This window comes from Chelonia mydas, chromosome 2, assembly GCF_015237465.2.
Source record: "Chelonia mydas isolate rCheMyd1 chromosome 2, rCheMyd1.pri.v2, whole genome shotgun sequence".
NCBI classification, from domain to species: Eukaryota; Metazoa; Chordata; order Testudines; family Cheloniidae; genus Chelonia; species Chelonia mydas.
The window spans coordinates 211181963-211326141 of record NC_057850.1 but is presented as its reverse complement, the minus strand read 5'-3'; the positions used below and the strand labels follow the sequence as shown (position 1 = coordinate 211326141).

The window sequence follows — 144179 nt, the reverse complement described above, 5'->3', positions numbered from 1 at the left end:
TGGAATGTTTTTCACAGACCTGAAGAGTTTGTTTTTTTTTTTAGCTAAGAGCAACTAAAGGGTTTTCTGTCTATTTGCCTGGAGACAAAGGATTTTTCTGTAGGCTGAGAATAGCTATCAGAGAACATAGGTATCACATTACAGCCAAAAATTTTACAAGCCAGTTTGTTTTTATTTAACTCTCAGGTCTAAAGTTAGTTAAAAACAGAGAGGCTAAGATGACAGAACCCAAGGCAGAAAAATCCAAAGAGGCTGCCCACAGGAGAGAAATGGAGGTAAAGGAAAAAGAGTGGAAGCATGCACTGGAGATGGAGAAGGCAAAGGCTCAGCAGAATAGCAATCCTTCTCCAGGTACCGCTTCACATCCCAGGAAGTTCCTCACCTACAAGACAGGTGATGATACAGAGGCCTTCTTAGAAAACTTTGAAAGGGCCTGCCTTGGATACAGCATCTCTACAGCCCAATACATGGTAGAGCTGAGGCCACAGCTCAGTGGACCCTTAGCAGAGGTGGCAGCTGAAATGCTTAAGGAACACATGAACAAGTATGAATTGTTTAAACCCAATGTGAGTCAGAATGGGGCTAACACCTGAGCATTCCCATCGGCGGTTCAGAGCCCTAAGGTGGAAACCAGACGTGTCATTTACCCGACATGCCTACCACATTGTGACACATTGGGATGCCTGGATATCAGGAGCAAGTGTTAAATCTCCAGAAGAGTTGCCCTTCGTAATGCAAATGGAGCAGTTCTGAGAGGGTGTTCCTGAGGAAATAGAAAGATACATCCTAGATGGGAAGCCCACAACTGTAATCAAGGCGGGGGAGATTGGAGCCAAATGGGTGGAGGTGGCAGAAAAAAAAAAAAAAAAAAACTAGTAGCAGTTGGGGCAAATATCAGAAGGGGCAAACCGGAACAAAACGGGTGGAGAGAGGAATAATCCTGGTTGCAGTTGGAGCGGAGACCAGAAGGGACAACCTCCAACCTCACTCTACTCCTGGGGGCAGCCCAAGGCCCCAACTACCCCCCAAGGAACTCTCCAGACACCTTATCGTCCCACCACACCGTTCTCCAGCAACCCACCTCGCCCCAGTGACCCGTCAGCTGGATGATGTTTTAAATGTAACGAGCCAGGGCATGTAAAAGCCAACTGCACCAAGAACCCCAAGAGATTACAGTTCATTGCACCGGAATCACACCAGAGGTCCTCAGGACCAGATACCTCCCAGATACCCTCGGAGGGGAGGGAAACTGCAAGCGTGGGTGGGAAGAAGTGTGGAGGGACCGTGTGGAGGGACACCAGAGCACAGGTGTCTGCTATCCATGCTTCCTTAGTGGACCCCATCTTAACCAACCCAGAGGCCCAAGTGACGATTCAACCCTTCAAGTCAAACTCTTTCAATTTGCCTACAACCAAGTTGCCTGTCCAGTAGAAGGGCTGGTCAGGAACGTGGACTTTTGCAGTCTATGATGATTATCCCATCCCCATGCTGTTGGGGGAAGACTTGGCCAAACATGTGAAGCTAGCCAAGAGGGTGGGAATGGTCACCCGCAGCCAGGCTAAGCAAGCTGTCATGCCTAGCTCTGTTCCGGAAACTTCTACCAGGACCCAGTCAGAGGTAATGGAACCGGACCCCATGCCAACGTCTGCAACAGCAATAGTGGATCCAGTCACAGAGACCCAGACAGAGCCAGTCTCAGAATCGGAACCGGCTGAACAACCAGCACCAGAACCATTGCCAGCATTGAATCCAGAACTTGCAACCCCAACACCAGCGGGCCCCACTGAACCTGCACTGGCAGCAGCAGATAACCCTACACAAGAGGCTCAGCCGGTGCCTGAACCCCAACGTAGTGCACCAGCCGAAAGCAGTTCACAGTCAGTCAACGGAAACAGCCCCATCCCCTACATCGCTTCCAGAGGGACCAAGCCCAGATCCACAATCCAATGAGGAACTGATGTCTCTAGCATCAAGGGAACAGTTCCAGACTGAATAGGAAGCAGATGAAAGCCTCCAAAGAGCTTGGATGGCAGCACGGAACAACCCACTGCCTCTCAGCTCTTCTAATCAATCCAGGTTTGTTGTAGAAAGAGGACTTGTATACAAGGAAACTCTTTCTGGTGGACACCAGGAAGACTGGCATCCTCAGAGACAGTTGGTAGTTCCAACTAAGTACCGGGTCAAGCTCTTGAGCTTTGCCACTAGGATGATCATGGGCTATGCTGGGGTGAACAGGACCAAAGACCCTTTGGGAAAGTCGTTCCACTGGGAGGGAATGGGCAAGGATGTTTCTACCTGTGTCTGGTCTTGTGACGTATGCCAAAGAGTGGGAAAACCTGAAGACCAGGTCAAAGCCCCTCTCCAGCCACTCCGCATCATTGCGGTTCCATTTCAGCGAGTAGCTGTGGATATTCTGGGTCCTGTTCTGAAAAAGACACCCAGAGGAAAGCAGTACATACTGACTTTCATGGATTTTGCCACCTGATAGCCAGAAAAGTAGCTCAGGCACTAACAGACATTTTTGCCAGGGTAGGTTGGCCCTCTGACATCCTCACAGATGCAGGAACTAATTTCCTGGCAGGAACTATGGAAAGCCTTTGGGAAGCTCATGGGGTGAATCACTTGGTTGCTACTCCTTACCACCATCAAACAAATGGCATGGTGGAGAAGTTTAAAGAAACTTTGGGGGCCATGATACAAAAATTTGTAAATGAACACTCCAATGATTGGGACCTAATGTCGCAGCAGTTGCTCTTTGCCTACAGAGCTATACCACATCCCAGTTTAGGGTTTTCACCATTTGAACTTGTATGTGGCCGCGAGGTTAAGGGGCCATTACAGTTGGTGAAGCAGCAATGGGAGGGGTTTACACCTTCTCCAGGGACTAACATTCTGGACTTTGTAACCAACCTACAAAACACCCTCTGAACCTCTTTAGCCCTTGCTAAAGAAAACCTACAGGATGCTCAAAAAGAGCAAAAAGCCTGGTATGATAAACATGCCAGAGCGCGTTCCTTCAAAGTAGGGGACCAGGTCATGGTCTTAAAGGTGCTCCAGGACCATAAAATGGAAGCATCGTGGGAAGGGCCATTCATGGTCCAAGAACGCCTGGGAGCTGTTAATTATCTCATAGCATTCCCCACCTCCAACCAAAAGCCTAAGGTGTACCACATTAATTCTCTAAAGCCCTCTTATTCCAGAGAATTAAAGGTGTGTCAGTTTACAGCCCAGGGAGGAGATGACGCTGAGTGGCCTGAAGGTGTCTACTATGAAGGGAAAAGTGATGGTGGCGTGGAAGAGGTGAACCTCTCCATGACCCTTGGGCATATGCAGCGACAGCAGATCAAGGAGCCGTACACTAGCTACGCGCCGACGTTTTCAGCCACCCTAGGACAGACTGAATGGGCATACCACTCCATTGACAAAGGTAATGTTCACCCAATTAAAGTCCAACCTTACCGGGTGTCTCCTCAAGCTAAAACTGCTATAGAACGGGAGATCCAGGATATGCTACAGATGGGTGTAATCCGCCCCTCTGGCAGTGCATGGGCATCTCCACTGGTTCTAGTTCCCAAACCAGAAGGGGAGATATGTTTTTGCATAGACTACTGTAAGCTAAATGCTGTAAGTAGCCCGGACAACTATCCAATGCCAAGCACAGATGAACTATTGGAGAAACTGGGACGGGCGCAGTTCATCTCTACCTTGGTCTTAACCTGGCAGGTACTGCTAGATGAATCCACCAAGGAAAGGTCAGCCTTCACCACACATAAAATCTCTCCTGGCCAGAGGAAAAACCCTTTCACCTGTAAAGGGTTAAGAAGCTAAGATAACCTCGCTGGCACCTGACCAAAATGACCAATGAGGAGACAAGATACTTTCAAAGCTGGAGGGGTGGGGAACAAGGCGTCTGTCTGTGTGATGCTTTTGCCAGGACCAGGTCAGGAATGCTCTTTAGAACTTGTTAAATTAGTGACAGAGGATGTGGAAAAAGCTAATGTACTCAATGCTTTTTTTGCCTCTGTCTTCACGAACAAGGTCAGCTCCCAGACTACTGCACTGGGCAGCACAGCATGGGGAGTAGGTGGCCAGCCCTCTGTGAAGGAAGAAGTGGTTCAGGACTATTTAGAAAAACTGGATGTGCACAAGTCCATGGGGCCGGATGCGTTGCATCTGAGAGTGCTAACGGAATTGGAGGATGTGATTGCAGAGCCATTGGCCATTATCTCTGAAAACTCATGGCGATCGGGGGAAGTTCCAGAAGACTGGAAAAAGGCTAATGTAGTGCCCATCTTTAAAAAAGGGAAGGAGGAGGATCCTGGGAACTACAGGCTGGTCAGCCTCACCTCAGTCCCCGGAAAAATCATGGAGCATGTCCTCAAGGAATCAATTCTGAAGCACTTAGATGAGAGGAAAGTGATCAGGAACAGTCAGCATGGATTCACCAAGGGAAAGTCATGCCTGACTAATCTAATTGCCTTCTATGATGAGATAACTGGTTCTGTGGATGAAAGGAAAGCAGTGGACGTGTTATTCCTCGACTTTAGCAAAGCTTTTGACACGGTCTCCCACAGTATTCTTGTCAGCAAGTTAAAGAAGTATGGGCTGGATGGATGCACTACAAGGTGGGCAGAAAGTTGGCTAGATTGTCGGGCTCAACGGGTAGTGATCAATGGCTCCATGTCTAGTTGGCAGCCGGTATCTAGCGGAGTGCCCCAAGGGTCGGTCCTGGGGCCGGTTTTGTTCAATATCTTCATTAACGATCTGGAGGATGGTATGGATTGCACCCTGGAGGATGGTGTGGATTGCGGATGACACTAAACTGGAAGGAGTGGTAGATACGCTGGACGGTAGGGATAGGTTACAGAGGAACCTAGACAAATTGGAGGATTGGGCCAAAAGAAATCTGATGAGGTTCAACAAGGACAAGTTCAGAGTCCTGCACTTAGGACGGAAGAATCCAATGCACTGCTACAGACCAGGGACCGAATGGCTAGGCAGCAGTTCTGCAGAGAAGGACCTAGGGGTGACAGTGGATGAGAAGCTGGATATGAGTCAGTGTGCCCTTGTTGCCAAGAAGGCCAATGGCATTTTGGGGTGTATAACTAGGGGCATTGCCAGCAGATTGAGGGACGTGATCGTTCCCCTCTATTCAACACTGGTGAGGCCTCATCTGGAGTACTGTGTCCAGTTTGGGGCCCCACACTACAAGAAGAATGTGGAGAAATTGGAGAGAGTCCAGCGAAGGGCAACAAAAATGATTAGGGGTCTGGAACACATGACTTATGAGGAGAGGCTGAGGGAACTGGGGATGTTTAGTCTACGGAAGAGAAGAATGAGGGGGGGATTTGGTAGCTGCTTTTAACTACCTGAAAGATGGATCCAAAGAGGATGGATCTAGACTATTCTCAGTGATAGCAGATGACAGGACAAGGAGTAATGGTCTCCAGTTGCAGTGGGGGAGATTTAGGTTGGATATTAGGAAAAACTTTTTCACTAGGAGGGTGATGAAACACTGGAATGTGTTACCTAGGGAGGTGGTGGAATCTCCTTCCTTGGAAGTTTTTAAGGTCGGGCTTGACAAAGCCCTGGCTGGGATGATTTAGTTGGGATTGGTCCTGCTCTGGGCAGGGGGTTGGACTAGATGGCCTCCAGAGGTCCCTTCCAACTCTGATTCTAAGTAATCTAGCTAGAAATGCATTAGATTTCCTTTTGTTAAATGGCTGGTAAAATAGGTTGTGCTGAATGGAATGTATATTCCTGTTTGTGTCTTTTTGTAACTTAAGGTTTTGCTTAGAGGGATTCTCTATGTTTTGAATCTGATTACCCTGTAAGGTATTTACTATCCTGATTTTACAGAGGTCATTCTTTTACTTTTTCTTTAATTAAAATTCTTTTAAGAACAGGTTTCAGAGTAACAGCCGTGTTAGTCTGTATTCGCAAAAAGAAGAGGAGTACCTGTGGCACCTTAGAGACTAACCAATTTATTTGAGCATAAGCTTTCGTGAGCTACAGCTCACTTCATCGGATGCATACTGTGGAAAGTATAGAAGATCTTTTTATATCCACACAAAGCATGAAAACATACCTCCTCCCACCCCACTCTATTTTTTCATGCTTTGTGTGGATATAAAAAGATCTTCTACACTTTCCACAGTATGCATCCGATGAAGTGAGCTGTAGCTCACGAAAGCTTATGCTCAAATAAATTGGTTAGTCTCTAAGGTGCCACAAGTACTCCTTTTCTTCTTTTAAGAACCTGATTGCTTTTTCATTGTTCTTAAGATCCAAGGGTTTGGGTCTGTGTTCACCTATGCAAATTGGTGAGGATTTTTATCAAGCCTTTCCCAGGAAAAGGGGTGTAGGGCTTGGGGGGATATTTTGGGGGGGAAGAAGTCTCCAAATGGGCTCTTTCCCTATTCTTTGTTTAACATGCTTGGTGGTGCAGCACAGGGTTCAAGGACAAGGCAAAGTTTGTACCTTGAAGAAGTTTGTAACCTAAACTGGTAAGAATAAGCTTGGGGGGGTCTTTCATGAAGGTCCCCACATCTGTACCCTAGAGTTCAGAGTGAGAAGGAATCTTGACAAGAGCCATATGCTGATTTTGGATGAAACTAGAGTATGACCCATACTCTTTAAATCAGAAAACAATCATAGAACTGTATTTGCCATTTACCACTAACTAAATAATCCTGGAATTTGGGTGGTCACATCTGCCTTGCCCTTGATATTCCCCTTTATGGAAATTCAAACAGTCAGCCCCTCAGTGGTCTTTTTGACCTGCATGTCATGGAGTTGGAGTTCTATCTTGTCCATTTTGGGCAGGGGAGGGGAATAGGGGATGGCAGCATTATATGAGTTTGGCAGTGGAGATCGCAGGGTAAAATATGAGTTCATCTGTATAATCCTTCAGTTCATTCAAATACTCTTTTTTATAATTACTGGCACTGCCTTAGGGTTGTGAGAGTGTCATGGTACATTTCCCACAGCTGGTGAAAAACCCAGACACTCACCAAAGAGAGAAACTGATTTGAAAAATAGAACTATAGAAGTTTTTTTTTCCCTTGAGTGTTTCAATGAGCATTCTGTAAACATTATCTCCAATCTGAGAGTACACAATGCAGCCGCATTTTAGTGCCTGTATTTAAATTTACTAGAGCAGAGTTTTATAATTATTCTGCACTGGGACTGGGGAATAACTATAGTGCCATTTGGTGAGATGACATCACCTTGAGGATACAAGCCTCAAGGGTATTTTCCTACAAAGGTTGTAGTTTCAAGTTGCTATGACAGCTATTCTTAGAATTTTTACTAACCCTGACTAGATTTAGATATAAACTTTAGAATATCAGAGAGCTCTAGAAATGACTTGCCCCTTGCTAGAAGCAGCATTTTAGATAATAATGAAAATAGTTTCACCAAAGACTCCAGTGCAAGGCGAAGAGATGACTTTATTATAGCAGCTCCATTACCAATATTAAAGGTAAACAGTGTCTTTATGAAATTTTGGGGAGCAGAGGAAGTGTCTGGATGCAGAAGGTGCACACACACCAAAAGTACAAGAGCCAGTTCTCCCTGTTGGGGAGCCATAACAGGCAGAAATAATCAGGTGGTCCATAGAAAAAGGGGAAGCACCCGTTCTATAGCACGCATAGCTGCAATAATAAATGCTGATGGAGGAAAGAAAAAGCCCTTCAAGGAAAAAGCTTCTGGATACTTTGCTGATGGGTGCATTAGACATGCCAAACCTAAATGAGGTAGGGAGGGGAATGGGTAGATGCTGTCCTCATCCCTCAGAGTTTGTGAAAGCCACTCTGCTAAAGCTCCATCAGGTCAGTCCTGCTGTCAGGGTCTGTTAACATTTGTTGATAGAATAAGTTGGCCCAGAGAGACATTAACACCATACTCCTCTGTGAAAACTGGGAACTTTAGGTTAGGTGCTGGTATGAAGCTAGAGATCATCTGTCCACAACAGGATCATCTGTCAAGACCATGGGTTCCCAGCCAGAAAGCTGCATAGGAGTTAATGCTAACTCCTCCATGGCTGCTATTGTGGCAGTATGGCTCCTGCCTGAGGTAGGCATGGCCCAGCTCTTTGACGGGCATCCCAGCAGTTGTTTGGAACTCAGGACAGCTGCTGATTTAGGAACTGAATCTCTTGTGCATTCCATAGTGAGGCAGTGCTTAATTTGTCATGAAAGAGGTGCCAGGACTCAAGTATTTTTTTTTATACAAACAACTGCTGCAGCGAGCCTAGAGGTGCCGGGGCTATGAACTGCCAAGCCTAGATGTTCTGAGGCTCAGCCCTGGCACAAATTAAACAGTGTAGTGAAGGAAGGGAGGAACAATGCCCCTGCTACCAACAGAATGATGGTGAAGAAAATTTAGGAGCTGAAACTCATGGAGTTTTCTTCCCCTCCTCTCAAAATGGGTGCATATATTCTCCCCTAGGGGGAATATGATTCCAAGTCTGGGCGCTAACTCACTTGCAATGTATTGCATATAACAATAAATGGAGCTAGTAAAAAAATCAAAATTTTGTGGTTTGGATTGGGGCTAGGATGAATTGTTCATAATTTCTGTGAAATTCGTCCTGATCTATGGCCATCTCTATAGAGATCTAAAGTCACCAAGTTTGTGTGACTTGTTTAAAATGTTCCCATTTTCATCCAGCTCTAACGAATTTATCCCATGATCTTTCATGGATGTAAACCTCATCCATCCTTCCCCTTTCCCCTCCTTTTATTGTAATCCCTTGTGGTTTTATGCCTTATTCAAACTGCATGATCCTTGGACAGAGAACTGTCTTTTGAATGTCTATAAAAGACCTATTTTCCAATGATGCATGTTGATAGTAAATAACAATTTCTGAAGCTATTTAAGAAGTCTTGACATCAGGACAATAAAAAGAAAAGGAAAGAGAATAACTTGATTCTTTAAACCCAATTAGGCCTTTTCTTATCAAAAGCATGTTCTCTGTTTTACTGCCAGAATGCTTAAAGAGTATTTGAGAAAGCACTCCTTGGCAAAGTGCTGATACTTAAAATGTAGTTCCTGGGTGTACCACCTAAGCTGACACTAAGCCTTATAAACACCCTGCAGAGCACAACTAGGCTAGTGAGCACATTTTATCCCTTTAAAAAAAAGAGTCTAAAAGTAGAATAGAAGAGTTACATTTAAATGTCAGAAGTACAAAAATAAACTAGTAATAAAGACTCTCCAAATCTTTTACTTCCTTTCATGGAGAAAAATGTTTAAAATATGCATTATATTAATAGTATAAACAGTCTTCAAATACATATGTATCCAATCTATGTATAGCTACAAAGAATGTTTAGTTAGCATGAAAATTTCTACCCAGAATTCCTCCAATGACACTGTGGAATCACCATACCTGCATACAAACTCAGAATTGGTTGGGTAGCAGAACTCCACTAACAGAAGAGAGGTTCCTGCTTTGTGGCCAGGACTCTGCTCAGGGGTCTGGTATGCTATTGTTTCCTCCAAATAGGATCCTGTACTGTTGAGGGGACTCTGATGGGAAATAATAGACAGGACAGGGTACAGGCACTTCAAGGGACTGAGACAAGCATACCTGAGTGCACTTTAATACTTGGACTGTGGTACCCACTGGCACCAAATGGTGAGTGGGTTATGGTAGATGAGGAAGGGGTATTATACCTATTGGCTATTCATAGGAAGAGGTGGGGAATCAAATTAATGGACTACCAAAGTTACCATGCAGTATGTTTCTCTTATCATTTGTGTACAGAGACTTTTGCTGTTTTATCCAAAGTTGATGCTGTTTTCCCTTCCTCTCCCCCCGTAATGAAGTTTCCTTGGTTTCATTCACAAACTCAGTGCTTGTGAGTGGAGAAGGGCACCAGGGAAAGAATTTCTGGGATCACTAAATACTAGAAGACGACTTGAGCTAGTTTAGTTATTTGTCAAGATAGAACCGAGATAGTTGGAATCCAGGCCTTATTGCTGACGACAACACCTGCCAGCAGGGTTACACCTTAAGTGTTTCATCACACTTTGTATTAATAAAAAAAGAAAGCAACCTTTTAGTATTCACAGTTAATGAATACTAACGACAGAGCTACTTTAACACTCTTGGTTATAATGATGTGTTTTCAAATGCACAGAGATTTCTTATAAATTCTCCTTTTCAACTGAAATCTTCCATGCTGGGTCTTGGACCAAAGGTGACGTAAAATTTATTTTCTTTTGGGTAAATGCAAGGATAAAAATGGTAAACAAAGACACTAAGACTTCTTATGCATGCAAAAAGCCACTAACTTTAAAAACCAAAACTTACCAGGTGGACAGTGATGATTAATCTCCAGGCTAACTTGCAAAAATGGAATACCTACAAAATGAGTGTGAAAAGCCACTAAAAGATTGTTTCTCAAGTGTTATATAGCCAACAATTTTTGCAGGAAATGGTTAATTCATTCTTGAATTTGCCAATTAGCTTCATCACTGATACTTATCCATACATATATAAATGCATGTGAATACATAACACTGGTCTGATTTAGTTATGTGGGGGTGGTTTAATACCTACATTTCATCAAGGGGTGTTGTAGTTTTATATGCTTACTGCTATGCCTTTTCAAAAGCACGCCATGACTTCAGTAGAAGTTTGCATTTTGATCTCCTCCTTCCTCTTTTCTGAAAAAGAAAATCGAGGTTGCCAGAGAATTGCACACTTTGGAGTTTTGTGGACAACTACTTATGGGAGCCATTGTGGCTCCCAAGGACAGGGCTGCCCAGGAGCAGTGTAGGGCTACCTCTCCCAGCAGGAGCAGAAGGAGGCACTTTTCATCAGGAAAGCACAATGCTCCATCTATTTATCTTAGATACTTATAAGCAGGCTTTAGGATCAGAGAAAGTACCCGAGAAGATCAAATGCACTTGAATCAATAGCATACAAGTTTTAAATCCTGAAAAATTACTTGGCCATTTTCTCCAAAATTGTCCTGCCTTATCTGTTAATTCATTCTTGAATGCCTTCATTTCATTTACAGAACACATGCCTTGTCACAGTATGACGTTACCTAAAATAGTTATTATGTCTTTGGGCGAAAAACAGGCAGAAAGCAGCAGAAAGGAAAAGCTTGTGAATACTTAGATCCCCTACAGAGACAGATTACAGGTCTGATTTTCTAAATACCAAAAGTGAGACTGGATTAACTCAGTATTGTTGTGAGACCTCCCAAATTCTCCTTGGTACTTTCCAAGTTTGAGTATCTATACTGAATTTCCCTCTAAATGGGCTAAATTACACTACTGCTATTGTTGGGGGGCGGGGGGGGGGAGTGTGGTTTAGATGGTAAAGCAGCAGTTGGCAGTCAGAACTCTTGAGTTCTGTTCCTGGCTGTGTGCGACTGTGGTAGGTCTGGGCACCGCCCCGCTCCTTTTTGTGGCAGGGGTAAGATGGAGTGTCAGAACCTCACCACTCCCAAGTTCCCATGCCCATCTCTCTGTGGGCAGCCGGTTGCGGCCTAATGGCCTCCTTCCACACAATCACCCCAGCCAGCAAGGTAGTGTGGCCTATTGGCCAGAATCCATGTAATTTGCCCCAAGTATCTGGGCCCAATGACTAGGGTCCATATAAATCGTTCCCCACATTGAAGCAGTGCAGCCTAATGGGCAGAGTCTATACAATCCCCCTTGCAAGCAGGGTAGTGCCACCTAACGGCCAGAGTCCATAGGATTTCCACAGTGTCAGGGGTTGGTAGGTGGACCCAGGCCCACCCTCTCTATCAAGTCCCAACCAAGGGCCCTGGTACTGGCAAGCTACCCTCACCACCAGTTCAGCAGGGATCCTCCCACAACACACCAAGTGTCCATGTGGCTCTAACACAGTTTGCCTCTAAAGTTTCCCTGGGTCACTTCCTACCATAAACACCAGGTTCTCCACTTCAGGGGCTCCTCCAGTCTGTTCCCCTCCTGTGACATACTCCATCTGGGTATCAGGGTGCATCCCAGCTTGGCTGGCTCCAGATCCTGGTGTGCAGTCTGTCCCTCCTCAGGAGCTGGTAGTATGCCTCCTTCCCCTCCAGCAGTCAGCCCAGCCTGAGCAGCTCTGCAGGCTTTTATACCTGTTCTCCAGTTGGAGCATGCCCAGCAGAGCTTCCAGGGCGGGGCTTCCTCTGCTAGGAAGGCAGTGTTAACCCCTGCGGTGTTAACCTCTGCCCCGTCACAGTGACCTTGGAATGTCACTTAGGAATTTTCGAAAGTGATTTTTGATTTGGATGTCTCAGTTTTGGGGTGCCCAGCTACACATCAGAGGTGAGTACCCAAAAACGGAGGCATCTAGAATTAGTAATGATTTTGGGGAATGTTGACCTTACGCACTCTGATCCCAGTTTTAAATGTGTATAGTAATTCTCGCCTTCCTCACAAAGGTGTTGAGAGAATTAATTAATGTTTGTAAAGCACTTTGAGATCCTTGTATTATTAAATGCACTGTTAGTCCACTTCCCCCAGTGATTCAACATTGCCAGAAGCACTATCTCCTGTGAATTATCAAAAGGCAGGCAGCCAACAGACTAATGGCAGAAGTGGAGTCTGCACTAGAGGAACTGCAAAATGAAAACTCTTACAAGTAAATAGTATGGAGAAAGGGAAAGAAAGCGAGGAGCAAACAGAAGAAAGGGAGGAGCTGACCTGTTCTCTCCTCTTGCCCAGCCACACACAAATGGCAAGATCACATCCCAAATCTCATTTTAGTATTTTAAACTCCTTGACCCAGATGGGCCTTGATAAGGTCAATCTAGCTCCTGAAGACTCAAAAGCCCTGCTGAAATGTTATGTTCTTGCTGCTCCTGCTGTGCCCCATTCCATATGTATGAATACAAAACAGTATTTGGCAAACCCTTCGTCATTCAGCATTACCAAAAAGAGGTTCTGCAGTCACTCAGAATGGAAACTCTTTGGGGCAGGGACCATGTTTTCCTGATCAAACACAAATAGCACCCAGCACAGCATAGCTGTAGGTCTTATGTGGGACCCAATTGCAATAGAAATAGTTTTCAGAGTAGCAGCCGTGTTAGTCTGTATCCGCAAAAAGAAAAGGAGGACTTGTGGCACCTTAGAGACTAACCAATTTATTTGAGCATCAGCTTTCGTGAGCTACAGCTCACTTCATCGGATGCATGCAGTAGCTGTAGCTCGCGAAAGCTTATGCTCAAATAAATCTGTTAGTCTCTAAGGTGCCACAAGTCCTCCTTTTCTTTTTTAATAGAAATAGTGTCATCCCACCCCCCCCACCCCCCAGGCACACACACACAAGTACAAACCACAGCATTGCCTTTTACAGGCAACACTTTCTAGGATTTACCAAATGCTGAAAGCCTGGGCTGACTGGAAGCAGACTGGAAAGGACACTGGCACACTCACTGCAGGAGACAAGCAGCCATGCCTATGCTGGCTGCCCTGCTGGTTTAGAGCTGCACAGAGACGGAAAAGCAGAGAAGGTGGTCATGGCGTCTTTTTTTTTTCTTTGGTTTTTTTTGGGGGGTGGGGGGTAAATGCTTTAAACACTACAGTGAGGATTATGCTGTCTCTACAGACTTCAAAAAGCAGAGTATGGTCCTTCAGAAGCAGCTTCCTCCTGCCCCGGTGCCAAGCCGCACTGCTGTTCTGTAATGATCTGCTTCCATCAGAGAGCACAATTTCTCATTCTGCCTGACTCTACTGATCATTCTTGTAATTAAGTCTCTTTTGATTCTCTTTGGCAGAGGACCATCTGCACAAGAAGGCACACCTGGAAACTGGCTTTCCCTCGGTTTTGCTGTCCTTGATTAAACACTGTTTAAATCTGAGAACCTTAATCAAAAGAATTGCCTGGCTGCAGGGATCTGTATCTGCCACACTTTCTCAGAAATTCCCTCCAAAATGCTGCAGGATTTGGATTACAATTTCCAAAAAGGCCCACTGCAGAGGGGTAATATTTTTATAGGATTTCACCCCAAAAGAAAAATCTGATACAGTGAAATAAGGATTAAAATAGGATTTTAGAGTAATTACTAGAGAACCCTATTGAATTTATTAGAGAATGATTTGTCTTCTGTAGGGTTTTGTTTTGTTTTTTTAACCATTGTGCAAAATTTTACAGCAGAGATCTTGTTCTCTAATAAATTCAATAAGATGGGTAAAAAAAAATCTGTAGAAAGATTAATTTTCTGTTAAATTCTAGAGGACTTTTATCTAAGGGCAAGATTAAAGTGATAGTCCCCAAGTGCATTGAGAAACAGGGGTAGGTTCTGTGCTGCACCTCCAGAGAGCACAGAAGCTGCAGCTGAGGGAAGAAGAGAGATGTTATTTTGTGCCATCTGCATTCTGGGCTGCTCTAGGGGCTGATATAATCCTCTGGGCATAAATCACACCACCATGGTAAGATAAGGGCCGCATGGTGCTGCTGCACTGGGAGAATATCCCCCCAGCCATGTGCAGCTCCTTTGGTGACACTTGTGCCACCACAACAGCATAGAGGGGCTAGGATGGGCCACATTTTACAAAAATAAAAACTGAAAAGCAAAAGTGCACAATTTTTGAAGTGATCTGACATGGACAAAGAGCTTTCTCCAAACTGGAAAGCGTCAGTGCCAGTCACTTGTGAGCCGACTGTATCAGTGCTATCAGTTAAAAAAAAACAAACAAAAAAAAAACCAAGCACTTGGTTTACAGAGTGATGCCTTTTTATCCTTCAGGAAAGGTTTCTTTCAATTAACTAGATATCAAGGCGAGCGACCTAATAATGTGAACTTCACATCCTGTTGCTGTAATGCATGGTTCATGGGACACAAATTACAGCGATTTCTGATACATTAAAGAGGAGTATTGAAAATGCCAACTTGAACTTCTGAAGTGTGAGAATGTTCATTAAAAACATACTAAAAATGCCTGGAATCACTACTGTTGATGGCTTGGACTTGGTAGGAATAGGGAAGGATGCAGCTACTAACGTGGTACATGAAAAGCCTCCAGCATCCTCAGACTGAGTGATATTATCACCTGTTTGTGGTTTAAATTTGTATCAGTGACTGTCATGTGGTTCTTTCCTTCTGTTTCCACACTCTGCTACCTCTCTGTTCCTTCAGCGTACACCTTGCAAGTAAAGCTTCCTGGGACAGTTTGAGATTTTCTAAGACATGAAGAGCAGTTTAAGTGCCCACTTCCCATCTGTAGTTTTGAAAGTCATCTTCTCCCCCCACCGCCGCCCCACAAAAAAAAGTCTTCCTTGGTATAGTCTGTCATTTTCTATTCCCTGTTATACACAAAAATCACCTGTTCAGTAATAACTGTTCTCAGACTTCTTCTACAGAAGAAAGAAAGTATAGACCCATTGCATCAGTAGTACTGATGCCTTAGGCTATCTTGTTCTGTAAGACTGGTCCACATTAGACTTTATTGGAGAAACTCTCACTGTTTCATTCCCACCAGTGCAGCTCCCCTGACTGCTTATACTGGGCACCAGCATTCAAACCACCGTATCATCTAGATCTGCTCTGAAGCAGACGCATGTACCCTGTCCACATTAGCTCTGCTGTACCAGTGATACATCTCTCACTGGCAAGTGGGAATGTTCTGTAATATTTTGTATGACTGTGTGCCTCAGTTTCCCCTACATGCTGCATTGTTAACTAGACGATGGGAAAGGGCTGTTTACTCTTGGGCAGGCTACCGCACAGGTGTGACTGACTGGCCTGGCCCCCGTCACTGGGGAGTCCATGAAGAAAATGGTAAATCTGACCACAGGGACATTTGGTGCCTAGCAACTAACTACCCTGGAGGGCCCATCCTTCCTGGAAGCCAGCCTTGTTTGATCAACTGGAAAACAAAGGACTGAGGAGGAGCCAGGTGGGACTGGCCTGGAAACTTGAACAGAAAGGGATAGAGAGGGAGCCAAGAGTGGACACCGCTTGGCTGGGGCACTGGGTAACCAGAATGGATCGTGCTGTAACTTCATTTTCCCTGTACTAGTCAAGGACTTTCTATGCTGTGTTCCAGACATCTGATAAACCTTACTGCTTTTACAATGCTGGCTGTGGATCTGTGACACCATGGATGCACTCTTTCTGGCTCCAATTATTAGTCACAAAGAAGGGAAAGTACTTTATGTGCATGTGGCTGCTACAAGATGTTCAGAGTGATTATTTAAACACCCCAACTGAGCTTTTATAAAGGACTCTTTATTTAGCTTTTTCGGTTCTCACTAATGCCCATGGCTGGCTGCAGGGATGTTCTTGTTTTAGGTATCTAGATAGCTTACTAGCCACAAAAAAAATCTCCTGCTCTCTTCAGCCTTTAAATAGTCTATTTTACTGCACCACCAAACCTGCCACTGCTACAACCCTCAGTTTCTGCAAATGCTTGTAAAACAAAAGTAGCTGTTTAAACTGTTACCTTCCATGAGTTCCTATAATTTCTCTGAAGGGATCAATCACTAGATACTCCACTCAGTGGTCAAACAGGGTGTGGCAGGTCCTTTTCTTTCCTGGCAGCCATCTTGACAGCCACTGTGGTCCAGTTGTGGTGTATCCCTTCCATGACTCAACCCTCCAGCCAAGTCATGTGTTGTATGACTGCCCTTCTTGGGTTATATAAAGAAAATCCAGCAATAGGGTTAGCCCTCTGAATCCCCCTGGACTGAAGTCTTGACTCCTCAATCCTCAGAGGCTTTTCTCCCCTAGACTCCCCAAATCATAGATCAGCTTCTCCCCTTGGCACCCCCTTTGGGTGTACAAGTCTCCCTTTGGGTGAACCCAGGCCCACCATCTCCATCAGGATCGAATCCGGGGCCCAGTGTAAGCAACTAAATCCTGTACGACCTAAGTGCTATACTGTTGCCTCCCTGGATCACTTCCTACCAGTCATATCTTTTCCAACAGGTAAAGTAAAGACATTAAATAACTGGAAATCAAAGATAAAGTCTCCCCCTTCTGAGAATCCAAGTCTCTTCCCTTTGGGTTGGCCAAATCTTTACGGTGAGGCCTCAGGAGCTCCTAAAGCTGTCAGAAACCAAATCCTGGAGGTCAAGCCTGGTGATTAAAGCAGTGGCAGCCAGGATAGGAACAGGAACCAAAAGGTCAGAGCCAGAATAAGGACACAAGAGTCAAGATCGGTTGGGAATAAAGCAAGAGTGGGGCTGAGAGCTAGGGCTGGAGTTGGTCTGGGAACAAGACTAGAGTCAGAGCAGGGCTGGAGCAGGCTTAAGTCTGTGGAGTCTGTCACCACTATCAGGCTGGGAAGAGTTCCAACCATTAAGTGATGCTGGGCAGACTGAGATGCTGTTTCTTGTATGAGGTTTACATCTTTGCCCTGTGAGTCATCAGACCCACTCTAGGCTTGTGGATTGGCTGGAACCTAGCAAAAGGAATGATTCATCAGTGCATGTGACTTAATTGGGATGTACTTCAGGGATGACTCATCATCTCACAAGAGCTTCTTCAGGAGCTGAGAAGGTAAGTCACTTCACCTCCACTATCTGCTGCCCTACTGAGCTAGCCTGCTCTCCTTTTGAGTTCCTCCTCTAAGCAATGCGTGCTTTGCAGGAGTGGTGGGGTAGGGCTTCCTGAGGCCAGACCAGCTGCTTAATCCCTTCCTCGCTGGTGCAGGGTTTATATATCCTGACACAGCTTCCCTCATTATGCCCCTAAAGTCTTGATTCTGCATCGCTGAAATCAATGGGAAATTTGCCATTCACTTCAGTGGCTGCAGGATTGGGCACTCAATCACTATCCCTGCACTTGAAACTTATTTTGATATCACCCGCCTCTGAAGAGATGAGAAAGGAAGTGTTTCTTTAGCTGATAAGGAATGACGTTTCTAATGTGTCCAGTCATCGGTGACACATTGAAAATGTAACTGCAGTTCCTCCCAGCATGGAAGCATATTAGACTAGATGCTAGTGGATTAGATTGTTAACTCTTAATGCTGATGTTTGGCTTAGTCAGAATCCCTCAGACATTCTACACACATGGGATTGAGAAAGCACGGTTCTGTTCTGGAGATGGGGTGTGCAGGGAGGTAGTCTTGCAATCTAGCTGCTGTAGGGGAATCTAAGTTCGGATCCATCATGCAGTCTTTCATTTCCAGGCTGTCAAGGCCTGGGGACACTGCACAAATTTTGCTCTCACTTGCACTGATGTACTTGCAGAGTAACTATTTTGATTCAAATTTAGTTATTTCAGATTTACAACAGGGTAAACTGAGAACAACATTTGGCTGTATGTGCCTGGTGGGAGCAGCATCTCATGTCACTCTTGTCAATCAAAGCAACAGTGAAAAGAATCCAGAGGAAAAGTCAGCTATTTGAGGCCCCAGGAATAAAAGCAAAAGACCTGTAAAGGGTTCCCCTCAAAATATGAGTGATAAGAAACCAGTACCAGACTAAGTAGTTTATTGCTAAAGTTTTGCCTGCAATTTTCATTGGACATCACTTCTCTATTTCACTGCTTCTCATTTCATAACATATTAATTTTCAGTTTGACATTTGCTTTGTGAACATTTGATTCTCAGAGTTAAGAGAGCAGCTTAACTAGGAGAACAGATATGCAAAATTAAAGGTTATTTATATAATCACTAGCAAAGCACCTGGGATGCTTAAGACTGTTGAAACTGTTTTGAACCTTACAACTTTTTATGTAATATTGAAAAGTAATTTGTGAATTGTGGGATGCATGTATCTATAAGGGATTTGTGTTGGGATCTTGCTCCATTTTACTCAAATTTGTGGCTGACTACAATTTTTATTTTTTATTAGCTTACAAATTTGGCTGATAAAAGTAACAGTTTTGATGTAATATACGTAGACTTTTGTAAGACTTTTGAGTTGATACCACACAACATGTTGATTAAAATCTAGACTTATACAATTAACCTGTCATATATTAAACAGATTAAAAGGTGGCTAACTGATAGGTCTCAAAACGTAATTATAAATGGGGAATCATCATTGAAGAGATGTATTTTTAGTGGTGTCCTGCAAGAATCTGGTTTTGACCCTACGCTACTTAACATTTGTTTTCAATGACCTGGAACAAAATATAAAATTATCCCTGATACAGTTGACAGATAAGACACAAATTGAGGGAGTGGTAAATAATGAAGAGGCTAGGGCACTTTTTATTTGGCATTGGTCCAACCACTGCTGGAATATTGTGTTGAATTCTGATGTCCACAACTCAAGAAGGATGTTGATAAACTGGAGAGGGTTTAGAGAAGAGCCACAAGAATGATTAGAGGATTAGAAAACATGCCATACAGTGATAGACTCAAAGAGCTCAATCTATTTAGTTTAACAAAGAGAAAGGTTAAGCAGTGACTTGATCACACTCTCTAAGTATGTACATGGGGAACAAATATTTGATAATAGGCTTATCAATCTAGAGAGAAAGGTATAACATAATCCAATGGGTAGAAACTAAAGCTAGAAAAATTCAGATTGGAAATTTGGTGTAAATTTTTAACAGATGCGGTAATTAACCATTGGAGCAATTTCCAAGGGTCATGGTGGATTTTCCATTGCTATCCATTTTTAAATCAAGATTTATGTTTTTCTAAAAGATCTGCTCTACAAATTATTTTGGGGAAGTTCTAAGGCCTGTGTTATACAGGCAGTCAGACTAGATGATCACAATGGTTCCTTCTGGCCTTGGAATCTATGAATCTATGATAGACCATGTACGGGCTGAAAATGCTCACTTAACCCTCCAGAAGCAACTCATCTTGACCAGGGCAGCAAGAAGTCCACAATTTTCCTTCCTCTACTTCATTTTCTCTTTTCTCCAGGGATTTGATCCTCAACCGCTTGAAGTCAATGGTGAAGATCCCAACAGGGCAGGATCAGGCACCAGTTGAGGTCTGTGAGATTAATGCTTTTGACATTGAGAAATTGAGATAAGTGCTTTTGAAATACAACACAGATAGACTAGACTAAGCAAATGAGAACTAGAGCAGTGATGTATTTGGTGTTTGGTTTTTTTAACCCTGTGAAAAATTTCAGGGAAAACAAACCAAGAAAAACCCAACCCACCATTTTTTTCCTTCAGTTGTTTGGGGGAGGGGAGTTGATGAAAAATCCCAAACCAGATTTTTTTCATCAACCAAAAACTGATAAGTTTTGGTTACCAATTAAAAAAACCACACACACACACACAAACAAAAAAATGAGATTTGGTTTTTCAACACAAACTCAACATTTTTCAATAAACTCATTTGTTTTATTTTGTTTCTTTATTTATATATTTTGGTTAAAAAAAAAATTCTGGTTTGTCAAAAAACCATTTGTCATTTGAAGAAGGCTTTGATTACAAAATGTTCAACCAGCTCAAATTAGAACCAACCTATGTTGTCAGGTATACCCAGAGTGGGATGTCTTTCAGTCCAGCCCAGAGTATCTCATCTTCAATGGAAAAACAGCTGGCATGTTTTCCCACTCCTGTGTTATGGACATCCCTCCATCAGTTCCTGCTGATCTTGTTGCTTTTACAATTAGAAAAACCATGAGTGTAGTTCTAATCATAGTGCTTCATGGTATTATGAAACATGAGAGTGCACAAATTTCCTTCCTTCCTCCATGCCCAAGAAAACTGCTAATCTACTAAGAATGGAGAGAGGGATCTCATGTGTTCAAGGATTTCACACTACTGAGGAACACTCCCAGGCATAGATCCAGGAGGAAATCAATAGGACCTAATGGAGGGGCTACTGCGTTGTGCTACATCAGATCAGTTCACCTGGTGAGAGCACAAACCTACACTGGAATGGGATGCAGCAAGCCACTCTCTGAAGAAGAACTGTGTGGAGATGGATATTAAGCTGTCATGCTTTCTCCCCACAGGAGACAGCAGATGCAGGAGGAGAAGAGGTGCACTGGGGAAAGAGATTGGTTGTATCGTGAGGAAAGGTCCTGAGGCTTGGTTTGGGGAACCTAAAGTTCGGGAAAGTATTTACAATTCTGGATACTTATCCAGACCACTGAACCTTTCGAAGTTTAGCCACCACTGATGCTAATATAATAAAAACAACAGGTACTTGGCTGAAAACCATGTCCAAAAGGCATAATAGTCCCATTTGAGATTTACAGGAGGGGCAAAGTGATAGCTAATAAAGTGTGGTCTATTGGCAGTCAAGTCAAGAACTTTCTTAACCTGCCACTGCACATGAAATAAAGGGGTAAATTATCCACACGCTGAAAATGGATATGCCTATCAACAAGGGACTCTGGCAATGCGCCTTCACCAATACAAGAGATTGAGTGAAGAATTAGTGTCAGTAAGCAAAAATAGTACTTTTCTAGCTGTGAGAAACTGATTGAGTACTGAATCTTTTCTAGACACCATGCTCACACTTTCTAAAAAGGTTAATGCTAATGCAGTAGCCACTTAATTGGCCTACTTGCCTTTTCTGCGCACTGCCCCTATAAAAGAAGACACATTAAGTAACTGTTTCCTGCAGTCAATGGCCAGGGAAGGAATAAAACAATTTCAAGCAAATTGCCAGTTACAATGGAGAGAGAGAGAGGCTAGGGAGACAGACTGACAGCTCAAAGGCTCGTCAGAGAATGAATTTTAGCAGAAGGCAGGAAGCTGAAAAGAGCTGCAAGGTAAGATTGAAAAGAAGGTGAAGCCTTAGCAAAGTTTAGGACCACTTTAGTATCTTTTTTAAAATTTCTACAGTAAATAGAGGTGGTTGGTTTTTCACGGTGACTTAAGGCAAAGAAGGAGATTCCACTTTAATGCAATTTAAGTTGCATTATAAAGCTGTGATATGAAACAAAGCCAAGATGCACTAATAGTTTAAACTTTAAAAAGATCATTAATATCTTAAGTAATCCTTGAATTAATGAGACAAAATGTGCACACAGTTTTGTTATTGCTTATTCTGCTCTTTGATGAGGAATTGTTGGACAAGGAAGATGCATTTCCCAAGTGCAAATCATACAGAATAACTTGGTGGGTTAAATTTATCATGCTGTTTTTTCCACAGTACACTTTTCAGATGGGTGCCTTTGCACATTTTGCTTATACCCAACAGATACACACCTAGACAAATAGCTGGAAAGACAACGTGGATACACGTGACAATACAGAGCTATTGATTACAATGTAGTTATATAGATCGGTAGGTTAGGAAATACACAGGGAAAAGGGTTCACTTTAAACTAAGGTAATTCAGATGTGTTGTTAAACCACTGATTGTAGTATATTTCATTAAATACACATATGAAATAATATAACTTCAGATTAATTAGAGCATAACTACCATGTAGTTAATTCACCAGAAGTCTAAAAAAAAGGTATTGAGTTTGAGACTAAAAGAATAATTGGAAGTAATTCAGACATGAAGTTAAGCTTCAAGTTATATGAATTAATTATGATTACAGGTATCAAAAATTAAAATATTGTAATTACAGTGTAACTGCATCTTAATTAATGTATCTCTGTTGTTAAGTGTATCATTAGTGGTATCACCAAATTGTTTGGGTTTCAAGTCTAGATTTTGGTTGTTTGGTTTCCAGATACAATGCATTTCTTTCCAGTTTTACACGTAATATGAGAGAAGGAAGGGCCAATTATAATTTTTTGTTGTTTTTAACTTTTTGGTATGAGCAAGAAAGCAAGACAGACAGCAGGCAAGAAAAAAAGAAAGAAATACAAACGAGTGAATAGAGATGCATTTGTGCAATTCTGATGTATGAGTACAGTATTTTTCTCTTGTTTTGGAGAAATTCAAAAAGTAGCCCAACTGGTCAGGCAGTTAAAGCATCAAGGTTTCCTGCTTTCCTGCTGTACTGATATTTGGTCAAGCCTCAGAGCTTCCAGCTTTTCATCCCAATACTAAAATCAGCATTGTAGCAGCAGGTTTGATATCTGGGACTACTGAATGGACAGGGTAAATTGGCTTGATATGGTTTATTAGCAGTACTGAAGCAGCACAGTAAGTGTTCGCTATATTCAACACAATAATAAGCCTTTTACATTTACGTAGTGGGGGCGGTATTATTTAAATCTCTCACTTATAGTGGCTGTTCCACAGTAACTATGAATGCTTTTCTGAGAAATTCTCTTTAACAGGCATGGAAGAGTGGTGGAAGTGAACAAAAGAAATAAACATCAAGTAAGGGGAGAGAGAGCACTTCTCATTCAGTTTGGATTCACAGTTTGTATTGTGGTTTTCCTTTCATGTGTAACAAAGCAACCTGCAAAAGACCATGTGGGATATTGGCAATGTCTGTTATAGTATTTAATAGAAGGGGCATGTATAAACTAGAGTTTGTTGGGAAAATACTTTCTCCTGACCCCACCCCACCCCCGGCCAAAAAAAATAATAGATTAAAACAATTAGGGTTCAAAAAAGAACTAGATAAGTTCATGGAGGACGGTCCATCAATGGCTATTAGCCAGGATGGGTAGGGATGGTGTGCCTAGCCCAAGGGTGTGCAAACTTTTTGGCCCGAGGGCCACATCTGGGTGGGAAAATTGCATGCAGGGCCATGACTGTGGGGCTGGGGCAGGGGCTTGGGGTGCGGGAGGGAGTGCAGGGCGTGGGAGGGGTGTGGGGTATAGGAGGGGGCTCAGGGCAGGGGGTTGGGGTGCAGGAGGGGTGCGGCAGGAGGCTCAGGTGCAGGAGGGGTGTGGTATGTGGCAGGGGGCTCAGGGCAGGGAGTTGGGGTGCGGGGTGCAGGAGGGGTGCGGGCTCCGGGCTCCAGCCCGGCGCTGCTTACCTTGAGCAGCACCAGGGTGGCAGCAGCGCACAGCGAAGCCAGGGCAGGCTCCCTGCCTGCCCTAGTCCCACACTGCTCCTGGAAGCAGCTGGCACCACGTCCCTGTGGCCCCTAGGAGAGGGGAGGGCAGAGGGCCTGGAAATTGTAACAAAGTCTAAAGGAGTTTGGTGCCCAAAACACATTGAATTTCAATGGGTGTCAGGTGCCTAGCTCCTTTAGGCTGCTTTGAAAATCCCAGCCTTAGATATTAAAATAGCTGTGACTGTAAAAGTTAGCTTCAGAAATCCAATCACCTTCCTGTGTTTATCATTTCCATGTAATAATTGATTATATTGCTAAGGCCCTTTAGTCTGTGAGGTCATGAATATTTCTTGTGTGAATCAAAATGTAAAATGCATCTGAGCTAACAGTTGGGCCCTGACCATCACTTGCACGAGAGCTCTACTTAGAGCTTCTGAAGCAGAGGAGGAAGGAGCAAAGAGGACTTCAAGCCTCCCTTTTCCCAAGATAACTGGAAACCAGTGCAGCCTGCAATCTAATTTAAAGTTGCCTCAGCAAATCTCCAGCTGGCTGTTGGAGGCTGCTGGCAAAAAAGAGGGGCAGAAGCAGAGACCATGCCCCAAATCTCTAGATCCTTTTTTATCACAGGGCCAATACACAGCAGTGGGGGCGCGTACAATGGCTTACATTATTCACACAGTCACCAATCTTACTGCGCCACCCAGAGGCTTCAGTGAGTTGGCAATGGGAGGAGCAGCACACTCTGTTGGGCTGGAAATGGAAATGTATTTTATTAATATTTATTAAGTGGGATGATGCGTTTGTACAAGACAGAAAATGAGATCATCCCTGCCCTGAAGAACTTTCAATGACAGACACAAAGGACACCCACACAAAAGGGAAACTTGCTTTTTAGAGACAGAACAGGACTAAAGTAATTTTTAAAAAGAGAAACTTATAGGGGAAAACAACAGAGAAGAAGGGGAAAGAACACAAAGGATGCCAAGGGGGAAGATGATGGTTACTGCATAGAACCTACATAAAAACATCATGGATCAAATTTTCAAAAATGCCCATTTAAATAGTAAGCATGCCGAACCCACACTTGTACCAGGTAACTGCACATCCTAATCTGGTCCTATATTAGTGTATCTGCAGTTACCCAATTTGTATATATACAGATACCTCTGGTTCATGCAGCTCTAGGTGTGCATGTGTATATATACTTTGCCAGTACAATTTCTAGTGTTAAAACTTTGGCTTTAAAAGGCCATTCTCCAGTAGATGGGGCTGAACTTTCATCACAAAGCATTTTCGGAGGCTTTCCTTAAGATTAGAATCACCTTACAATTGCATGATGTTGGAACTTTCTGTTGTTATGCCCCTTGATTCTGGAAGTCATTTCTCATTACAAGTTTAGGAATATACTTGCTGCTGCTTGTGACTGGTCTGAATTACTGAAAAGACTGAGCCAAGCAATCCTTAGCTAGTGTAAATTGGTACAGCTCTGTTTCCTTCAGTGGAGCTACACTGATTCAGACCGAGTCAGTATTTAATTGCATGATGCCCATGACTCCTTGTGAAGTATATTGACATGCTGGGTAAAGAACACAAAATGTATTTTGTTTGTTATTGATGGGGCCCTTTCCCATGGTTCCTCTTGTATGGATCACTGCTTTTCCTTACCTTAAATGTTATGTAAATATGATGTCTGGAATTTTTAAACCATTGGCCACACACAGCTCAAGTAAAAAGACAGATGTGTGGCTTGCTCCATCTCATTGCAAAGTAGATTTGCGCTCTCTCCAGGTGGTCTGACTTCAGTGAAACTCGGTGAAAATTAGTCATAACCCCAGTAAAGTCAATGGATGTGCTACACTGTTTTTAAAATTTGTAAATAGGAGGAGAACCAGGCCCCAAGTATTTATGTAAAATAAAGCGTCCAGATGGATTCTCTGCATAACTACCTTTTCTGTGTAAAATTTCAGAAGAACTAGTTTAAGAGCAGATAACATTACCTTAAGTATGCAGAATATCTTAAATTACCCTACAGAAACTATTTAACTCATGACACTACTTAAGGGGTAAATGCTTACATCTGAATAAATGGGCTCTGCACAGGAAATTTCAGAATTACGGGAGAGGTTATCCTCCCCCTGCGAACCATGTGCCTTGATGTAGCATTCCTCTGCCATTACTACGATCCATGGGGCAATGAGGAAACCTACACTAATGGTTGCCCCCATGGCCACTCCCTCACACCTTCTGATCCATTCCCACAAACCATTTCACTACCCAACTGCTGCAGAGAAAGCCACTGCCGGGGGGGGGGGGGGGGGGGGGGGGGGGCAGAGCCACCCTTCTCACCCTTTTCCTGTCATAAAGTAGACTTACGGCAGTTATGCTGCACTGAGGGCTTTCCACACCCTCGTTGATGTGTTAGCAGAGCAGTACCTGGCCCTAAGGAAGGATGCAGTATGAATACCGCAATCAATCTAAAGGAGCCAAACCTCACTGAAAAATTAGTTTATATTCCACAGCATTTGTAGAATATGAGCAATCAAACTTGTCACTTTTCTACACTGGAACATGGTAAGGGTTAAACAGTAAGGTATATTCTTCTCTCATTTTGTGCATAAATCACTGCACTTCAAGGTGAAAAATCGTGTGCCCCACACAAGCTTGATCTTCTGTGAACTAACCTAGAAGGGCATCATTCCCTCCCCACTGCCTTCCAACCCCAAAAGAAGACCTGAGTCTGTTATTTCCCTTGGGTTTCACATACAGAATATCAATGAGCTGTAGCCTGCAGCTGCACCACTGTCTGAGCCTGAGACATATAGACATACACAATGTGCAGAAATCCTCAAGTCAGCTTCCCACTACTGATTAATTATAGTCTCCTTTCTTTAATCTTAGTATCTTCTCAATGGTTTCAAGCTCCTTGGATTTGATTTTTAAAAGTCGTATTTATTCCAGACCTTTTTCAGTGTGTTCAGCTCAGCATCATTTCTCCAGCCCACTGAAGCTTTGTGCTGTGCTGTTACTCCCTCACCTGCTTTTTCAGTTCATTGCAGGTTCCTCATTTCTGCTGTCCCCTCGCTAAATCAGGATCTAACAGTGACAAGGCTAGTGACTTTCCTTTGCTACTTCCACGAGTTGCAAACAAAACCATGCACAAATCCCACATACCCATTTTATTCTGGGCTTTGGCAAGAGGAAACATTCATAAGTAGAGCTGGCTGAAAATTTTCCATCAAAGCATTGTTTTCCCCTGTGGAAAACAGCTTTTCAACAAAATGAAAATTTTCACAAAAAAAGTCTGCTTTAATTGAAAGTTTTCAGGTTTTTTGTCAATATATATATATATATATATATATATATATATATATATACACACATACACATATACACACACCAAATATATGTCACAAAAAAATTCAGGCAATGAATTTTGGTTTTAATTTTTTCAAAAGTTTTCCACAGAAACTAAAATCTTTTGCCAATGAGCTCCACTCAGAAATAATCAGATGACCTAGAGAAACATTTTTTTCCACAAGCTATTATTATATGTTATTTATTAGTAGAAGCTCTATATGATGGCAAATAAAAACTACCTTTTTCTTCCTTTGGAAAGTTTCAAAAGACAAGGAATGAAAAGAAAAAGCAGTTTAACAGTAATAACTTTTGGATTAGAGACACACTAGAACGTTAAGGCATTCATTTGCCAATTATATTTAACACACATTTAGTCAGGTCACATTTATTTAGAAAATAATAGACTGAAAACAAGCAATACATGAAAAATCGCAAAGTACTTATCCATCAACAACATGTTAGTTCTCACGACTGAAACATAGCTGGGAGTTGGTACAGCTTGCATTCTCGGAGTAAAATCAATAGTTTTGCTCCTAATACAGTATTCAAGGAGGACCACAAGATTACAGTCCTAACATTTAGCTTGCTGCAGAAGTCTATTTCATTCAGCCTATGTTGTTATAAATGTATTTGCTTTAAAAAGAAGTTCTATATTTGCAATTAATCTAGTGAGTTGTCTCTTTAAGATAGTAGCCTAGCAACTTCACAGAGGCAAGGGGAAGTCCCTGGTGATGCTACAAACTGATTTGATTGTTATTACATCACCTGATCTAACTTCTGCAAGAGTTTCAAAGTGTCCTTCTGAGTAACAGAAAAAAGTGTGATGACAGTTTAAAAAAATTACTAGATTAGGCATAATTTTACTTAAGGCCAGAACTTCAAAGGTATTTAAATTATGTCTACACTGCAACTGGGAGGTGTGGTTTCCAGCACAGACAGACAGACTTGTACTAGCTCATCTTGAGCTAGTGCACTAAAAATAGCAGTGTGGTAGCGAGCCACCCCAGTCCAAACAAAAGAGGCTAGCCCGAGCCACTGCCTGTACTACAATGTCCACACTTCTGTTTGAGTGTGCTAGCTCGAGCTGAGCTTAAGTCTGTCTACCCACACTGGGAGTCACAGCGCCCAGCTGCTGCGTAGACATACCCTTATGGAACTGGAGTCCCACTTGCTGCTAGTGCGCCTCCTCATGTCTAATCTGGAAAAGTAGCTCCCGCTGCATTGGGTGCCCCACTCTGCTCTGTGTTTGCTGTTAAAGTTCTTCTGGTATCTTGACTCTCCAGCCGTATCACCATTTAGTCCACACCTTCTGGGGTTACAAAGTCCAACAGGACCACTGTCAAAATGCTGTCTCCATAAAGTGTTCAGCTCAGGCTCTGCCACTATAGAAATGAGTGTAGAGGAACCCAGGCCCACCTGCTACACAAGGCTCTATCCATGAATGATTTGCCCCATCCTAGCCTCTTGCCAGACTCCAGGGCAGAGTCCCAGGAGTCCCAGGCTTACTCTCCCCTTGGATTTCCTCCTTGTCCCTGACAATCTCCCTCCTCCCTGGAAGTGACTGCAGGTTCCTTCCCCTGCAACTCCCTCCTGCTCTCAGTTTCCTGGTTTTATAGTGCTATCCCAGCTGGGCTTCACTCTCAATTAACTCTGGTCCTCTTTCAGGTGACGCCAGGTAACCTAACTGGCATCTCAGGCCCTCATTAACTCTGTCAGGGCTGGTGAGGAGTGCACACCCCATCACATCGTAGCTGCCTAGAGATGCAGATAGGTGCCTACTGGGATTTTCAAAAGTGCCTTAGATACCATGGAAAATCCCAATAGGTGACTCTCTGCATCCTTTGGTGCCTAAATACTTTTTAAAATCTCACCATTAGTGTATTATTTTAGAGGTGCTAGCAAAGGTGATCTGGTGATGAGGTAACAAGAAATTAAGAGGATGAAGTACATTTTGCTGAAGCTGTTTTTCTTTTATTCTAATGTTACCAAGCCATTTGGTAGTGATCATAACTTTTCCTAGGACTTGACAAAATTGTATTCACATTAGCCTTGGCTATCCAACTAGCTACCAACCAGTCTCTTCAATAATCTTGACCCCAAGCTTCTCTACCATCATGAGGTGGCTCCCAAGTTAGAAACTGCAACTCTGCTGCAGAAATGTCATGTCAGTGCTTAATAGAACTGGTTGGCAATTTTTTAGCAAACAAAACTTTTTTTGTGAAAAAAATGCCATTTGTTGGTAATTCAGGGTTAGTTTTGATGAATCTCCTGACCCCCCCCCCCCCCCCAAAAAAAACCATTCAAAACAAGCTGTGAATTAATATTTTTTAAATGAAAGATTCAAGTTTTCTAATTTGAAATTACTTTTCATTTTAAGAGTTAAACTCATTAGATTTTTTTTAAAGGTTAAATAAAGAAGAAAAAAGGTCAAAACTGAAACAAAACCTTTCCACGTTTTTTTAAATTAAACATTTATCAGAACCTAAAAAAAATTCAATTTGCCAGTTTGCAACAATTTTTGAGATTTTGACTTTTCATCCCAAATCAAGGTGGGAGAAAAAATGTCAAACTCTTGAAAATATTCAAGGGACAGATAAAATGCTTTAGTGCTCACCAGCAGGTTACAGCAGTTCAAAGTAGGACTGGAATTAAGAGTGGGAACTGGTTCGATTATCAGACACTGGAAAACTACGACCCAAAGTTAAAAGAATATTGACAAATATTCGGTTTCAGAGTAGCAGCCATGTTAGTCTGTATCTGTAAAAAGAAAAGGAGTACTTGTGGCACCTTAGAGACTAACAAATTTATTACAGCATAAGCTTTTGTGAGCTACAGCTCACTTCATTGGATGCATACAGTGGAAAATATAGTGGGGAGATTTTATATACACAGAGAACATGAAACAATGGGTGTTACCATACACACTGTAACAAGAGTGATCAAGAAAGGTGAGCTATTACCAGCAGGAGAGCGGGGAGGGAGGGGTGGAGGGGGGAACCTTTGGTTTATGGCACATAGTGTGTTCTTCATTGTTTGTAATATTTTCTTTTAAGTTTAAAAATGATTTCTCTGGGTGCTCTCTTTTTCCTCTCCAACAAAAGTTTTAAAAGAAACAATTTACCAAGAGCAGTTTAACCACATACTGAACAACAATGTGTATGTTCCTTATCTCCTTGAGCAGCATCAGCCATGGCTGATAATGCTCAATAACATACTGGCCAGCCTCCAGAAGAGGAGTTGATCAGGCAGGGACAGTTCACCAGCCGTGTGAAGAGTAGTGTTGCAGAATGGATGAATGGATCACTAATCTGGACATAACCTATAGCTGGTACAGACCATAAAAGGGACACCATCAAATCAGATTTCTCTCTGAAAATGTTGTACCTTTTATAGTTACAAGAAGCAGAAGGGAAAAAAGCGTTCTCTTTCTATATGTTTTCTCTATGTATTTGACAGAAATTTAAGTAAAATTCTACTCTGTGTTATACTGGTGTAAATCTGAAGTAATTTAGGATTTACACCAATTTACAATTAATTTTCTTTGCATTTACATTAGCCTGATGTAAGACTGAGTACAGCTTTTTGTGTATATTCATTTTCACTTTTCACCTGGATAGTCACCGAAGGTGGGGGTCACAAAGGTATTTAAGTGCCTAACTCCCATTGATCTCAAAGGGAGTTAGGCACTTACATCCCTTGGCAAGTCCCACCTCTATATTGTCAGTTTTTCCTTTGCCAAAAATCTCTTTCTAAACATTAACAAGGGAGCACAAAAATTCTGATGAAGTTTGTTTTGATGGCTTGTTTTAAATCAGTACATTCTGCTTCAAGGGTTCTTTCAGAAACTGGACTTTAAAAAAATAGCCAGTTTTCTCAAATGTGAGTTGCCAGTTCCCCTCTAGCACTCACAGGACCCCAAAATTTCAAAAGATCTCCTTTTCAATCCTCACCAAAAAAAAAAACACATTTAGAAAGCTTTAATATTTTGGGGAAAGATCATTGTTATTTTTCAGCCAGCCCTAAACACAAAATCCCTCACCTATTAATTGAATCATCAGGGACAACAGATAGCAACCCTCACTGTAACTGGAAAGGTGCCTGTGTGAAAAGTATTCCCAGTGCAAGGACAACTTGACTGCATGGTGTTGCAACCTTGAGCCCTGCTGTTCTGTTAGTTTAATGGTTTCTCCCTTGTGTGTGACTCAGGCTATAGATGCAGTAGGTTGTTTTGGGACTAGCTTCCTAGCACAGTAATTTCTTTCCTATACTATCTATGACAGAAGGACTGTGATCCCATTTGAAGACATATGGGAGATCACCTAACCCAGCATTTCTCAAACGTGGCCACCATGGCCGCATGCGGCCACCCGGGAACTTTTCTGCAGCCACAGCAGCCTCCTGGGCAGAGACGAAGGTGGGAGGCCCCATGTACTGCACTGCCTCCAGGGGGCTCCAGGGAGCGCATCTGCAGACATGTGGAGCTGAGGATGTGCTTGGCGGAGGAGGAACCTTCAACTCTGCAGGCAGCCGGTGAATTCCCAACTCACCTTCCTGGGCGCTGAGAGGCTCTGGGGGCAGGCTTTGGGCTTCAGGCTTCAGCGCCCCTCCCTCCCCAGCTTCAGCCCTGGGGCTCTGGGCTTCAGCATCCCTACCCCAACCCCACCCTGGGCTCAAGCAATAGGGCTCCAGTGGTGGGCTCTGGGCTTCAGTCCAGGGTGGCGGCGCTCCGGCTTGGAAAAATTATCAGAGCAGCCACAAGCAGGCCACACTCTGAGGCCACCAAAATATTTGTTATGAGAACCCCTCTAACCAGTACCTTCATTGGAAGAGGAGGGAGCTGTCCCTTGCAGTGCAGTATGCAACACTTTGGAGCCTAATTCTAATGGCAAATTGGGACTGAAGAATATTCTGGGAGTAGTGCAAAATCTTAGGGCCTCAGTCACTACTAGGTTAATCTGGCTGTTAGCACTAGCACAACTTGTATTCTTTGTTTGCAAGCTCAGCAGAGAGACCCAGGTTTGAAAGAGCACAAAAACAAACTTCTCCCTCACCTTAGAAGTGTTCTTTCCAAGACACACTGGAGGGGCAAAGTGATGAAACACTCCTTTCCTTGTTCTGCAGATAATTAGAAGACTTTCATCTCTAGAGCTGTCATTTCAGCACTTTTTAGGAGCTCTACATTCCCCAGGCGTACTTTTTAAAAGGTGAGTTTACATGCCGAGTACCATGTATGATTGCAGAACAATTCCCTTAAAGTTTTCAGGGTTGCAAAAGTTCTCCCCTAAGGCATAGTTGACTAATCGATAAGTTTTAGACACCGTAGAATCATTTTTATTTTTATTTTTTGGTGGGGAAGGAGGGTTAGACTACTGTTGGAGCATTATATTAAAAATAATCATAGCTCTCTGCTTGCACATACACAGAATCGAGAAGTGATAAGGATTGTTTAATGGAGTTGGTAATGGTATTGATCTCTCATTGCTTAAAATGGAACGTATAGCTTAATCAGATCTGAGGGTGTCTTTCTCATTATTTACATTGCCAAAGAGGATTAAATATTAGGGGGAAAGTATCAGGGGTTGCTTTGCCAGATAAGTAAAAATCAATTTGTTTTTGTTAGTAAATGCGTTAAATGTAGCAAGGCAACAAATCCTGCAAACCTCTGGAGGATGCCTTTTACAAGACAGAGTAGCCTCCGAAAGGCAGTAAAAGCATTGCTGTGAACAAGGAACTATGTAGGAGGCATGCAAAATGTATGATATTAATCTCTATGGGGGCTGGACAATTATACACAGTTGTTTTTTTCTTTAAATCTTGTTTCCTGTTTATGGCTTGGGCATTTCTTATGCAAAGTGTTTGTGTTTATGACCACATTCTAGTCTCCTCCTTGTACACATCTGGGGGCCAGTCAATGAGACTATTCACATAAGTAAGAATTTGGACCTTACTATGTTTCTGTGATGCTGACAACCTTCACTAATATCTTGTCTTATGCCCATAAGAGCAAATCCTGCCTCTTCTCTCTCACACACATCTCTGTTTACTTCCTCTGCAAGGGCTGCTGTATCCCTACCTGCCAGCAAGCAGCTCTGCTGCCACTCTATAGTTTGAGGATATACCCTCCATTCTCCCTACCCCCACACAGGCTACGCTCCCCAGTGGCACATCCCAGTTATTTGAGCTTTATACTCAAGGCAGGGTTTTCCCCCAAATGATGGGGTCTAGTTCCCCATTGATGCACACATAGGATCCCCGTGCCTGAATCAATAAGAGAGCAGATCCTCATGTCATTTGATTTTCTGTCATACCTGCTTTGTGTGCTGTGCCAAGTGCTATGTATGTTTACCTCTGTACATCCCTGTATTGCTTTAAAAATTGAGTCCATTTGGCTCAGATTAGAATGGAAGCAATCGACAAAATGACATGGGTGACATATAGTTTACACTTTGATAGTGTATGTTTGACTCTATGAATCCCTCAGTGTCAACTGGCAAAGGCCTCACTGATACGTAACACCAACTCCTCTCAGGCCTGACAAACGACTACGCCTAATACATTGCAGTCATGGTACTGATCTATATAAAATGTCATGTAAGGTATCAAATGAGAGCTTATATCTTCCTGGTCATCATAAGCACTGTGAGCTGTAGGTATGGATGTTAGTCAAGAAGTTGTATTATGTGCTAAAAATTTGTTTAAACTAGGTAAACAAGGTAGATAAACAAGTTTTTCCCAGATAAAAGAATGTTTATTTACCTGGGTCTCTGAGGTAAATCAAGCATTGTGTAAGTCAACACAAAGCAAACTTAATTTGCATATTAAGTCAACAGGAAAAGCAAGTTAATGGGAGGATGAGAAAGACAATATGGCATCTGCATACCAAAGAACGGACAGAGGAGGAGAAAAAATCTGTATTGGGGTACACTTCTAAGGGATACATTTTCAAAGGTTTCAGGTCTGTAAGAAGGAAGAAAGGGAACCCGTTGGTTATCTATCACTGAGGAAGCAAAAAGGACAGCGCTTTTTGTGTCCATGAAAGCTGGGTCCTATTCCAGGGGTCTAGTGATACTGAGAGGGTGCTTTAGGTGAGAAACTTAGCTTAGACAAAGATTTTAGCCTGCTAAAGTTATGTTTAGTCTTCAAGAATAATGTTATACTTTTGTTTTATTTGTAACCATATCTGTGTCCACTATCCTTACTCAGTATCACTTGAGTGTATCTTTGTTAACAAACCTCTCTTTGTTTTATCAGAAATGTGAATTCGTAGTTGAATCAAATAAGCTGTCTCTTCGGAGGCAGCAGTTTTGGTAATTACTGAGTGTCCAGTGACAGGGGCTAGATACCACAGGGGAATGCTCTTCAAGGGGATTTGGGGACTGGGGTGCACCAAGTGTTATCTGCAAGGCAAAGTAAAGGCTGGCAGAGTCCTGAGAAGTTTATCTGGGGTGGCTAATGGACAGCGGTGACAGGGAGCTGTCACCCAGATTAGCACCAGCAAATCTCTCTTTTGCTAAGGCATAGTGGTAACACAGTCACTCATAGTTCTTGTCACCCCAAGAAAGTGTCACACCATGGAAGAAGTTTTTCATTTTTTACCATCTGAACAAACCTGTCTACAAGGAGAAAACAAGGTGCTTGTTCTGCACTTGAAGAGTTCAATTTATTTCTGAACTGGAAACAGGAGAAGTCACCTTTATCGATGATGAAAAGCCAACACCAGATGTTGCCCTTCTAGGACATGATCCCAGAAGGTATTGAACACTTCTGTGAGGTACTGAACAATCTCAGCTCAGCTAATGTGGAAAATGAGACCACTTAGCACGTGACAGGTCTGAGACCTTAAATGGCATATATAGGCTTCACAGAAATAGAATGGCAGCTAACATGTTGCAAGAATAACTTCTTAAATCTAAATTACTTTTAAAAAATCCCATCTCTCCTCTGGATCATACATGTGGGCAGCACTTATTCTGAGAGCACAAACAGATTAGTTGTCACGAGCTGCTATGATTTATGGGAAATCTCCCACCCTCCCACCACAACTCCCTGCCACTGAAATAGAGTTATTTGCTCATTTTGTCCTGCCACAGTAAGCTAACTTTCTCCTGGAGTTCAGTTTGCCACAGAAATCTACACACTTGTAGAGACTTCTAAAGCTTGTGCAGCTGCAGACCTTTTCCTACAGGATTACATGCTTGGTTCTAACTAGAGATGGGTTGGAGCCATCAAATTTGGATCCTGTTTTTAGACACCCTAAAGCTCAGAGATGTGTGGACACAGGGAGCTTGATTCAGTTCATGTTACATTTTAAATCTATTCACCTACAGTTGTCAGTACTATTCTTTATTATTAAAGATGGCAATTTATTGATGATTAAATTATCAGTGGTGAAGTTAGTGGTTATTCACTGTATCAAGAGGCCAGTGTGTGACCTGCTGAGACTTTAATATTCTAAAGGTCTCACTGGCAGCTGTTCTTAACACACTAGAGGAGTGATTAACCAACTTCTTAAACAGTCTGTTAAAACACAAGTGAACAAAAACGTTCATCGATTGCAGAATGTTTTTGCTGGTTTTCTGTGTTTTCCAGAAATATATTGCACTTGTCCAGAAGAAATTAAAATAGATTGAATTTAATTCAAGTGAATTCATGGTGTACCATTGTTTTACACTGTAATCTTTATTATGAGAATGGAATGTCAGAATTGCAGTACCGCCTGGATGTTTCCTCCAATGCCTCCCTTTTATTCTGTGTAAGACATAGAACCGTATGATGTGTTCAAGTAGTAGAGTGTACTGCTTCAGCCTTTTAAATATTCTCTTATTGAAACGACTCACACTTTTTCTTCCCTGAGCCTAGTACTGCAATTTTGCCTGGTTCTTACATAGGTCATGCAAGGAAATGAGGTCTTTTACTGCTACTGGGAACATTTGAAAGAGCTAGCCTTGAATCTAGCTCTTTATTATGAGGGATGAAAGCCTCATCCCTGCTCCGTCCCCTTTACATGTAAAAGAGCCACAAAAGTGTAAAAGGACTCTAAAATGGTCCCATTCCAGTTGGTGGAGGATTCCCTTAGGATAGGCACTGCAATAGACAGCTGTATGTTTGCCTTCCATGGACACCTTACAAATCCCAGCATAGGGGATGTGCCAGGGGTGGAGCTGGGGGCATAGCAGGGACTGGGGCACAGCCCACAGCACTGAAGCCAACAGAGCAGCCTGTGGTGGTCCCCAAAACTAAGTTACACTGGGAGCCTCTCGATCTCCCTCAGATAGTCAAGGATCAGGAGTAGTGGTGGGCAACCTGCTGCGCGTGTGTCAGAGTACTCCGCTGGTGGGCCACAAAACAGTGTTTACATTGACCATCCGGAGGCACAGCCGCCTGCAGCTCCCAGTGGCTGCGGTTCGCTGTTCCGGCCAATGGGAGCTGCGGGAAGCAGTGCGGGTGATATGTTATGTCACCTTGTAGGATATATATTAACATAGCGGTGTAAAGCCCTTTTTATTCATTGTGGTGGCTTCTCCTGGCCACCTGGGAGTTAAGCACTGATCCTTGATTCATGGGGCATGAAAACTATTCATCAACACACATTCTCTCCATGTATATTTATATAGGTGTGCTTGACAGGACCCATCCACCAGCACACTTCATCCTAAGACCATGTGTCTCAGTGGAAACTACTATAACCAGTTAGTATAAAAGGCTGAGATCTGTTCTAGACTGAAAAAAAAGACTTTTATTCAGTCAGTTTGGATACCTCATTACATAAAATTGAACAAATTCTCTCACACTGGTGTAAATCTAGAGTAAATCAGCTGAAATCACTATTTTTAATTTACATCAGCAGAGCTGATAGAAGAATTTGGCTCCTCATTATTGGGTAAAATCCTGGCCCTATTTAAGTCAATGGTGCCAGAATTTCATCCCTTTATGAATAATGGCTGCATCAGTTTAGGCATATTTTGTGCAAAATGTTAATGATTTTCTAATTCCCTGTAATCATTTATCCCTTGTGAGTAAGTTCTGTTACCACACTGCAACCTAAATTCCTGCCAAGCCTTCTCCCCAGACTTGGCAGTCTGAAGGGTTTCTCCTGAAGGACTTTCCATAGAACCCTATCTCCACCCCAGCTTCTTTATACACAGGACTGAATTAGTGACCCACACCTGCAACAATGAATGAATGAGTTTGCATCCTCCCGGCATGCTCCAATGCTTGCTAGCAGAGCAAATCAAGAGAAGTGCCTTGCCATTGTGTTAGACACCTCAAAATAATCTTTCCTGGAAATAAGTCAAAAATGAATCCCTCATCCTATAGCTTCATTTTGAAAGAGAAGAGATGAAAATGTGAACTGAACAACACTATAGTTTGCAAGTTTTGTAGAATTTTCTTTTTAAATTTCAATTAAGATTATTCAACTTGAGGTATTTTTTTCTATCCTGTTCTATGGCCAATAATTTAAGGCTTGCTATAAACAGTAATCCTTGCTACAACCCTGGATAACTTCAGATGCTTCTGTGTAGGGCTCCTTTTATTTATTTATTTTAGTTTTAATTCACAGCACATTTTCTGTTCTGCCTCTGGTTCAAGGATATGATCAGTGCAGGTATACAGTGGCACTCTAACTGTCCTTTAGCCAGGCTGATTTATGGAGCAGCTTTCCCCTTTCTTTTCCACTGCCTGTAATGTAATACAAAAAGGAAATATAAAATGGAGCTGTAAAATAATTGATTCACTGGTGTGTACTATCAAATGAACTCACAGTTCAAAAAGGCAGAGGAGCAAAACAGTTGATTGTCACTTCTAACAGTGACAAATGCATTTCAGTGTTATGGAATGAAGCTTATTCTAAACTTGCACAGCAGCTGAGACATATGACAATGACAATGTGTTGTCTCCTTCTGAATTTGTTAATCTATTTTGTGCCTTTCGTCTTTCACTTTGCTTTGTGGTCATAGATGAGAGTGGATTTTAAAAGTTCTCATTTTGTAGGGGGTTTCTTTCAAAAATTAATGCTCCTCTTTCTTCAGGAGAATTTGACATTCCAGATGGCTCTGTCATAAATTTTTGTGCTAGAATCCTTGGAATTAAGTGGCTGTAGAGTTTGTGTACCACTGAGGGCAGTAGGCATCTTTCAGATGCTGCCCTAAGGATTATTTATTTTTTATATGACACAGTCTAACATTACTCCTGAAAGTCACCAAGAATGAGATTTAGACTGTGTAGTGAATAACCAATTAATTCATGGCAAATCCACCTGTGCAATCCTATCAGGTAGGATCATCAACAAGCTCTGCCAAGCCTCTCATCATTTGAGCTAAATCCTTGTCCAAATGCCAAGCCTCAGTTTGTTTCATCAGTCAAGTGATATCCTGCATCTCCTACATCATCCTCCACCTTGCAAAACTCTCCACTGTTGCTGTGCTGTAATGAGTGAGGCTAGGGGTAGGCTGATGGATCAACACACTCATGGATCCTCTGCCCATAATCTTGATCCTTCTCTAGCTTGTCCTCTAAATAACCTTAATGGTAGTGTGGGTGAAGCATCCATGGAGCATAGTACCACATTACAGAGGGGATGTGGACTCCTCATCCCTATAGGCTCCTAACATCCTGACCCCAATAGCATCCAGCCAAACCACACCATTGTGTTCAAAGCTGCCCACACCAGGAGGTGCAAGACCAGAAAATTAGTTTTCCCCATTTGCAGGGAAATGTGGCAGCTGCCATCTTAACTGATACACCAGGAACTGAATTGGAGATTTCCAGAGCTGACCAAGTTCTAATCATCAACTGCAGAGCCGGAATCTATAGCTGGGGACTGTAACTGTGGTAAAGTGATCATCAAGGGGTTAGCTGGGTTACTCAGAGTATTATGCTTACGGTATAAGACACCAGTCCTACATTTTGCTAGGCATAGGCACGCAGTTGGGACCATGTAGAGCCCCATTGAATTTTGTAGTGGCCTGTGCAAGTGCACACATACAGGTGGACACACATACTGTACACACAGGGAAATTCAGAATTGGGACTTAATTTAAGATAAGATACAACAAATTAGTGTAACAGACAGTCATAGGGAAGAGGAGGAGGAAGGATCTGGGTGAAAGCAATACTGTAATACAGCTACATAAGCTTACAATATGCTCAACTTGAATCATTCTGAACCATATACACGTGTTTATTTGTATATTCATATTTAAAATTTTCCATCAAACTACCACAATGTGCAGTCCCTTAATAATTGCCAGCCTGGAAAAAAGTGACCTTGGCTCACTGTGCATTCTGACTTATACCCTCATTGGAACCCCTTGTTCAATCTACTGGCTACCAGTGTAGACCCTTATCCTGCAAGCTGTGGTATGGGAGCACGGGGGTTTGTCTGTGCTGAACAGACTAGAGGATCAAGACTTTAGTCTCTTCCTTAGTGAGCAAGAGATGCAAACTGATCCTGCAAACTGATCCTGATCTTTTTCCAGTGTATTCATCATTCATATTCACCAGATAAAGTAGTTTCAGTCAATAACTTTTGGCCAATGGCTGTTCCGTGAACTCTGCTTTGATTAGTTACTAATTGCGCTGTGTGATTGATCAACTGCTACATGTGACTTTTCCTGCTCTCTGACAGGAAAACGGAAACGTTTTAAACTGGAAGATAATGAATCATGAATAATGCACTTCTGGTATGAACTTTAGGATGAATAATCACTCATGCTAAAATTTGTGAAATTTTCAAGATTCACAACATGTTGGGGATTCACAAATATTTTATGAGGCTGTCCACACACTTATGAAGAACAACTACGATCACCCTGTGAATCATAGTGAACCAAAATCTGTGATTTATTCACCACTTGGGGATTTTTCTTTTGGTGTTTGACCAGTTCTAATTGTAAATAATGTGATGGTTTGTTTCTCTTTAAGAGTGTGGTGTGTATTCTGCTTTCATAGCTCTATAACCTTCATTACCAGTGCACAGTGCACTGAGATTTTTGGCACATACAAAGGTTTTTATGTCTCAGAAATTAAAATCTTTGAACTAATAAAAGGTATCTAGAAAATTTAAACACTCTTAGAGAATTACTACAGAACTCTCTATTAAACCACAATGGAATTGGAATTACATTTTATTTCTTATGAACTCGTCCTCTGGTAAAACTCCACTTCTGAAATGTTGCCCTTGAACATATCTCTTAGTATCTCTGAATTCTAATCTAGTCACATTTTTAAAAAATCTCATTCTGGATTTCCATTAAAAACTAGACTGAGAAAAGGTGAATGTTGGGGTTTATTCTGCTACTCTTTTAAGGGGGAAACAGGGGTAGAAGGTATTTGTATGTACAACTCCCAGCCAGGGTCTGATCCAATTACCACTGAAATCAATGGAAGTGCTTCCATTGATTTCAGTGGATGTCAGATTGGGCTTTAAATGTTCTGATATCATATTTTCTCCCCATCCCACATAATATTTCATCCTGCTCCCAAATTTCTGACCCCTTTGGAAAATATTCTCAACATATGACTTCCGCTTTCAGTATTAAACTATTTTAGGCTAGTTTAAAACTTTGTTTGGTCCTTAGGATATAACACATCAATAGTCGGAGATAAGAACTGGCATCTAGCCAGCATGCACCACAGACAGCACAGATTAGATGCAGATCAATCTGCAAGAAATGTCTCCTTGTCCTAATATGTAGTCAGTGCCCTCCCCGTTCAGAAAAAACAAAAGCCTATATCAACACCCAGACCCACATGTTTCACTTTGGGCTTAGCAAGAGAGTGATGCTTCTAACAGACTATTTTAATTCCTGTATCCCTCCATTCTTTTCTCCTTTATGGTGTGTCTGGTCTAAGAATAAGACATGAACTTGTGAAGCAACATTGCAAGCTTTCTTAAAACAGTATCCTTCAAATGTTGGCCATCAGTTAGTATGTGGCAGTTCAATCAATAGGAGATTGCATCAAAAAACTATTCCTGCCTCCTGCGGGAGCAGGAGGTCAGTGGGACTGTCTGCTCTGAATGGCTAACTAAAAACTCCCTATTTATCTCATTATGTGCAGCAACATGGTAAGTATGATTTTATATCTTGACCCGACTGTTGGAGCGATGATCAGAGTTTACAACCTCTAATTGCACAGATTCAATAGAAACCCCCTCCCTTTGCGTTTTCTTTTGTGTTTCTTTTTATCAAAAATAAGGCAACACAGTATTTTTTAAAACTAGTTTTCCATCTCCAGGTGATCACTCTTAGCTTGTACCCATATTGGTCCAGTTAGGATTTAGCTAATGTAAGAAGGACCTGATCCAGTTCCCACCATAATCAAAAAAAGAACTCCATTGATTTCAGTGGGAGTTGGAACAAGCCCCAGATACACTAGGGAAGAGATTTTCAAAGGGTAGTTGGCATCCAGATGATAACTCCCTTTTGTTCCTTTGAAAATCTCGCCCTAAACTATCTTTCCCATGGGGGCTAAAAATGCGGAGCTGGGAAATGTAGAAGAGCTGCTACATCCCTAGACACATGGACCAATGCTGTTTTTCCTGTCTCCCCATCCTGAACTGACGTTGTTCTGAAAGCAGTCAGGGAATTCTCACTGCCCCATTTAAACTAATTGGAGCCAAAACTCCTGTCATATGGATTCTACTGAAAAGAAGGGCCAGAGATAAAGGGAAAAGAATATTCAAGAGAGAGATTTTAAAAGCAAATCAAAACAAACATAAAAACAAACATAAAAACCGTCAGTTCTGAAAAAATAGGGGCCGATTTGCATGCCACCTTTCCAGAATAGGCCCTATTCAAGTAGACAGCACACTCCCCTCCATGGAAAATGACACGCCTTTTTAAATACAGGAGCTGAGCTACGGCAGCTGCTTTTTTGCCCGCTAGTTAGAGACCTGAGGAATGGAAGGTCACATAAAATCCTGTACTGGATAAGACGACATTATGATGATAGTGTCTGTAATTATGTAGACTCTTTTGCCCTGCCTCCAGCCAGATTTTGGTTATATGGGAAAATATGACATCAAGGATCTCAGATGTGAACAACAACAATAACTGTTTGAAGAAAATGAGCTGCCATGGCCTTTTTCTCTAAGCACGCTATGAAACCATGATTAGAGATGTAACCTTTCTCCCTGGTGGAGTCGGCAGCAACAAGGGCCAGGTTCAATATCGAGGGGTTCCTCTTAACTATGCAAAACAGAATCGGCTCAAGTAATCTGGGGAAATTTAACACCACCTCTGGGCCCCTCTAAGAAGCAATACTTCCCCACTCGCAAGCACTCAGTCTGTAGAAAAATTTGTAATAAAAAGGGAAAAAGAACCTGGCATTAATTTGGGAAAACACCACAACCACAATTCAAAAGCATGTGACCATGAGCAAATACCCACCTTGCGATGTGAAAATCCAACAAATGTTCCCTTAGCCTGCCATTGCCCTCTCTCTCCACTGCACCCAACTCACAGTTGCAGTCCTTGGTCAGCAAAGGCCCAGAGATCACAGGAGTTCACCTGCCACTGGGGGACGGAGAGGAAGACATTGAGTGCTCCTGCTGCCTCTGCAACTGACTCACAGTTGCCATCCTATACTCTGGCACCACTGGCCACTGCCATTCGCTCTGCTGCTGTCGTTCATTCTAGGGCTGCTGCTTCCGCCATTCGCTGTGCTGTCATACTCTGAGGTTCCAGCACTTAACCCAGCTTTTAGTGATTGCAGCAGGCAGTGGGGAACCTCACTGCAGGCTGGGCAGTCTCTTTCACTAGGACCCAGTCCCACACCAGGTCTAACACTCAGCAGCTAACCCTGTTTATCAGTGATTTCAGGTTTAATGATCACTTAACAAAACAAAGACTCTCAATTGAGTCTAATCAGCTCTGTCTTTAAACTTAATCTAGCAAGTTACAGTTTTGTTCAACAGGGCTTCCCTCATCCAGGGTCTCCTTTCCAGCTTTTTACTGGCCAGCCTGGTCAGGACCCATCACAGAGATCAAATCACTTGGTTTTTTGATCTCCTAAGGTGAAGGATAAAGATGGAGTCTCTCTCTGGTCCTTGTGTTCCTAAAAGGGATGTCTTCATCTTACAAGTCAGGAAGGCATCCTGAGGATTCAGTCTCCTGTGTCTCTCTTGGGTACAGGAGCCATGTTAATTCTCTGTCTCTCAAGTTGAGGATCATGATAACCTCTGCCAGTTTAGCTCGATGGCTTTGTTTACTGATAATATATAAATTGAGGTAAATCCACATTCCTTTGTAAAGAGCAGATCTGTTTATCACCTTTACATAGTCTAGGCTGTCTTATCTTAAACATGTTTTAGTAACATCCTACAGAGGGAATTCATGACTACACATATAACATTAACACATGCATTTTATAATGGTATTAATAACCAATGTGTTATTGGTTCTCATATGATATCCCACAAGGCGTATTTTGTAAAAATAACATTGTAGAAATGTATACGGTGTGACTAAAGGGGGGGCCTAGGGTCACAGGGACAATGTGGTAAAACAGGTAGAATTGATCAAATAGATTTTCTTCTGCAGCTTTCACCTGATATATTGATTTGTGCTATTAGTATACGTATGCATTTACTGTGGCCACGTGGGATATAGTGAAGCGATACGTTTTTTCATTTTTGACAAACATGTTGCTGGCCATTCTTGAAACCAGCATAACCAAGCCTACCTTTTAGCATCATTGGCTCAGGCTTTTTATCACACTCCACAGAACAGGGCCAGATTCTTATTTTACTTTCAATAATGTAACTATAGAGTAATTCCATTGAAAGTTGGCCATACCTCTCAGTGTTCATAATATAATTTCTGTACACGGGTCTTTTTGTTCAGTGTTTGTACAGCACCTAGCACAATGGGGTACTGGTTTAGACTAGGGCTCCTGGGTGTTACTGCAATAAAATACATTATTATTAATAATAATAAATAATAATAAATGGATCATATTCTGGCCTCACTGAAATCAATGAGAGTTTTGCCATTGACTTCAGTAGACCCAGGATTTCACCCAATATATTTTAATCAGTTTTGATAGCATAGTGAACTTGTTTTTTATTTCCTCTGCTGATGTGACGAAAAACCCCAAGTGACATAATAATCACTGTATTTGTCCTGGGTACACCAGTAACAAGTCTCTCTCATGCCCTTTGGAATGAGTCATCTTCGGCTGGGAGTTCCATTTGCTTCCACTTTTTATCTATGATATTCTTTGCTACCAAAAATGAGATGCCAACACATGTCCAGATGCTGGCCTGTTAGAAGCATTTTAGAGAAGAATTCCAAAAGATAACATTTTGCAGGTGGGAGAGTTTTAGCGGAAGATCCGCTTTTGGTTTTTATTTATTTATAACTCCAAGATGGCCAATGTTTCTTGTTTCAAATCTAAGTCAGAGACTCCTCTCTTTGCACATTAAGTTGGTTTATTATTATCTATTATTAATTATTATTATTATTATTACAGTAATGCTGTGGGGCCATAGGGGCCCAAAGAACTGCACATACGTAGTGAGTAGCAGTCCCTGAATCCCAGTGCAGTGTTTTAATCATGAGACCCTACTTCTTCCTGATAAAAATGTTTTCAGGATACTTGTTGATCTTCTAATACACAGAATACATTAATAAATAATATTTACTATAATTTGGCAATTATTCCTCTTCCGCAGTGAAAGCCAATCTTTGCTCAAGCTATAGCGCCTGAATAAATTCACAACAGTGTGGTTGAAGCCCTTAGAAAATAACTTAGGGTACATCTCTATGCTGTGATGAAACACTTGCAGCCCTGCCACAGCTGGCCTGGAACAGCTGACTCAGCTCAGGTTTTGGGGACTTGGGCTGTGAGGCTATAAAATTTCAGTGTGAACATTTGGTCTCGGACTGGAGCCTAGGCTCTAAGACCCTACAATGGGGTTTGGTCTCAGAGCCCAGGCTCCAGCCAAAGTCCAAATGTCTACACAGTAATTTTGTAGCCCTGCAGCCCGACTCCCATGAGCCCGAGTCAGCTGACCGGGCTCTGAGACTCAGTGCCTCAGGTTTACTATTGCAGCATAGACATACCCTTAGGGGCTAGATGGTTCCTTTAGGCACAGCCCTGAGCAGGGGGTGGTGTGTAATTTGTTCTATCCCAGGAATGGTCCTGGAAAGACTGAACTACAGAAACATCCCTCTGAGTCACAATTCCCTCTTCACTTTCCACTTGCTCTGGGGTGGGAGGGGGCAGGAGGGATGTAATTTGCTGCTAGCCTATGCTAGTAACAAATTATAACACACTCTGCTTCAGCTCAGCTGTGCTAGCTGGTGCACTGGAGAGTAGAGGTTCCATTCATTCCCCCTTTCTCCTTCTCCCCCTTACTTTAATTCTTGGGAAAGCACAACTCCCACTTCTCTGTTAAAAAACAACTCCCTCTCCTGTTTGCCTGGTGTGCTGTCAGCTCCCTTTCCTGTTTCAGTCCTACTACAGCTACTGCCTGTCCAATTACTGGGGAGAGGATTAAGTGGGTGTGCAGTGCTTGCATACTCCTGCACAGTTGGGCCCAAGGTCTGGGTAGCCTGCATGGGGGGGGGGGGGGGGGGTGGATGGAAAGGGAGTTCTACAATAACGTGCTATCCTGCATAAATGTATAGTCCAAGTCACAGCTTAGTCAATAAAAAGTGAGAATCTCAAAGGCAAAAAGAGCTAGTGACAGTAATTAGGATGATGTCCCATTTTCATGAACCCAAGTATTTTTTACCTGTGTAAAATATATGTTTCAATAAAACATCATTTCACATCACAAATAAAGCCATGGCTGTGAGAGCTCTGCCAGGGAGTAGAAGCACTGACCATGGAAAATAGTTTACAAACGTAGATTTCATACCCAATTTGAATTAAAAGGAAAGCACTGTATCTGGAGCGCGAATGCAACAAAATATATTAAATTATAACCTCAATTATCTGTAAATCAGGAGGAAGTTATTTACTAGTTTGTTTCTGGGGATTTTTTGTTCTGCCGCTGTAATATTTCCACCAACTGGTATTGAATGTTAAAGCACTTAGCATTATAGAGAAAGTCAAGCATGGTGCCTATTTTATTGGTGAATAAATGATAGTTGATGCGATGGAGCAGTGGCATCATGACCTGTTGTCAGGGTTCCTTCCCCACTCCGAACTCTGGGGTACTGATGTGGAGACCCACATGAAAGACCCCCTAAGATTATTTCTACCAGCTTAGGTTAAATCTTCCCCAAGACACAAAATTTCTCGTATCTGGGATTCAGTATGCTGCTACCACCAAGTGATTTAACAAAGAATCAGGGAAGAGACCACCTGGAGATGTCTTCCCCCAAAATATCCCCCCAAGTCTTACACCCCCTTTCCTGGGGAGGCTTGAAAATAAACAAGATGAGCACAGACCAGCCTTGGGTTTTTAGGACACTGAAAACCCAATCAGATTCTTAAAAAACAGAACTTTATTAGAAGAATACAAAAAGATAAAAGAAACACTCTGTAAGATTAGAATGGAAGATAATCTCACAGGCAGTCAGATTCAAAACATACAGAATCCCTCTAGGGATTACAAAAAGACACAAAAACAGGAATACACATTCCCTCCAGCACAGCGAATTTCACAAGCCAAAAACAAAAGAAAATCGAACGCATTTTCTAGCTAGGTTACTTACTAACTCTATAGGAGTTGGATTGCTTGCTTTCTTGATCTGTCCCCTGCAGAGGCATCACACAGACAGACGGACAAAGCCTTTCCCCACCCCCACCCCCACCCCCAGATTTGAAAGTATCTTGTCCCCTTATTGGTCATTTTGGTCAGGTGCCAGCCAGGTTACTTGAGCTTCTTAACCCTTTACAGGTAAGAGGATTTTATAGTACTGTATCAGAGCTTCTTAACCCCTTCCCTTTATATTTATGACACCTGTCTTTGTGAGTTAACTTTTACAACAGTTTTCAAAACCAGCCCAGAAATCAGTGATTTACAATAATTATACTCCAGCACGCACAAAGGGTCACTGCATCTGCACCTCCACTACATCAATTATAACTTTTGGTTCACCAAAAGTCAGACTAATATTTGCCTAAATCCAATGCCTAATGAAAAAACAAAACAAGAACTCCTTTGGCAAAAACAGGGGGTCTGGGGTGGAGAAAGGGTCAAAGAACAATCAAGGGTATGTAGATACATATAGATAATGGTTTCTTTCTACCTTCAAATTATTCAACCTATAGATGCCAAGTACTGTAGATGCTGACTAACTAACATGGAATTTTAATTTCTGGAAATACCACATTCTCCATCCGAAGGACTTTTACTCCTTCAAGGGATGAGCCTGTGTGGAAAGCTGCATGCCAATTGTCCCTTCAGCTTTGTGGGTGTTCCTAGGTTGGCAAACATGCTCACTACAATGGGCTAAAAATCATCCTTGCTGTAACACCATTGAATTCAATAGAATTAAACCAGAGCTGTATTTGGCTCACAGTCTCTAATCACCTCCATGCTATGCAGTAGCAGTTTTCCAATAAATGCATCTTTCAACACATTCTATAGACTTCAGCTCTGAGCACTTTTTTCTTTTCCACTTCAGAGGTTTATACAATTATCAGCTTAAGCTTTAATTGGATTTAACTAATTGGTAAACAGGATTTTTATTCATTAGCTTTATACAAGTATCAGTTATTCATTTATGGTTTAATTTGAATTAAATGTAAGCAACTAGGTTGCTGGGATTCTTTTCTTTTCTTTTTTTTTCCCATCACTCAGTGAAAAAACTTGACAAATATCAGCAATTTATCCATTCCTATCTTTAAAAGTCTGCTATAGATTATTAAGCAATCAAAGTTTTTTTTATATGTATATGAGCACCTATGGTGCTTGGTATTTGAGCTGATCAGCATGAAATGAAATGCAAGAGCTTTTCAGGTTAATGTTAATTAAGTCTCGCACATAGTCCACACACATCTGAGAAAAGAAACACATCAACTCAAGAAGTAGTGTTTATATAAAACATGCTGAATATGTAAGAAACTAATAACCATATTGATGGCTTTTAACCATAGACTAGCCCTGCAGTTCTACAGAAACTCTTGGGGGGGGGAGTCTTTAAAATATGATGCCAAATTAGAAGGAGAATTATGACTATGAATAAACTGGCATTCAAAAGCCATCAGTTAAATTCCTACCAAAGAGCTATTGTCATTAGAGCTGTGGGATACTGACCCCTGAATTGAGATCATGAATTTCCATAAAACTCACAGATAATGCAAGACTCCTTAGGGACTAATATCAGCGGTTTCTCAGGTTTGGCTTGATTTTATTTATAAGCAGTGACAATGAAAAATAAAAGGCACTCTGAAATCACAGACCGCACATTTTTCTATACTCCAAGATTTGCTAATTGCTTTTAACAAGGACAAGAAATCCAGCGGTAGACAGATGTTCTGATTGACTGGCTGGGCCTTTTTGGTGGTGTAACTTTCATCCACCTTCTTGAGTGGCTTATTGCTACATTAGGTGTCACAGCTACATTTGGGCCACACATCCCCACCCATGCATGCTACCTTGGGACTCCAAGAAGCAGCAACATCATCTCAATAAATCCGACTGTTGAGTAAACATGGTGAGAGAAGGCACTGTTTCCAGAATGCCATCTCAATGCAGAGACAACACAAAGAGTCTTCATGACAATGGCAACAGAGATCTCACCTCACAAATGAGAACTTCATTATCAATGCAGTCGTTCTTACATATATTGAATTTGTTGTGGCCCTCCAATGAATAGAAGGATCTGTGACTAAAGAGAAGAATTCATTGGAGGGCCACAACAAATTCAATATATGTAAGAACGACTGCATTGATAATGAAGTTCTCATTTGTGAGGTGAGATCTCTGTTGCCATTGTCATGAAGACTCTTTGTGTTGTCTCTAGTAGAGCTAGGGGATGGGGGATTGGAAAATAATAAATTGCCAAAAAATACATTTTAGGGGGACACCAAACCTATATGGAAATTCAGTCAAATTTGGTGAATAGTTTTGGCTGGAAAAAAAAAACTGAAAACAAAAATTTCAGGAATGTCAAAATGTTTTGTGTAAAAATGTCATTTGGAATCCACATCTGAAAAAAATTTGTTTGACCCAAATTGGGGGAGGGCCGGGGGGGTTTTCTTTCATTTCAGTGAGAAAAATTGGGGGGGGAAAAATCAGTTTCAGTTCAAAGCAAACCCATTTTTTTTTCTGGTGCAGCCACTGAACCAAAAATCTAGTATTTGCTTAGTTCAATTCAAAAGTGTAACTAAAGCGAAATGCTATTTGACTGTGTTCATAACTTCATCAAAGGACAATAAAGCCAAACCTGTCGATTAGCTCAACATAGTTTATATACTACTCAACAAAGAGTGCCGCCCATTGAAAAGTGTTCTTGTGTGCCCGCCATTCTGTTCCTATTACTACGTATATTTAAAACATGCATTTGTCTTGGTAAAAATCATGTATTTGAGGCTACTCCTGCGAACATTAATATCATGTATGTCACACATCTTAGTAAGTGTTGGTTAAAACTATGATAACACCCTGTGGAGAGCAGCAGGTATATGCTTTTTTTACACACTTAACATTAAAATATGGTTAGGTTCATAAATCATCTGAATTTTCTCCTGTATTATCTCCACTCAACAAAAAAGTATGGGGTAGAGCTGATTGAATACTGCAAATCATTTTCCACTAATATTTATCTGATTATTTTTAATGAATTTGCTTTTGTGTCTTTGTTTCCTGTTTGTCTTTACTCTCCACCAATATTTTATTGAATGCATTTACTGGCAGGAAAGTTTATTGAAGCAGTGTTGTTGAAGCAGATATTTCAGAATATTCAAAGACTTTGTGGTCAGGAGTATTTGTGCCAGAAATCAGATTCTACAGTATTAACCTCTTCCAGTCAGAGAACAGAACTATACTACATGACTTGCATTTAGAATCAAATCAACTTGAATTTCACATCTCAAAATTCATAGTATCACACTGAACTACTCACGAATGAGATACAGATCAAAACATTATTCACAGGAATTATTTATGGAACAACTTTGAATAATGAATACATCTGAGAAAAACACAATCTGTTTCCCAACTATTTGTGAACAAAAAGAATCAAAATTCACTGAACAGATAATTTGTTACCAATAATCTATCCAGTCTTAGTCCAGAAACTAAACATTGAAGGTGGCCTTCCAAAATTTTCTCTAGCACTGAGTGCATCCACAATAATAACAAAACCTTTTAATTTATTTCCAAAACTCAGATATCAGCATCACTAAGAAATACTATAGCTGTGAGTTAGAAGAGCATTCTGGATACCACCATGCAAATAAGAACACAAAATTTTCCAAGTTTTTGAGCAGTTTATTAGAAGTGGGTCAAAGTTCTTTCCATTTGGGCCCCAAAATTTCTGCAATGTTCCTGTTAGTGACAACATATTTTCAAGTGCACATCAAAGATATTAGATCTGATGCTGCTCCAACCAAAATAAATGGAAATTTATGCTGTTGATTTCAGTGGAAGCTGAGTGGGCCCTTGGTTAACTAGCTACTGTATAATGAAAAAAAAAAGAAATAAAAGTGCTCAAAATTCAGAATTCTAACAGGTTAGCTTTTACTTAAATATTTTGGCTTTATTTCCATAGTGCACAAAAATCAGTCAACACTGAGTAGTACTTTTCTCTGCAAAGTAATCTCACTGTAATCAACACGCATCAAGATGCAATCGCTGCCATCTTAAATTGTTAATCGTTAATCTTTCTTTCTTTAAACATTTGCATCACTGACAGACACTCAGGCCTACTAATGTATCTGTCTTGGTCTACGAATGAACCAGTATGACCACATTACCGACCCCAGCTAAGCAGGACTTTAACATAACTTTAGCAGTGTGAAAACCTGTGCCACTGTAATTCAGATGAATATGTTTAATTGATTCCAGCAAGAGCAATTTAGCTAGAAATGTTCTTTCACATGAATAAAGACTCCTGTAGCATAAGGGTGGTGTGCTAGGCTCCTGCACATAATCAGTTTACTGTGAGGTCAAGAGTGTGGGGTGAAGACAGGCACTGATGACCTCAATCCTTCCTGGATTCCTATTTTAAGGTTCCTCTGGCTAATTGTTTCTAATCCTAAAGTACACGCAAATTAATTCCTATTGTTTTCTGGTGGGCTTCCTGGTAAAAGACCAATTAATCCTTGTTAAATTCTTATGAATATTTCAACTTCTATTCATCAGACTTTTCACCAGTTAGGTCTCAGATTCTTCTCAGTCCCAGCTATGTTCAGATGCACTCAGCTCCTGAGAAAGATTTCAGTTTGCATATGGTATGTCCAACTTCCCTTGTTTTCACACTCCAACCTTCTATATAGCGCAGCACTGGTGACAATTTCAATTACCGGGATATTTTAGTACTGTCATGACAAACATTGAAAAAGAAAAAAATATTTGACAGCACGCAATTTTGTCACTTTGGGATTTAACAAATAAAACCACTGAGAGCTCATGTAATGCTCTCTTCTTTTGTATCTACACACCCACTGACATAACAGAGCAATGAAATGACTGTCAGTTGTAAGAAGATGTTTAGAATTACAATTAAATACTAAGGGCCACATTCTGATCAGTCGTTACATGGCTGTCAGTCCTGAGCAATTCCACTGAAGTCAGTGGAGTTACTCAGGATTTAATCCAGTGTGACTGAGAGCAAAGTCCTGCTGCTGGTATTCTATTGTTGGGAGATTTGCTGTATGGGGTATGCCCTAGACACAACACGCTGTGTCATACTTGTTGATGTACTTACAGGCAGAGTAAGAGCTTTTGTATTTGACATAGCTGAAAACTCCTGGGTGAAAACAGATTGTCGAAAATTCCTAGCTGAGCTCTAATATCAATTTTCAGGAAGCAAAAATACTGTGTAAACATTTTCTACCAAGTTAGACTAGTTGAAATGGAGGAAGTTTAGTACACACTATGACTGTAACAACCCTAAATGAATAACCAGAAAATACATGAAGGATCAGGATGTCTAAGACTAAAAAAATTCTCACTGATATCTGCAAGGTTTTTTATACCTTTGGTGTATTGTCTAAAAACTGGATGGGAAAAATATTTCTCAAACATTTCATTACAAAATTGTAATAAAATTTGTCAGATACATTATTTGAAAAATACACAACCAAATGATTTGACAAGCTCTATAAACTGGGCAAATAATGGGGCAAATATTCAAAGAATAATGTATTCAGAAATAGAGCAAAATTCACCAACTGTTACTGGAACAACGGTAGTGTTGAGCATCACAAACAAAGAAAATCAGTCAGAAGTACAAAGAAAAGGTAATGACAGGGACCGGTTTTGTGAGAGACGCTGTTAAAGGCCCCATCTACGCTGGAGCTCATACTGTGCTTAACAATCTTATGTATGGGGAGTTTAAATGTTTTTAACTTTTTATTTAATTATTCTTCCTAAATGACAAAACAAAACAAAATGTTTTGATCAGCAAGGAAGAGAAATTGAAAGAAAAAAATCCTAAAAAATATAGCATTGCTATGTGTAAACACAACATACAGGAACAAGGCAGCATTCAGAGACAAACAGGAAATACGCCTGATGTTATGTCAGGAGAAGAGCACACATATGTCATAATAATACAAAGAAATAGCACTGTTCTGCTTTCTAGCCTACACTTTGGATGCATGGTTGAATGAAAAGCAGAAAGAGAAAGAATGTTTCTGGTGAACAGTGCTATTTTGGGAACACCAAAAAATCAGAAAAAAACCCAACAACCCTCTTTTAATTTTCTTTATTTTAATGTTATGCAAAATTATCACCCTGCTCCCTCGGCAGTATTCGTGCTCCTTTAAAATCCAAACTCTCTTCTGAAGCTGTTTTATGTTTGTTTTCAAAGACTTGTGGTAAAGTATTGGAGGATTGCAGGGGTTTTAACAGTAAAAATAAGAAACTACCTTTCCGTTTGGGTTAGAACTGAGATGAAATGAGAAATGGCTGCCACCAAGCAGAAAATTTGCTCACTTTATGTGTGCCAGTTAATTACGACACTTCAGAGGCGCTTCTGAAAGGATAAGGCAAGCTGCATAAATTTAGCTGTAATCCAGGCAGGCAAAACTAATTTGCAGGGGATGGCCTTATCTAGCTGCTGCAGCTTTCTCAGAAAATTAACCTTGGATATTTGGGCCCAATTCAGAAAGTGTTTGATTTTTTTTCCTTCCCTGCTCAGCATAAGAGAATTTCAAATTCAATACAATACCTGACTTTTAAGAGGCACTATGAATGCTGTAGGCAGTTCAGAGTTATTATCGACAAGCAGAAATATATATTTTTATATATATACATATATATGATTGTCCTTCATGCCCATTATCCTGCCTTCTTACATGTGCATCAGAGGGTTTATCGCACCATGTATAGGTGGTTTCTTTGGATTAACAGAATATGCAACTCATTTTAATGTACTTAGAAAAATTCATCAAAGTTCATTGCAGAATAAGTCATGCATACTGACTTGTTCATTCCAGTGGAAGTGAAGAAATCCCCATAAAAATAGAAGTTTAATGAAGTGTTGGAGCAAAGTCCTGCCTGTCATTCCAATTACCACTGATTTAGAATCTTCCTTGATATATCACTATTAATTACTCTAACTCAGGACAATTAAAAGTTTACCTTTGATTTCACCAGCTTTCACCAGTTCATGGGTGAAAGATTTAATTAACAAATGTTGCCAAATCCACCTTAAAGCTGCAGGCGTAAAAAGAAGCATAATAAGTGTTATTGGCTCCTGAGTATTTTACAACCTATATAATTGAAGACTGAATTTTTATTTTATCTAAGAATGTTAATCAATTCATAATAAGTTCCTGCATCTGTAGATGACTATAGATGCCTAAAGTGTTGAATTTTAATTTAACTAGAAGTTTGGTCTTGGGTATTTTGAAATCATAGGACTAAGTCTTAAATAATATAATTTGTGATGCTTGCTTTAAATAATAATATAAATATGCCAAAATCAGCAAGAAAATGTGTGTGAATATCTAAGTAAATGTATATTTTAGTCCTTTAGTTAAAGCACATTTAATTTTGTGAAGTTCCACAAAACATTAATAAACCTGTCTGAAACCTCCTAACACACGTTCAATTGCAAAGCCTAAATGTTATGGCTAGCCCAAGTTAGGCCTTGTGAAAATGTAACCAGCCTCCATAAGGATCCATACACAATGCTTAAATCATTCATAATATTTATAAATACTGGAATTTTTATGGCAACATCAAGCTTCATAGCTACTCTAAATTGTGCCAGCTTGTAACAAATCTTTGGGGTTGCTGTACTGGCTGGAGATCAATGGAATACAGCATGCTTTGGCCACGCCTCACCTGTCTTTCACACCAAGCCCCAGCGTGCCACAAGATACCTTACATGTTGGCTTTATGTCAGTATAACTTTATGTCCCATGTCAAATTAAAGACTAGCTGCCCATTTAGTTGATGGTAGTTTTGCATGCAGAGTGATTGAAGCATTAGATCTAAATAAAAATACCAACCTTTTAATTCTGTAATGAAGGACTAAATTGTTGTTTTTACCAAAGCACCTACAATGTGCTAGGCACTGTCTCTGCACGTAGGAAGACATTGTCCCTGCACAGAAGATCTTATAATCTAAGAAGACAAGCCATATATGAAGGATCAAGGGGAGATAAGAAAAGTGTACAGTCAAAATATAAATAATTTTAAAAATATATTTTTCTAGGGAATATCAAAGAGAGTCATGTATAAAAATTCCTATTATATATGGAAGTAAATAATGGAAATCAAAAATAAAATACAAAGAAAATGGTGTTTAATAACTATTCAGAGACCGGCAAAAATAAAAATTGTAACAAAATACCTCACATTCTTAATAAGGATCTAACCACAGTAGACTTTCTAATTTCTAGGCATTATGGAGGCACTGCTTGCAACTCCATAGTTAAGACCACATAATGAAATGGTCTTAAAATGGGGCATACGTTACTGTTTTTCTTTGTATGTAGGTAGCCTTTCACTCTGGAATTTCACATAACATGTGTCTATATATCATATATTTATTAGGCCCAATATATATTCAAATATACATTAGACTCAATAAAAATAATAAAGAGCCCAGTTTCAAGATACCATAAAAATATCTTGTTCTTTAGAGTATTGTTTCTCCATTCTAGGAATGCCTAATGGTTTATCAAAATGGAGGTACTGATTCAGCAAAGCACTTACCCACATATTCACATGCTTAAAATTAAGCATGTACTTAGGCTTTGTTTGATTAAGGCAGAAGGAAGATGGGGTGAGATCTCACTGTGTAAACTGGCATGCCATCGCTGCATTGAAGTCAATTTATTACTAGCTGAATATCTGGCCCTTTATGGCATTATGCCATTGAATAGCAATAGAAGTTCTTGCAGCTACCAAAAGAAAATGGAAGATAGAATCATTTTTTCTGGTGGAAGCATAGCTATCAGCCTCCAGCGGGGTTATGGAAATAGTATGGGGAAAATCTGAAATTGTAGTAACTTACATTTTAACTATTTCTCTAAAAATTTGTGTAACTGCACAGTCCCACAACATATGTTTGAAAGAGCCGAAAGCAAAAGTGTAGTGCCAGCAGTTATCAGAATCAATTTGGTCCCTTCCATATAATCTATGTGAGGTTTGGCAGGTTCTGTGCAATAGCTGATGTTTGGCATTCAGATGATTAATGCATACAGATGATTTAGAAGTATACTTCCAACCATTTTCCTAAAATTTAGAATGAGGATCAGCATGAAATTTAATATCTAACTCCCCGTTATCCACATAGCTTTGATGTGGAGGATCCTGAACTTTTACAAGTATGGCTTAGATCATCTGCCTTTATTGTTTGACATTAACTATTACATTTTTGTAATTTGTTCGATGTCTGATAATTTAAGTAATATTGGCCAACAAAATATGAGTTTGGAAGTATTTAAAATAATGGGATGTCTAATTATGCTTTAAATTGTCTATGATAAACTATGCCTAACGGTAGTCGGTCCTCAACTAATCACAGGTATCCATACCTGTCCGCATTCTTCTCAAAAAATGGACTATATCTAGTATGACCACAAAGGTCCCAGTTTTTATACAAAGACAATCTCTCAGGGGAAATGATGGAAAGGAATAGAAGGTATTTAAGAGTTTTAGCAGCTCTGGCTCATATAACCATTATGCGGTACAAAAATAGGTTAATTATTTTAGAGAGGATAATAGTCTTCCATGAAAGAAAAGTGCCATATTCAATTGGGAAATAAAAGGATCCGATTCAGCTGGTTCATGGCAGTATGGCATACCAGCACCCATCTGAAACTACTATCTTGTTCTCCAGAATCTCAGCTCCCATCCTTTTTAGAAATATAAGTCTCCAGCTGTTACAGTCATGAAGGAAACTTCAAAAATGTGAATTGAATGTAACCAGTGTGGCGATGAGTCTGCAAAGAGCCTGGAATAGCTCTGAGACGTGTGACCTGCTACATTCATCTCAATATAGTGTTAACCCACATGCACAGTGATGGTGATTTAAATGTCAACATTGTTAACCATTTAATTTCTCATGTAAGAAAAGAGAGGGAGGTCTACAGACCTGCACAATTTTCTGAATGATGTCTCATTTTGGAGCCAGAAGAGGGTGGCGTTTAGGCGATACCTGCCTTGATCAAGAAATCAAACCTAGCTTAGCAGAGTTTAGCAAAGCCCCTTGGAATATTCAAACCCCACCAAGGGACAGCCAATTTCAAGGAGCTTAGAGAGCTACACAACCGTATTTTGAACACCTCGACAAACTACTATGATTAGCCTCTGATTTTGGCAATCACATGGACGAAGGGTTATTTTGTGAGTGGAACTTGGGAGCATACCATCACCTTTTTTCCATAATTTGACCTCTGAATATGAAGATATGTGATTGTTCCAAACAGATTCAGTGTTATTGGGGTCATTTTGGCATCAGTCAGCAAATAGATCCAGTTGTGCAGTTAAATTGTAGGTTCAGTATGGAAATACCAAACCACTCTTTACTATTTTTTTATAAAGCTGATCAACTTTAATTTTATATCTATGCATGTTCAGTTAACATTTTAATATATCAATTTTATGAGAAATTTAACTGGAAAAACTTGGAAAAGTTAACATGGAGGAGAAGTTTCCTCTTAGTGGTGTTTATCTGAGAAAAAATATGATAGGCTAGGTTATTTTGGTAATGTAATGCTTTTTTCTAAACTGAACAGCTGCAATGAGAGGATTTAAATTTAAAAAATCTGAAGAATCTATGGCTACATGTACTCCAAGATATCTAGGTGAAATGGAAGCCCAAGAGAAATTGCCTAAAGTAAGACCTTAAGGGAGAGTGTCTGTTTTAATTATAATAACTTTGGAGCTAGAAAATGCCAAAAAAATATTAAACAGCTTCAATATACTGAGAAAGGCGACTTTGGAGGCATCATAGGCAAAATGTGAGGTGTCACAAGCGTATAATGCAATCTGATTATCAATATTACTGACTTCTATACTGATAATACTGTACAACTGTTGGAGCAAAGTTATGCTTAATGCAATGCATGCAGGAGGAGGTGCCAGAGACAGTGGCTGAAACTCAGGATTGGATGAAGGAAGACAAGTCAGGAGTAGACACCTAGGTCAACAGCATCATAGTGGAATCAATGTGAACAGGAGTCTGCACAAAGTGAGGGTTTAGAGAGAAGAGAATGAGGCCTAGGAAAGAGAACTGTGAGGGTCCTCACTGACAACTAGAAAAGGGAATAGAGAGGCTAAAGGAATGCCAGAGTTAGAAGGAGAATCAAGAAAGGACAAAGGTATGAAAGTCAAGAAACGACAATATGATCAGCTAAGTGAAAAGCACCTCAGAAGTCAAGGAGCATAAGGAAACTGTCAGACTTGGTCATAAAGGAATTATTAGAGACAGTTGTAAATGCAGATTCAGTGGAACAGAACACAGAAGAAAGAAGGTAAGGAATCGTGAATGGAGTGACAAGAGATGAACTTCAGGCTAATGTAAATTAATTTAGAAATGAAGAGGACAATGGAGATGGGTTGGTAGTTGGAGAGGCAAGAATCTGGTACTCTATATGAGTACACATTGATGGGACGTCAATTCAAGATACTCAAATGCAGAGAAAAGAAAGAGAACTTGATTGTGTTGTTCCTAGTCATTTGCTTTTTTTTATTTAGGGTTTTCCAATGTCTTTAATCTCCCTCTCAGTGCTCCCACGTCACATATGGAATTGCAAGTTGGTGCACTGAAACTGAATCTATGCCTGATGCTTATTACTAATAACTTATGAAAGCAAATAGCAGCATCAACATTAATTACTTGTTTCCAAATGTTTAGTGTAATGGATCCATGAAAAAAAGAGAAATGAAACTAGAATATAGGGGGAAATATTGTAAATCAGGATATAGTTTTTCATTCTCTTTAATCTTCTTACATTCTTCCTTTCTTTTTGCATGTCGAAATGCTGAGAAATGCCAATAGTATGTGTAGTCCTAATACAATAAAGGACATGTCAGTACTTCCCAGAGAGAATATGAAAATTCAAAATAGTCCTTAATATTTAACCAAAGTGCAGCTACTTTTAATACTTCTGTCCAGTAATCTACAAATCTAGTAACTGGTGTTTTAAACACAATTTCCATCAGCATTATCCCTTCAAAATTAGGTCTGTAACTATCATACTTACAGCAAATCCTTTACACAGATTTTAACATTCACTCTGTTTTAACATTCAGCCATACTAGTGTGTGGTGAAGGTAGTTTTACTAATGAGATGTCAAAACACCAAGTGGTTACTTTTAATTTAGCCCAAGGTAGAATTCTGTAGTTTAGAGCCAGTGATCCATTGCTAAATTCAATTTCCAAATGTTTAATTAATATATGTATACAATTTAATGATATTTAATTTGGTATGCACATTCAAGATAGTATGCTTATCCTTTTTTCAAATAAAATCCTGAATAGGTTACCAAAAATTACTGAAGAGATATTTTTTTCTATGGAAGCATGAACCAACATTTCTCTTAATTAATTTTGTCATTTCACCCATTATACTGTGTGTTTCCTCTAAGGACCCAAATAAATAGCCAGTCATTTCTAGGGAGAAATGCAGAAAATAAATTTGAAAACACCGTCTTTGGTTTTGACTGCAGGTTATAAGAAGACATGTTGTGTTCCACAATAAAGTTCTCTGAATTCTGAAAAAACATCAGAAAATAAGCTATATGTTCATTATATTAAATAAATAAAGCACTCTGGAGGGCAACCTGATTGTGTAGTACAGTTTGACATGAAGAGTTTTGGTTCCAGGCTATGGAACTATGAAGTAAGGCTTCTGTCCTGGATCAACTCTGAATAAAATACTGAACAATCCATGCAAATACCAGGCCATCCTATATATTGCAATATAGCATAATACGAACTTTAAATAAATAATTTAAAGTTTATTTTATTAAAGCAATGAATATCTATTATCATCCCTGAATGTATCCTTAATTATCATTTGTATTTATTTATTATTTGTGCTACAATAGTGTCCAGTGGCCTGAGATCTGGGCCCCATTGTGCATACATATAATAGCAGATAATCTTTGTGCGAGAGAACTTACATTCTAAACAGGCAAGGCAAAGGAAGCATTAATATTTTCATTTTTAAGATGGAGAACAGAGACAAAGAGGAACAAAGTGATTGGCCCCATGATCACACAGGGAGTCTGTGGGAGAGCCAGAAATTGAACACAGATCTTGTCAGTTGCAATCTGGTGCCTTAACAACAAGATCCATTCCATCTGAAAATCTTGGTAGTTGCTATATACAGTGTGAGTTTGCAGTTACCTACATTCATTATTTGTCTGTAAATTCTGAATAAAAAATTATCTTAAACTTGTCTTTCTTTATTAAATGGTTTTTCAATATGATTTGAATAATTTAAAATGTTTAGCTGCTACTCGCTCGATTTATAATGCATTTGTGTCTTCAAAGAGTCATATATTTTATTTCTAACCATTGAAGAAACTCCTGATTAATGAACCATACCTCAGGGAGCCATTAACTGATCTAAACAATAGTGCATGCTCCCTACCATTAAGATATAAGTCTTCCAAATAAGCACCATACATCTTGAAATTCTTTAAAAAAATCACATGTATATTATTTTATGAAAATACCTTAAGATAATTTCCGTTATTCCAGGCATTTAAAGGGGGGGACTTTTAATATAAAGATATCATGGTGCAAAGTCATTACAAACCTCATAAAAATAATTTGGTAGCCTTCCACATTGTTGAATAAAGGAGGCATAACCCTGAATATGGAAAACAAAGGCTGGCAATTTCTTTAGACCTCTATTAGAGAATTTATGGCACTTTCTAGGGAAGTGAAAGTCGCTCCAGGAAAACTTATCGTATGTCCCATAGGCACACCAACATTTTCTTATTCATGCTTCGATTATCAGCATGAACAGGTTTCATTCCATCTCTGTTGGGACCAGTGCTGAATAAAGTTGGTGTGAGGAAACAAGGAAAAGGAATGCAGAAGACCTGTATTGTCATTAACAGTGATATAGATATGACTGTAAAAAGTTGGGGATTAGGGGATATGTTGCCTTCATCTCCCAGTGGTTGCACCTATTGGTAGATCTGGTCATCCTGTGAAAATTTCCCATCCCATGAAAATTTTCAAGATTTTACAAATATTTCCTCTTCCATACTAGGACGAACTCAAGACCTTTCAAAATTTTTCACAAAAAATGAGATAGCGAGACCCACGCATAATAGACAATGTCCCAGTTGTTAGAGCACTCACCTGCAATGTATGAGACCCAGGTTCAGGTCTGTGCTCTTAATCTTGGGTGTGCACAATTGAGCCACAGTGGGTTATAGGCTTGGGCCTGGTCTGAAAGTGGGAAAATTGCAGAATTCTGCCCCAGGATAGATAAAGGCATGACACCTGAGGGATTGCGCTCAGAGGAAGGGGACAGAGATGCAGCTACCCCTGTAACTGTAACAGAACAAAGTAAAATTTTTCAACCCTTTACATGTTCACTTCTCAAAAAAAATGGAAAGAAAACCTAAAAAGTCTTGTCACTGCCTCAACCTGCCATTTCTGACTTACTAGTGGACATGTTAGTTGCACAGTAACTTCTCAATGCCAAACTACTATGTTGATACAGCTATGCGCCACGTCCTCCTCCAGGAGGGTGTGCTGGGTATTAAAGTAAAGATTATGTTGCCTTGGGACCCAAGTGGGAAGATTGGACCCAAGTGGGAAGATTGGACCCAAGAAACCCCTGCCAGCCCATGTCAGCATTGTGGAGCCCAAGGAAGAGATCTTACCCACCACACCCAACTCAGAGCAGAAAGGTGGCAAACCAGAACAGCCAGCCATGCCTCAGCCAGTTCCCACTGCATAATGAGATTTTTCAGCACTTGGAAGGAGAAGGGGGACTGTGGCCCATGAAAGGATCTTAATAAAATCATAAAAGACAAATAAATAAATCAAAGTAAACTTATACTCTGAACACAAATTTGAATGTTCATCAGAATTCTGCATTAAGCAGTACTTCCTTCATAGGCTACTGGGTGGAAGCAGATGTTTACACCAAGCACAGTAATGGAAACCTATCTGAGGGAAAAATACTAAGAGCATGTACCAATGTGAGACAACTACTGCTGAGTATATTATTACTTTAAATATATCATTCATTTCAGACACATTTTTCTTTCAATTTTACAACAACATTTTGAAAGGGGAGTAAGCTAGAGAACAAGACATCCACAAGCAATACCCGGCACTACTAATTTAGTGCTTACAAGTGCAGCATAACTGGATATAAACAAAACTGCCCTCCTTGTAACATATCTTTTCTACATTTTTTACATTTCACATAGGTCAAACTTGAATTTGTTTAGGTAATGAGCAGCTAATTGAATACTTTAGGAATTTTAGCATACAATGGCCAATTGCAATTGCACCTGAAGAGTGAAGGATCTGATTTTAAATTAAATAAGGTGTGCAATAGTGTATCTAAGCTGTGTGTGCAATTGTGTCTAATCTGTGTCTGCAGTTACCATGGAAGTGCAAAACTCTGGTAACTGCATGTGTAAATGACCATAACACATGATATTTGGACACACATAACATTAAATCTGCTTTGAGGAAAATCCTTTCCCTTTCCGAGGCCATGTCTACACTGCAAACTTTGGCCAATTCAAGTTTCATCGGCATAAAGCCGCCACAGTTAGTATAACTCTTGTGCATGTGTATACTTGTCTCCTCATGTCAGCGCTGCACATATTCACCAGACGCGCTTGTATCGATGCATAGTGTGGTGCACTGTGGTTGGTATCCTAGTGTGCAACTCATCATCATCCCACTCACTGTTTTTTGGAAAGTTTTGGCAATGCATGATGGGTCAGAAATGAGTCACCCAGGAGTGACTGGGAGTAAGGGTGAACTTCCCAGCATGCAACTTTCTTCATCCCATAATGTCATCCATATCCCGTAATTTTTATGCCTTTTTAAAAAATCCCACAAATACACGCAACCCTCCTCGCTCTCTGCCATAAGCATGGAACCTGCACAGCTCTGCACTACTGTCATGAGCATTCCAAGCACAAGACACACAGTGCTCCCAGTATTTGCAGAGCTGCAAGAAGAACCAAATCAGTGGAGAACATGACAATTTTGTGGAGGACAGATTGCTGTGAGACACATCAAGAACCAGTTTGCGGTTGTTGGTGGCGTTCACGGTCCAAGAAATGAGCACCAACTTGTCGGATCATATCATAATGCAGTTTTGGGATGAGGAACCGTGACTGCAGAAATTTTGGCTGTGAAAAACCACATTCCTAGATCTGTGGTCCGAGTTCACTCCAGCCCTGGGATAGCAGAATGCGAGCTGCACTGACAGTGGAGAAGCAAATGGCAACTGCAATGTGAAAACTTGCAACGCTGGATTGCTATCAGCAGGTGGCCAATCATTTTGGACCTGGAAAATCCGCTGTAGGGGCCATTGTTATGCATGTGTTTAGGGCCATTAATCATCTCCTGCTGCACAGGACTGTGACTCTTGGCAATGTGCAGGACGTAGTGGATGGATTAGCAGTAATGGGGTTCCCAGACAGCAGTGGATCAATAGACAGAATGCATATCCCTATTTTGACACCAGCCCACCTTGCCACTGAGTATATCAACAGATTGGTGGATCACTGAGGACATTTCAATGATCTCAGTGTGGGCTGGTCAGGGAAGGTGCATTGTGCTCACATCTTTAAGAACACAGGACAGTTCAGAAAGCTGCAAGCAGGGACTTTCTTTCCTGACTGGTGGATTATTATTGGTGAGGTTGAAAAGACATCCTGGAAGACTTCACCTGTCCCTTACTCTCCTGGCTCATGAAGCCATATACTGGCCACCTCAACAGCACCAAAGAAATATTCAACTTCCAGTTCAGCATGTGCAGAATGACAGTTGAATGTGCTTTTGATATACTGAAGTGATAATGGCAATATTTACACACAAGATTGGATCTCTGTGAGAAAAAGGTCCTAATAGTTATACCTACCTGCTAGGTCCTGAATAATATCTGTGAGGCAAAGGGGGGAAAGTTGCCACCAATGTGGAGTTTGAACAGCCAGACACAAAGGCTATTAGAAGAGTTTGATGTGGAGTTAATGGCTCAGGAATGTTTTGAAAGAGCACTTTAATACTGAGCCATATTAATGCATTGTGGTGTACAGTGCTTCACTTGGTCCTGCAGTTTTGCCGTCTTTCAGGAATTGTGTGGGTACTTGGTGTACAACTGTGAATATAATATAATATAATGATGCATCTATTCATTTTGTGTTGCTTGCTGTACATGTATGATTATTACACTGTGTGTCTCTGAGCCTATGAGTTGTGTCATACTATACGTAACAAATAAGTGAATGCTTTCAGAATGGCTACACATTCTGCAGCATATGTTGTGAACTAATTATTACTAAGATTAATTATTTAAAAATAAAACTAGATTTTTATTAACAAAACTAGTCCAAAAATTGTGTGCTTTAAAAGCAAATACATTAAAAACTTATTAATAGACCAGAACTTAACAAGGGGGAAGAACATTCATGTCCATTTTGGCTACACATACAGTAGCTGTGGCTCTCACAGATCAGCATATTGGAAGCTTTGGCTGTCCTTACTGTCCCTCAGTGTGGAGTGGTAGGGGTAGCGATGCAACCCCTGATACTACGTGGAATGTTGATGGGGGTGGTGTTTAGGGAGGTGCTAAAATTGAGTTCTCCAAGGACTACAAAGGGAGGCAAGCCCATGACTGTGAAATCTGTAAGTCTACAAGAGTCTGCAGCATCTGTGTTTGCTGCCTGAGAAGCCCCATTATGTCCTGGTGCATCACTCTCTTCTTTTCCTGTTGAGACTCCTGCACCTTTCTCCTGTCTGCTCTTAACTTCCCCATACAGTCTGAAATATTCATCTTCAAGGTCCTCTGTTCACGGTCCGATGCAGCACTGACTTGCAGGATCCCACTGAATATGTCATCCTGAGTCCTCTTCTTTCTCCTGGTTATCTGACTCGTATGTTCTGTTTGTGTGAGGGTGAACCTCAAGGCCTTAAAGACAGCAGCTACAGGAAAAACACACAGAGGTACCATTGTCAGTATAGTCACAACAGAAAGCAAAAGCTAAGGTTCAGAACTCCCTTCTCTTGTTCCCTGTAAGTTTTATACAAGCTTATTGACACTTTTGTTTCAGAGTAGTTTGTCACAGCACCACTTACTGCACCAGCCATGGAGACTACGGCCCACCGAGATGAGGGCAAAAGGACACCATTGCTTGGTTGCATAAAACTATGAGTATAGGGCAATGGCACTGAACACTGGCACCATTTTCCACAGATAGTGGTGAGTTTAGCTGATATCTCACTCCTGAGGGTAACAAAGACACAGAGCACATTGCTGCTGGTGGTGTTCTGAGGTCACCCAGGTCTGTAAGCTGCTAGCCTGTGTACTGCAATGGTACTGCTGAAGTTATCACCGATTGGTGTGGGAAAGTGTACTACCACGGAGGAAGACATAAGGCTCCCGTCCCTAAGAATCTGTGGGAGACAATTGCAGAGTACCGCCGTGAAAGTTCCATCAAGATCTCTCAGGAAGATTCAAGGGACATCCCTATGTACATAAAGAAAATGCTCCTCATGACCTCTCCTGCCTAACTCTACAGGGGAATGAAAAGCAGATAATTCTACAATTCTTTGTTTTCCACTACCTCTTCTAGTACTAGTAAATTAATGAGAAATTGCTAGCTGTGTCATGGGGCACCACAAAGACACCACTGTAATGGGAAATACATTTGTACATTTACCCAAGGTTCCTTCTCCTACATTGGGCTCGCCTATACGCAACTGCCAGGACAGACTGGACTGTGGTGAAGTCTCAAACAGGTCCTGCCTCATGACGTGGCTGGCCCTCCCAGTCACGCATCCTTCATCCTCTTCTTCTTTCTTCTCCTCCTCAGTGTTCATGGCAGAGGCCTGTGACTCAGGCTCCTCAGAGATATCCATGCTGGTCTGTGTGGAGGGTCTCCACCAAGAATGGCATGCAGCTCTTTGTAAAAGTGGCAGGTCTGCAGTTCAACATGGGATTGATGGTTGGCCTCCCTGGCCTTCTGGTATGCCTGCCGCAATTCCTTCGCTTTCACGCAGCACTGCTGCTGGTCCCTGTCATACTCCTTCACCTGCACCCCCCAAGCAATCTGCTCATAGATGTTGATGTTCCTATGGCTGGTTTGGAGCTGAGCCTGTACAGCCTCTTCTCCCCACAGGCCCAAGAGATCCAGTATCACCTGCCAACTCCAAGCCGGAGCGTATCTGGAGCGTGTAGCAGGCTTGGTCAGCAGGGCAGGAGCACACACTCATGGAGAGCTGCTAGGTGTGCTCACCATACTGGACAATCAGGAAAAGGCATTTAAAAAATCCATGGGTTTTTAAAGCAGGAATCAGGGGCGGTGCTGGTCTCCATGACTCCTTGGCAGTGGAGTTCACAACTGTGACCAGAGCAATCAGTGTAAGGCATTTTGGTGCAGCTGCCACAGGACTGTTGAGGTCAACATAGGTAACACAGTGTCTACACTCACACTGTACTCAGTACATCAACCATGGATCAACATCAATAGGGGAGGTGCTGTTACTGGATCAACATAACAGGCGCTTACATCGGTGGAAGACAAATTTAAGTGTAGACACATGCACAACTAGGTCAATGCAAGGCAGCTTACGTCAACCTAGCTTTGTAGTGTAGACCAGGCCTTAATAGCAGCAGAAAGATACCAGAAGTGGAACGTGTTGATTTTAACAAAATTTTGTTTCGAAAAAAGATAGAATGAAGCGTTGCACTAAGAGAAATGTTATCAGAAATGAATGTTTTGATTTTTCATTTGAATATGACTTCCTTTTGAAATTTATTTTATTTTATTTAGTTTAAGTTTCGTATATTATACCAAAAATTACATTTAAAACATAAAAATAAAAATAAAATATCATCAAAATGAAAGATTTTGATTGACCCAAAATTATATTTTTTCACAGATTTTGACTTTTCAGCACAATATGGAAGGATTTTTAATCTGAAGGGTCAGAAGTTCCCACAGAATGGAAATTCCAAGTTTCAATTAGCTCTGGTAAATACCTCTGTGCTATTATATTAATTCCTTTTTCATTACAAGTTGTACTTGGTGGGGTGTAATTTAAGACACCCCTTTTTGGGATACAACATATTTGCCTGACACATCTGCTCAGTTCTGATGTATGGGGTCAGAGTTATGGCTCCACCTACTCATCACCCAGTTTCCCTGGGAAGAGAGAGAGATCTGAGGCACAGAACTCCTCTGAGCTCATGGCTGCAATCATGTCCATCTTTTACATAGGCTGCACAAAGGGTGGGAAGTGTCCTTATGCCTCTGTGAAATCACACAAAGTTGGGCCACAATATAGACCAAATAGTTTAACAAACTGCATAATTCTTCCTTTAAAGCATATAATATGTATGAGGTTTCCAGTCAGGTGCAAATAGATGTAAATTCAATATTTAGGTTTTAATCTTTTTCATTATTGTAGATTAGTTCAATTGTGAACAAAATACATTTCAAAACTATACCCACCCCAGATTTGAGCAGCCCACTTAGCTCAGTCCATAGAGCATGAGATTTTTAATCTCAGGGTCATGGGTTCGAGCCCCACGTTGGGCGAAATGAATTACTTTTGGATGATTAAGTTGGGGATTGGTCCTGCTTTAAGCAGGGGGTTGGACTAGATGACCTCCTGAGGTCCCTTCCAACCCTGATATTCTATGATTCTGTGTTTCAATATGTCTCTCATTTCAGTAACTAGTTGGTGTATTGAGGCCCTTATTCCCAGCATTTCCTCACATGAGCAATCTTTGGTCACACTGATTCTATAGCATCACTCATATTGGCATGAATTACTCACATTGAGTCAGGGTTGCAGCATCCAACTCTTACAAATTAGCATGTTCCTGAACTTGTGTGTTTGCTCTTTTGAAATGTAAAGCTAAATTATTCTAGAGGAAATAAGGTAGCAAATTTCTCTGAAAAGAAGTGTATTGTTTTAGCATGAATTCTGATAACTGTGAATAAGAATACCCTTTTTCATTGGAAGAGGTAGATATAGCATATGCTTCATAATGCAAACTCTGGTATCAAAGGTGATTTAAATAGGATCATCCAGCAGCCGATAACCTCACAGGTAAGATTAGCTGCTGTTAAAATTGCAACTACTATCCAACTTGCACTTTCTTTTTGTGCTTTTAAAATGAAAATGGTTCATTTGTTTTCCCAAATCAGAAATGTTGACAGAAACTCTGTCAAATTCATCCCCCTCCAGACAACTTCACAAAACAAGGTGAAAGGATGTTTATGCAAACACCATTGAAAATGTAATTATGACATTGTTCTTTTTAGAAAGGGTACATGGCATTGAATTAGAGAATTTAAAAGGACGTAAATGCATATTCTAACAAAAATAATAGCAATGAATGTAATGTTTGATGAGCATTTATCAGGATAAGCGACAAAGAGTTCTGTGGCACCGTATAGACTAACAGACGTATTGGAGCGTAAGCTTTTGTGGGTGAATACCCACTTCATCGGATGCATGTAGTGGAAATTTCCAGAAGCAGGTATAAATATGCAGGCAAGAATCAGGCTTGGGATAACGAGGTTAGTTCAGTCAGGGAGGATGAGGCCCTCTTCTAGCATTTGAGGTGTGAACACCAAGGGAGGAGAAACTGCTTTTGTAGCTGGCTAGCCATTCACAGTCTTTGTTTAATCCTGAGCTGATGGTGTCAAATTTGCAAATGAACTGAAGCTCAGCAATTTCTCTTTGAAGTCTGGTCCTGATGTTTTTTTGCTGCAGGATGGCTACGTTTAAATGCATGCATCCAACGAAGTGGGTATTCACCCACGAAAGCTTATGCTCCAATACGTCTGTTAGTCTATAAGGTGCTCTTTGCTGCTTTTACAGATCCGGACTAACATGGCTACTCCTCTGATACTATTTATCAGGGGGGATTTGATATCAGCCTTCAACTACCTGAAGGGGGGTTCCAAAGAGGATGGAGCTAGGCTGTTCTCAAGTGGTGTCAGATGACAGAACAAGGAGCAATGGTCTCAAGTGGCAGTAGCAGAGGTCTAGATTGGATATTAGGAAACACTATTTCACTAGGAGGGTGGTGAAGCATTGGAATGGGTTACCTAGGAGGTGGTGGAATCTCCATCCTTAGAGGTTTTAAGGTCCGGCTTGACAAAGCCCTGGCTGGGATGATTTAGTTGGTGTTGGTCCTGTTTTGAGCAGGGGGTTGGACTAGATGACCTCCTGAGGTCTCTTCCAACCCTAATCATTTATGATTCTATGATGAGAATCTGGACCTGAGTTAAAAATATGAACAATCAAAGACTTCAATCTGAAAAGTGAGCTTTGGAAAATAATTTATTAAACGGCAGGTCATGTGGTCTAGAATCTCAGAAGTCCTGTTGTTCAACTCACACATTTTACTACATAAAAAATAAACATCAAAGATAAGTTTATTTTTAGTTCTGCTGAGAAGGAAGGAGTCCATTATTTCTCTCACCCTATAGATGTGGCAGAAAATGTTTGCAGTGATTCTGATAATACAGACAAAACACTTTAAGTAAACTGTGTTGAAATTGAGAGGAAATGATGCTGCGTGTGTTATATTTAATTGAAAAAATAGTGGGTAGGGAGTAACAAATCTCAGTGACAATCATACTTTAGAGCCTGATTCCCCATTCCAGCTTTAGTCCAATGAAATTCCTTGATTTTAGTGAAGTTACAGTAGCATAAAACTGGAGTAACACAGTGGTGAATCAAGCCTCCTACTCATCCCCCAAGTCTGTTTTCATAGGCTTGCTGCTAGTCAGCAGTTCTTATCAGATAATTGCTGAAGTGTAAACTTTTTCCCATGATTTATTTTAGCAGGTTGCCAATGATATTTAACATGGTCTGAAACTCTCTATTTTGAATTCCACATTGTGAGTCTATAATGCAGCCCATTTTGTATAGTTAATGCTTTGTATTATGTGTTGCAAATAAGTATTTAATTTCCACTTCAGTTAAAAGCCATTTATTGTACAGTAAGAATCAATTGACTGCTACAAGGACCCTTTTTATGATTTAATCCATTCAACAAGAAAAGTCGGTTGCTATCATAATATCCTCAACAATAAATGTAAAATTAATATATTATTAGCAATAAAATATGGTTATCTAATTGACATAGAAAAAGATATATAGAGAAAATTAACTATCAATTAGCATACTTCCTAAATGTCAATAAGTATTTTAATTAATTGTTCTTTCATTAATTAATTCAAATCAGATTTACTTCCTCAGTTTCGTTAAATGACAATTAAATGACTAACTAAGTCTTTCAAATTTATTATGCAAAGAATGTAAGCACAGTTATACACATTCACTGTTTGCATCTTGATTCATTGGCCTTGAATTGTGATTTATAATGCCATCTTTTAAAATAGCGCATGTATCTCAGCACAGTTGACTTCAAAGAATTTTAAGATTGGTACGTAACTATTGTGAAGTGCAGTGAAAAAATTAAGCAAACTGTCAGACAAGACACCGCTACAGTTTGTCCAGCCAGAGGTTTACCTTCATGTATCCTTCACTCACTTATGCAGCCTGGGCATTGGTGCTACATAGCTGCCGGCGAGTGGGGGGATGAGGAGCGTAAAAATTGAGGCTATAGCTGCCAAAAGTGAATCAAGCTTACCTCTTCCCTTCCCAGTCCTGACTTGCTGGGATCAGCCATCAGGACTGCAAGCTGAGATGACAAGTGGATATAGCCTGTGGCTACTGAGGTGGAAAACTCTGAGACAGGGTTAAGCTTGAGTGAAATAATGGTTTATAAAAAGAGCATTATCTGAATGTTATTGAGTTTTATTATATTCATTTCAACATATAAAATATAAGAGGATGCAGGTCTCAGGCTGTAGGTGACCTTGACAAGCAATTACCAACACAGTCCAGCAGAGACACAAACAACAATAGCAAACCAACAGCTGTTGTCTGCAAAAAAAAAAGATGCCATTCAAAAAATTGCAAATTTCCCACCTCAGCCCCTACAAAAATCTAATTCCTCCAAATAAAAATCCATTCTTGCACACACACCCCTCCATACCTCAGCCCTCCTCAGGCACCTGCCCATATAGAAGGGCTTTCAAGTGGGCTGTGAAGGTCAACACAATTAGGATTGGGAAGGGGGAACCAAGTTCAACATCAAAGGGTCCCCTCACCAACAACATCCTGTCTTATATACCAAAGGAATCCCAATCTCAGCTGCAGCAGTGTTGCACAGGAAGAGAGGCAGATCCTCAGTTAGGTAGGTCCCAGGCCATTTGAGGTTTTCATAGATCAAAACCAAACACCTCAACCTCCATTCAGAGAGGCATCCAGCGCAGATTCTGGCACACTGGTTTCATGTGCCCATAGTGAGATATACCTCTTAACAAGCAAGCCATCACCCTCTGCACCAAGTTGAGTTTTCAAGTTGATTTAAGATAAAGCCCCATCTAGAGTTCACTGTAGCTTGAAGTAAAAAAGGCCTGGATGATGGTAGAGAGGTCAAAACCTAAAAGAGTTGACCGGATGGGGGTGTGGGAGGAGTGGAAGGGACGCATCCTACTCCCTGCTGCTATGTGATTGTCTAACACTGTGCTAGTTTAACAAAACATCTAAATTACAAACTTGGCTCTGATCCTGCACCATTAAATTCAGTGGGAGCTATACCATTATCTTCAATGAGCTCAAGATCAAGCCCTTGACTCTCAATCAGTTGACGTGCACTCTCACTCAGAGGCCAGTATAATCCTTCCCTTATCATCTAGCTGCTTATCCGGGTCATTTCACTCTACTCTAGATTAAACTGGATTTCCATATTCCAGGCCTCACTAAATTTTTGTAAATGGGATTTGCCCAACTTGCTGTTCACCAACCATCATGTACTGATGACTGTTAGCATGCATTAAAGTTCTCCAGAAGTGAATTAAAGCTTGCAGTAAGAACTAAGAAAAAAGTTCTGTTAAAGCTGCAGGTGGTAAAATTATCTAATTCATCTAGGCTTTATTTTAATAGAATCCTTTAAAGACAGCTTTTGTTATTTCCTAGGGTTTCTTAAAAGGTGTTTTAATAAACACTTTTCTGTTGCCATGAATCTTTTTCATCTGCCCACCACTTTCCCCCCTCCAAATGTCCTGTAGATGTTATCAACATTTATTTATCTTAAAAGTCTTTATTACCTGTAGTTGTTGATTATTTCTAGTTCGTACATCTCTTTCCCATTTAGCATTTTTAATCACTGATTCTACAGAGAATAGCTTTGAGGATTTTTATTTTTTCAATTTTGGGTCGCACCAGGGCTACTTCTGTGAAATTCAATTAGAACCTCATAACAGTTCTCCACAAATTTCATCTCTTCAAAAAAAAGAAACCAGTCAGATCTTGAAAGGAGCACTCAGGAACGCCAGAGAGGGTTTATTAGCACTTTGTCAGAAAAGTGTCTTTGTTTTAGGTAGATCAATCAAAACTACTTCAAATGACAAGTCCTTGAGCTCTGAATGGTGTGGACCAAACATTCAGATTGTGTAGGGAAAAGGCAAGCACTCTATCTTTGTTTAAAAGACTAGAGAATGAGCCAGCTCTTAACTGCAAAATCATTTATGGAGAAAATTTACTTTTTCCTTCAAGTTCAGCTCCACCACCATTCATTTTGTCGCCTTGTTCTGCACCATCAGGGAAGTCATTAAGGCCTTGCAATATGACTACTTTTCATTTATCAAGCATTCACTTCCCAGTGATGGTTTTCCTGATTGCAGAAACCACCACTGTTTCCACAAAACCCCATGGTGTAAACTACATTGATGTGATATAGGATTAAATTGCAGCAATGTATGCCCATGTTACATCGGCGCAGCAGGGTAAAAATTGCATTTGTGAGGGCCAGAGAGAAGGATGTTGCACTAATCATGATGCAATAGTAGTGGTATCATTAGTTATATTGGTTCAATTTTCTCTAATGCAGGCAAGGCCCCAAGCACAAAAATGTGGAAATGTGAGGTTTTTAGAATATCATCACTCATTTCAGAAATCTGGAGGCCAGAAGAGACTATTATAGTAATCTGGTCAGGACTCCCACATAACACAAGCCATAGAACTTCACCCAGTAATTTCTGCACCACCTCCATAATTGCTAATCATCTGTCATGTCTTTTTGACTCCCAATCCTATGCCCCTTTTCACCCTACTGAAACAGAAGAAAAAAATCTCATTTATATCCCCCTTGTCTGTTATGTTTAATTAGAAAGAATGAAGACAGAAAAGTAGAGGCTTTCTGGGCCAGTCAGGAGACGTGTTGCAGAAGGCCAAATGGAACTTTAGCTCCTGCAGTCCTTATCATGCATGACACTGCATGTTATTTATTATTATTATTACTCTAGTACTGTTAAGCTAGGCGCCATGCAAACACAGAAAAACAACAACTGTGCCTGTCCCAAACAGCTTACAATCCAAGAATAAGACAAGAAACAACATGATACAGACAGACAGACGGAGAAGCAGAAGGAAACAGTGAGATAATAATTGTTCGGCAGAATAGGCAGTTGTCTGAGTACGGGCAGCGGGTATTGAAGGCAGGGGAAGGCTGAGCCTCCCCAAACAGCCTTGCATGGCCCCGCCCACGCTCCACCCTCCAGGCCCCCTCCTGCTTCCCAGCGCTGTGCTGTGGGGGCTCTTCCCTCCCATGGCTGGGGCTGGAGCTAATGGGGGCTGGCCTGAGCTCCAGAGCTGGTGGAGGCCCTATGCCGCCTACGCATCCAGTGCTCCAGGGCTGAAGGAGAGGGCCCATGCCACCCGCCTGGCACACTGGGTGGAGGGATCCACCACCTGCTCACCCACCCGGCCCTCCAGAACTGGGGGAGGGAGTCCGTGGGCCGCGCCATCTGCCCAGCACTCAGGGGATGGGGGCTGTGCCGCTTGCCTGGCACACTGTGGGGGGCCCTCGGGCAGCTAGGGGCCGGAGGGCTGGCGGCCACACAGGGGGCCTCTGGGCTTCGGTGGGAGGGGTGGGGCCTTGGGCAAAGGGACTAGGGACTCACCCACCATCCATGGGTCTGAGTGACCTAAGTGACCTAACCTTTGTCAAGTTTTTTATAAGCATCACAGCAAAAGAGAGTTTTATGGAGGGATCTGAAGATGGACAAGGAGTTAGTTTTCTGGATGTTTACAGGGAGCTCTCTCAAGCGCATGGTGGTAGCATGGGAGAAAGTATAAATGTGTTCGTTTTTTTAAAAATTAAACAAGTTGGCTATAAATGCTAACATCATTGGCCAATCAGAAATGGGAGTTGACATCTCAGGAGTGAATAGGAGATTGTAGATGGGATGAGGATAAGCCATGAAAAGCCTAGAAAGTGAAGACAAGTAGCTTATGTTTGATATGAGAGAAAAGAGGAAGCCAACGGAGGGATGCAAAGAGAGGGCTGAGATGCTCAAAGTGACAGGCTAGGAAAATAATCTTTGCAGCAGCATTCTGAATGTATATGAGCAGGGCAAGATTGCATTTGTGAGGCCCAGAGAGAAGGATGTTGCACTAATCATGATTCAATATGAATAGAGCCTGGATGAGAGTTTGAGCTGTGTGGATGAATAGGAACAGCCATATCTTAGACATGTTATGCAGAAAGAATCGCAAGACTTAGACAGCACCTGATATCTTATTATTTATTAAATTATTTGTGGTAATACCCACTTTGTACTAGGTATTTTCCAAGCAATTAAGCAGGATAGTCCCTGCTCCAAGCAGCTCAGTTTAACGATGTTTCCTCGGGATTTTTATTTTGAAGACCATCAAGACAGAGCGGTTAGACTGAAAGACTAAAACATGAATGATCATAAATTTGTACAAAATCAACCATTTTAACAACTGACCCCCTCCACTGGCAATTATATAAACAAGACTGATTTAGTTGAGGATTAGGTCCTGCTTTGAGCAGGGGGTGAACTAGATGACCTCCTGAGGTTCCTTCCAACCCTAATATTCTATGATTCTAAGACACCCCTAAGTATTATAATTTGGCATTATAATACTACTTAGAATTTAGATACCACCTCTTGTCTAGAGAATTCAAAGCGTTTTACATAGGTGGCTAGGTATAATTTTCCCCATTTTGCATGGGAGCTCTTAGTCTTAGAGCTATGGAACTCTCTGCTCCTGTTATGAGAGAAATTGACTTGACATAATCTCAGACATTTTGTGCCCTCAGACGCCATTAACAGGAAGCGAAAACACCACATAATTTGAAATAACTTGAGCTTTGCATAAGCATACGAAATAGCTGCAGCTACAGTTTTGCAGATAAGGATGGAGAGTAAAATTGGAAGAATCATGAGAATAAGCAGAAGTGTAGATAGCTGACCTTGGCTCTGGGTGTTCCTGATTATGAGTTTTGCTGATGTTATGACGAGGTGATGCTGCTTGCTGATGCTAGGAAAATTGTTAGTTTGCAAGGGGTTGAGTTATTTGCTTTGTTTTGAGCAACCTATAAAAAGATCAGTTAGAATGTGTAATTTGGAGACGTTTGAAGGGGTTTTTCTATGAGCTAGGAGGATAACATCCAATTCCCCAGCGTCTAGGAAGAAGGCTAGCCACCAAAAGCCTGCTTCTGACCACTTAACACTATCTTGTATAGACTCTGAGTAACTATATCTGGGTTGCTCTAGACTACTGCTATTTTATATGTGTGCTTTAGACTCAATAAAAAAAGGATCTTCGAGTGAAAGCACTCTTGTTTGTACCAATCATTTATCAGATGGAAGAGCTGTGGCCCCATTGATTTATTCCTGAAACCACCTGGAGAGGGGAAAATATAAGTTACCATAGTTTTGGGTTCAGATAACCCTGGGTAACACTCCTTGTGTAGCGGAAAAGGGGAAAAAGTCAGCTCTGGTCAGCCTTATTTACATGAATTATACCGCTACTTACCCATAGTTCCACATAGTGTGTTTTGTTCCTTTAGTTGGAATTTGTCTATGTTCTCATTTTATAAACGATAGTAGATTGTTACAGTGACTGTATTCATGAAAGGGCATAGGAATGGTGCAAGTCATGCCCTGCAGTAAGTGACTCGCTCTGGTTTGGGAATGAAATTCAGACTCAAGAAAGAGAAGGTAAAGATTCTGTCTGAGAGATTCTTAACCCTGTGTGGAATGACTCTGGTACTGGCAGCAGGTACTCAAAGCTGGCTTTGTAGCAGGGCCTTACTGGAGCAGCAGCATAATGCATACTACACAACAAGGCCGACTGGTCCAGCACTGATGACACAGAGCTTCTTCCCAGCACATTCCTGGCAAGGTTCTGAGCACTCTCAAGTCCCAGTGTCTTTCCTTCAGCATTAACTTGCAATTACTATTGTATATCTTTTGTATTTTTTCTTATTTATACTTGTATGCATTTTTATCACTGCTAACTTTAAATTTGTATTGAGTACACTCGAGCATATATCATTTGGATTGTTTAATTGTTCCTATAGCTATTGCTTTCCTTGCCACCTTACTGTCACTACGCGTATCACACCTTCGTTGCTAACCTGAAGATGACTTAATGACTAGTCTTGCTCATTACAACAATACTTCTAATGTGTCAAGTTTCTCAGTGTCTTTGTTTCAAGGCTAATTGAGATCTCAGGTGACTCTGCAAGCAAATTAGAACAATCACAGAAAATTTACTTGTAAAAGCTGATGTACAGTAATTTCAATGTTGAATTAATGTAAAAGTTAAACATCTGATGCAGGGCCCTAGCAGTAACTCCACATACTGAACAGCTTTTGTGTGTTCTTTGTTTTCTTTTGTCCTCCTATCTTGTATTTCTTAGGTTACCAACATATTGAAGGCTCCACAGTAGAAGTGGGCCTTGAGGAGGGATTTGACAGGGTAGCAGTCTGACACATTTGTTTGGGAGTAGCATTCTGTGCCCCTAGGAGCAGAGATGGAAAATGCATGGAGTAGAAAAAGGTGTAGAGCGTGAATAGGATAAAATGAGGAATCTGAAAACCATGGCCATTAAAATAATAAAGACAAATGTTTGCTTAGCATTTTCTTGTAGAATTTGTATATAGTTATTTGTTTAGAATTCTGTCTTCTGAGTGAGCCTGGACTATCTGCATTCAGATAATCTAAACTATGAAAAACATAAGAAAACAGATGACTTTGAAATATTTTAATGCCAGGACTGTTTCTTAAGACATGCAAATCTCTCTCTGATTTCACATGAAATCTCTTATCACTGAGTCCTGAGCTTGGCATTATAAAAAAAACCCCACAAGGTTCCTTGTAGAAAAGGCCAAAACCCTACAGTTTACAGAAAAAAACAGCAGACTTGGCTGGTCTGGGTTACTGAATCAGCAAGTAAAGTTAAACCATTTGCAAGCAAAGGCAATGCAGCAAAAATATAGTCAGAATTTCAAAAGCACATAGTATACATTCATGTTAGAGGCAGAGTTATACCTTAGGATTCAGTGATATAGTAGCTCATAGAATGCCAGGGTCAAATCCTGCCCTCTCCTGCATATGGACATCCATATGGATGTCCCCTGGCAACAAAATTGGTGCAGGTGAATTACCCTGACTTGGAAAATGCCCTTCTGTGCTGCTTCATGACAACTATTAATTAGGAAGTGATCATGTGCATGGAATTTATCTTCCTTTGATGATGATAGTGGACTCCCATGAGCATTCTAAAGTAAACATGAAAAGAAAAGATCTTCTGTACTGCCTTATTGGTAGTATGTGCCATATACTGAAGATTATAGGATAGCATCATCTAACCTTAGTTCCTAGAACTGTCAAGGTCACGTGAGAACAGAGTTATTTGAAATGTTCTCTTCTAGAATTTATAATGTGTGTGTAAAAGGAAGTGAATGGCTTCTTACCTGTCAAGTCCCATGTCCAGATTTCTAAGTAAAGATAAGCCAAAGCTTTAAAATGCAGATCCAGATCTGGATTTTGGAATACACCAACGTTGGAGAGTGGCGGCGGGGACGGAATAGCATTTGGATACAAGGTTTCGTTTGGGCCCATCCGAGTTCCAAGTGTCTCTTTCAACAGCTAATAGCATCAATAATCCCCTCTCCTCCATGGTTGTGGAGGGATTTTTGGCAGCAGAATCGGTGTGGTCTCGGTTCACGTAGTTGGGGGATTGAATAGTGTGGAGGATTATAAGAGTGTGTACTTCTGCATGCCACAAGTCCCTGTTCCTACACAAACTCCCTCCATGGCAACATACAGGGGATGAAAGGCAGCAGTGCAGGGATGGGATAAGTCCAGAGGGGATCTACTGTTGTATGGATCATTCAACTCTTCACCTTCCAGGCAAGTATCAAGTCCCACTAAGCCCCTCCAGGCATTGTACTAGATTAGCCTCCACCTCCATCTCTTCAGCAGCTCTGCAAGCAGGCAGGGAGTATTCCTACCTTCCCACCAACAAAGCTGCCAATGTACCTGGGCTCAAAATTTGCCTGTTGTTCTGGAAATGCTGTTGTATCATCAAGCACAACAGGGAAATTGTAGAACTCTAAAAAACAGGAAATACTAGACACTGGTTCCCAGTGTTTAACTTTTAAATCTGTTTATTTGTAATGTCTCACTCTGTTCAGATATTCGGCTGAGGATGTGGCCTCAGAAACAGCTTTAATTTTATTTTTAAACAGAACAACCAAGTGAATTTCAGTATTTTGAATTTCAGAGTTGGTCAAATCCACATTCAGCACAAAGTAGGTGGGTGCAAAACTATGCAGATTGCAATGGTAGCAACAAATTCTTGTCTGAGATTTAGCAACCTTACAAATTTCACTCACCCTTCGGCATAATGCACAAACTTTCTATATTTATCCCACAGAAATACATTTTACATATATTTGTTTTATATCCAGTTAAACACATGCAATGTATGATTAGAATATAGTTGATCATTTACAGTGTGTAATTACTAACACGTCTACCCCTCTGATACTTGACATTCTGCTCTCAGTTACTCCAGACCAAATTATTATTATTACGATCCCTGAAGATCCCACCCAAGATTGGGGTCCCATTGTGTTAAGTACTGTACAAACACAATCCTGCCTCAATAAGATTATGATCTAAGTAGACAAAGGGAAAACAGAAGCACAAGAAGGTGAAATGACTTGTCCAAGGTCACATGTCAGTAGCAGAACCAGGAAGAGACTCTAGCTCTCTTCAGTCTTAGTCTACTGCTCTAACCATGGATCGCGCTGTGTCCCAAATCTGAAATAAATGAGAGCAGAAGTTGGGCTTCGGTAAGGAAAGTTAATAAAGAGTAATATTCACCTAGCAGCATAGGGTCATGGAAAGTTCTCAATGCAGTGGAAAACCCCGTGAGCAAGACAGAGCTGGGCAGGGCTCTGGGTAGGGCAGCCCAGAGGGCTGTAGCTAGTGCATCTGTGATAGTTTGAGCTGATGGTTAAATGAAAATGGCCTTAAATATGCCAATAATATTAGGCTTTTTTTCAAAACTTAGTTAACCAGCTTGATATTAATTGTTGGTAAAAAACAAAGAGGAAAGAACAACAAAAAAATGTAATTAGATTCAATAAACTGAATTTTCATAGAAGAAGGTTAACCTATTGTTATTTTCAGCAACTGAGACCAACTGTGGGAAAACAGAATACTTAAAAGAACAAATATCCTTCCAATACAAATACTCTAACATGAATCAGTTACTTAACATTAATTTAAAACGTGCCCATAGGATAAATGTTTATCATGAAAAGGGAGGGAACTTTGAATAGTTCTACAAACATAAGACATTTGTTGTCCTTTATTTAAAATAATAATGACAGCAAAGTCCCTCAATTTATTGACACGTATTAATTCTGATTTGTACACATGTCAAAAGTGCCTAACGCAGGTTATAAGCACCCTGCCATTTTTTTAAAATCCATTCAGGAGAATAACTCCAGCAGATAACTCAGCTCCTATGGTAGTAATGCATTCCGTAAACAAGTTTTGATGCTGGCAGACCAGGTGCCAAAGCCCCAGGTCTCACTGAATACTTACAAATGCATAGCTGGAAGCCAGGCCAATTCTCTTGTGTACTAATATAGATCAAAGTGATAGTTAAATGTATAAGAATGGACTTTGTGTTTAAACTTCATGAAAACTAATGGGATGCTGCATATGCATTGTGTTCACTTATCTGTATTCTGTTATAATGTACTAGCAAACATTTACATTGTGTATACCCCTGTAGCTAAATAACTCATCAAATGAGAAAGAAGCCTTGTGGAATGCAAATGAAGATCTTTAACAGGAAAGTACTTATTCTTTCACATTTGAAGGCAAGTGGTCCTTGTGTGTGATAATCAGAGATTAAAGACTCTAAATGCATTCCTCACTCCCCACATGAGTGGTGACCCTGTCAGCTTGTGGGTGGTGATTCTGTCAGCTTGTTTTCTGTGAGAAGAAGTTATAAGTGTGGACACAAGGGAAACTTTCTTCATCTCTGCACTGTTTGGATTCTAACAGAGCAGAATAACTGAACAAGAAGATGGGATTCCCAGAATTATTCTGGTAGCTCTGAGAGACTTTTGTGAAATGGGCAGATTATTACATCTCTGCTACTATTTGGAATTATAGACTGTAACTCACCTGTACATATATTTTACCTGCTTTAACCTCTCAATAACTCCTAATAATTCCTTTTTCTTAGTTAATAAACCTTCAGTTGGTTTACTCTAGAACTGGCTACCAATGTTGTCTTGGATGTGAGATCTAGTACACAAATCAACCTGGGTGAGTGTCTGTTCTCTTGGGATTGGGAGTAACCTGGAATATTTGTGATTTTTGGTGTAAGTGACCGTTTATGACATAGTCCAGTTTGCCCGGATGGCAAGATAGCCTGGGGTGTATAAGGGGACTGTCTGTGACTCCAGTATAAGACTATCATAGTACTTTGGGAGTTCACATTTGATACTGGCTTGGTGAAATCTAATTATAGAACATACCTCGAGTTTGGGGTGTCTTCCCTGAGGAAATCATTCATAGTCATGAGCCACTCCAGGCAGCATGACACAAGCCATGGTTGGAAAAATATTCCAATCTCCTCCTCCAAAAATTGTCCAAGTTCATTACCCAGGTGCTTCAATCTTCCTCAGAAACCAGACGAAATTGCAGCATGTTCTGAAGGCCAGACAATTAAGACCATTGTGGATTAAGAAGGGAGTGGATTCTTTGAGTTGAGGAGCCCTTGTGGAGTACTCCCTGCCAACAACTCCCTCCTTTATGAGCTGAAGGAGCTCCAGCTCAAGTACCTCTGCTTACCACAACTGTGGCAATACAGCAGGGGGAAAGAATATCCCAAAGTGTGTTGGGCTTGATCATAGCACAAGAGAAATGTAGGGTGGAAGGGACCTTGAGAGGTCATTTAATCCAGCCCCCACCACCCCATGTTGAGGAAGGACCAAGTAAACCTAGACCACCCCTGACAGGTGTTTGTCTAACCTGCTCTTTAAAACCTCCAGTGACATGAATTCCATAACCTCCCTAGCTAGCCCATTCCAGGGCTTAACTACCCTTTATTGTTAGAAAGTTTTTCCTAATATCAAACCCAAATCTCTCTTGCTGCAAACTAAACTGATTATTCCTTGTGCTATTCTCAGTGGGCCTGGAGAACAATTGATCACTGTCCCCTTTATAACAATCTTTTACATGTTTGAAGACTGTTATCAAGTTTCCCCTCAGCCTTCTCTTCTGTAGATTAAACATGCCCCAAATCTTTCAACCTTTCCTCATAGGTCAGGTTTTCTAAACTTCTTTTTTTTTTATGCTCTCCTCTGGACTCTCTCCAATTTGTTTACATCTTTCTTAAAGAGCGGTGCCCAAAACTGGACACAGTACTCCAGCTGAGGCGTCACCGGTGCCAAATAGGGCAGAACAATTACATCCCAGTCTTACATACAAACACTCCTGTTAATATGTCACTTGTCATGCTCAGTTAAGGAAGGGAATATGGCCCAGGGCCCTGCTCAATACAAGTCAGATACCACTTCTGACACCACCACCACATACACATACACATTTAGCTAATTAATCCTACTCAGGTCTTGGGTTGGAGTCTAGTGAGGTGTGCCTCTGATCGCTGAGTACTCTGTATAAAAGTGGGTAGAGAGAGGCAAGGAATGAGCAGAGCTTTGTTTCTGCCTCCTACTTGCTGGTCAGAGTGGCAGGCCAGGTGCGATGGGGAGAAGTAAGCTGCACTCTTTCAAGGAATGAAGTTACTTCCCTTCCCCCAGAGCAGGAGGGGAGCAGGAGCGGAAGTGAGACTTTGAGTTACAATTCCTTCCCAGGATTGTTCCTGGGATAGCATGGCAGAAGGCAGTGGCCATTCCGGGCCAGCAGCACAGCAGCTCTTTAGAAGGAGAAATGAACAATGATTTATCTGCCCTTTACTCAAGGTCTAGTCTATATCTTAGGAATGTATAGGTCAAACCCAATACCTTAAACTCTGTCTAGAAATGGACTAGGAGGCAATGCAGATCCCAGAACATGGGTGTAATGCATTCACAGCTAGATGCACTTCTCAAGAAAGCTGCTGCATTCTGAATCAACTTTAGCTTCCAAACAGCTTTTGCGTGTAGCCTCATAATGTCCAGATTGTGAACTAGCAACTGATTCTTATTGGCTGCTGCACAGCCCTTGTACAAGTCCTCTGTTCCATTAAAGCTGTGTTTCTTTCACCTTCAAATTGCACAGAAGTAGGGTGACCATACATCCCGTTTTGACCAGGACAGTCCCCTTTTTAAGCTCTGCCCACGACATCATGACTGTTTTGCAAAGCTGGGCATTTGTCCTGTTTGCTCTTGCCCTATGGGGGCACAGAGGAATGTCTGGGCAAGAGCATACGGGACAAATGCCCAGTTTTGCCAAAAAAGTCATGATGTCCATGCACTGCGTAATCTGTAACGAAAGAGGTGCCAGGCTCCGCCTGGCAAGCCCTGGCACAAATTAAGCACTGGCTGGCCAGGCGCCCAGCTATGAAGGCAGCATCACTGCCAGCAGCAGCGTGGAAATAAGGGTGGCATGGTATGGTGTATTGCCACCCTCACTTCTACACTGCTGCTGATGGCAGTTCTGCCTTCAGAGCTGGGCAGCCAGAGAGCGGTGGCTGCTGGCCAGGAGCCCAGAGGTGCCAGGGCTATGAACTGCCAAACCTAGGGGTGCCAGGACTCAGCCCGGGCAAGACCCTTCACAAATTAAGCACTGCGTCCGTGACATCGGCTAAGGTGAGTGGCAACACTAGGAGGCTCAGGCCAGTCATGCACAGCGGGGCTTGGGTGAGCGGCGATGCCTGGCAACTCATATTCTCTCAATGCAGAGAGATGAGGAGAGGGCAGGGGAGGAGGGAAATAGGAGCAGAGTGGGACAGGGAGAGGGACAGAGAGGATGAAATGGGAAAAATAAGAGGGAGAAGGACTGGGACAGGTGGGTCTATATCTACTCCCGGTGTCCCATTTTCAGTTTAGGGAAATATGGTCACTCACACAGAAGATGCTTTCTAATGTAGATATGTGTGTTTTACAGTCCTATAAGAGAGAGAGAAAGAACCAGCCATGTTAGGTTCTTAGATAACCATCAAGACTATTACTTCACAAGTATTATAGCTTTAAACCAGTATAAAAAGTTTCCTTTTCATTAACCAAAAACATTATTATTCTGCAGCACCCACCTGGTAATGCTGACCAGCACACATTAGAGCCAAGCTTCCCACAGCAACTCTTGTACATCATTATTTATTGGCCTTCACTGTCCCACAGAAGTATCTAGGTGTTGCACGATGTATCAGTTTAGGGGTTACCTCACCCATCCCTGGAATGCAGCCACATCTGGAGCAGAACACAGTGGCCATTCTGGGCCAGCAACACAACAGCTTGATAGGAGGAGAAATGAACAATAATTTATCCAGCTGAAAACACAGAGAGGTCAGGAGGACAAAATGCAACTACTCTAGCTGGAATTGGTCAGGAGCACAAGGAGTAACACCCCTTTTCTCTTGCAAACAGTGCCCCGGGATCTTTAATGACCCAAAGTGGCTACGCCCTTGGTTTTATGTCTCGGCAAGCTTCCTAGGTCTTGTTTTAGAACTTGGTAGCTTAATCCTGAACCATCAATATTCAGTAGCAAAGAACTAAAGGAAAACAGAAAGGGCAAAATGTCAACAGTATGTACTATTTAGCATAAAGAATCCCCAAAAGCTCAGGAAACATGTCTTTTTAATGAGAAACAATAGTTTGTGACCAGCTGCTCCATATCGTTATAAACACTTTAACTCCAGAAAGATGCACAAATGGGGACTATAAACAGTGCATTGAAAACAAAGGCCTGCGTGGATAATCGTACCTATTAATATAAATGGCACTGAGCAGAGGCAGCCCAAGTGCATGTACTGACCATTTAGAGCATAACACATTATTTTTCTCCACTGTCTCTATAAGAAAAGAGATGTAAAATGGGTTCAATGACAAGGGAGCGCCTTGGACATGTTTATTAAAACATGAATGGAAACACTTCTGTGAAAACACTACATTGCTTTTATACAGGGAGCTAAAGACAAAAATACTTAAGGTTTCTCTGATCATTTGAGTTCTTTTACACCACTAAAATGTTTACAGTATTTGAAGCTGAACTGGCATTTGACTTATTTCCAATAACACAAAACAATGGAGGATTTATGGAGTTTTTATAAAGGCTACTGTGAAGAACACATAAGTACAGTGAAAGAGTTACAGATGTCACAATTCACAGAACATTTTCTTCTTTCTTAATCAGTACTCGTGGTTAGCCAGACCTGGTGCAGTGGAGTTCCAACAGGTATTTCCATATCTTTTATCCTGTGATTAAAGAATGTATATTGAAGAAAAATACTCTTGTCTAACACTGAATCTTGGAATTTTCTGTGGCAGAAGAAAAATTGGGACGGGGAATGAGGGGAAATCAAGATCGTTATCAATGAATTTTCCAAAGCAATTTGCTCTGCTGGGTTTCCTTTTTATTTTAAATATGTCCATAATAAACTACAAAAAGATCAAATTCACCGGCTAAGCTATTTTTTCCAGGGAGGTACATTAATGCAAATTAGACAGAATGACTTTTCCCAGTTATAATTGGGCTGAAATGAGGTGGAAGGAACAGAAAGACAATTAACTTTAGGGGGTGTTGGGTTTTTTTTTCCTTTTTTTTTTTTTTTTTTTTTAATTTTTTATCTCCAACAGTTTGGAGTAGATTTTAGTGCCTGCTGGTAGTCGGCTGTCAATGCTGCCAGGCAAAATTATTCTGAGACCTTCAAGGGGCTTTGTTTATCTCATTTTTCAATTAACCTCTGCATTTTAACTTCATCATACTTCCTGTGCCAATTCACACAAAAGTACAAATAAAAAAATTCCTGTTTGCTGTCATTATTTTTCTTTTCTTTTCTTTAATGCACGAAGGAAAAGGATGCAAACTTCAGGTTACAAGAGACCACCACAAGTTGAAAAGGTTTTAATATAAATTATGTTTCTTCATTAACCTTTCTTTCTTTTCTTTTTTTCTTTCTTCATGAGAATGTGACAAGAAAGTTTTGCCATGAAGACAGCAGGGAAAGTGTGTGCTATAAGTTTTAAGGTTTGATCTAAGCAACATTTGTCACTTTAAGACCTCGTCCTGCAAGGAGCTGAGGATCTCCTATGGGGGCCTCCATATCCTTCACCCCTATTGGCTCCTTTGGGGATTGAATGTGCTGAGTATATTGCCAGAGGTGCTAACTCTGGCTAATCCCTTTAGTTTGTGGTTTTGAGGTCAGTGTTGTAAGCTGGTATTGTTCCAGGGCATCTATCATATTTATGGTTCAAATCTCATTTGTTATAAAACTATAAACACATTTGTTTAAAAGCTTCACTGCAGCTGAACTACTGATACAACTAAATACATATTTCTTCTGTAACTATAAGTGATGGGACACTCAGTTTGCCCTTGGGTTTGTGAGCAGAATGGTTAGTAGTACAGACACTTAACTTACTGTAAGCAGTTTGCTAGATCAGTGAGTCTTTGCCTCTTTCCTGACAGGCAGTTTCTGTAGCAGTTACACTAGAATACTCTGCTAGTCACGGGTTCAGAGGTGAGCTGAGCAGTCATCTGTCCTGACATGTAGGGTGAGCATTTCCTTGCAAAATGACAATGTTATAAAAATATACTTGACTGGGCTGTTTTCTATCACTGACAACATATAACAGACAAATATGCAATTTTGTTGACAGCACTTCAAGGTGGTACAAATACAGTAGGTGGAGCTGAAAACCAGTTAACCATTGCCTGGCAGAAACCAAATCCCACCGTCCTTACTCAGACAGAACTCCCATTAATTTCACTGGAAGTTTTATCCTAAATAAGGACTGCAGTGGTGCTGTACAACCTAAACCCTAGAAAGCCAATTCTGGCTCCATTCTGGCCCGTATCTTGTGCTCAAGCAGCATAAAGGTGCTATTAGCGAGCTTCAAGGGATCAGGGAAGAATTTTTCCTGCACAGGACCAATGTAGCGCCAACATAAGTAACATAAGCTCTGACAAAAGGTGCTTTAAATTTGCATGAAGCATTAAAGGTTCAACCCCATATGCTACCACTCTTTACATACTCTGAACTCTTTGCTTAGACTCAGCGTATGCTATTTATGGCCCCAGAGCCCCCTATCATAGGGAATGCTAATGATTAGCTTGGATGATCCCTAGGCACCCTGCCAACTATTCTGAAATTTCTATACCCAAGTCTGAATGTCTAATAAAAAAAAACCCTGTTCAAACCTGTGTCACAGAGGGAACACTGTCATCTCAAAACAAACTGTCACAGCTTTAGATGATCACTCCCATCTTCACTGCCTGTGTGGCTGCCTCCCTATTCACTTCATCAATCCTAGTTGGCCAGTTGGTTTCCTGCCAAACACACTTTAGGAATATTTCAGACCAAACCAGGAAGGGGTGAAGAAATGACTATACAAGTTACATTCCCTTTTAACCTTAACCAGGAAGCCTACCCTGAAGAATTAGGGTCTGGGGAAGACCCAGCTCCTGACTCTAGGGAGCAGAGGCACAGTATTAACTGGTCTTTCCTTATTTCAGTGCTAGTCTTTCTCTGCCACAAAGTCCACTCCTTCCACTGGCCACCAGTCCACACACTCTGATGAAGAAAACTCAGGTATAAACAAATAAGACAAAAGAAAAGAAAGAGTACAGCCCCCCAGACCTATTGCTACCCCAATCGGCTCACCGTGTAAATTGAAGGGACTTACATTCAGAGTGCTGATGGATTGTATGGGACCCTAACCCTACCATGATCAGAGAAGTGACTATGCTGATGCTAAAGGTATGATACCTGAACACTTCGGGCACAGCTTGATGAACTTGATACTCCATGTGCATGATTGGTACGGATAAATAAGTAGGAAGGTAATGAGCAGAGCTTTAACCAAACAAACATCCAGTTTCCTGCCTCCCCACATACTATTTTGGACCACCTACCCACCTCTTCAGTCACAAAGCCAGGTTGCAGAACAGGGACAAAGCTACATGTTTTCAAACCCAAAAAACTCCAAAGAAGGCTACTGCTAATGCTACCTTAAAAGATCAAATTTTCAGAGCCATCAGTATTCTGAAAAGCTATAAGCAAAGACCATCAGCCTGTACAGTAATTGGTAGACACTGATCCATATGAAGACTTCAGATCCTGCCAAACCCTGCAGAAGTCTGCACACCAAAAAGACTGCCAGGTTTGGGAAAATACATCATTTGGTCCCAAAATGAGACATCAGCAAAGCACTTGAACACCATTGATGGGGAGATCCCTGGTTATACCAGCACTCTAGAAAAAAAGAAACCTACTCCTCAGGCACAGGCCACATCAGGGACAGAACAGAATGACAAGAAGTCAGAAAACCCAGCAATGTAAGTTCTCAAAGTCCTGTGAGCTGCTGATGTTTCTGACAGCATAAGAGCAGGCAGGTGTCAAGGCTACACAGGACTAGTGGCATCTTGGCAGGATTCCACCTGGCTCCAGGCAAACGACACTAAGGCTCAGACATCTGTCCGTCCAAGAATGAAACAAAGTCTTTGTTAATACCCAGGATGTGCTCAGCATTAAAATAATGTTAACTTTGAGGTAAGTCAGTAAAACTGCATACTTAAGCCTCATGAGCCTGGGAGATTTACCTGGCTTCCTATTAGTGATATGCACCAGGCACTGACAGTTGAACCAGAAGAGAATCCAACCTTTCCTGAATCTCTCCTCTGTTGACAGAATTGTGTCCAGGAAGCAGATCATCACTGGTGGGTTATGACTCACTCAGTAACGTCAAAGATATTCAAAAATAGCTCCACTATATCCTAGGTATTCCTCACACAGGATGCTGGCATAGATTAGCCTCACCCCACACACAATGTTGCAGGAAGAGGAAAGTGAGGGAGATGTTTGAGCCCCAGTCCCAAAGAGGAGGACTTGGCTCCTTTTATGCCTTCTGGTATAGAGGGAACAGAGCAGGGAGGCATTAGGAAAGCAAGGATCAGGCAAGGGTTGGTCACCTTGCAATGTGAACTCTCCCCAACTATCAAGCCCCTGCAACGCCAGCAATGGAGCAATCTGTGACCATATTATATTTATTATGATGATTATTACAGTAAAGGATCCAAGCATGATCAGAGCCCCATTATGCTAAGCAAACATATAGTGAGAGACAGTCCTTGCCCCAAAGAGCTTAAATTCTAAATCATCTCTAATCTCCCTGTTGAGAACTCACTGCATTAAGGCATGGAGGAAAAATTTTCCGTCACTCATTGCCTCCTATTTTCTCCCTCTACAAAGAATGGAAGCCCAGGAGCCTTAAACCAGAGGAGCTGTGATACTAGATTTGGAGGTATTCCCACAACACTTCAAAGGTTAGTCATTCCCCCCATGCTGCTATGGCCATTTGGGCAAAAGAGGGGTGGAATTTTGCATGCTGCTATCATACAGTCCTCTAGGCAATGTTATGGGATGAATTTTGCGTGCTCCTCTATCTATATGGGCAACACCTAGTGGTAAAAATTTGCACAAGTCTATCTGTATTGTGATGATGCTGACAGTAGCATTTGCATGTTTGTTTGGTTTTTATTTTCCCTCATATTCGTAGAAACAAGGTGAGAATTATTTACAGGAGAAAAGGAAAGTTATTTTAGTTTGAGTCTGGCATGACTGATCGGGTTAAATTTAAAAAGTCGGCTTCTCAACTGGTGTAAATCAGCATAGCTGAGACTCTAGCCCAGAAAGTATAAAATACTCGGTATTCCTACAGATCTACCAAACAAAGTCAGGGGTGCTTTTAGATTTGTATCTTTTAAAACCAAAACATGACGTTTGAGGGATTATCAGAAGTAATACTGAAACCCACCCCCTTGAGCCTATCTGTAATAAATGTTCATAGCAGCATCTAAAACATGCTCAAAAAATGTTCAAACTAGCATCTAAAACATATGGAAAGTGCTAAAGTAGATCCAAGAAAAAGGATAAAGGAGAAAAAAGTAGCCAGAATGTAATAAACAGCTTATAAAAGCTGAAAAAACAAGTATGAATTAAAAATTACATTAAAATGAGAAATATATTATAAAAAGAAGATGCTATGCGGTTTAACTGAACATAGCAGTTTTCTTTTCAGTGCTAATCCAAGGTTTCTGTCATAATGTTGTCTCCACTGGTCATAATGGCATAAGGAGCCATAGTCACAGAATGAGCCACTAAAAAACAGCAGAAAGAACAGGTGAAATTTAACAGAACACTGACCATTTTTTCCCGGTCTATAATAACATTGTGCACCCAATGCTGCATTGGCAGGGTCGGGCAGCATAGGCAAAATATTCTGCCCACACAATCTGTGTGTGCCTAACATGCTCCAGCCTGCCTGAGGAGCAATCTCTCCATGCTCCTCCTGAAGTGGTGTGGCGTATCTGCCATGACCTAGCCCAATGAGTCTACATTATCCTTCATCAAAAGATCTATTTTCACTAGAGCTGGACAGGAATTTTCCAACTAAATGTCTTTCCTCAGAAAATGCTGATTTGTCAAAACCAAAACTTTTCACAGAAACATATCGGTTTCAAAAACAGTTCCCTTGGGAAGGTTCCTTGGGTTCACACTGGTGTAGAGCTGGCTTAGTTGACGTAGGCAGGCCTGAACGAGTAACCGCTGAAACAACTAACTATTGAGCATATGTTTATACTAAATAAGGGAGGCAGAAACTAACTATTGTGGGTATTTTCATAGTAAACAAAGTAGGGAGAAACACTCTGAATTGATAAGCTTGCTTTACACAGACTGCAACATGATTGGGATTTACATGTAAGAAGTATAGCTCGAAAGGTGTATATAAACTGTGTGGTGAGCAATGTGAATTGGAATTCTGGTGTCACCCTGTACCTAAACCCCCTCGTCTGGGCCTACCCAGTGTGGGCAAAGTGCCGTTACATGCCCAATAAAGTAACCTGAGTGATGAGCTAGAGTTGAAGTGAGTTTTTGGGGGTCCAGGAGAACTCGATGGAGTGTTCTCCCAGAACCTGGCCAGGTGTTCTGGAAAAGCTGAATGGAAAAGGTCTCAAAGGGAATCCAACAGATGGGATTTTGGGTCAAAACCAAAGAGTATAGTGTAGCCCAATGGTTATTTCTGGTCAGAACTACAGAGTACCTGGAATAGCCCCTTCACCTGTGAGGTGGGAGACCAAGGTTCGAGTCCCTACTCCAAATCAGAAAGAGCAGCAATTTGTACCTGGGTGTCCTCCACCCCCCATGAATACTCCAACCATTGGGCTATTGGCTATTCAGGGGAAGCTTACTCTCTCCATCATGTTTTTTCTCACACACCTCAAAAAAATTGACTCTGATGTGAAAACACTTTAAAACTTGATTTTTTTCACAAAACAGAATTTGTTTTTAGTGAGTCCCAGTTTTCATACACACATGCAGGTTATCTAAATGTCTGTCTATGATTTGAATACAACAACAATTATTCTATCAGAATAGCTCCACCTGAATCCATTTTTCAGGAGTAAAAGATACAATATGAAATATTTTTAACCAATCAGTATCCAAAGGGTGACTGTGGTTTTAAGGAACCATTTGCAGATATGATCATCCTTTAAAAAGTACTGAACCTCATCTGCCACATAAGGGTTGCACCTATGAGTGACCAGAAAATATTATTTTTATTAATGATTTGAATTATGAGGGCACCTAAGGAAGGTGGGTTGGGTAGAATCCGACTGAGATTGGGAGCCACCCTGTGCTAGTCACTATACAAACAGAGTGAAAGACAGTCCTGTTCTACATGCTGGTAAAAGATGAACACAGATGGTTTTGGAAGTGAGCTATTTAGTGCCATTCTTAGTCATCTGCATGGCACCTATAAACAAAAGTTGTAGATAAATCTTTGCCTATATTTTAAAAGGAAAACATTTGTTGGCACTGATAAAAATATAACACAATGCTGCCATCCCTACAGTGTTAATTCTTGTTTCTTGAAATACAGGAGTCTCTATAAGGGAAAAAAAAATTCTGATTAGAGCAGTTTAATCCTAATCCCTTTTCTCTGATCTTGACAGAGGATTTTTAGCGAGTTACTATATTTAAATAACTACCCGGAATTAATCCTTTTGGTTGCTCAAGGCATGAAGGGAAAGCAGTCAAAAACAAAGAATTCCGAAAAGTGTTGCAGCTGTTTCATAGAATTCAATATTTATAATTGAAAAGATTCCAGATTTTGTGGTGCCGTGCAAGTGTAACCTTCAACTGCCTTAGTTGTCCTTTCTTTTAACAACAGCACATTCCAAAAGGGGAACTGTGTAGAAATAAAACATTTTCAGCATGAAGTTAAGTGTTTCTGGCAGTTGACAGTGTGCAATATAATGCTGTATGTAGAAAGAAGATACTCTTCTCTATGTAGCTGGAGGTGGATTTAATAATACAAGGGGGAAAAAAAACTGTTTCCAACTGTTGTCTCAGTGGTAATTGGCTGAAAATGTGAGACTCATTCCCAGTTTGCAAAATCTTCTACTGAGTTCCATCATGTATTGAAAGGGAATTTTATGAACAGTTTCAAGTCACTTTACTAGCATTATCTATTTAATCTTCACAAACCCAACCTGAGATGTGGGCAAATCTTGTTGGCCCCATTTTAGAGAGAGAGAAATGGGGCTATAGAGGTTATTATATGTATTAGTATTATTTATTGTTATTATTATTTATTTGTGTTAAATTAGCACCTAAAATCCCAGTCATGGGTCAGGGCCCCATTGTGCTAAGTGTTGTATACACAAATAACAAAGAATACAGTCCCTGCCTCAGAGAACACACAATCCGCTGGTCAGACAGGACACAATAGATGGACAAAATGGATAACAGAGTGAGTGAGGTTGGGAGGAAGAGGTAAAAAACTGAACAAATGTAGCAGAAAAATAGAAATCTTGGCATGCCAATTACCTAATCACGACCAGACAGTAATGATTTGTAGAGCTCACAGAAGAGGTAGGTTTTAAGGAGATTACTTGCCCAAAACCACAGAGGTAGATCTGACCAAAGAGTGACAGATTTATTAGTGAATGAATTAAATGCCAATTTTTAAAAGATCATAAATAAGTTATTTGATGGATCGTAATCGCATATTTAAAGAACTGGGCTATTGGTCGATGTACTTACACAGGCTCCCTGACCTTAGCATTTGAACACCTCAGAAGCATTAATTAATTTATCTTCAAGCCACCCAACAGAGCTATGGAAGTATTAGAGTCCATCTTTTAGGGACACAAAGCTTAAGCTCTGAGTTAAGCAATTTACCAATCATCACACAGGAAGTTTGGGGTAGAGATGAGATCTGTTGAGTAGAGTTATGCAAAGAACCAATTTTTCACTTTGGTGGCCAAGGCACGACACTGAAAAACATTTTTGCTTCAGATAGACCTGAAACACATTTTTTTAGCAAAACAAACAAGTTAAAAAAAAGGTTCATTTTGGGTCAAACTAACATTTTACCCAATCCAAAATGAAATGTTTTGTTTAATTTTTGAGGGTTTTTTACCTTTTTAAAAAAAATAAAATTGAAGGAAACTTCAAATCAAAAAGTAATTTTGACTTTTTCTAATTTTTTTTCAACCAAAATAATTTGGCAAATTTGACAGAAATTCACAAAATGCTACAGCCAACTTCAGTATGCATTTTTGAGCGACAAATGTTTCACCCAAAAAGATTCTACTCCTAAACCCAATTTAAACCATGAAACCATACTTCCTGGTCAGATACAGGGAATGTTATGCATTAATCAATGAGGAGGGAGAAAATCATTAAATAAAATATTCACAAATATTATTTTGCAATATTTTGAAAGAATACAGGCTAGAAAACCTAAGTTCATGGTTTTCCATCATATGCTCAGACCACTAGACCACACCACTCTCTCCCACATCTCTTTTTCTCTTCCTTGTTCTCCTAATCTTCCCACATGTCCTTTATCTGCATCTACTTCGTGTGCTGCTTGACCATCTACCCACGACTGTATGTGCCCTTTCCTAACATATGCTTTCCATGGACGGCAGGTATCCAAGGCCAGGGGATGCTAAACCTCCACTAACCCAGGCCACAGCTCTGTCCATGCTCCACCCCAAGGCCCTACTTTCACCCCCTCTCTTCCCTAAAGCTGGCGGGGACTCAGCTCCAGCCAGTGGCCTGAAGCTCGGGGTTCAGGCTAGCCAGCGGCCAGGGGCTGGCTAGGCCAAGGGGAGGCTCGGGCCGGTGCTTGGACAGGCCTTGGGGTTGATCCAGCGGGTTGGTCCGGCCCGGTGGTTGGGCCAGCCAGCACAGCTTGGGCAGCTAGGGCCAGCTGGGGTGGCTTGGGCCAGTTGGGGTGGCTGGGACAGGCCATCCAGGACTCCTCCGGCCATGGAGAAGGGGGCTCGTGGCTCCAGCCAGGAGGAAGCTCAGGGCTCTGGCCGCAGGAGGCGCTTGGAGCTCTGGCAGGTGTGGAGTGGGTCCTTGGACAGAATCGGCGGGGCCGGGGCTAGCCTCCCCACAGAGGGTGTTCGCCCGCTGCCCATGATGCTTTCCATTCCCTCAGTATTCACTATTCTGAATGATCAAGAAGATTCCATTAGAACAAACCTCTTTTTAGAACATTCTAGTAGAACTCTTTCATTAGAGCATTCTCTTAATTCTTGGGTCATATTTCTTTCATTTTCATTTCTAATTAACAGCTTTCTATATTTTAGTACAATTTGATATCCCTTGTCCAAACTGTGTTAGGAAAAGCCAAGATCCAATTATAAAACATATTCTTTGCTTCAGAAAGTGGTGGCATTTTCAAATCTCTGTGCCTAGCTTTATGAAGAATTTGGACAGAGAACAACATTGGAATCCTATAATTGTTCTGTGTTTTGAAGCATGATTTATGACAGGTGTGAGAGTAGAAGTAAGTAGTGAGGGTCGGCAAACCAGTTAAATTTTCACACCACTAACTAACTGATCAGACGAAGCTGATCATTAGAAGTAATAAAAACAAGGTGTTGTTCAGAGGAAAAAGGATGCCCACAGAAGTTCAATCGGGACTCCAGTTCCGATGCAAAGATTTCAAATATAGTTTCCTATAGTATTATCACCATTTCTACAGGGTCAAGTTACAATTAAGACACAGCAGCGAAAAGCTACTCCACATCATTAATCCTCACTAGTTATTTGCATGCCCTTCAGATCAGCAGCTAGACCCAAGGCAGATGACTAAAATGAAGCAGGCTGAGCATTGTTAGTAAGTGCACTGAACATGATCAAGAGAACCAGTCAAGAGAAAGAGAGGGTTCTCTCTGAACTAAGCAATTATCCAAGATCTTGCAGTGTTAAGTGTGCACATCCTGCCAGATCAATAGCCAGTGCAGGGAAATGGTTTGATTTGTGTCACACATGGTCTAAGCAGTGGGTGCTGCAACATATATCAGCGGAGAAGGACCAATTTAGTCTGCAGCAGAGGAGCAAACTGATAGCGAAGGAAGAGAATGTGAAGAGGAAAAGCTGAGTAATTGTGAAGACAAAGCTGTTTTGACTGTCTGCATTATTTAAGCACCGACCATGGATCCTGATCCATTACAGTTATAATAAAGCATTGTCTCTACAGTTAAAAATGACACATTGAAAATATTTTCTCCTTTTCATGGCTAGCACTGCCATGCGACATAGTTAATGCAAGAGAAAAATAAATTCCAGTAACCAAAGTCACGCTTTGTACTCTACTAAAGCCCAGCTGTCAGACAGAGTTAAGGAAATGATTGTGCTGTTTGTGCCATTTCTAATTAATAATAACTAAGGATTAATAAAGCAATTTGGAAGAAGAATGTACCAGGTAAGGATTTATGGGCAGATGAAAGTTGCTTTATTGTAAATAATCATGAAGAAAATTAAATGGGAGCTAAGACATTTTACAGTGCAGCAAAAAATGTTTAACACATTTTTCAAGCTCTGCTTCTCTTGGAAGAACATTAATGGAGGTGGAGGTACTGACAACTTGCAATTTTACCTAAGACAAATAGATACCATTACTTCACTATCTGCAGCATTGTCTTGCACTTTCCTGTGTTACTGCAGAAAGTACCATAACCGGCCCCACTGCAGGGAGTCACTGTGCATGCTGGCTTAAACAATCCTCTTGTGCTGAGTGTACAACATGCTTACAGGGAAATGCTGGGGGTGCACCAAGTAGAAGGCTCTTCAGATTCTCAACCTCAGGGGGTTCCCATAGATACTCATAGGTTCTGGTGACAAAACAAAGGACTCCTTTACTAGGGCTTTCAGAAAGAAAAGAGCAATTATCCCAGTTACAATTTCTCTAAGAGTTTCTGTAAACAAACTAAATTACAGTTTCCAACCCAGACCCTAAAGGTGGGGCTGCTCAAGCCAAGTGTCAGGGATACTCTTTCCGTGAGAAAATCATGCACTGGCCTGCACAGATCCCCTGGCCAGAGTTCAGTTCTTTTGTTCATCTTGTTTGAATCCATTTTCACATGTCTCCACCTCTCCTAGCTTCTCCCCAACTACATGCTGCTCCCAAGTGTTGCAGCCCAGCTCTCAGCCTTTCAGACCCAGCTCCCAAGCTGCTCAGCCTTCTCTCCACAATCAGCTCCCAGACTGCTCCCTTTCACCTTCTGCTTCTGCCCACCCACATATCCTCTAGCTACTTACTTCCTGTGCGAGATCCCTCTCACCTCTGGCAACACCTACCTTTCCTGTGCTAGAGGGATTATGGACCAACCTACTGGCTGACTACTGATCTGGGTGGTAACCGTTCCCACTAATGAGCCAGAATGTTCCTTACAGTACTTTGAATATTGCAGGTACTGAGGCTAACTTCTGCAAATGCAAATCTTATTTAATTATCTAAAGCAAATGACAAGTTTTTAAGTACCACCACTGTACTTCTTGGCTCTGTGCAAAGAGAGGCACTCTGCCACACTTCCCCACATCCCTTTCTCATGCAGCTTTTCCACACAGACTATGGGAGACCAGTGTCATATCCTGCCATGTTGCAGGTTCACAGGCTAGCTGACCCTCTAGAAGTCTCTGCCAAGCCAAACTACTGTATCATTCTAATTTCATTGAGCAAACACCAGGCCTTCTGCACTGCAGTGCCACCAAGGCAACATGTTTGTTCCAAACCAGGGTTCTCAAACTTCGTCACACTGCGACTCCCTTCTGCCAGCAAAAATTACTTCACGACCCCAGAAGCGGGGACCGAAGCCTGAGTCCACCCATGCCCCACTGCCCCAGGTGGCGGGGGGAAAAGCCCGAGTCCCACCACTCTGGACAGCGGGGCCAAAGCTGAAGATCAAGGGCTTCAGCCCCAGGCAGCGGGCCTGCAACCTGAGCCCTGCAGCCCAGGGTTGAAGCCCTCAGGCTTTGGCTTCGGCCCTGGGCAGTGGGGCTCGGACTTCAGCCCCAGGTCCCAGCAAGTTTAAACCAGCCCTGGCAACCCCATTCAAAGGGGGTCGTGACCCACTTTGGGGTCCCGACCCACAGTTTGAGAAGCGCTGTTCCAGACTAATTGCCTAGCTCCTGAACACTGGGAACCTTCTCCACCTCTCACTTAAACCAGAGTCAAACAGGAATAACTCCACTTCCATCGATGAAATCTGACTGGTATAAAACTAGTTTGAATAAGAGAAGAATCAGGCCCCTGACCTGCAGGTAATTAGGAGATTGGATTATTGGATGGAGAATAGGCAACACTGTTATTCACCTGCAAGTAGAAACTAGTGCCTGGCATTTTAACTTTCACATAATATCGGTCCAATTTTGATGGCAATTAGCATCATACGTTAAAACCAAGTTTTAACGATGAGAGTGAGATTGTGTCTAGGACTGGAAAATGATTATTGTACATTAATTTATATTACAGCCATATTTAAAGACCCCAACCAGGATCAGGGCCCCATTCTGCTATACACAGTGAGAAACAGTCCCTGCTATGAAGCGTTTACAGTGAAGACAGGCAATGGGCAGGAGGTGAAAGAGAGGCAGAGTGACTCATATAGAGTTACACAGCAGATTAGTAGTTAGGGTGACCAGATGTCCTGATTTTATAGGGACAGTCCCGATTTTGGGGTATTTTTCTTATATAGGCTCCTATGACCCCCCACCCCCTGTCCTGATTTTTCACACTTGCTGTCTGGACACCCTATTAGTAATAGACCCAGAATTAAAACCTAGGTCTAAGGACTCCCAGACTAGGTCCCTAGCCACTGGTCCAGCATATGGTATTCTCTTACTTGGTGGGGAGAGAAGGAGAGGTGTTATAATGTTTGTCTCTATGTTGTACGCTGTCTGTGGTTTTGTTTTTCATTGCAGCATCAAAGTACCATATACGTGAGGTTGATGAAGTTGCCTGAGATACAGGTTTGCCACATGGATTCTCTCCTGTTCTTCTTCTCTTGGACTCTTCCCTTCTCTAGGTGAAATACACACCACCTAAATACAGCCCTAGTAATTGGGTTCTGTATGGGTGAGTGCAGAGGAAGTCGGCAGGTGAAATCCATTGCCAACAGCTAGAGCACAGGACTACTGCACAATTCCCTGCCCTATGAATAACATGGCTCTTTTGATGACCCACTCCTGGTTCACTCCATTCATGACCTTCCACATCATCCTATGGAAATGTAGGGGGAGAATTTTCTGAATTTCTGTTTTGGCATTAATGCCCACATGCCGTCTTGAATTTCTTGCAACAAGAACTAGGAATCCATCTTGGCTGGCCTTCTTCCCCCTCCTCCGGTATAGTTTCCTGCCCTTTCTACCGAAAGGCGGGCAACCGGGCAACCATGTGACATGTGATTTGCACAGTAACAGCAGGGCATATAAAGGTTAGCACATCAGAGGGAAGCTGCTGCCCAGCTGAGTGGACCACAGCAGTGTGTTCTACTCAGATGTGTAAGCCAGAGCACCACGCCTTAGGGTTGTGGGAGGGTTTAACACACTGCTAGCTGCCACCCTCTCACCTGGATCTTACTTGCACCCACGACGACGCAGGGAAGAAGAAAGAAGAATCACCTGCATCAAGCAGAGTTACCATCTACCTGTTGCTGAGGTCCACTCCTCACCCTGCTGAGTTAGCTGGTCGGTTCCGGACCTGATCTGTGTTGTGAGGTCGGGAGGCTCCAGACACAAGCTGCAAGAAATGGTAGAGACCTTTTAAGTCTTCCATACCCCTTATCTGGGACCCACCTTGGGAAGGGAGTAAACCCTTTTTGGTCACAGTCAGTATAGTTATAGTGTCACCTTTACCTGTTTACCTTGCTTACCTGTGTTGGGAGTCCTTTATAGCATACCCCTTTTACTTATCTTGTTTCTAATAAACATACCTGAGTTTTACTCCTACACTCCCTTGTTGGTTTTTATTTTGGGCAATCTTAAACCCCAATGATAGTAGCTGGTAGGGAGATGAATCAGCCAGATGGCCAGCCTAAAACCAGTCAACAGAAAAGGATGTCCCATTGCTTTTGCTGTGCTCCTTGCTGTTTAATACAAATCATCACAGTTTTGGTAACTGCCCTGCATGTGCGTGTTTGCTATGTTGTGTCAGTTGATACTTTTCTACCAAGCAGTGGAACTGAGAGCAACCTACTGAATGTGGGCAGGTCTCAGGGAGGGTAGAAAGGAAAGGGACCAGGACAGATGACAAGTCAGGCTCAGCTCTTTTGCCTATCTTTCCTTACAAGTCTACCTTCTACTCGTTCTCTATTCAGTGGGGGTCCAGACTCCATCTTACTATTGGCAGTGAAAGAAGATGCTCCCTGGGGAGAGCCAAGAGGATAACATCAGGTAACTTCTACTTATAGTATCCTTGTACTGCTCTTTCCGCTGCAGTATATGAGCGCCGCCGCTATAAGCCATGTAACTAACATCTGTCATGTGAAATTTGATCTCATCTCTCATTTCTCTCCATGGCCGATGTTAGTCATATTGGTTAATGCACTACAGGAAGGCATGGTAATGACAGTATGGTGTTCAGATACTCAGGATGGAACAGAACCAGTAATATTATATAGAACATGTGCATAACAGCTGTAAAGTCTTCTGTGACTAAATCTTGCTACCCCATATTGGGGCCCCTATTTCTATCTGACCCACCTAGTCCTATACATCCACATGCTTTACAATGTCAGTGGCACAAACAGCTACTGGCCACATAACAAATGTTCAGAGCTCCGCACATTTCTCTTTTGATTCCCCTCCCCCACCGATTTCATCCATGTTTTCTGGCAGATGCATCTCCTTATTTCTGAACATTTTGGGTTGCTTTTTGAAAACCGAAGGGGAAACAAGCACACTCACAGATTCTGGTCTGTACACACAACTGCTTATGGATTTGGGGACATTTAGCCCTAGATCTTTTAACGGAAAACCTTATAGGTAGAAGGCAGCGCATTTCCAGTTTGAATAACAATATGTTGAGAGGGATTTGCAGAAGGGATAAGACTGGTATTATCATTATCCACTTGTTCATTGTGTAGAATAACCAGGACAAAGATAATCAGTGCCATAAGTCTCTAAATTTCTGGAGTTACATTCACTGGTATGAAAAAGTGTATATTTTAAAGGTGAATAAAACCACATGTGATATATTTTGACCTTGCTCAAATAACAAGCAGTACTGATGAATAAAGCTAATAAGCTGTCTTTTTAAAAAAATTGAAACATAAGTTGAGAAAATAAATTGTTTCTTAGCATCCTCCATTTTTCTCTGAGATATAGTAGTAATTTTGTAGTGACAAATCTTTCCATTTTCTTTTTTCCCCTTTTCCTTGATTTCTGTACTCAGAAGCCAAATGTCGAGATTGTCAGCTGGTTGGGATAATTTTTTATAGGACAATAGGATGAGAATTCAAGTAAACAGCTTCCTTCTTGGATTATCCATTTACTAAACACAGCTGTGTTCTGCCTTCTGATTATCTCCCTGTTTCAATTTCATTTGGAGAATGGCTTGTTATAACAATGGAAAAGATCCTTTTCTCTGGATGCCACATGCTACAGATATTTTATCATCAAAGAATTTACCTTACCATGAGCTAAATTCTGCTTACATCAGTACCAGTTCAAAGTAACACCAATACCCTAAGTGCAGGTAGAATGCATATGCAGGATGTGGACCCAATTTCCTTAACTATTTATTAACCTGATTCTTTATGTATCAATTTATGTCTAATTATCCCACCCTGTATATTTAAGGAACTGAATATATATGTGTACATGCATAAAGCCATTATAATTATCTGTAGAGGATTATTTTATAACTAGATTAGTGAGATTAATTTTTAAAAGGAATTTGAATCGTTAACAGATCCTATGTGTTCATGAGCCCTAATGCACAGTGTAATGTTTAAAAGAGGTTCATTTAAAAACATTTATAGTGTTTTATGAAAATAGCCAAAGTAGAAGAAACATCAAGAACAATGACAGTGGTAATAAAGAAATGCCACTAGCTAATCCTTCTGCTTGGAAAACAAAATCATGAATCAGATCCTCAGCCGGTTAAACTAAAGTATTTCCGTGTACTTCAGTTGAATAACTGAATCCATTGGTATTCATGGAGCTGCACCAGTTTACACCAGCAAAGGATCTGGCTCTATATATTTTTATCTTATCCTTTCTATCCTAAAGACCTCATTGTCTTTCTACTGGATTTTAGTTTCAGTTTTATTCGAGAGCATAAAGGAGTTTGGGATAGATTGTGCCCAGCCTCTACAAGGATTAGCAAAATAGGCACACAAGAAAACTCCCCATTCAGGAAACACAAGGATTCTGAAGGCACTCGTCTTTGCAAAGGAGGCGGAGAGGCCTTAGCCCCACTCTTCCACACCAGCCTGCAGTGCTGGCTAGCAGCAGAGTGGAGTGCATACTGTGCCATCTGAGGGAAGCTCAGCTTCTGCAGACATTGAGCTGCATTCACCCTATGCTGACACGAGACAGTATGTATCTCCCTCATTCAGGGGCAGTGAGGACCAGTTTGGCTCATGACACAGACTAGGGCAGTCCTGAGATACAAAATAGATGAGGCAATTGTTTCACTGCTTCTCTGAATCTGACCACCCTCGCTTTCTCTAAACTCGATTACCAGTAGATTAACGCCATAAAGGTCTACTGCTGACTCTGATGATGAGGAAGCATTACATTTAGGGGATGGTGGGAAAGAGAACATTCTAAATATAGTATTTTCATTTTTCTGGTTTATTTCATTTTTATGTTGTCAGAACTTCACTAGCAATAATAACATGTTAAACAGATACATTAGCGACTGTAGATACATAGCATTTCTTCAAGAATGTGTCATCTGAATTACCGATGATACCACTGCAAGTTAATTGTCTTAACAATAGAGAAGCCTTTTTGACAAAGAGCAGAGGAGGGAGCATAATTTGAGACACATTTTTCTTTGAGGTAACTGGATCATAAGAAATAAAGCACACATAATAAACTGTTCCTTGTGCATGGCGATTCATAGGTACTGGAACTAGGGGTGCTGCTGCACCCCCTGGCTTGAAGTGATTTCCATCATATACACGGTTTACAGTGTGGTTTAGAGTAGCAGCCGTGTTAGTCTGTATCCGCAAAAAGAAAAGGAGGACTTGTGGCACCTTAGAGACTAACAAATTTATTTGAGCATAAGCTTTCATGAGCTACAGCTCACTTCCTCAGTGACTCTCAGGACCCCCACTATACAAGTTGTTCCAGCACCACTGTGGGGATACTTAAAATATCATGTACAATATGTTTTAATTGCTATCAACCATACTAAAAAAGCCCCAAAAAAACGCAGGTTGCATTTCAACGTCTACCTACATCTGAGTTTGAAAAATAAAAATTGCAGAATGCAAAGTACTATAAGTTATAAGTCACAGATGATATGAAGCTGTTCAAAATTAGGTTTTAATCCTGAATTCCTTGCCTCCCATGTCTTCAGTATAAAACAAATGCAGAATTGAACCTTTACAGTTCCACCAATCTTATTTACATTCCATAGCACTGGACTCATATAAGTGACCCCGGACTCCAATTGAACTACTCACAGAGCTACTCCATAAGGGTAGAAGGTGTCACAATCAGGCCCACCATGAGCTGCCATACCAAATAAATGCAAGAGGTCCCCTGTTAATTTTTCATTGTGATTCATCATAATGTAGCTCTGTGAAAACGTTCAGCTAAGCTGCTTAAGAAATTATTTAAAAATTTAAACTGGTTTCCTTCGCGTGCCCTCCATTATTTGCAGTTACCCTAGAATTTTGTTGTATAAAATGAGTTCTCCCAGATGGCACACAATTTGACTCTGTGGCATGGAGCATACTTTCACCACTGCATTTTTCTGATAAGGCATTAATAGAGAAGCCCTTACTAAATGTATGTTATTGCTCCATTTTCCATAAAGAAGGTTTATTTTACAAAACCTAGTACTCAAATGCTGCTGTTCTCCAACACTTTTACAGTGTTAGTATAAGTCAATGGCACAATGACAGAGAACTGTGATTTCATATCAGCTGGGCTAAAACTTCAAGCTTGAACAAAATGTTTCAGTCACAAGAGACAATATTGTCAATGAACAAAAAGAGATTTTCCATTTATCTTGTCTGATAGAGTATATACAGTATAAAAACATATTACAGCAGCACTTACTAGCATCACTTCAACTGAAGAGAGCTTTCATACCAAGGAAAATGTTAAGATTTATTTTACTTCTAACTTGGAGCCATTTGCCTTTCAGGTGCCCTGGCCACTTTTGCTGATTATCCCAGATATTTGGTCTCATATATGCCGTCTGCATCAAACTGTAATTACCTCATGCTGATTAGTGACATCACAAACATTTATACTTCGATACTGTGATGTCAAAATTAAGATTTAACTACAAAAACAAACAGAAGGAACACAAAAATGAAAGAGAAAAAGGCCAGATTTTTAATGGCTTTTAGGTACCTAAAGATGCAGATAGATAGATTCTTTGTGGGGTTTCCAAAACAGCTGAATGCTTAGCTCCTTTTGATTTCAATCTTATCCTATTTTAGATGGGCTTAATCCTGGACCCAACCACAGGGATAAATGCTTCCATAAACTGTAGGAATCATTAAATGATTTGTGATGAACTAGCACTTCCGGGGGCATTTTTACTGTACTGGAGTCACACTTTGACAATTCCTTATTTTACGAACAAAGTCTTTAGCAGATTCCCCCGGAGCAGGTAAGAGACATGCTCTGACTGTTCTGACAGGGTTATGTATTCATGAATTGCTGAGTCACATTAGAAGATAAACCCCAATTCCCTGAAATCTGTAATTGAAGAGCAACATCAGATCCATAGTAAATGAAAGAGCACCGGATTGAATAACAACATAGAATTGGAGTGGACAGCTTATGCCATCATAAACATTCAGACATCTGAAAACAGGTAAATCATTGCTGGAATAGGTTATCAACCATATCTTTAGAGAAGCCAAAGGGAAGCCATATAAGTATTGGTGATAAAACTTGCACCAACTACACTGTGATTAAACTAACTATAGCATTAATGATTAGGATAGTCTAGTTCATAAAATATCTACATTCCATTTTAGAATAATGTCATGTGATGAGGGATTAACCGTTTGTAATCCTGACCCATGTACAAATGGTTGTAGCCAGGGAATACAGTTCAGTCTCTCTAACCAGCATGTCAGTGTTTCACACCTGCATTACATGGTGAAAGAAGTAAACTAAATGTTTGGCAAAAAATGAAGTAAATGAAGTCACTTTGAATCCTCACAGAGAACTGAAGGAGATGGTCCAGCACTTCCAAATATTTCTGAGGGGAAACAGTGCTGAAGAGAACTGGGAGAGAGTTAAATCCTCCACTCTACTCCCTGTTGCAGAATAATCATAGTTAACCCTTTGGGGATTAGAGAGCTACAGTACATTCCAGTGGGAGTATGACACAGATTGCAAACTGCTACACAAAATAATTCAAAAATTTCAAGACTTCCTAATGTCACTTGGGAAAGGCACCTTTAAAAAAAAAACACCAAGAAGTCTGCTGCCTGGTGAGACCAGACTGTTGACCACTATGTGATATACTTCTGTAATGAAAAGTTCAGTCACGTGAAGCTGAACCATTAAAAAATGGACTCATTAGAGACTAATTTGTGGTACGACCAATAAGTGGAGGAAAGCAAGATTGTGGGAAGCAGTAGACATTTGTAGGGCTAGTAAAAACTGTGCTTCACAAATGAAGTGAAAGCAAGCAAGCAGTGAAAGTACTGAAGTGCATCTAATTAAAACAGCACAGCATGGCATAAAGACAGACTATAAGGGTAAACAAAAACAGAGACCAGATTTGTTTGCAATAAATGTTAAGGTAACCACCACACGAAACAAAGAGATGCAGTGTTATATATTCAATAAAAGTTCTATTCTAATGCACACACACACACACACACATGCTCACAATCAAAAGTATTGCACCCTAACACACGTATTCAAAATCACTTTCCTCCCAGAATCACAACCACTTTCACCCACACATACTGGAATTCAGGACTCTTCACCTTACACAATCCATTCCCCCTTCAGACTCCATCACATCCTCCTACTTGTAGCCCCTTTGGGGGCCTGGATCCCTCATGCCTGCTCCTTGTCTCCCTTACACCATCTCCTTCAAGGTTTGTATTTCCCACTTTCTCTTGTTACTTTGAACCACCTGTTTTTTATCTTCCATTCTGCTTCAGGGTCTCCAGCTGCAGCCTTCTATTTCTCCCTGCTGTTTCAAGGTTCTCAGCATTAGCCTTCATTCATTTCTTCCTGGCTCCAGCTTTCCTTCCCACTTATCCCCCAGCTCCTTCTCCATCCTACCCAGTTCCTTGTAGGCTGGGCTCAGTGGCTCACCCAAGTGGCAGTCTCCCTAGGGGCTCCCTCTTGGTGGCTCTTGTGGTAATCTCTCCATGGTCACCTCCATTGACAGTTCCCTCCAGCATCGGGTGACCAGATAGCAAGTGTGAAAAATAAAATTGGGGTGGGGGTGTTGTAGTTTCCTATGTAAGACAAAGCCCCTAATATCAAGATGGTCTCAATAATATCGGGACATCTGGTCACTCTATTCCGGTAGTTCACTGCATTGATGTTTTCCTCAGCAGTGGTGGCTCTTTCTGTAGTGTCATTAGCTGTCTCTCAAGAGACAGTTCCCTCCAGTGTAGATCCTTCTCGTGGCCGTGGCAACTTCATCTGATGCCAGCTTCCTCCTGTTCCAGGAATCATAGTTGCTTCTGGGTGATGTAGAGGGGGAGACTATTCTTTTTATGGAGTAACTACCTCTAGTGTTAGCTCCAGCTCCATGACTTCCTGGCTGGAGCAGCATTAAAGCTGCTCAAGCAGCGGTGGGAAGGCTGGAAGGATGCAGGGCTGGGGGAACACAAACTTTTTTTTTAATTCAGAAATTATAAAATTCAAAATCTCACTAAAATTTCAGCATTTTCAACCAGCTGTACATAAGGGGGTGGAGCCAACAGCAATCCACAGCCCTCTGTGGAAGGGGTCTGCAGGCCACAGTTTGGGTACTTCAATTTTAAAGTAGGCTGCACTTCTCTTAAAAAGATGGCTCTGACAGAATGAAGGGTTTCTTCTCAACTTATCAGTAAATCAGGGTCAGCTATCCAGAAATCTGCTAGTCACAGCACATTCCATGTACCGCAGTGGAGAGGTTTCAAAATATGTATGCCTAATCATCCTACACCACATATTGTAAAAAAACTGTCTCTCTATGCCTTCCTTTCCCCATACCCTACCTTCGCTTTCACTCAGATATTTACATAGTCTACACATTCTCATTTTGCTAAGGTGGCAGAAGATAATATACTATAAGCGTTTCCAACTATCATTTTGTCAGCTGGGCTAACTTGAATGCAGTTTACCGACCAAGTGAAAGCATGTGAAAACAGGGACGAAGCAGCACAAACTACAGAAGGTCAAAATTTGTTCTCACTTATACCCAAGCAACTACATTGACTTCAGTGTCTGATGGTAACTGAGAAAAATTTGGCCCATTATGTTTATCTTGCCCTTCCTGGGTTGGTTCAGTTGCTAACCCTATATGCTATAGGTAGATTTCTCATTGTCAAGATGAGTATATGGAATAAATGTGCACTTCATTAGCAAAACTGACCATTAAAAATTGATGCAAAGTGGCATTGCTGTTGTTCTTTTGCATCTAGTCCTGGGTTCAATTGGGGAATACATTGCCTGATGTCCCACACATTAATAATTGCTGAGGCTGTCATTTATGAGACTATCATGAAGAATGCTTCCAGGTTTCAGAGGAATGTCTTTTAAAAGACTAGAGTAGATACTGACATGCCCAGGTGGCTGCTTAAATTAATTGCTTCAATTAATTGAATGTCAATTAATTGCTGCTCAGATATCCCCTTCTTCGCAAATATTAATAAGAAAATCAATATGCATTGTTTTGCACATTTAACCAAGTGTTTCCATATTCTCAAGTGCAAATTCAAATTATGCAAAAACATCTGCTACTTAGTCTAAAATTTGTTTAAAAATATAATCACAACCATCTATTTCATGCAGAGGGGATACTGCTCTTCTGTCATCATAATGGTATGAAAATGTACTGATGCATTCCAACAAAGAAATATTTCTTTTCTTTGGTGTTTATGATCAGCTCTCATAGATACAGCCAACATTAAGCTCAGAATATAAACCACGTATCCTTCAGTAGGTGAGATGGAACCAAAGATGACTGTTGCCATGTTTATGAAAGGTGCTTTTCAGAGTTGAGTTCAATTGTAGACATAGTAATGTTATTTAGAAAGCAACTCCCCACCACACTCGGGGCAATCTACAAGGGGAAAAAAGGATTTTAACATGTCCTGTTTTGTACAGAGTGAGAAAATAAAAACATCCTACAACATGAAGAAAATTAATCAACAGTCTCATACAAAAAGAAGTGGTGGGGAGAGATTTGGAATGCATATGTTTGAAGTGTGTGTGTGGGTAAACAAATATGGGGCAAAGGAACCATTCTTAAAAAACACTTTTGAAATGAAAAATTCTCCACGTGTTTTTTTTTTTAAAGTAGGAGGAAATGAAGTGAGACAGATGTCAAAGAAATGTAAGTTTCATGTGCACCACACTTAGGCAGGATCCCCTGCTAACATAAGAGAAAACAAGAGAGATCCAAGAGATACACCCTAGATCTATACTGCAAAAGAAGCCCCGTGGCAGCAAGTCATACTCTACCATCTACACTGAACAAAAAGAACCCCCTGGTAGAGAATCATACCCTATGTCTACACTATGGGGGGTTGGGGGGGAAACACACATGCAGCTGCAAGTCTGAGAGCCTGGGTCAACAACTCAGGCTCGCACTATGGGACTTAAAATAGCAGTGCAGAGATTCCCACTCAGGATTAAGCCCGGACTCTTATATCTGATGAGGGGGGTAGGCATACATACCCATCACTAAAGAGATCTCAGATAGAGGCACCATTTAAAAACTGACAGTGCCATTTTAAAATCATTCTGCCATTGTGAGCAATCAATGTAAAGAATGCAGGGAAGGGGTAATATGATCACTGTTGCTCAAACAAGTAAGTGAACATGCTGTTGCATTCCAAACAAGCTGCAGGCAACAGAGAAGCCCTGCTAATAGAGAATTACAGTAAACATGCCTGATGATCACAAGGGCATGTATTGCTGTTGTGAGGTTAAACGTGGAATAAATAAAGACAGAATTGGCCTGTGCCAACTGACCTACTGGAAAAAAAACTGCTTTGATAAACAATTGATGCATGTTTTTTCATGGGAAAGGCTTGGTCAGAAGTGCCAAAACTCTTAACCTTGATTCCTACTTCAGAGCAAGTTCCCACAATGAGTAAGGGCACAAAAAGGAGAGAGAGCATAACAATGATATCTACCCACCAGTAAAATATCTGTTTGCCCAGGGTTGAGGACAGGATTGTTCTGATGCTTCCATCTTGCAATATCCTCCAACCAAAAGATACAGTATATAGTTGTAAAAAGAAAAGGAGTACTTGTGGCACCTTAGAGACTAACCAGTTTATTTGAGCATGAGCTTTCGTGAGCTACAGCTCACTTCATCGGATGCATAGCATATCGTGGAAACTGCAGAAGACATTATATACACACAGAGACCATGAAACAAAACTTCCTCCCACCTCACTCCCCCGCTGGCAACAGCTTATCTAAAGTGATCCTCAAGTAGAGCCATTTCCAGCACAAATCCAGGTTTTCTCACCCTTTCCCCCCCCCCACACACACACACACATACAAATTCACTCTCCTGCTGGCAACAGCCCATCCCCCTTTGAAACCCCTCTTTATAATGCGCATGATAATCAAGGTGGGTCACCTCCAGCACTAATCCAGGTTTTCTCACCCCCCCCCACACACCTCCCTTTTTCAAAAACCACACACACAAACTCATTCTCCTGAGAGTGAATTTGTATGTGTGGGGGGGGGGGGGAAGGGTGAGAAAACCTGGATTTGTGCTGGAAATGGCTCTACTTGAGGATCACTTTAGATAAGCTGTTGCCAGCGGGGGAGTGAGGTGGGAGGAAGTTTTGTTTCATGGTCTCTGTGTGTATATAATGTCTTCTGCAGTTTCCACGATATGCTATGCATCCGATGAAGTGAGCTGTAGCTCACGAAAGCTCATGCTCAAATAAACTGGTTAGTCTCTAAGGTGCCACAAGTACTCCTTTTCTTTTTACGAATACAGACTAACACGGCTGTTACTCTGAAACCTGTCAGTATATAGTTGTGCATCATCGACAGCATAATGATATTCTCCCTTATGTTTGGAAATGGCCTCGAGAGAAGACCTCCTCTAAATGCTGAATTAATTACAGGGGAGATAGCATAGTTAAGTAATGGATTTTCTAGGAACTACTTTGTCCTTCTACAGATGTTTAAGTACTTGTGGATAAAGCTCATTTCACCTGCAAAAAGCCAGAGTGATCAATGGACCCAACCACCTTCACAGAGGTCTGTGCACTTCTCCCACTGAAGTCACTGGTGCTTGTACACATCTGAGGGGCAAACCGACGATGTCTACAATCTATTTACTTTCACATAAGGATTTTGTTCTCCCTTCCTTTTTTCTGTTCCTTTTCTCACAGTCTCTCACTCTCTCTCTCTCTGAATTTGTTTTTCACTCCTAAGTGGATTCTCCTAAGCATAGCTTGAACCAATACCATTCACGTTCAAGTCATCCTATCAAACCCACCTGCTGCAGCAGATTTGAAATGAGGCAAAAAGAAGTGCACCCATTCCGAAGCACAGACTGAATGCAAAAGGCTTTTGACTCTGTTGACCTTTCTTATCTTGACTCACTCCATGTGCCTCCAAAATTAACCAGTGAGCCAAAAGCTGTTCTGAGGGCACAATCCAAAGGCCATAGATGTCAATGCATAATTTGTCTTCACTTATTGACTATGTACCTTTTACCACAAAATCTGAAGATTATTGCTGTTGCCATTTTGTGTGGTTAGCTAGCTTCGGGGCATTGAGAATTGTTCCATTTAGGAGGAGAAACTGATGATAAAGTAAGATATTTTCTTTGATGCAATCTTATTTATTTATAACGTGCATACAAAGTTTTGTTTCCCCAAACAAGGGATGAACCAATAATAGGAAATAGTTTCTTTGCTTGCAGCCTGCAGCCTCTTTAATTAGCTTGTCCAGACCCAGAAGTCCCTTCTCTTGGCTTCTCCCAGGAACATACACCATGCTTGTCCAGGCTGTATCTGTCTCTGTTTTTTTATCTATGTGCTGTCTCCTGCTTCTCTTATACATACACACCCTTAACCAAAACAATGCCTAGTCAAAGCCTTCTTCCCACACATGGTTTGAATTCCTGGCTAGACTTTTTTTTAGGTGGGGGCTGCTTAACAGTGGCTTGCAGCTATCTTAAATGATGGGCAGTGGCCACACCTTCCAGCCTCAATGACGCTTTGCCCACAACTCACAGCATTATTTTATTAGTTGTATTATAGCAGCACTTACATGTTTTATTTGAGACGAGGGCCCCATTGTGGTTAGCACTGTACATACCTGGGGTGTAGCCACACTTAGCCCCCAGGCCTGCCCAAATCAGAGCCTGTGTCAAGGCTCTCAAAGGAGAGGAGTTCTGCCGCCAGCCCAGATCACATAGTTTCCAAGGCCAGAAGGGACCATTGTGATCCTCTACTCTGGCCTCCTGTGTTATACTCTATACATAGAACTTCCCCAAAATAACTCAGAGAGCCTATCTTTCAGAAAAACATACAATCTTAATTTTAAAAGTGCCACCATGACCCTTGGTAAATTGCCCCAATGGTTAATTACTGTCACTGTTAAAACGTATGCCTTATTTCCAAACTCCTTATATTCCAGCAATTCCACCCATGCCACCATGGCGTTTCTCCCCTGCCCTGTTAGGCACCAGCTTCAGTGGAGGGAGCTGCATAGCCCAGCTCCAACATCAGTGATGCCTCCCCACCCACGCAGTAATAGCCCTCTTGTGGCATTGGGTTTGTGCCATCAGGCCTGCCCAGTGTCATTGCAGGGCCAGGGACCGCAATATGCCACACAGCCCCCCCAAGCTCAGCAGTCACATGAAGCATCCCCCTTTCCCCGGAGGTTTACTCCTGCCCCCGCAAGACACTCACAGTGTGGGGTGTCTGTGCCAGTTGCTGCCTTCCTGCTGTGGTGGGGGTGTCTGGGCTTCTCTCCATGTCCCTGCAGGAAGTGGTGAGGCGCATGGTGGCCAGTGTGGGGAAGCAGAGCCTTGCTCTCTGCACTGGATCACAGGAGTGGGGCCAGGCTAGGTGCCCTGTATTCACACAGAGAGGGCAGTGGGGGCTGCATTGCCCAGCCACCATAAGTTGAGGCCCACCCAAATTTCCATTCCTAGCTATGCCAAGATCATCCTGCCTCTCTGTAGAAATCTTATTTGCACAAAAAAGAAAACTAGTACGAAAGACAGGAGATGAATTAATGAAGTCAGAGTCAAAGCTTCCTCAAATAATTACCCAAATAAAGAACCACCTGTAAAACCACCTCATCTGTCTGAGCTATCAAGCTAAATACAGATAAGTGTCAGTATAAGTAACAACGGGGCTCCCTGAGCACTAACCATGTGAGACTCATAAGTGACTGAGATAAAAAAATCACAATACAGCTTTACCAGCATTTCTTTAATGTTCTAATCTCTTTTAGGAATTTGTTCTGATTCTCCCAGAAAGGATCCAGAAACTAATAAAAACAAATTCATTTTATGAAGTCTCCTTATTTCCATCATTCATTCAGATTCAGAGAAAGATAGAGGTGGAAGAGGAAGAATCTGTCCTTGCAAAGAACTAAAATTACATTGAAGTTAGAAATTCTAGGGAGCCGTGCTCCTCTGGTAACTATATTGGGGATTTGTAATAGTAATTTGGTGAAAACTGGTGTGCAGACTAAAGCAAACAGGTTCGGCTTTTAATGATACCTCTGCATTCTGAAATGAAGCACAGCAGCAGGTAGAAAGATCCTGCAGGGATTACAAAAAGATATCACAATTCCCTGCACTAATGAATGTTTGTTAAGCCCTATTTTATTATCTCTAGTCATTTCTTTACAAGAACCTGTCTCTGTTGAATACTGTGGCAAAGTTAGTAAAGAATATACTACAGAAAGTATATAAGGGCTGAAGCCATTCAGGAATGAGGTTGGTTTACATAATATGTACTTAAGGATTTATATGAACAATTGTCTTTTCAAGAAAGGATCACTTTACTATATAATTGTTGTTTCATCTATCACGGGCTGGATTACAATAGAGAGAGGGATCAGCATTGATTAAAAATTAAACTGTGCTTTTATTTTATGTAATTATAAACCAATGATCTGTAAATAGAGCTGACTTTTCCATTTCTCTTGTCACAATCTGCTCTCTGGCTTCTTTTTATTTCCTGGTATACTTCCTAAAGACATATTTAAAAGGTATTCCACCTTCTGGGCTCCATGTAGCTTCCTGCATCTTACTTTTTATGGACATTATCGGAGAATGTGAGAGTTCAGGATGGTGGGAGTTGATCATTCAGAGGGCCAGAGGTCATCATTACATGGTGCATGACTAGAGCATGTTGCTGCTTCATTTGATTCCTTGACATTTCTTACTCCTACCATCAGGATGTCACTAAAGAAGTCTTGGAGGTTTCTGAAGTGGCTGGTTCCATTTGTAGTGGAAAATTTCTAGGGCTGGATTGATTCCCATGGGCATTCACCCCAGCACTAGTTGCCGAAAGCTATGGCAAATGTTGTCAGGTTTTTCATCCAGCTCTGTGTACCCAGATCTGTTCTTAATACTGCAGATGTAAATACCTTTGCAGTGGGCAGATCAAATAATACATCATCAATAGACGGCAATAAGAAGATGCTCTCAGTCTTTTGGGACTAATGCAACTTCTCCAATGACCTGGTAATTTTCCCATAATTGCTGATGTACTCTGCTAGTTTCAACTGGTGAAATACTAACCTTTCCTTGTAGTCTTTCCTGTTTCCTTCTTTTAACAGCCCCTTTAGAGCTAACAGAACCCTACATTTTGGAAATCTCACCTGGAACACACACACCGAGATCTAGCTCCAAGTTTTGTCCTATTCTCCAAGTTTCCGTTTCTTGAGAATATCTCACTGTATTTCCCAAGTATGGTCAGTGGGTGACACGTTCTTCTTGGTCCCCATTCTTGGAGGATATATCACCATCAAATCCACTGCCTGAACTGCCTTGCTATGTGGGATACCTCTGTGCCAATGATAAATACCATGTGCTATTGTTTCTTATGTCTTTTATTTAGCTTGTGTCTAAGCACTGGCTTCTAAAGGCTTTTATTATAGATCATCAGCATTAGATCACATTTGTCTAGGCTGGCAGACTGAGTTTGTTACTTATTATTAGTGCAGGTGTTACATTACGGCTGGCCACACAATCCACTGGGAAATACATAGATTAAAATTAATAACAACAATAATTAAATAATCTATCAGCAATATCTAAATAACTAAAATAGAAAAAATAAGTGCTGCAGCTGCCTTTATCCCTTACTCTAAATACCTTTTACAAAAAGTGACATAATACATAAAGTCACAGCTTCTCCCCTCCATAGGCATAGATCTTGCTGGGCATGAGTGAACTTGCATGTAGCTTGATTTGAGTGCAAGGTTACACTGTAAACAAGACAGTGACAGGCAGCTTGATTTGAGTGCAAGGTTAAACTGTAAACAAGGCTGTGTGCTGGAGACACTCGTTTCGGGCTAGTAGTAATAAGTGGGAACATCCTGAACTGATAAACTTGAAATGTAAATAAGGTAAGGACATAAGGGATTGTTTTTTTACAGGATCTGCAAAATGACTGGTCCTTATGTGATCCATACAATGTCCAAACCAATTTGATTCAAGAAATATAGATGGTTGTAGCTAAGAAAAATGCATATAAACTGCGTAGTGTGTGACATGATTTGGAATTGTGGTATCGCCCTGTATCTAAACCCCCTGCGTCTAGGCCTGGCCAGCATGTGCATAGAGCTGTTACATGCCTAATAAAGTAATCTGAGTGACGAGCTGGAGTCAAGCTGAATTTTTGTACCCCAGAGAACTGGATGAAGTGTTCTCCCAGGACTCGGTAAGGTGTTCCAGATAAGCCAAGTGGAAAGAGTCTCAGAAGGAATCCTGAGACTCTCCATATAGCAAAGAAACCAACCAAGAACATGTAAATTAAAAATACATCCCCCTCCCCCGGCTCTTGAAACATAAAATATCAGGGTTGGAAGGGACCTCAGGAGGTCATCTAGTCCAAAACATACCCACTTTAGGCCGTTTCCCCCATCCCCAAAAGCCTGAGAAAACCAATGAGCCTTGCAGCATACTCTGAAAGTCGAAAACTTGGAGCTGTTTCAAACTAAGGGAATGAAATCCAAAGTAGATAAGCCCTCATCATATATGCAAGGCATACTTCTTTGACATTGTTAATAGAAGAACACAAAACATGTCAGATATACATTTTTTAAAAAAAAGCTGCACACAATTTTCCTATTGCAAAAGAAAGCAAGAAAGACACTGCACACAACAGCTGCTCATCTCCTTGCTTAGTGCACTCCTGGAAGGCTCTCAGACACCATGGAGATAGGTGTAGTACAAATAACTGAACTTAGAACAGAACTTTCTCTCATTACAGTTTGAGGAAACTGAACAAAAATGGGGCAGGGGGGAGGAAAAGAGGGAAATCATAAGAAATGTTTTCAGTTTTCTGACCAGCAATATTCCTCACGTTAACTGAAGTCTCCCACACTGTCACTGCATGCAGTGCTCCCTTTTCTCCATGGGATAGCCCCAGTGGAAGCAGCAATCTTGAAGTGTTTCTGCTCCCTGCATTCCTTGCACCTTTGTTCATAATCTGGGCATATTTCTTTCTACCACTTGTAAAACTTTCCACTGCTTTCATAATGGATCATGTTTTGGATTGGTCTCTCTCTCTCTTCCCTCCCCACCCCACTCCACTCCCACCCCCGCCCCACCTACTTCTGGGATTACCTTGGATAGACTTATTATCATGTGCTTGCTTACAGCTTTCAGTTGTTCTGACCCTCTCCTTATATAACGCAGGTGCCCATGCTATTTGGAAGGGTTTCATTTTCTTCTGACAGGTTTCAGAGTGGTAGCCGTGTTAGTCTGTATCCGCAAAAAGAAAAGGAGTACTTGTGGCACCTTAGAGACTAACAAATTTATCTGAGCATAACGAAAGCTGATGCTCAAATAAATTTGTTAGTCTCTAAGGTGCCACAAGTACTCCTTTTCTTTTTCTTCTGAGGTATTCTACAGTACTTCCCTTAAGTGGGAATTTGGTGTGCCACAGATATTTATTATAAGTTTTTTATATCCCCAAAGTTTTGTGTGGATGCCAGAATTCTCAGCATTTGCATCTCTCCTGTCTTTCTGCCCTAAGTTGCAGGTAAGAAGATATCTCCTGTCTTATCCTGTCTAAGGCATTTGAGCACTTTGACCCTAAGCAGTTATTCTAGTCCCTGGGGCAGAATTCCTGGTATTCATTTCTCAGCCTCTCCCCAGGTAATAACTCTTTATTTTATTTTCACATCTCCCTCTCTTCCCCATGATCAACTCTGTATATCAGCAGTGAGTTTTCTGCTGTTTAACCCTCCAAAAAAGAAGAAATTGAGTGTTTCCAGTGTTTTTTTTCCCTAACGTAGCCTCTAGCTTGGCACAAACCACCCTTACTTAAACAACTGGTGAACGGGTAACTAGCTCCTGGCTAGTTACTACCTTAACCTTTCCAAATCATTTTGGTCCAGCCTAACTTTTAAACATTGTTATAGTTTGAAAGCTTCCTAAATAGTAGTGCACATTTTAGGAAGCACTTTAAAATAGAACATTAAAAGTGGAACTTTGCTAAGAAATGGATATGACAGGCAATGTATACTGCATGAAGTGCTGCCATCTTTTGGTTATACAAATTAGGAATGTTGCAAGACAGCTCTGACAATATTTAACTTAGCTGAATATACACTGCCAGCATAATATAAGTGCTAAGTATTATTACCGTTACTACTACCATGTGTTAAATTAAATGACTCACTCAAATACATTTTATAAGGTTTCTGTTTAAAATAATATGTGATCTCATTTAACACTTTTTTCCTCCTTTTTACTGTATGGAGGAGCCATGAAACAGAACAATGGATGATATAGGGCTATATTCTCCTCTTGAAGCCCAGGAAGATACAACAGTATATCAAGCATATAGAGAACTATGCTAGTAAATCATATATGCAAGTCCCTATACTAAAACTAGCCAGCATAAGGCTAATACTGTAGTATCCATGAGGTAAATGGGATTATTTTTACTTAGCAAAAAATATGATCTGTCATTGTTTTCAAAACATGAAACAAGAAAAATCCATTTTTTATTATTTGTTATTTTTGTACGTTTTCTTTTAATGTCCTGCTTGAAGGAAAAGAGCAAGTGATGTCTTAGAGACACTGTATGGTTCTATAGTAGTTATCGTTTGGTTATATTTTACAGTAACACATAATGGTTTGTTTTTTTAAATGCAGACTAGAAAAGTTGTAATAAAAGTAACACAGTTTTAGTGAAGATTCCCAATATTTACTGTTACTTTTGATATTTTGGTGTAAGCTATTTTCCTTTCTGCAAATGCACAATTTTTACTGGATCTGATTTGCATGGGTAAAAGGGGAGGCCAGTTTTCAAAACAAAACTAGTAATCTTTCTAGCTAAATGTATCTGTCACTGATTTCTATCTGAGAACTATTTGTGTCAAAATTGACCAAAAAAAATCTAGGGGTTTTTTTTTAGGGTAAATACTGAGTTTAAGGGAGAAAATATTTTTCCTTGCTCAAATAAATCAAAATTGGCTTCACACTAAATCCCCTAACTAAGCATGCAACTAGCCCTCACTGAGGATCAGTTTAGTTGCACATTCGTCACATTGCTGACTGACCTTTCTTCTGCTTCAGCAGCAATCGAGTTAGACTCTGATCAGCAGCAATCAAGCTAATGTAGCAGAGCACGTTCATCAAGTGTTGCCAACTCTCATGGGTTTTAAATCAGAAGTTTCACAATATTTGCAGTTTTTATTTAAAGCTGCAGTTTCTGAAGTCCATTTCTATTTTATACAAGGTCTTACATCACCTTCATCACAGTAGTATCAGAGCACCTTTCAGTAGGGCATTAAGCAACGTTACTCATATCTGCCACATGTTGTTTGTTTTATTTCCCATCCTGAGAGGGGTATGTGTGTAGCTGAGTGTTTAATTTTGGTAGTGTTTTAGTTTATTTGGGTGAGGATTTGGTGGTGAGCCGAGAATCTCAGCTTTGGGGTTTTTTTTCCTTTTAAGCAAGTTTCTGGCTCCTGTGTTTCAATAGAAAAGCTTGAAAATGTGAACTGAAAGTGCTCTAAAGGCTCAGAAACCAGAAGGCAAATAAAATCACCCTAAAGTATTATTTTTAAACACAATTGCATGACTTGTTTGAGGCCTGATTCATGACTGTTGAATATTTAGGTTTGGGAATACAGTAAACAACTTTCATGAATTTCTGCTAGGACAGCCTTGGTATTTCTGCCCCACAACTTCTCTTGATTTTTCATTGTGGATTGGCAGCTCCTTTTACAGCACCAGAAAAACCCGTGTAGAGTGTTGTTACCTCTGCTGCTGCTGGTGTGGCATCTTCTGTTCACAGTAGGTGCTTGTTGTGTCTGACATTGGAGTTTTTTTGTTTATTCAGAGTGGCTCCTTTGCTCACTAGGAGAGCTACTGGAACTTCTTGAGGCTGGGACTGACTCAGGCTGTTTCTTCAATGACCATTCCAGGCTTCCAACTGATCTGGGTTTATTTTTCTTGTATGAATGTGTTTTTCTGGTGTAGTCTGAGTGGTGTTAAGATATTTGGCAGTCACTCTTCCACACTGCGGTTATTTTGCCACTTTCGGGTTCTGCTGATGCAGTGATATGTTTTCTGTCAGTGGAGGTTTACAGGCACATTACCCTGCTTGACAGAAACAATGAGCTACAAGGATTTCCTGAGGAGAAGCTTCCAAATGCAATGTGTGAGATTTCTCATCTCCCTTCAACATTAATTACATTATCACCCTGAAACAACATTCTAAATGAAATTATTCACTGAAATACTTACATGCAGGACAGCAGCCTGGGCTTCTGCAAAGCCTCTGTCATTGATAAATAATCCACAGCAAAACCAGCTGGGAGACTGCATACCTACTGCTCCTTCAACACCGGCCCATTGCTGGTGAGAAAAGCTTGTTCTCCCTAGTAACCGTTGCTAGATAGCAGTATTGGCAACCCTAAGCATTCAAAAATCATAAGTCAGGCCCAAAGAAAGCATGAGATTGCTTTAAAAACCTCAAGATTTTAAGAAATAATAAACTTGGTTCTTTTTATTTACCTACTGGTTTCTCAGCCTTGAGGGTGCACCCAGTTTATTCTTTTCAAGCTTTTCTCTCCAACCGCAAAGGTGAGAGAGTTACTAAAAATGATTCTCATGTGCTCACAAGACATGAGGAGCTGGGACTTTAAGAAAAACACCTAATATTGCAAAACTTATCAGATCATAAGAGTTAGCAACACTGAAAGGTGCTTAAACCAAAAAGCCAGAGGAGTCAACTGAAACAGAGCAACTCTGTTTGTTTTGACAGCCTCCTTGCTTCGATTTAAAAGGTCAAATATACTGCAGCTTCACAAATATCAGAACAGGAGGTGGTTAAAATGTGTGGCTAGAACACTGGTATACTCAAATCCCTCAGCTATCCCCAACAGGTTTGGTGCTATTTTGCTTTATGCATGCTACCTGGACATAGTTGTGCTATAGAGACGCTTCCAAAATTATGTCACCAGTGACAATCTCACATCTGTCAAGAGACCATGGGCTAAATTCAGACCTAGCGTAAGTGGAATTGCATCCACATATACCAGTTCTGATTTGGCCCATTATTTATCATTTCCATTTTCTGTTGTGCCAAGAGGCAGTCACCCCTTTGACGTCACCATCAAAGAGGAAATGATTTCCAACTTCCCTTTTTAGAGCTAACAGACATGAGGCTCTGAGTCACTTTCCTTATAGCCCCATCCTATAGTCTTTTATTAGAACAATGGGTATTTTGCCTGAGTAAGGATTACTATATTTGGCCTAATTCAATTCTGGTGTAAACTGACACAAGTCAATGGGGTTGCACCAGTTTACACGAGAGCTGGTTTTGGACAAATGTCTTTGAGAGATAGCATTTCTCTTCAGCTTTTAGACTCTTGTCTCCCAATGGCAGATAAATTATCTAATTGGTTGCACAATGACTTTAAATCCTGCACACATAAAAGTGGCTAATGGAGTTTTAGAAGGGCTGCATATTTCTTTCTTTAAGGATTCCTGACAATTTCAGGTTATATAACACTGAGTAAACAAATGCCTATTTAGGAACAGGTCATTGGGATTATCACTTTGTCTTTACATTGGGATGAACGGGAGTCTTTCCTGTGTAAGAAACTGTATGGACACTATTAAGATCATATGATCTGACCAAGATACATTAGAGAGTGTCATAGCTCACAAGAACTGTAGTCTTTCTGCTTCACGTATCCGTGGAAGAGAGAGAGCGCAATACCAGACATATGTCTCCTTAAGTGACTTTGAGCTGTGGAATGGACATAAGCATTGCCATTGTAGAACAGAATGTTGGCTCACAAAGTTTGATGTTTTGCCTCTATCATTGCCAATACTGGATGCTTTCAGAAGAAAGTTACCCTAAACCAGTTGGGTAGTGCTCTGCAAGATTAAGAAATTCCTTCCCAATTCTAATGGCATAGAAGCCTGGAGCATGAGATCTGGATATCATTTTTAACTTGCATAGCTGCAAAATATTATTAAAAGTTATACGTGTAAGGTAGAAAGGGGCGTTTTACATTCATGAGTGCCAAGTAATTTTATTACAAAGCAGTTACTAAACTTTTGGAGTCCAGAGAAATCAGAGACGGTGGAGTGAAATCCTAATATTTGTCTTTCACTGCCAAGTCAGGGATGTAAGTCCCACTATTTTAGTTAAATCGGGTGCTTCTCATGCCTTATGGGACATCACAATTAACAAGCAAAATAATCAATTATTAACTATGACTATTTTATTATTAAAAGAAAGGAAATAAAAAAAGGAAAAATCAAAACTAAAACTGAACACTTGCAATAAATAATGGTCACTTCAATTACAATCTCTTCTGTATGTCTCACTGTGGGAGCTTTCAATGGGGATTATACCTTTAAGAGTGCATCTACCCTGATGGGACGCATTTCTACTGATAAGTTAAGACCAGACTATCTTATTTCCAAAATCCATAATGACCCATCTTAGTGTATCACAAATAATCAAAATAAAAAAGACACTTATAGCTGGGCAAAGAATTTCATATAACTGTTGATGAATGATGTTTGGTTTCTCATGGTGTGACATTATATGACTAAAATATGAACATGTAGAGTTATCACCGTTACAGAATTGCAACAAATCTTATACAAAATATGCCATGTAAGGTGTCAATGGAAAAGTTGTGATTTGCTGAATGTGAATAACCTATTTGTATGCATGTGTCATATTTGAATCTAAAGTTATGAATATTGACTATGTACCAGTATCTCAAACAGTGTTTGCTCCAGGAGGTAGTTAGTTTGCCTCCAGTCAGGGAAAGCACATTGTGAATGGACAGTTCAAGTTGATGGCCAATCGACAAACAATGGACAATGGAAGAAGCTTATCCCCACCTGATGGGCTTTCCTGTGGACGTTTTAGCTAGAATACGACTCTGTCAAGGCTGATTCCCCACTCTGGCACTTTGAGTGCAGAAGGTGGGGGCCCGCACAGATTCTAAAAATTAATACTGACCACTTCAGGCTTGTATTTAACTCCCAAGGTTACAGCTTTTCTCTGACCCTGGATTGGTAGATGCTCTCACCACCCAAGTGCAGAACCCCTTTGAGAACCCAGGAAGGCACACTTGGGAATTCCTTCCTGTGGGGTATCCTCAAGCTCTTTCACACCCCTTCCAGGGAAGAGCTGAGAAAGCAAAAAAAAAAGGAAATCAACTGTTGCCCCCAGCTAATTAAGTAACGTGCACAAACCTCTTAAGACACATAAATCCAATTCTGTTCTTTAAAAAGGTAAATTTTATTAATAAAAAAAAGAAAGAAAATACATCCGGGAACTCAGGCTGAATTGGCTGAATTCATGTATCAGCCATGGTCATCTTTCATTGGCTCAAAGCCTTTGTGAAATGGATTTAGTAACATCTTCAGTTCATGGATCTTGCATTCTGGATCTGGGAACTAAGAAATCCTACTGATGCTGAAATGGAGCAAGATAAGCCTCCTAAGCACCTGGGCTAAGATTTGCATTAATTAAATCTTAAGGTTTACATAAGCGAAAGGGAAAAATGAGGGACCAATCAGCTCCCCTCCTCCTCCACCTGACCAATGGGAGGATAGAGTCTCCAAAAGCATATGCTTCCCCCTCTTTTCTAATGGGGTTGTCCCAATCACTGCAAGTTTCATCATGTTTCCCATCATTGAGGCAGGCAGTTGGCATTTTGACAGCATCTTCAGCTCATTCTGGTAATGAATATGCAACAGGGTTGTAATCATTGTTTTCTTTGTTGCCGGAAATGCTCAGAACATCTTTAATGTGAGAGTTTTAAACTTTTTTATTCAATTTCATTTTCTGAGATATCCCTTTAGTTCTATCGAGGTTTAGTTGGAGTTGAAATTCTGTTTCAAACAAGTCCAAAGACTCCTATTTCCTATATAAAAGTCTCTCAGCTCTTAATATAGTCTTTAAACTTAAATGGCTTTCAAAGAAAATGTTATTTTTTCTTTTTACCTATCTTTGGAGAGGTTCTTCTTGTCTTCCTGAGTCTGGTGAAGAGTTATGTAAGCATTGCCACAAAACTAATTAATTCCCAATTAATATAAATATTTCTATACTCAAATGACTTCTTACATTAGTAACCAGCTATAGCATCAAATGACCTGCTTTAGCTGTACATAAGAAATCTTACTAGTCACATAACAATAATATATTATATGAAGGCTTGCATTTACATATGAATCATTTGCAAATATACATCTCAAAAGAAGCTAATGCCACCTTTAGTATCTGAAGGACAACCAAAACGTTCACATTTAAATAGAAACATGAATTAGAAGTAACCAATATCTACTACAAAAGATTTCCCAATCATAAATGTTCTTTTAACTTTTGAGGAATGAGGACTTTACAGTGTTTATAATAGAAATCTGTTTCAATAAGGCTATTTTGTAAAACTTAAAACTATAGATTTTTCTCTCTGTAAAGAGAATGAGTAAATTAAACCCACTTTTATCACTTAGTTTATTAGCTCTGACAGCAAATCCTAAGCATTATTCCTCTTTGTAATGGCCTGAATAAAGAACATCCTTATATTCTTTACAGGATCAGGTCTTTTTATAAGACATGAATATCTTACAAAGTTTAGTTTCCTCAAGATAAAGACCATCTCTATACCATATTGGTATCTTAATGAAAGTGATGCATCCTGTTTATTGGGAAGGGAATCATGGTTGTTTGCCTTTTTGACTAAGTGATTCCTAGATTTTCAACCTATCATTTGCAATACGTGTAAAGTGTTTAATCCTGTGCAATAGTCTACAGAAGTATACCCATATGTATATGTATACCCATATACATATTTCAGAACATGGTATAATGTTAAAATAAAATAGAAGTTATAAAGCTACATTCCAGAGTCTATGTAAACACACATAGAGGTAGGGATAGCTCAGTGGTTTGAGCATTGCCCTGCTAAACCCAGGGTTGTGAGTTCAATCCTTGAGGGGGCTATTTAGGGATCTGGGGCAAAAATTGGGAGACTGGTCCTGCTTTGAGCAGGGGGTTGGACTAGATGACCTCCTGAGGTCCCTTCCAACCCTGATATTCTATGATTCTATAAGAGGTAATAAATAGTATTTATGGCTAAGCAGGTGTTATCGTCCCTGACATTTGAAGCCAGTTATGCTGGGAGAGAGCAGAGATTTCTAAAAAAAAAAAAAAACCCTACCATTATAAGAATGAATTTTATTAATAACAATTTTTGCATCAATATTGAGATTTGTTCCCCAGATAAAATGAGAGTAGTTTTCTAATCCAGCCATGGCATTCTTTTGTATGACCTGTAATGGCTGTAAATGAAGCTTTTCTGCACATTAAGTTTTTGAACAAATAAAAAAGCACATGGAAGTTTACCAAGATATGATATTTACAATATTAGAGAGTAATGAAAACTTACATCACAGGTTAACTTTTAGAAACAGGACTACAAAATTTGTAACCTACTTCATTTTGGAATGGCCCTTCCTAGGTTTCAGAGAGATGTTTCCACCATTCTGTTTAGTGGAATTTGCCAACATTTAAGGTGCAGGAATAAATCCTGGTCCTGTTTATCACTCTGAATGGTTGTAAAAGACATCATTTCAGTCAAAAATCCAAATGGTAGATTACCCATTTAAAGAAGAAAAGGTGTTGAATTGCAAAATGCCAGAGGGGCACTACATTGGCAGACTTTGTATTAATCACATGATTCTTATAATAAAGTCTTTAAAAGCTGCAGGATTTTTAGAACAGACTATTGAACTTTTGTCAAAATGTCACAAATCCATCATATAATATAGTTTATAAGGAGTGTAAGACTTGGGCGGAGGGATGAAATAAAGATTTCTCTCCTAGCACTAACAAATTAATGTTAGATTTTTGGTCATTTTAGATCAATTGCGCCATTGTACCTTCAACTGATAAAGTTTATGAATCGATTCTGACTTCTTGCATCCCTGTATCTGTTAAAATTCTTAAGGAAAATAATCAGTTTGAGTACAACGTGCTTAATAAAACCAGTAGCTATAGATTTACACTCTAAAGGATACCAATATTATAATAAATGAATATTCTTTTACAATATATAATGACAGTCATATAAAATGTATGCATATTTTTGCATACATTTTATATTATTATATGTACATTCATGATAAGATATCTAAGTGGTTATCTGGATGTATAGTTACTAGTCATTTGCACACTCAGTTACTGTTATTGTGTATGCAATCACAATAGTTGAACAGTTACAAATTTGAAAATTTAGGCCTAAAAATCTTGTCTTCAGTGTTAACAGCCTTATTGATTCTAGTATAACTATTAAGGACAGAAATATTTCAATTTAACCTCCTTTGTTGCTTTTTCATAGAAGCATTGAACCATAGGGCTAGAAGGAAAGACAAGGGTCATCTATTCCAATCCCCTGCCAAGATGCAGGATTTGTTGTGTCTAAATCAACCAAGATAGATGGCTGCCAGCCTCCATTTGAAAAATCTTGAGTGAAGGAGCTTACATGACCAGGGCTGGATTAACTCTCCTGTGGGCCCAGGGCTATTACATTTTGTGGGGCCCCTGTATACAAGTCTTTTTCCTGGGAGGGAGTTTGGTGCAGGAGGGGGATTCTGATCTAGGGTAGGGGGTTGGGGTGAAGGAGGGGGTGTGTCAAGGGTCCTTCCCCACTCTGAATTCTAGGGTACAGATGTGGGGACCTGCATGAAAGACCCCCTAGGTTTATTCTTACCAGCTTAGGTTAAAAACTTCCTCAAAGTACAAACTTTGCCTTGTCCTTGAACCCTATGCTGCCACCACCAAGCGTCTTAAACAAAGACCAGGGAAGGAGCCCACTTGGAGACGTCTTCCCCCAAAACATCCCCCCCAAGCCCTGCACCCCCTTTCCTGGGGAAGACTTGATAAGAATCCTCACCAATTTGGACAAGTGAACACAGACCCAAACCCTTGGATCTTAAGAACAATGAAAAATCAATCAGCTTCTTAAAAGAAGAATTTTAATTAAAGAAAAGGTAAAAGAATCACCTCTGTAACATCAGGATGGTATATACCTTACAGGGTAATCAGATTCAAAACAGAGAATCCCTCTAGGCAAAACCTTAAGTTACAAAAAGACACAAAAGCAGGAATATACATTCCATTCAGCACAGCTTATTTTACCAGCCATTAAACAAAAGGAAATCTAATGCATTTCTAGCTAGATTACTTACTAACTTAACGGAAGTTGTGAGGCTGCATTCCTGATCTGTCCCCGGCAAAAGTATCACACAGACAGACCGACCCTTTGTTTCCCCCCCCTCCAGATTTGAAAGTTTCTTGTCTCCTCATTGATCATTTTGGTCAGGTGCCAGCAAGGTTATCTTAGCTTTTTAACCCTTTACAGGTAAAAGGGTTTTGCCTCTGGCCAGGAGGGATTTTATAGCACTGTATACAGAAAGGTGGTTACCCTTCCCTTTGTATTTATGACAGGGTGCGAGGTGCAAGCTCCATCCGGGAGGAACTTACCACCGGCAGCTCCCGGCCAGCGATGCAGCAGGGCTCAGGCAGGCTGCCTGCCTGCCTGCCATAGCCCCATGCCATTTCCGGAAGCGACTGTCTCCTAGCACGTCTCTGTGGCCCCTGAGGGGAGGGGGACAACGTGTCTCGTGTGCTGCCCCCGCCCACAAGCGCCACCCATGTAGCTCTCATTGGCCGGTTTCTGAGCAATGGGAGCTGTGATGATGATGCTGGGGGAGGGGGCAGTGTGCAGAGCCACCTCCTGCCCCTGACGCCACCAGGGGCCGCAAGACATGCCAGCAGCCAGCCACTTCTGGGAGGAGCATGGGGCCATGGCATGCAGGCAGCCTGCCTGTGCACCCCTTTTAGTGGCCCGGAGATCGCTGCCTGTGATTTATTTTTACAGGGCCCCCCTTGAGCTAGGGCCCTGGGATGCAGCCCCTAAAGCCCCTGCCTTAATCCGGCCCTGTCCACGACCTCCCTAAGCAGTCTGTTCCATTGTCCTACAGCTCTTACAGTTAGGAAGTTTTTCCTGAGATTTAATCTACATTTGCTATGCTGTAGTTTAAACCTTTTGTCTGCCCTCTGTAGCAAGAGAATATAACTTTTCTCCATCTTTTTTATGGCAGCCTTCCAAGTATTTGAAGACCTCTATCATGTCCCACCTTAATGTTCTCTTTTCAAAACTAAATCTACCCAGTACATTTGCTCGTGTGGCTTGCATTCCATCCCTTTGATCATCTTTGTTGCTCTCCTCTGGATCCTTTTCAGTTTCTCTACATCCTTTCTATATATTGGTGACCAAAATTGGACACAGTACTCCAGCTGAGGCCTAAGCAGCACCGAGTAGAACGGTACTATCACCTCCTGTGACTTGCATGCTATGCCTCTGTTAAGGCAACCTAAAATTGTATTTGCTTTTTTTCACAACAGCATTGCATTGCTGACTCATGTTGAGGCTGTGATCCACCACAACTCCTGGATCTTTCTCAGCAGTGCTGCTGCCAAGCCAGTTATCCCCCAACCTGTATTTGTGCATTTGTTTTTTCTTCCCTAAGCGTAGCACCTTACATTTGTCTTTGTTGAATTTCATTTTGTTGTCAATAACCCCATTCTCCAATTTATCAAGATTGCTTTTAATTTTAACTCTATCCTCCAAAGTGTTTGCAAACCCCCCTAGCTTTATGTCATCTGCAAGCTTCAGCAGTATGCTCTGTATATCTACATCCATGTCATTAATAAAGATGTTAAACAACACTGGACTCAGAACAGATCCCTGTGGAACCCCACTTCAGACCTCCCTCCAATCTGACTTCATTCCATTAATAACTGTGCTTTGTGTGTGGTTGTTGTAACTAATTATGTATCCACTTAATGGTAGATCCCCTAAGCCTCCATTTCTCCAGCTTACTCATCAGAGTGTCACAGGGGACTGTGTCAAAAGCCTTGCTGAAGTCCAGGTATATTATGTCCACCACATTCCCCCTATCCACCAAATCAGTTACCCTGTCAAAGAAAGAAATCAAGCTGGTTTGGCATGATTTGTGCTTGGTAAATCCATGCTCGCTGCAAGTGATCACCCCTTCATCCTCCAGGTATTCGCAGATTGAATGTTTTATATATTGCCCTAGTAGTGCCCCAGGTATTGATGTCAGGCTGACTGGTCTATAGTTCTCTGGCTTCTCCTCCCCCACCCCCTTTTTAAAGATGGGCACTACCTTAGCTCTTCTCCTGTAGGACCTCTTCAAGGACCTCTTCAAGGACCTCTCCTGTCATCCGTGAGTTCTGTGAATATTATTGCCAGTAGCTCAGATTTCCTGAGGTAAATAGCATCAAACTCTGCTGACTTGAATTCATTCAAATTAGTCAGAAGATCTCTGACATGATCTTTACTTATCCTTATCTGCATCTGTGATAAATGGAAGGGGGGTAGCTCCCTTTTATAGACACCCAGCCAGCCATTTAGCTATAAAATCCCTCTTAGTAGCGATTCTCTACTTGCTTTACCTGTAAAGGGTTAAAAAGTCTCCCTGTGATGTACAGGTAAAAGGAAGGGAGTGGGCACCTGACCCAAAGAGCCAATGGGAATGCTAGAACTTTTTTTAAAATTAGGAAAAAACTTCCCCTTTGTCTGTCTGTTGCCGTCCTCTGGAGAGAGGGAACAGGGCAGTAACTATGCAGTAAAAAGCTTTGGGCGAGGTATGAAAAATCATTGGAATCATACCTAGAAACTACTCATTTGAAACCCCCAGATATGTAAGTAGATCAGGAAATGTCTAGGAAGATGCAATTAGGTTTATCTCTTTTTATTTCTTTAAGGCTTGTGGATTCCTCTGTGCTAATCCCAAATGCTTTTGTTTTGCTTGTAACCTTTAAGCTGGACTTCAAGAAAGTTACTCTTAATGCTTAATCCTTGTAAGTTTTTTTTCCCCCCAATCTAGCAATAGCCTGAGTTTCCAGATGTATTTTCTTTCTTTTTGTTTTTAAATAAAATTTACCTTTTTTAAAAACAGGATTGGATTTGTGTGTCCTAAGAGGTTTGTGCACGTTGTTTAATTAGCTGGTGGCAACAGCTGATTTCCTTTGTTTTTCTTTCTCACATCTTCCCCGGAGGGGGGACTGAAAGGACTTGAGGGTACCCCACAGGAAGGGGTTCCCAAGTGTGCCTTCCTGGGTTCTCAAAGGGGTTTTGCACTTGGGTGGTGGCAGTATCTACCCATCCAATGTCAGAGGAAAGCTGTAATGTTGGGAGTTTAATACAAGCCTGGAGTGGCCAGTATTAATTTTTATATCCTTGTGGGCCCCACCTTCTGCACTCAAAGTGTCAGAATGGGGAATCAGCCTTGACCTTATCCCTTCCCCTTTATTGTCTATGGTAACTTCACTAGTCACATATGTTTGTCTACTTTGTTTCAGTCTTCTAAAACACAACATTGAGCTGAGCAGCTCTGCCTTTCTATCATCTTCCGTTACGAGCTCACCTTCTCCATTGAGATGCCCACCCACACCAGCCCTGCACTTTCTTTTTTGTCTGACTTATTTGTAGAACCCCTTCTTGCTGTCTCTAACATTTCTTGCCAGCTGTAACACATGAGTTGGCTTTTCTGATTTTGTCTCTACACTCTTGTGCTATTCCCATGTATACTTCCTTAGTGACATGCCCCTCCTTCCATTTCCTGTATGTATCCCTTTTGTTTTTTAGATGGCTAAAAAGCTACTTGTACAGTCACATAGGCTTCCTGTGGTTCTTACCTTTCCTCTGCATCCGAATAGCTTGAAGTTGATCCTCTATTATTACATCTTTTTGGAACTGCTAGCCTCCTTTGACTCCTTTTCTTCCTAATTGGTCTTTCCATGGGATCTTGCCTACTATTTCTCTGGATTGGTTGAAATCTGCCTTTCTGAAGTCCAGTGTCCTTGTTTTGCTGTTCTTATGCCTTCCTTTCCTTACGATCCTTACGATCTTGAATATCAGATCATGATCACTTCCTCCCAAGTTCCCAACCACCTTCATATTTGCAAATAATTCATCCCTGTTGGTCAACACCAGATCCAAAATGGATGATGATGTTGTATGATGCACATTCAGTGCCTAGAATTATGTTATACATTGGGCTCACAAAGAATTTCAGAGATATTACCAGTTCTATCAGTATTCTCTATTTTAAACACAGGGAAGCTCTCAAATACTGAAGAATTGCACTGTCTAACCCCCATTAGAATTTACACCATACAAATCCAGAGTATCAGCTGAAAGCATGATCTCTTTGGCCCAGCTCCACAAAGGTAGTTAGGCACCTAAGTTCCATTTTTAGGAGTCACTGTGATCCCAAACCTCTGTTTGACTGTTGCCTAACCCTGTTAAACTCACTTGGCACCTAAGTTGTTGCAGTAAAAGTACCCCAAGGTGTCCATGTTTCTGCCTCTGAGCATGCACACTGCTGCCTCACTCTGGGAATCCAAGCCCCTGTCTCCTGCCGAAGCCCCAGTGTGATCCATGAACTGAGGAAAAATAGGTGCTCCTCTGCTTAACTTCTGCGTGGGGCCCAATCCAGTTGGCATGTTCAGAGTCCACCTACCTGCACACAGCACAGCTGCGGTGGAGAGAAGGAGAAGAATCTGCGCCTTTTTGCTTTGTTCCATTCGTCATTGCTGTACATCTAATAGATGCAAGCTGAACAAACAAAGATTGAGGCAACAACAACAAAAATCGGTGGATACATGGGGTAAGATTTTCAAATGTGACCTGAGCATTTACAAAAGTGGGTGCCTAAAGTTGGGTTCCTAGGTACATATTTAGGCCCTAAATAAGTGGCCTCATTTTCAAAGTACTGAGCACCCAGCTGCTCCCACTGAGTTTAGATCTTGTTCCAGAGAGACTACAACTAACTCACGGTACATCACTGTTTAAATTGCTCCTTCTAATATGCATTATTGTACGGGTCTATCTCAGGGTCATCTGCATGATTTCTTAGTTTTGCAAGGTCCCTCTTTGTTCCCCACTAACCCCTTTGTCTTGATCAACTTAAATAATGTTTAAACAACCTCAATTTTTGCCACTTCACTAATTAACATTTATTCCATATCATTAATAAACTTCCTCCTCCTCAGACCTAGTACTGGGCTCTGGAACAACCCACTTCTACATCTCTCTCTCCCTACTGAGAACTGGCCAGTTATTCCTATTCTTTTTTCCTGTCTGTTAACCAGCTGACAGCATTTTCATGCTCATCCCATATTTATAATGCTTCTTTAATAGCCTCTTGTGTGCTTCTGATATTCTTAGGTTTTTTCCTCTCGCTCTCTTTTGCCCCCAGTTTCTAAATGGCAGCCACAATAACTGACTTTTCCCAATCTCCCACGCTCACACATCTGCTCAACATCTTGTAATCTTGCCACATTTTCAGCTAATAAGAGTTTGTTTGAAAAGCTAGCCCACATTAGTGTGATAGTATTTAGCACCAGCCAGACCTCTATCCATACAGCAGTAGGCCTCATAGCTGGGTTACCCAGGAGAATCTGATCCCCTGAAGCCTCTCCAGAGAGAGTAGGAGTTTAGTTACTTATTCTCTGCTCTCTCATGGAGCTACTGGAGCATTTAAGACCACATTGGCCCTACAGATTCCCCAGGAATTAACAGACCCACCATGTTAACAACTACATGTTTCCTGGGTATGCTAAAAATAAGGCCTTGTGGAATCATTACCCCTATTTGCCCAGACACTGCTATGTTAAATTATATCGTATGAGTCAGGAATTCTACACCTTTATATTTCTGACAAATCTTTCTAAAAGACTAATTAGGGTAAGATATATTTATAGTCCACGTTAACTGAGAAAGAAGAGAAAGCCAACATATTTACAGGTATTAAACCTTAGAAGTAGTTAGCCGTTTTCCCAAAACCCCTAACATTCTTTTAAATTTTTACATCTTTAAAAATGTGTGTATTTCTCTTTTGTCTGTCAGCACTGAGCTACTGTAGTGCTCTGCATCTTCTTTTTCTGGGTTTCTGATTTTTGATGCAGTGAGCGGCTACCTGATTTCCTTTGCTATATCAGAACTATTATTTCTTCCACTCTTGATGCAGCATAAGCAAACAAAGGACAGCAGAAGGACATCGAAACCATCATGCATTGCCTTTTATTTCACAGTTCTTTTCATCTCCTCAACAAATAACAGAAACCACGGTTAATCACTGCATACTTCTGGTTCCCTGGGCACTCATGGAGCTCTCCTTATGCTCTTCAAAATGGAGGCACTTGCATATAGCTGATCTAAATTATGCCAAGAAGTGTGATCATATAGTGGAACAAAGTAATAGAGGGAAAAAAATATACCTGCTCAACAAAAACAGAAACCAAGCTAATAATCACTCCACATTTCCAGCTCCCAGGGTATTGGGACAATGTACTAAATACATAAATATCCATTCCAACGTTAATTTCATAATCTTTCAAACACATTCAGTCTTGAACTTTAAATTCTATTCCTTCATGCAAGAAATTCAGTGGCACAATTAATAATTATTGTTGTTGTCTTCTTCCTTCTTGTCTTTATTTTATTTTCGCCCTCCTCTAATCTCACTTCTCTCTTTCACTAGTCATTTCACTTATTGCTTTTCTTTGTCATTATCTTCCTTATCCTCTCTCATATTTTATTGGCTGCTTTTTTCTTTTTATTGGCCTCCACTAAGGAAAGTGGGACTTTGTAAATATGGGGCTTTGAGAGAAGCTTGGAATCTAGTTTTATCCAAAACCCATGAGTGATGTTATAAGATCATGTGGATTAGACTCCAGACATGAGTGAAAACTGGAAATAGTTGAAGGATGTGAGCAAGGGGGTTTCCGACTAACTTTTTCTGCTGCAACATGTTTTGAGATGGTGGGTTTGTATTATGAGCCATGGATATTATTCAGCAAAGAAGAACTCAAATGAATAAGTAGATTATAATAGTGGGTCAGATTCTCAGCATATGTAAATTGACATAGCTCCATTGATGTCAATGCTCTCAAAACCCAAATGCACACACCTAGCAACCAAATGATGTTGTTATCAATGATGACTAATAACTGCAGCAGGTTAGCCCATTAAGGCAACAGGAGATTAATATCATAGAATCATAGAATATCAGGGTTGGAAGGGACCCCAGAAGGTCATCTAGTCCAACCCCCTGCTCAAAGCAGGACCAAGTCCCAGTTAAATCATCCCAGCCAGGGCTTTGTCAAGCCTGACCTTAAAAACCTGTAAGGAAGGAGATTCTACCACCTCCCTAGGTAACGCATTCCAGTGTTTCACCACCCTCTTAGTGAAAAAGTTTTTCCTAATATCCAATCTAAACCTCCCCCATTGCAACTTGAGACCATTACTCCTCGTTCTGTCATCTGCTACCATTGAGAACAGTCTAGAGCCATCCTCTTTGGAACCCCCTTTCAGGTAGTTGAAAGCAGCTATCAAATCCCCCCTCATTCTTCTCTTCTGCAGACTAAACAATCCCAGCTCCCTCAGCCTCTCCTCATAAGTCATGTGCTCTAGACCCCTAATCATTTTTGTTGCCCTTCGCTGGACTCAAAAATATGAGTGGTGTTAAATCCTAAAATACTCTGTTAAAAAGTTGCAAAGTCAAACACTCAAAAGTTAGGAAAAGCCAGAGTTAAGGTAGCCTGTGCAATCTTAATTTGGCCTCCTTGTGCATATGCATGATGATACAGCCATTAACTACACGATCACATACTATTTTTTCCACAGGATCCCTGCTTCAGTCAGTGCACAGGTTGGACAGTGTTCTGGGAATGAATCAGGGTTGTGTATTGAAGAAGGCTGTTTTCTGTTGCACTTCTGCCTTATTTGTTGCAGATGTTGAGGCATGAATGAGGCAGAGGATTGAAGGAAGAGAAAGGGCATTGTTAAGGCAGTCAAATTCTGCCCTGATATTCCAATTCTGTCTGTGCCACCTGGGTGATTCTAGGTAAGTCACATAAACCACATTTTTCACAGGTGGTCACCAATTGAATGAATATTGAAGAGCTGCTGCTTCCCTGAGCATTGTCCATACCATGTACTGAATGAGGCAAGGGTCTTGTGGAAAATATACACAGACTCACTGTGCCAGACCCTCGGCTGGTGTAAATAAGCACAGTTTGTGTATTTCTTCTATCATCTTTCCTGGAAATTGTTATGTTTCTCCATACAAAGAGCAAACAGATAGCAGCTCCCTGGCTAGTGTATTAAATTAAAACAACAGCAAAACAAAGGGGGGAGAGGAGGGAGTAAATTATCCATGCTAGCGCACAACGTGCCTGTCTCCGGTGTAACAGTCTGCAATTAAATTAAGATATTATAGCTACCAGTCTCAGTAGATAGACAGACAAGTCCTTTGAGATTTAAAGGTGCAGAACACAGAACCACAGTGACAATAGCAGCATAGCTATGTCAGAATGGCCTGCACCTTCCATGGTCTGGCTGAGGACAGCCTTTAGGTCTCAGGCCTACAGTTGTCACCTCTCTATGGGTGGAGACCTACAACTCTCTCCCCAGAGCAGGCATTTGGGATTGTTGTCCCCCTGCCGTTCACTGTGACTATCCCAGCAGGTTTGACCTTCATCAGCACCTGCAGCTCTCTCCCTCTCAAGGGATAATGACAGGGTTACCAGTGACTAGCCAACTTTCGCAAAGCACAGTACACTTATTTTAGGACTAATGCACCACAGAAAACAACATATCACAAAATAACAAACAGTCTACATGCAAGCTAAGTTTACTAGACATCACTCCTCTTCCACATGAAGATCTGCTAGGTTCCCACAGTCCTTCAAACTCTTCAAGAAGGGTTTAGCCCTTTTGCTTACCAATTCAGGTCAGCTTGAGAATCAAATGAAGGACCCTGAGCCAATTCAGGCTCACATTTTTTTCTTTACCAAACCTCTTGAACCCAGCCTGAACTGATATATGCAATTCCTTCCTCCCCAAAGGTGGTACTTCTCTGGAGCTATCTGTCCCGGGATTTGCAGTAGATACCCCCACCTGATTTAGTTCCTGGTGGGAGCTCAGCAACACTCCCATGGACTAGCCTATAATTCCTAGCTCACAAAGATATATCTAACATTTATAAATATCCAAGTTTATCAATAATCCCAGGACCCATAGAGCCTGCAACATTTATCACAAATGGATTTTAACATTGATCACTCACAATTCTGATTGTTCCTGTTGGGAAACTACATCTGTTTTCCAACTGTACAATTAACTCAGGTGACTCAGGTGGTCGCTGCAATTGCTGATATAGAAGTAAGGATGGATGTGATAGCAGTAGGAAATGATGCGACACAAGTGAAAGTGGTTGGTGGGTCCAATTAGAAGCTGGAAAATGAAACAGTCTCACTTGGGCAAACTTTTGTGACTTACTCTCAAATCACTTTTTAAAACCTTTTATAAATTTATAAATTCTTTTTACTAAGAGAACACAGTAATTGTTATAAATTGCTAAGACCCAAAGAAGAGTTCTGTGTGGCTTGAAAGCTGGTCTCTCTCACCAACAGAAGTTGCCGCAATAAAAGATATTACCTCACCCACCTTGTCTCACTGTCACGCTAAGAATACATGAATGTGAAATGTGCTTTTGCCATACATTACGAATCGGTGTTTTTGTCTATAAAATTCCTATATTTTAGGTAAGGGAGAAGTGATTTTGTAACGTTTGTAACTGATTGCTTCTGTTGTGTTTTTTGGTTGGTGTTCTTTTAATTTGCATGGTTCCTTTGTTAGGATAAATGAATATAAATTTTTGAAATTAAGTGATTTCAAACCAGCAACTCTGCATCTTCTATTATGAGACAGGGCTCAGGCAATAAGCTTGTCATAAGAAAAAATATTTAATACATGGAGAATGTACTTTATTCACTTAGGGGTACCTACAACCAGTCCCAAAGCACAGCTCTAGGCCTTGATTCAGGAAAGAATCCTTATTCATGACAGCACTTAGTATATTCTAAAGTATAGTATATTCTATATTAAGCTTGTGTTTTGAGGATGCCATGAATAGGAGTGGACTTAAGTACATGCTTAAATGTGCTGGCCCATGTGTTGATGGAGAGTGACAGGGAGATGGAATCATCACGTAGGGCTGTAGTAGTCTGGGCTCCTATTGTGCTACCCTCCTATCCCCATGCCACTCTGCCCCTTCCCTTGCCTACCTCGAGCCTCCAAACCCACCCTCTGTAATGGGATGCTGTATGTTTAAAGCTCCAGTTCTTCACAGGAGTTAAGCATCTGTTTAACTTTAAGCACATGCATAAGTCTCCTAGAAGTTGAGCATATGTGTTTTGCTAAATCCATGCCTTTATCCCCAGCAACCCTAAAAATATAGGAAATTTAAATATTGTTTTCTTTTATATTGTATTGGGTTTTATTTCTTCATAATTCAAATGCAAACTGCATGGCATCTCTGGGTGCTGTTTGTTTTTCAGGAAGGTTTGGACTGGCTTTAGTGAAATAAAAACCATATTCTTCTTTGTTTTCTATGAACATCAAAATGACAGTGCCTCAATGTTCCAGCCCCAAGAGTATGATATGAAAGAAAAAGCCTGCCTGGTGATTCTGATGCTGCTGCCAAAACATTTTGTGCTGGCTACCACAGGCAATGATTTCTCTAGGCAAGGGCATCTGCAAGTAGCTCATTCCAAAGTTAGCACCCAGCACCAGCCCATCTGCACCCAGCACTGGGTGTTGTTTCTTTCCCTTTCTCCATACTTGCAACACCAGCCTTCTCTGGGTGTCTCTCCTTTCCTTCTTGCAACTACTTCTCTGTCAGAGAGCCTAGTTGTTTGTAATCTGTTGCGGGCAAAGGTCATTTTCAGCTTTATCTCCAAAGACCTCCAATGTGGAGTTGATCCCTATCCAGAGTTATTGTCAAAAATGTCCCCATGCACAGGCACTGTTAACCTGTGTAAATGGACTCCCACCTGTCTTTAACCTTCCTGATTGTTTGCTGCCAGGTTGTAAATCTTTATGACTCAGTTGCAGTGCACCATTTGTTTCTCTGTATGAGAATGGCCTCATGAGGTTGTGCTGGTGAGTTCCCAGTGCTTATGAGCTGAACATAGGGATGCTAAAAAATCATCATCATTTTTTTATGATTTATATAGTATGTCAGGCACTTTACTGTCATATAGGAACACAAGATCCCTGCCTCCAAAACTTACAGTCTAAATAGACAGAACCAGATGCTCTTCTCAGTAAATCAGCATAGCTCCTTGGATTTTTTTTTTTCCCACATTGCTTCTGGAGCAATCTTCATTATCTATCATACGTAATTGCAGACCATCACCTCTTCCACTGTGACTCAATGTGCAGCTACCAGTAGAGAAGTTCTTTGATTCTCAGTAATTTCAAAAACACTTGTTGAAGCCAGCCCATAGTGCATTATTAAGTTGAAAATCTTTTCGTTGTTCATAATGGTTTGTAAATAACGGTAACACCTGCATAGCTCCTTGCTTTCTGTACTCCTACAAGATGACACAAGTGTCCATTTATCAGTTGTTGGGTTATAATAGTCCACTGTTGACAAGTTACAGGAACCATCATCTCCTCCAACTACATACAACAGGCCATTTACAGCACAAACCCCTGCATTCTTTCTACAGATGTTCATATTTCAATAGCGATATGCTGATTTTCAGCAGCTAGGGGGTGCAACAACAGCAAAGTTATGGAGCACTCTTTTCCATCCTACAATTCTTGTTCATACTTATGAATATGTTGTTAATACTTCATGAGGTGAGAACTAGGGCTCATAGACCTTTCAGAAGAAGGTAGCTTAATGAGGGCTAAGTAATGAGAGGGTGGAAACATGATGAGCAAGGTGGGAATTCCAGGTGTATGGGACTGTGTGGAAGATGGCCTGGATATGAGATGGAGCACAACTCAAATCAGTTAGTTGTGTGGCTTCAGTGGAACAGCATGGGTATGAATGTTGCTTTTCTGCATCTTGATTTGGATTCAGTTTATCCCTTACTCCTGGCTCCAATTACTTAGTCTAGAGAGCCATGCAACAGAATAATAAAAGGGAAAAAAATCCTCCTACTCATTCTCTATTTTGCATAGGAATTAAACCAATTGGTTATTCTGCAAAATGCATTTTTGTTCTGACTGTTTTCACCAACACATACAGATTTGATATACTGTGTATGACCACATTGTGAAAACCTCCTTATGAAACCTGTTTCATTCTTTCTTACAAATACTGAAAGAAGATATAAAAGGTCAACTACTTTCATAAGAAAAATGTACTTAAACAATCAGATTCCCTTTTCTTATGTATGTTCGGTGCAACTAGCTCCATGTTCTGTATGTATATTGCTTTATTGGAAACGGGGTCTTGAAATATTTTATAGAATTCAATAGAAGTCAACGAGAGTTTTGCCTGAGGACAAAATAAAATCTGAACAGAACTCCAGGACTTGGACGTAAGCTTTTAATAGATTATCTTGTTATGACTGGAAGTTGCAGGTACATGACTACGGCTTTTTTTCCACCTGCTCTACCCTGATCTAGGTCCATACCAAAGGCATCCTCCCTGTCAATTCCTGGGGGCAGTGGCAGGACTCTCAGTACTGTTAGGGCACTCAAATTGTTTCTATTCTCTTTCATTTAAGCCACAATTTTCTCTATATTATATGACTAAGACCCCATGTCTTTGTTTGCAGCATTGGACTCCCACCTCTGTTAACACCACTAACTACTCCTTCAGGGGCTAGATTCACAAAGGAACTTAGGTGTGGTGACACTGAGCGGTGCCACACCTAATGTTTAGGTGCTTAGAAAATCACTGTGATGTCCAAAGCCTGACTTTGATGCCTAGGCTCCCTGTACAATAAATACAGGCACCCCAGAATGGGACTCACAAAAGCCACAGTGCTGGGGGGCTCCTCGCCTAAGCGAGGGAAGTGCCAAACAGAGGGGTATGTGCAGTGGCGGATTACCATTTTGTGGGGCCCTGTGCCAGAGCAAGTGGGGGGCCCTCCCCACCCCTTCTGCCTGAAGTCCCCCCTTACCCCCAGGCACTCCTGTGCGGGACAGGGGGTCAGGGCATGGGGGTGTGCCCTGCCCGGCGATCCTGCCAGGGAGTGGGAGCGGGGTACAGGGGCTTTCCCCCACAGGAGCACCAGGCGGGTGGAGCAGGGCAAGCCCGTGCCCTGACCCCGGTCCCCAGCAGCAGCGCTGGGCAGGCGGGTCAGGGTGCGAGGATGTCCATTTTTCCGGGACCCCCGAGCACGGACCCCATTGGCCCAGTGTCTAATCCACCACTAGCTATGTGCTGAGTGCTGCCTCACTCTGGAGACAGGCACCCATCTGGGCTGGAGGGAGGCACCTACAGCATCCCTGCTTCTGAGCTCCAAACCCTCCCCTGGCATTAAGCACCTACACCATTTTAACAAGAAGCTATGGGGTGCGTGAAGAAGAGGAGGAGGACCCCCTCCTAACTTTTAACCTAGTGGTTAGGGTACTTACCTGAAAGATAGCCTGTTCAAATCTCTTCTCCCAGTCAGGCAGAGGGGAAACTTGAAGTCTTCCCCATCTCAGGTTAGCACCCTATCCACATTTAATTCATATTAACCACTTTTATTCTGATAAGAATATCAACAAATGGACTTGCACCAAAATAACTAAATCAGTTTTAATGTGCACCTTTTGTTATTTTGCTGCAAGCTTTTGTGTGGATAGGCTCTAAGTCTGAAACAGAAAATAAGAGGGAATGAGACAAGAGAAAGGAAAACAGGGTTTAGTTTGGGAGAGTATGTGGTCTTGTGGTTGGAATGGAGGTTTCTAAATTCAATTCCCAGATGAGTCATTGGCTTCCTTGTGATCTCAGGCAAGTATTGTTATTTAGTATTTGTATTATTGTATCACCTAGGAGCCCCAGTCATGGACTAATACCCCAGTGGGATAGCCATGTACAAACACAAGCAAAAAAAAAAGACAGACCGTGCCCCAATGAGCTTACTGTCTAAATATAAGGCAAGAGACAACATAAGGAAAAAGACAGACCTATGGGGGAGCCCAGGGAAACAATGAGAGAATACTGGTCAGCATAATAGGCAGCAGTCTTAGCCCACGAGCAGCCCAGTAGCCAATTTGTCCCTGGTCCCCTGAAGGTTACTTATCTGTAAACTGTACAGAATAGTGTTTATAAACCTTCCAGGGATGTTGTGAGGTTTAATTACTATTTGCAAAATGTCTTGAGATCCTCAGGATTAAAGACACTAGAAAATCACAGAATATTTAGTCACAATAGAATTGCACTTACCAATTTCTCTCTCTCTTGTTCTTTGATCTTGACTGTTAGTTTGCCCTTCACCAGTACTTCATCTCTTTGCTAATAAAATACTGAGTAATTCCCTTATGTGTGCTTTCCATAGTCTGAACTAAAGGCATCAAATGCATTTCTAAGGCACCCATCACCATAGTGCAGGTGCCAGATGGATATTGCTTGTGAATTATGAAGAAACAAAATTTAAATAAAATACAATTCACAATGAAATATTTACACCTACATTTTCAGAGTTGTTGAGGACAAAGGCCCCAGTTCACCAAAGCACTTACACATGTGCTTCATTTCAAAGGGACTTACCTCCCAGCTTAATGTTAAACACATGCTTAACTGCTTTGCTGAATCAGGACCTTAAACACATACCACACATCAAAGCTAGTAAAAGCTGTGTGGCATCGTGCCCAAGTTTCCCATTGCATATATTAGCCAGTGTGTGCTCACTATCCATATATGCAGCTGTTTCTTGAGATTTTCAAGCAGCAGGGTTCTGGAGAATTGTATATAGGGCCAAATCCCTGTCACCTTTCTCACAAGTGCGGTCCTGTTAAACCTGTATGTGTAAGGTGAGCAGGTTTTGGCACATAAACTGCGCACCATCAGTACCTTAGCTCATTCATTTTTAGAGAAGGCTCAGCTGTCCCACAGAAAACGATAGATATATTCACCTCTCTTTACTCATATGCTACATGTCACATTCATATATATATATAAGTATCTTTATTTATCAAGCTGCACAAATATATAGAAAAGAAGATGCATGTTGTCACAGCAGAGAAGCTATTACAAGCCTTTTATAGCCTTTTCCAATGTCTATATTAAAATGCATTTTAATATAAGGGAGAAATGTCATAAGTATACTTCTTGAAAGAGAATAGCACATCAGTAACAGTGCTTAAAGTGAATCTATTTCTCGAATGAAATGCTCATTTCATTTATGCCAAACCTGGGTTTTTTGTTTGTCTGTCGTTTTCCAGGAGGGGTAGGGTTGCAGAGCAATATTTAGTCCATAAAACACCATGCTTTCTCATAATGTCATGCATCTCACTCACAATAATTCTTTCTTATTAACTGCTTGGGTACAATTTATTTTCCTCTCAGGCGATGAAGGCAAGTGCAAGAGTGGCAGACTCTGGCTGGAGCTGATAAGCCATCCTAAAGAAGCAACACTGCTGGCATGATGAGATTTGTTAAAAAGACAATATCCCATTGGCTCAGACAAACCATGCTGTAGATCAAACCTATCAACAACAATATCTGCAAAACAATACCTTTATGCGTCTGCCAACTTCCACAGAAAGCTCTCTGGTGTTCCTTTGGAAATGTAGTTTGATTTTTTTTTTTTGTAGTGTTGACATAAAAAACAGTTGAAAGCCTACCTGGTCCTATTTATTTTTAATGTTATAGTTTACAAGGATATTTTTAAACCATTCTTTTGAAAATGCAAAATAGAAAACTTTGTAGTAAAAAGAAGATAAAAATATTATCTGTGTCACTGCATTTGGATTATGCCCATTGTACTTTGAAAGAGAATTCAAGGTATTCTTTTTTAACGCATTTAAAGATCCTGTTATGATTTTGATTAGTTGTATCACTTTGATGGAAGCTACTAACTAAGCTGTATATTTTTGTTTAAGAAAGCCAAAATCAAGGAAAACTTCTTTGTCACTCTTTTGATTGGAGTTGTATAATTGTAAACATACATTGTTTGTAAAGCTCTGTTTCACTTCTTTACATGACACATTTAATTATCTTGTTGATGTCAAAGGCCATATATCTAAACATAGAGACACAAATCATGCTCAGGCTTATTCATGCAAAACTCCCTATGATTTCAGCGGGAATTTGTGTGAGTTAAGGTCAGCAGGTTTTGGCTCACAGAGCCACTGCTTAAGCAAAACTCCCATAGAAGACAATGGAAATTTTGACTAAGGAGGCAATATTGGATCTAAAGAGAGGTAGAAAAATATATGTGAAGTTACTGCAATTATATACTAATATATGCATAAATAAAAAGGAAATAGCGTTATTGAAAACTACAGGGTGATGCCCTTTATATCCAATGAATATTCTGGAGCACATTATGGCAGGAGGAGTTAGGATCACATACAATTTCAGGGAGAGTATTTCCTATCAGCTACATTGGTTACTTCCAAGTAATGGTGCCAGAACAGTTCAATAATAGTTGGAGTGGCAGAACTCAATTTCATGAACAATTCAGACAGGAATTCTATTTCCCTCCTCGCTTATTTCATTAAAAATATTTCTGGGAAATCACTGCAGAGCCTAACTGATTCCAAAATAAAATTCTCTCAGCAGATATTCCAAGCAGATCAGACTCCAGGTTTTAAACACAGCGGTTATAGGACTGCCCTACTGCAGAGGGATGTTCTGAGAATAAATACAGTAAAGATTGTTAGGTGCTCAGATATTACAATAGCGGAACTATATAAGTAGCTAAGAGCTCAACAGAAACACATTTTCAGCTACCACAAGAAAGCTAATACTGCCCTCTTCCCTGTCATTCTTTATGGCTGTATCTGGAAACCAGCGGGTAGTAGGGTGGTCACCTGGAAGGGCTTAAAACAGCCCTGGGAAGGGGCTGGGGCAGGGGAAAAGCTGGGCTGATTGGGAGGCAGCCTCAGCTGTGGCCATGCCCCAAACAGACCCAGCTGGCCCTATAAAAGCCAGGGAAGCCAGAAGCAGAAGGACTCTCTCTCTAGCCTGTTGAGAGGGAGGGACCTGGCTGCTGGGAGCATACCAAGGTACTTGAGGTGGAGTAGGGCTGGGGAACTCTGGCCTAGAAACCCCACAGCCTGCAGGCCTAGAGTAAGGCCAAATAGGTACTGGGGTTGCAGGGGGCAGCTAAAGGTAGGCAAAGACAGCAGGTCCAAACCCCTCTTGCCTGTGATGAGTGGTGCTTACACTGCAGTCAGCCCCAGGAAATGGGGGCTAGGGGATGATTGGCAGCGCCTATAGCCTGAGGCGAGGTGGGGATTCTCTGGGGAGGGGAGATCCAGATTTGTGTGGGGTACTGCAGGTGGCAGCACCCTGGTGTGAAAGGGGGCACTGGGGTCTAGGAGGGACTCGGGGGGCCCAGCAGCAAGCAGGACATGGGCCTACAGAGGGTGCTCCAGAGGCTGGAATGCTAATTCCCTGGATGACCAGGAGGAGGTGCTGCAGGGGTGAGCCCTGCCCTGCTACACAGCCTCACTGATGATCCTTCAACTAAGCATGCATTAAAAGATGAGTGCATATGCAGCTCAGCCATATGTGAGAATACACCAATGGGCCTGTGTAGAAGAGGGGCTAACACGAAAAGACTGATACTATCTCCATAACAATTGTCTCAAAAAAGAAATCTACAACTTTAAAAAAAAAAATTAAACCTGATAGACCTCCACTTGAATGCAATTTACTATGTCATCCTTCTACCCTTGACCTTTGGATTAAGAGCAGTTTGAACCATTTCTGATGCTCTTACCTTTAGCTTTGCTCCAGCTGCACATACAAAGGGCAGTTGCACACGCTGAAGGTAGATGCCCAAATCATATATATTTTGCCTAGCGCTCAGCAAACATAGAGAACGTTGCTTCAGCTGTGTTCACCAAGCCTTTTTATTCATGTCTCTCAAAAATTTGTCCAAAAGAAACCTTGTTTGAATGAGTGTTTTCAGGCAATAGGTTTCTAGCCAATAGACAAGATTCATTTAATCACAAAGGATTAGGATTGAGATGTGTCCTTATAACCCTGCACTGAGGACAGTGGAAACCATAGGAGGGACAATGCCCCCTGGAGGTCTCCAGCTGTGTTGGTTTAGGGAGTAAATTCATAGAATATCAGGGTTGGAAGGGACCTCAGGAGGTCATCTCATTTGTGTCACCTTGTTCTAAGGTAAATCACACTTCCTCCCACATAGCCATCCAGCTCCACGGTTCAACACATAATGAAGCAAGGTCCATGCCTCCACTTCTTCCCAACCTTCTTTGGTAATATGTGCCTGGGAAACCCCTAGTATTGGTCCCTATGCTCCCTTGCACTGATTCCAGGCCTCCCTTGTATGATCTGTATGAGGAAAGAGGTTTCTTATTCATGGCTGCTTAGGGCAAGATCACAATATGCTCGTTTTCTGATGAAACCACAGACATAGTTTATAAAGGTTGACGTAGGGGACCAGTCACGCCACTCAAAGCAAACAGCTCATGAGCAGTCCATAGGTTTGTTTATATAAAACATTAATCATTAAATGTTGAATAGCAAAACAAATTTGTAAAAATCACACAGGTTTCAAAGTAGCAGCCGTGTTAGTCTGTATCCGCAAAAAGAAAAGGAGTACTTGTGGCACCTTAGAAACTAATACATTTGTTTGAGCATAAGCTTTTGTGAGCTACAGCTCACTTCATCAGATGCATTCAGTGGTAAATACAGTGGGGAGATTTATATACACAGAGAACATGAAACAATGGGTCTTACCATACACACTGTAACCAGAGTGATCAGATAAGGTGAGCTATTACCAGCAGGAGAGTGGGGGCGGGGGGGAGACACACCTTTTGTAGTGATAATCAAGGTGGGCCATTTCCAGCAGTTGACAAGAATGTCTGAGGAACAGTTGCGGGGGGGAAATAAACATGGGGAAATAGTTTTACTTTGTGTAATGACCCATCCACTCCCAGTCTCTATTCAAGCCACATTTTGTGAAGAGGGAAAAGCAAATTGTGTAGCTCAAATTTTTAACTGCACGAAAGGGCACTGAGCAATTGGAGATGGACTAGTCTAGATTATTAATCTCTGAGATTGTGTCCGCAATTCTGTCACCATGACCTCTTCATAAAAGCACTTGTTTTCTATTTCCCTTTGCAAAGAGGAGAGTCTGTGAATTTTTACTCCAGGCCTGGTATAACACATGTCTTGATATCCATGTGATCTCTT

The 144179-nt window shown here is 41.1% G+C and overlaps 1 long non-coding RNA gene across 1 annotated transcript; it reads right to left on the bottom strand.

Annotated features, from left to right (window-relative positions):
• Window positions 1-78471: 78471 nt before the first annotated feature.
• LOC119565405 lies at window positions 78472-143619 on the bottom strand. Its single transcript, XR_006289027.1, has 5 exons — window positions 138431-143619; window positions 133771-136425; window positions 98494-98585; window positions 83573-84734; window positions 78472-81027 (listed from the first exon to the last, which is right to left on the bottom strand). It is a non-coding gene; the product is annotated as an uncharacterized LOC119565405 (long non-coding RNA).
• Between the last annotated feature and the right edge of the window lie 560 nt (window positions 143620-144179).